The following is a 124,176-nucleotide window of genomic DNA, read 5'->3' as shown; positions in this document are numbered from 1 at the left end:
AAGAAAATCTGAAAATAGTTTTATCATGTTTCTGAATGGGAAGGATCAATATTTTTTTGATTTTCTTGGGTAAGTTTTCACCAAAACAAGTTATAAAGTTAATACAATCAAATGCCCAACCAGCTAAGAAACGTGACAAGATTGTCTGAAAAATGAATAGCCAGGGCAGGTTTGAACCAAAAAAAAAAAAAAAAAAAAAAGAAAGAGGATAAGTTAATCTACAGGATGTTAAAACATACTATAAAGCCATAGTATTTAAACCAGTATAATCCTGGAGCAAAATTAGACAAATGATGAAGGGAACCAAATAGCTCAGAAATAAATCCCTTAATAGATGGGAACATAATATGAAACAACAATGGTATTTCAAAGCTGTGAGGGTAAAAAAATAAGCTATTCAATAAATAGCTGAATGTTTAAATAGTTTTAATCAGTATTTAAATAGTAAAGTTTTAAGAAATGTTAAAAATAGTATAAATAAATGGTGTAATGAATAGTTTATGGGTAACTAGCTCTCCATCTGAAAGAAAAGTAAAATTCATTTTTAAAGTGAATTCCACGTATAGTAAAAAGCTCTAGGAAGAAACAGAGCTACAAAACCTTAAAGCAGACAAAGTCTTATTACAAAAAACAAATGTCAAAGACATTAGGGGAAAGATTATACTATATTAGAGTAGATAAAGATTTAAAATTAATGTAAACCAAAGACCGTAAAGTTTAAAAAACATAAACTGAAAAAATAAATGTAACACATATGACAAAGCATTAATGTATATTTTATGTAAAGAATACATAATTTTCTTAATGGCACAATCAAAAATGGACACAGTGTGAACACGCAATTCCCAAGATAATGCAAGTGGACAAAAAAAAAAAAAGAAAAAGAAAAAAAATCTGCATGAGTTATCTATTATCAAGTAAAAAATTACCCCCAAATTTTAGCTGCTTACAGCAATATGTACTTATTATATAGTTTCTGTTGGTCATGAATCTGGAAGCAGTTTAAGTTGCAGACGAGATGTACACCAAGGCTACAACTTAAGACTCTACTGGACTGCAGGATCCACTCACAAAGTGGTTCACTCACATGCCTGGTAAGTTAATGTTGATTGTTGGCAGGAAGCTTCAGTTCCTGGCCACTTGGACCTCTCCATAGAGACATCGAGGCTTCCTCCAAAGCAAAAATATCCAAAAGAGCTCAGGGCAGAAAGTACACCTACCCTAAGAATTCACACTCCATCATTTCTGCAATATCCTGCTGGTTACAAAGGTTAGCCTATTTAGTGTGAAAGCCACTATACAATGGTTTGAGTCTCAGGAGGCAAGAATTAATCGGGACTATTGTGGAGGGTAGCTAACACATAACCATGAGCAGAGAAACAAATTCTACCATATTATAGGTAAAAATATTTTGGTGTACCTACACTATGAATATTATGTTGCACTTAAAAAAAAAAACTAATGTTAGGATTTATGGGTTAAGATAACAAATTGAACATACATAATTTCACTCCATCTAGCCCCAGTAAAACTGCAACAAGGAATTTCTCTCTCTCTTTTTTTTTTGACGCATAAAGATAGGAAAAGCAGGAGAAGAGAGAATAGCAAAAAGATTTTTATAAGCTAGAAAGCAGATAGATGAGAAGTAACTTTCAGCAAACAAGTAAAAGCCAAATTAAAGCCAGCAGTGGGAAAGCTGAAAATCAACCTGATTTACACAGGACAATACCCAAAAAGATCAGCGAGAGGAACAGATGATACATCTAGAATAGGAGGTAGTTGGCCAAAAGAAGGAAGATTGAATGAAGGCTGAGAATTGGGAAAAATCCCTTAATCCCCTCTTCCATCTTTGCACAGTTCCAGAGGATATTTCTTCAAGAGAGAGTAAAAAAGAGAGTCTTTGCATCAGAAGTTGACTTGCCCAGCTGAGGGCATGGAAACTCTTATCAAAAAATAGTTGGGGTCTGGGAGTAAATGATCATATACATATTGAATGCTGAATGCTGAAACCTTACAGAGGCTGGCAGCTACACCTTTACCTTCCAGGCAAGAAACATGAAGATATTCTCTGGGAAATCTGACAAGCCCAAGAGAAAAAAAGCTAGAAATACCAACATTGGAAATTCCCTACAAACAGCCCGATGAGATTACTCTTCAGTGATGTTCAAATTTGATAGGCCTTGGGTGTGGCCAAGATGGTGGAGCAGGAAGACCCTGAGCTCAGCTTCTCCCACAGGCACACCAAAACTTCAACTATTTACACAGAAACTATTGATGAGAATGACCTGAAGACTAGCAGAAAAGATTTTCCACAGCTAAAGATATAAAGAACGAACCACAACAAGACCTGGTAGGAGGGGTAGCGATCAGTTTAGTCAAGACCCACATTCCTGGGGTAGGCAACAACACAAACAAAAGGATAATCACAACTGGAGAGGTTCTCCCCAAGGAGTGAGGGGTTCAAACTCCACATGGGGCTCCCCAGCCCAGAGTTCCTGCACTGAGAAGACAGGCCCCCAGAACATGCGGCTGTGAAGGCCAATGGGGCTTGTGTACAGGAGAGCCAGAGGGCTGTGGGAAACAGAGACCCTGCTTAAAGGGCACATGCAAAATCTCACATACTCCAAGTCCCAGTACAGGGGCAGTAATCTGAAAGGAGCCTTAGTTAGACACACCTGCTGATCTTGGAAGGCCTGCTGGAGAGGTAGGAGGCAATTGATACTCTCCCTGAGAACACAGACACTGGCAGTATCCATTTTGGGGAGCTCATTCTTCCACAAGGAGACTGATGCTGGCAAGCACCATTTTGGAGTCCTCCCTCTAGCCTATCAGCACCAGGGCCTTATGCACCCAGGAGCAGGTCAACACCAGTCCTAAGCAGTCAGCCCCCCTGGGACCCAGCCCTACCCATCAGCAGGCTGACAGCCTCCATATGAGGCAGGACCTGATAGCCAACTAAGTTGGGGGCCAGCCCCACCTAGTAGTGAGCCCACCACAAGAGAAATGCCCACACAGCCCATGTAGGGGGCACCTCTAGAGTGTACAGCTCAAGTGACCAAAAAGGAGTATGCTCCTGAGCCCCATAGGATGTCTCCCACATAAGGCCACTTCTTCAAGATTGGAAAATGTAATCAGTTTGCCTGATACATAGAAATAAAAGCAATGAATGAGACAAAATGAGGCAACAGAGGAATATGTTCCAAACGAAACAACAAGATGAAACCCCAGAAGACCTAAGCCAAATGGAGATAAGCAATCTATCCAATAAAGATGGGGGTGGGGGGGTGGGAGGGAGGGGATATATGTATACACATAGCTGATTCACTTCGTTGTACAGCAGAAACTAAAGCAACATTGTAAAGCAACTATACCCCAATTGAAAAAAAAAAAAGAGTTCAATGTGATGATCATAAAGATGCTCAATGAACTCAGGAGAAAAATAGATGAACACACTGAGAATGTTAACAAAGAATTAGAACATATAAAGAAGAACCAAACAGAGCAGAAGAATATAATAACTGAAATTAAAAATACAACAGAAGGAAACTGACAGTAGATTAGATGATATAGAGGAATGGACTGGCAACTTGGAAGACAGAGTAGTGGAAATCACCCAAGATTTATTTTTTTTAAGCCAAGAAAAAGGATTTAAAAAAGTAAAGATATGGGCTTTCTTGGTGGCGCAGTGGTTGAGAGTCTGCCTGCCGATGCAGGGGACACGGGTTCGTGCCCCGGTCCGAGAAGATCCCACATGCCGCGGAGTGGCTGGGCCCGTGAACCATGGCCACTGAGCCTGAGGGTCCGGAGCCTGTGCTCCGCAACGGGAGAGGCCACAACAGTGAGAGGCCTGCGTACTGCAAAAAATAAATAAATAAATAAAAATAAAAAAGTAAAGATAGTTTAAGAGACGTCTTAGAAAACATCAAGAATACTAACATTCACATTATAGGGGTCCCAGAAAGAGAAGAGAGAGAGAAAAGGGCAGAAATTTATTTAAAGAAATAATAGCTGAAAAATTCCCTAACCTGGGAAAGGAAACAGACATCCAAGTCCAAGAAACACAGAGTCTAAAACAAGATGAACCCAAACAGAACAACACCAACACACACTGTAATTAAAATGGCAAGATTAAAGATAAAGACAGAATCTTAGAAGCAGCAAGGGAAAAGCAACTAGTTATATACAAGGGAACTCCCATAAGACTGTCACCTGACTTTTCAGCAGAAACTCTCCAGGCCAGAAGGGAATGGCATGATGTATTTGAAGTGGTGAGAGGAAAAAACCTACAACAAAGAATACTCTACCCAGCAAGGCTAACATTCAGATTTGAAAAAGAGATAAAGAGTTTTACAGGCAGGCAAAAGTTAAAAGAGTTCAGCACCACCAAACCAGCTTTACAGGAAATGATAAAGGGACTTCTCTAAGCAGAAAAGAAACACAACACGAAATATGAAAATTACAAAAGGAAAATCTCGTTGGCAAAGGCAAACATATAGTACAGTAAAGGTAAGATTATAAAGCTAGTAGGAAGTTTAAGACAAAAGTAGTAAAATCATCTATATCCATAATAAGTAATTAAGGAATACACAACACAAAAAGATGACAAAAACATTATTTGTGGCAGGGAGGGTAAAGATATAGGGTTGGTAGAATGCGTTGGAACTTAAGAGATCATCAACTTAAAATAATTATATATATGCTTACATATAAACCTCCTGGTAACCACAAACCAAAAATGTATAATAGATAACACACACAAAAAGAGAAATCAAAACAAAACATGAAACACAGTCATCAAATCACAAAGGAAGAGAGTCAAAGAAGAAGAAAGGAACAAAAAACTACAAAAAGCAACCAGAAAACAATTAACAAAATTGCAATAAGTACATAGCTATCAATAATTATTTTAAGTGTAAATGGACTAAATGCTCCAATCAAAAGACGTAGAGTGGCTAAATGGATACAAAAACAAGATCCATATATATGCTGCCTACAAGAGACTCATTTCAGATCTAAAGACACATACAGACTGAAAGTGAGGGGATGGAAAAAGGCATTCCATGCAAATGAAAACCAAAAGAAAACTGGGGTAGCAATACTTATATCAGACAAAATAGACTTTAAAACAAAGACTGCAACAAGAAAAAAAAAAGGGGAGAGACCTTGAAGATGGCAGAGGAGTAAGACATGGAGATCACCTTCCTCCCCACAAATACATCAGAAATACATCTACATGTGGAACAACTCCTACAGAACACCTACTGAACGCTGGCAGAAGACCTCAGACTTCCCAAAAGGCAAGAAACTCCCCACATAGGGCAAAAAAAAAGAAAAAACAGAGACAAAAAATTAGAGATGAGACCCGCACTTATGGGAGGGAGCTGTGAAGGAGGAAAAGTTTCCATATACTAGGAAGCCCCTTCACTGGTGGAGACAGGGGTGGTGGCGGGGAAGCTTCAGAGCCATGGAGGAAAGCGCAGCAACGGGGGTACAGAGGGCAAAGGGGAGGGATTCCCGCACAGAGGATCAGTGCTGACCAGCAGTCACCAGCCAGAGAGGCCTGTCTGCTCACCCGCCGGAGTGGGTGGGGGCTGGGAGCTGAGGTTCCAGCTTGGAGGTCAGATCCCAGGGAGAGGACTGGGGTTGGCTGCGTGAACACAGCCTGAAGGGGGCTAGAGCACCACAGCTAGCCGGGAGGGAGTCCGGGAAAAAGTCTGGACCTGCCCAAGAGGCAAGAGACCACTGTTTCTGGGTGCACAAGAAGAGGGGATTCAGAGCACTGCCTAAACAAGTTCCAGAGATGGGCGTGAGCCACGGCTACGAGCACGGACATCAGAGATGGGCATGAGACACTAAGGCTGCTGCTGGAGCCATCAAGCACCCTCTGTGCAAGCACAAGTCACTATCCACACCTCCCCTCCCGAAAGCCTGTGCATCCTGCCACAGCCAGGGTCCCGTGATCCAGGGACAACTTCCCCGGGAGAATACACGGCACACCTCAGGCTGTTGCAACGTCATGCTGGCCTCTGCCGCCGCAGGCTCGCCCCGCACACTGTACCCCTCCATCCCCACAGCCTGAGTAGGCCAGAGACCCCTAATCACCTGCTACTCTAACCCTATCCCGTCTGAGTGAAGAACAGACATCCTCAGGTGACCTACATTCAGAGGCGGGGCCAAATCCAAAGCTGAAACCCAGGAGCTACGTGAACAAAAAAGAGAAAGCCATGTGGCTGACAGGGTGTTGGGGCTCCAGCCAGGTGTCAGGCCTGTGCCTCTGAGACAGGAGAGCCGAGTGCAGGATATTGGTCCACCAGAGAACTCCCAGCTCCAGGTAATATCAAACAGTGAAAGCTCTCCTAGAGATCTCCATCTCAATGCTAAGACCCAGCTCCATGCAATGACCAGCAAGCTACAGTGCCGGACATCCTATGCCAAACAATGAGCAAGACAGGAACACAACCCCACCCATTAGCAGAGAGGCTGCCTAACATCATAATAAGGTCACAGACACCCCAAAACACACCACCGGATGCAGTTGTGCCCACCAGAAAGACAAGATCCAGCCTCATCCAACAGAACACAGGCACTAGTCCCCTCCACCAGGAAGCCTACGCAACCCACTGAACTAACCTTAGCCACTGGGGCCAGACGCCAAAAACAATGGGAACTACGAACCTGCAGCCTGTGAAAGAGACCCCAAACACAGTAAGTTAAGCAAAATGAGAAGACAGAGAAACACACAGCAGATGAAGGAGCAAGGTAAAAACCCACCAGACCAAACAAATGAAGAGGAAATAGGCAGTCTACCTGAAAAAGAATTCAGAGTAATGACAGTAAAGATGATCCAAAATCTTGGAAATAGAATGGAGAAAATACAAGAAACGTTTAACAAGGAACTAGAAGAACTAAAAAGCAAACAAACAATGATGAACACAGAATAAATGAAATTTAAAAATCTCTAGAAGGAATCAATAGCAGAATAACTGAGGCAGAAGAACGGATAAGTGACCTGGAAGATAAAATTGTGGAAATAACTATCACAGAGCAGAATAAAGAAAAAAGAATGAAAAGAAATGAGGACAGTCTCAGAGACCTCTGGGACAACATTAAATGCACCAACATTTGAATTATAGGGGTCCCAGAAGAAGAGGAAAAGAAAGGGACTGAGAAAATATTTGAAGAGATTATAGTTGAAAACTTCTCTAATATGGGAAAGGAAACAGTCAAGTCCAGGAAGCACAGAGAGTCCCATGCAGGATAAATCAAAGGAGAAACACACCAAGACACATGTTAATTAAACTATCAAAAATTAAATACAAAGAAAAAATATTAAAAGCAGCAAGGGAAAAACAACAGATAACATATGAGGGTATTCCCCATAAGGTTAACAGCTGATCTTTCAGCAGAAACTCTGCAGGCCAGAAGGGACTGGCATGACATATGTAAAGTGATGAAAGAGAAAAAGCTACAACCAAGGTGACTCTACCCGGCAAGGATCTCATTCAGATTTGACAGAGAAATTAAAACCTTTACAGACAAACTAAAGCTAAGAGAATTCAGCACCACCAAACCAGCTTTACAACAAATGCTAAAGGAACTTCTCAAGGCAGGAAACACAGGGAAGGAAATGACCTACAATAACAAACCCAAAACAATTAAGAAAATAGTAATAGGAACATACATATCGATAACTACCTTAAATGTAAATGGATTAAATTCTCCAACCAAAAGATGTAGATTGGCTGAATGGATAAAAAAACAAGACCCGTATATATGTTGTCTACAAGAGACCCACTTCAGACATAGGGACACATACAGACTGAAAGTGAAGGAATGGAAAAAGATATTCCATGTAAATGGAAACCAAAAGAAAGCTGGAGTAGCAATTCTCATATCAGACAAAATAGACTATTACATAAAGCCCTTTACAAGAGACAAAGAAGGACACTACATAATGATCAAGGGGTCAATCCAAGAAGCTATAACAATTGTAAATATATATGCACCCAACATAGGAGCACCTCAATACATAAGGCAAATGCTAACAGCCATAAAAGGGAAAACTGACAGTAACACAATCATACTAGGGGACTTTAACACCCCACTTTCACCAATGGACATATCAACAAATATGAAAATAAAAAAGGAAACATAAGAATTAAATGATACATTAAACAAGATGGACTTAATTTATATTTATAGGATATTCCATCCATAAACAACAGAATACACTTTCTTCTCAAGTGCTCATGGAACATTCTCCAGGATAGATCATATCTTGGTTCACAAATCAAGCATTGGTAAATTTAAGAAAATTGAAATTATATCAAGTAGCTTTTACAACCACAACACTATGAGACTAGATATCAATTACTGTAAAAACTACAAACACAAGAAGGCTAAACAATACACTACTAAATAACCAAGAGATCACTGAGGAAATCAGAGGAAATCGAAAAATACCTAGAAACAATTACAAAGAAAACACGAAGACCCAAAACCTATGGAATGCAGCAAAAGCAGTTCTAAAAGGGAAGTTTATAGCAATACAATACTACCAGAAGAAACAAGAAATATCTCAAATAAACAACCTAACCTTACACCTAAAGCCATTAGAGAAAGAAGAACAGAAAATACCCAAAGTTAGCAGAAGGAAAGAAATCATAAAGGTCAGATCAGAAATAAATGAAAAAGAAATGAAGGAAACAATAGCAAAGATCAATAAAACTAAAAGCTGGTTATTTGAGAAGATAAACAAAATTGATAAACCATTAGCCAGACTCATCAAGAAAAAAAGGGAGAAAACTCAAATCAATAGAATTAGAAATGAAAAAGGAGAAGTAAAAACTGACACTGCAGAAATACAAAAGATCTTGAGAGATTACTACAAGCAACTCTATGCCAATAAAATGGACAACCTAGAAGAAATGGACAAATTCTTAGAAAAGCACAACCTTCTGAGACTGAACCAGAAAGAAATAGAAAATATAAACAGACCAATCACAAGCACTGAAAATGAGACTGTGATTAAAAATCTTCCAAAGACAAAAGCCCAGGACCAGATGGCTTCACAGGCAAATTCTATCAGACATTTAGAGAAGAGCTAACACCTATCCTTCTCAAAATCTTCCAAAATATAGCAGAGGGAGGAATACTCTCAAATTCATTCTATGAGGTCACCATCACCCTGATACCACAACCAAAGACGTCACAAAAAAGGAAACTACAGGCCAATATCACTGATGACCATAGATGCAAAAATCCTCAACAAAATACTAGCAAACAGAATCCAACAGCACATTAAAAGGATCATACACCATGATCACGTGGGGTGTCTCCCAGGAATGCAAGGATTCTTCAATATATGCAAATCAATCAATGTGATAAACCATATTAACAAATTGAAGGAGAAAAACCATACGATCATCTCAATAGATGCAGAAAAAGCTTTTGACAAAATTCAACACCCATTTATGATAAAAACCCTCCAGAAAGTCGGCATAGAGGGAACTTACCTCAACATAATAAAGGCCATATATGACAAACCCACAACCAACATCGTTCTCAATGGTGAAAAACTGAAACCATTTCTTTAAAATCAGGAACAAGGTAAGGTTGTCCCCTCTCACCACTATTATTCAACATAGTTTTGGAAGTTTTAGCCACAGCAATCAGAGCAGAAAAAGAAATAAAAGGAATCCAAATCGGAAAAGAAGAATTAAAGCTGTCACTGTTTGCAGATGACATGATACTATACATAGAGAAAATCTTAAAGACGCTACCAGAAAACTACTAGAGCTAATCAATGAATATGGTAAAGTAGCAGGATACAAAATTAATGCACAGAAACGTCTTGCATTCCTATACACTAATGATGAAAAACCTGAAAAAGAAATTAAGGAAACACTCCTATTTACAATTGCAACAAAAAGAATAAAATACCTACCTAAGGAGACAAAAGACCTGTATGCAGAAAACTATAAGACACTGATGAAAGTAATTAAAGATGATACAAACAGATGGAGAGATATCCCATGTTCTTGGATTGGAAGAATCAACAATGTGAAAATGAGTACACTACCCACAGCAATCTACAGATTCAGTACAATCCCTATCAAACTATCAATGGCATTTTTCATAGAACTAGAAAAAATTTTACAATTTGTATGGAAACACAAATGACCCTGAATAGCCAAAGCAATCTTGAGAAAGAAAACGGAGCTGGAGGAATCAGGCTCCTGGACTTCAGACTCTACTCCAAAGCTACAGTAATCAAGACAGTATGGTACTGGCACTAAAACAGAAATATAGATCAATGCAACAGGATAGAAAGCCAATATAAACCCATGTACCTATGGTCACCTTATCTTTGATAAAGGAGGCAAGAATATACAATGGAGAAAGGACAGCCTCTTCAATAAGTGGTGTTGGGAAAACTAGACAGCTACATGTAAAAGAATGAAATTGGAACACTCTCTAACACCACACACAAAAATAACATCAAAATAGATTAAAGACCTAAATGTAAGATGAGACACTATAAAAGTCTCAGAGGAAAACAGGCAGAACTCTCTATGACATACATCACTGCAAGATCCTTTTTGACCCACCTCCTAGAGAAATGGAAATAAAAACAAACAAATGGGCCCCAATGAAACATAAAAGCTTTTGCACAGCAAAGGAAACCATAAACAAGATGAAAAGACAACTCTCTGAATGGGAGAAAACATTTGCAAATGAAGCAACTGACAAAAGATTAATCTCCAAAATATACAAGCAGCTCATGCAGCTCAATATCAAAAAAACAAACAACCCAATCCAAAAATGGGCAGAAGACCTAAATAGACATTTCTCCAGAGAAGATATACAGATTGCCAACAAACACATGAAAGGATGCTCAGCATCACTAATCATTAGAGAAATGCAAATCAAAAGTACAATGAGGTATCACCTTACACCAGTAAGAACGGCCATCATCAAAAAAATCTACAAACAATAAATGCTGGAGAGGGTGTGGAGAAAAGGGAACCCTCTTGCACCGTTGGTGGGAATGTAAATTGATACAGCCACTGTGGAGAACAGTATGGAGGTTCCTTAAAAAACTACAAATAGAACTACCATATGACCTAGCAATCCCACTACTGGGCATATACCCTGAGAAAACCATAATTCAAAAAGAGTCATGTACCAAAATGTTCATTGCAGCTCTATTTACAATAGCCCAGAGATGGAAACAACCTAAGTGTCCATCATCAGATGAATGGATAAAGAAGATGTGGCACATATATACAATGGAATATTACTCAGCCATAAAAAGAAACGAAATTGAGTTATTTGTAATGAGGTGGATAGACCTAGAGTCTGTCATACAGAGTGAAGTAAGTCAGAAAGAGAAAGACAAATACCGTATGCTAACACACATATATGGAATTTAAGAAAAAAAAATGTCATGAAGAACCTAGGGGTAAGACAGGAATAAAGACACAGACCTACTAGAGAATGGACTTGAGGATATGGGGAGGGGGAACCAAACGTAAGGTAGATAGCTAGTGGGAAGCAGCTGCATAGCACAGGGAGATCAGCTCGGTGCTTTGTGACTGCCTGGATGGGTGGAATAGGGAGGGGGGGAGGGAGGGAGACGCAAGAGGGAAGAGATATGGGAACATATGTATATGTATAACTGATTCACTTTGTTATAAAGCAGAAACTAACACACCATTGTAAAGCAATTATACTCCAATAAAGATGTTAAAAAAAAAAAAAGAGAGAATGAAATCTTGTCAAGTGAGACAACATGGATGGACCTCGAGGGCATTATGAAATAAGTCAGACAGAGAAAGACAAATACCATATAATCTCACTTATATGTGGAATCTAAAGCAAACAAACAAACAAAAACCAAGCTCACAGATACAGAAAACAGATTAGTGGTTGCTGGACATGGGGGCAAAATGGGTTAGGGAAGTCAAACGGTACAAACTTCCAGTTACAAAATAAATGTTATGCAGACGTATAATTGTTAACAATATAGTTAATAATACTGTATTGCAAATTTGAAAGTTGCTTAGAGAATAGATCTTAAAAGTTCTCATTGGAAGAAAAAAAGTTTTGTAACTATATATGGTGACTGATGGTGATAATCATTTCACAATATATACAAATGTAGAATAATTATATTGTAGATGTGAAACTAATACAATCTTATATGTCAATTATACCTCAATAAAAAAATTTTAAAAAAATGAAAAATAGAACTGCCATATGACCCAGCAATCCCACATCTGGGTATATATCTGAGTAAAAATTTTAAAAAACCCATTAATTTGAAAAGATACATGCATTCCTATGTTCATTGTAGCATTATTACAATAGTCAAGATATGGAAGCAACCTAAGTGTCTATCAATAGATTAATGAATAAAGATGTCACATATATATATGTGTGTGTATATATGTATACATATACATATACATACATACGATGCAATAATACTCAGCCATAAAAAGCAATGAAATCTTGACATTTGTGACAACATGTATGACCCTGGTGGGCATCATGCTAAGTGAAAATAAAGTAAGACAGAGAAAGACAAACACTGTATGATATCACTTATATGTGGAATCTAAAAAAGAAAACAAATGAACAAATATAACAATACAATAAAAGACTCACAGGTACAGAGAACAAACTCATGGTTACCAGAGGGGATGGGGATGCGGAGATGGAAAAAAAAAGGTAACTATGTGAGGTAATAAATGCTAATTAGTTTGATTGTGGTGATCATTTCACAATGTATATTTATATGAAACCATCACATTCACCTTTAATGTATATAATTTTTGTCAATTAGACCTCAATAAAGCTGGACATTTTTTTTTAGTTTGACAGAGCTTCCAATCAGCTTTCAGTTCCCACTGCTAATGTTGAGAAGATATCCAAGGAGTAACAAATAGCTGAGCAAAGCATCTAACATGGGAGAGAAATAAAAATAGAAAAATAACTTTGAGAAAACAGAAACAAGGAGTAAAAAACTTTAAAAAAGTAAACTATCACTAATATCCTCAGAGAGATACAGGAAGACATTGCATCTATGAAACAAGAACAGAAAGCTACTTAATAATAGGATCAGAAAATAAGAGTACACTCAGAGAGTAGAACAAAGTTCAGAGAGTAGAACAAAATAACAGACGCAAAATAAGAAAGAACAATAACATCATCAGTCGAGGACATCCAATATTCAAATAATGAGTCTTCCAGAATGAGAAGAGAGAATATAGAAGGGAGGAAATCATGAGTGAAATAACTCAAGAAAACATCCAGAACTGAATATCATGTTTGCAGACTGAAAGCACCCACACATGATGAAAACAGATATATACTATAGCAAATTCGTATGAGATTTAGAACACTGGAGATAAAAGAGATCCTATATTCTGGAAAGGGGTGGTGGTGAGGGGACAATTCATATACAAAAGATCAGAAAACAGAATGGCTTTGGAATTCTCAACAGCAACACTGGAAGGTACAAGACAATGGAGCAATGTCTTCAAAATTCTAGAGAAAATGATTTCAAACATATAATGAGTTAATTTTCCTTAATCCTTGATAATTTAAGTCTTGAGTATAGTTTCTATGCATCATTTTCAGGAACCTACTCTGTATATCTACCAAAATGAAAGAATAAATCAAGAAGGAGGAAAATGTGGGGTATAGAGAACAGGAAATACAACCCTGGGGAGAAGCAAAGGGAATCTTCAGGATTGTCTGTGCAACAGGCATAAAAAGGTATCCAGTCCAGACCGGAGCAAACTGACTCAAGAGGCAGACATTCTGAGGGCTACTTTCACAATGCTTTCTGCCATATCTTCTTTTTAACCTAAGAAACTACTAGAGAATATACTATTCCAACACAAGAGAATAAACCAAGAAGGAGGAAGGCATGAAACCCAGGATACAGGGAATGGATCCCAGAAGAAATGTAAGGTCAATTTGACAGCTGAGAGCAAGGCAAATCCAGAGACACAACAGACCCAGAGCACCAGTTCAGAGAAAGCAGAAGTCCTCAGTAGAGAGAGTCCTAAGGAAAGCAATTGGAATTGTTAAATTACCTGATCTGAGTGATCTTGTGGGAAATGTACTAAGAGACTGTAGGAAGACATGGAAAAAATTAGCAAGATTAAAAAAAAAAAAAGCACCAACCAAATGAAAAAAATCAAGGCATGTTCTACCTCAGGGAAAAAAAATAGGAAAGTCATTGAAAAAAAGGAAACTCTGAGAAACTGTTACAACCAAGAGGAGCAGAAGGAGACATGACAACTAAATGTAATGTGCTCTTTTGGATGGAATCCTGGAAGAGAAAAAGGACATTAGGCAAAAACAAAGGAAATCTGAATTAACTATGGACTCTAGCTAATAATAATGTAACCGTATTGGTTCATTAATTATATAACAAATGTACTATACTAATATGTTAATAATAAGGGAAACCAGGTATAGAGTATATGGTAACTCTGTATGTACTACCTTCACAATTTTTCTGTAAATTTAATATTGTTCTAAAAATAAAGTTTATTTTTTAAAAAAGGAAGAAAATCACAATTAAATATACTATCACTCTCAGCAGTGAACAATATTTGTAAAGGAATAAAAATGCAAATATTGGTTACTGATTTAACCAAAAATTTTGACTGCATTGAAGTGGGAGATGAGTGTATGAAGCAGACAGATGGCAGACTAAGAGAAATAAACTCTCATTTCCCATAAAAAAGATAAGTGGATGATGTCTAAAACTGGTGATTCAAATGACAGCAGGATATGTATTTTACTTAGAAATGTGAAGTATTTAAATGGCAGAAGAAACAGCTAAGAGTAGAAAGAGGTTATCTTTGAGGAAAAGGACTGGGGAAATTGCAGTTTGTGGGGCACAGAAACACTGTATTTTATTAATTAGCCTTTCCAATGCCAGTTTAGTTTTCAGACTATGTCCATGTAGTGATTTGATGAGATAAACATTAATCTAAAAATCAGAAGATTAAAGTCGAGTTTTATCTGCTGATATGCAAAAAGCTTTCAATACTTTAGCAAATCAAAAAGTAAATTAAAGGAATCCGCAGAAATTAGCTTCATCGCACTACGAAAGAGCTCTACGCAGTTGTCATATTGATAGTTATTTTAAAAAAGTGGCAATACACTAAATATTAATGTCATTCCTGAAACTTAGGTTTCCTCCTCTGACCACTTTCTTCATTCTTATTTCCTCATTACCAGAAAAACGATTCTTTCACCTCACCACATCTACATTCTCCAATTTGTGCCTGTCACCTCATTTGCCTTCATCTTCTTTTAGTCATTTAAATTATTTCAAAATCCCTTCCCCCTTGACTTTTCTCACACACACCAACAATCCCTAATCTTGAATGAATCCAACAATCTGTTTTAAGTCCTGCTTTTTCATGGCTGAAAAAAAATGATAACTTTCTTTGTTTGGCTTCATTTTATTTATTTTAAAATATTTATTTATTTGGCTGTGCTGGGTCTTAGTTGTGGCACACAGGATCTTCATTGCCGCATGTGGGATCTTTTTTAGTTGTGGCATGTGGGATCTAGTTCCCTGATCAGGGATCGAACCCGGGCCCCTGCCTTGGGAGTGTGGAGTCTTAACCACTGGACCACCACAGAAGTCCCTTGGTTGGCTTCATTTTATTATTTAAAATATTTATTTATTTTTGGCGGCACCAAGTCTTAGTTACAGCACATGGGATCTTTAGTTGTGGCATGCAGACTTCTTAGTTGTGGCATGCAGACTTCTTAGTTGTGGCATGTGGACTCTTAGTTGCAGCATGCGGGATCTAGTTCCCCAACCAGGGATCCAACCTGGACCCCCTGCATTGGGGGCGCAGTGTCTTACCCCTTGGACCACCAGGGAAATCCCTTGGCTTCATTTAAATTCCTGATTTCCAAACTTATTTGAAAGTCAGTACTCATCCATAGCCCTCTTACCCTTCTCGATTTGTTTTCAAACATCTACTATTTTTCTTTGTGTTTTCTAAACATCTACCATTTTTCTTTGGCTTTTTTGCTGATATCATTCCCTGATGATGGCTTAATTTCCTATTTCACTAAGAAAATAAAAGCATTCAGGCATTGTTTCCAAATATATCTTTCTTTCCCTTCCTTTTTGTTTGGAGGAAGAAACATCCATACTTTTTTCCTGAGGCTCCTTCCATCTACCTGACTTCTTCACTTCCATTCTTCCCTTAGATGTTAGTTGTACGTGGAATTTTGTCCTCAGTAGGCTGATCACATTCTATTTGTTCTCTGAGAAGGCATTCATTAACAATCATGGTTTTAAGGGATCAAGCATGTTCACATTTCTAAGTTGATGGTGCAATACCTAGCCCTGCCTATGTTTTCATACATTTTCATCTTGAATGTCCAAAGGTACATCAAAAACAACATGGGGGGAGGCTGGGATTAGCAGATGCAAACTATTACATACGGAATTGATAAACAACAAGGTCCTACTGTATAGCACAAGGAACTATATTCCTGTGATATATCCTGTGATATATCCTGTGATAAACCATAATGGAAAAGAATACAAAAGACTATATATAACTGAATCACTTTGCTGTACAGCAGAAACTAACACAACATTGTAAATCAACTATACTTCAATTAAAACTACAACATGCCTGTATAACTTTCTGCAAATCTGTACCTCCTATATTATCTCAGTTAATCAAAGCAGCAGTACCCTAAGTCATCAAAGCCAGAAATTGGGGCATTACTGTTCTTTCCTGATACCCAATCCATTGCTTCAGTGCCTGACACAGTTGAGACTGAACAAATATCTACTGAATGAGTGAATGAAGGAATGACACTTGTCCATTCTTATTTCCATCTCCCTAAAGTATCTTTTCCTACTTCCACTGCAGTGTCAGGCCCTCACCATCAGTTGGCTGTATGATTGCTGTTCCATCAATTGCTGTCATGATCTTTTTATTCTCCATGTTTTTTCTTCATTGATTACTACTTCCCTTAGTCTGCAGCATATTCAAGCTTCTTACATGTGTTTGTGTGTGGAAACAAACTTCCTTCCCTAAGCAATTGCTACATTTCTATCTCACCCTTCTTTCCTTTGTCCCCAAGCTTCTTTAAAGGTCTCTAGGTTTCTGACAAGGCTCATTTAACTAGAGTATCTTTGTAGTGGGGGGCAGTTCTAAACTTTTGCTGGCTGAATAAAAACGGATTTTGACTGCAAGCATTCTTCCCCTCCACCTCCGATCCTCAGCCTCAGGGCTCTAAGAGCAGGTCTCGGGGCAAACTGTTCTTAGAAGGAACCCTTCTGGTAAGCCCAACTAGACCCCAGTCAAATATACACCCATTGCTTTGAAGAAGCCATAAAGACTGGTAAAATAATCAAAATGCAGGTACTTTGTTCAGACTAAGTATTCAGTAAACACTCACTGGATGCATAATAGCTAATATTTATTAAGCACATGCTATTGCTGAGAAATTCACATCAATCAGCTTAATCCCCTGAAGGAGCACCTGAATGTACTATTATTACTTTCCATTTAACAAATAAGGAAACTAAGTTTTAGAGAAAAATAACTTGCTCAAAGTCAATGATGTAGATTCTTGAGCCAGGGTTCAAACTGTCAGGCAGATGCATAACTGTATTTTTAATCACCCCATTACACTCTCTTGGCTGTACCATACTAGGTTTTACAAGAAGTAACAAGGGCATAGTCATTCCTCAAGAAGCATACAGACTCCTCAAAGCAGAAAGACAGCTATAATGCAAGGTAGACATTGGTAAGCCCAATCTGAAAGGTGCAAAGTACTAGAGTCCAGCTGAGAAACCCACAGGTTCCTTGCTTCCTTCTAGTTAGGAGACTAAAAAGGATATATGGAAGATGTGGACTTTAAAGACTGGATAGGATTTAGCCAATTGCTGGTAAAGGGGAAAAAGATAACTCAGACAAGGTAACATCAACAGCACTGAGCCAGAAAAGGACAGAGCATGCTCACAAGACAGGGGCATCATCTGATTAGAGCCAAGGGTGGGTGAAGGCAAGGGCGTAGGATCAAGACAGGAAAAGTGGTTTGAAACCAGATTCTGGATAATTTGGACTTTATCACGATCACAAGATCTTGTGGAGAGAAAACGTAGAAATGAAAAGGGAACAGATTTCAGAAACATAATCAACTCAAGTTGGTCTTGGCAAAAAAATGACACCTAAGCAATGCAACTGAAAACACAAGCATTTTGCTTTGTCCCAGTTACAAGAGGCTGAGAAACATTTTTAACTGAAATTTAGAAAATAAGGTTGGTTAAAAAGCCTCCTGTCATGCATAAACATGCACATTTATGTACACACATAAATCCACACACTTATACACACATATAGTGAGAAGAGTTGAAATAAAGATCTAGGAAATAAATACAGGTTAAAATCAAGGTAACTCGAGACTTGACTATGGAAGCAATAAGGTAGCAATTTATTGTTCAGTTTTGTTAAACTTTGTCTGATTTTAGTTTATTAAACAGTTACATATATATAAATTTTAAATAGAACTTTTTCTCAAAGTAGTCCCTTAAGGCAGTTTATCCCATTAACTGGTCTTAAAAAAATAGTTTTCTGTTTATTAACATGGGGGCAGCTTCACCTTAATTGTCCTTAATTACAAAGTTTCCATTTGACCCAGTTAATTAAGAAAAATACTTTAAAATATTCAATTTTTTGAGAATTAAAAAAAGACTATGTGACAAGAGAAAGGATGATGAGGATTTTTAATTTCTTCATGTGCATTAGAAGATTAGAGCAAGCCATAACTTTCCTGTTTTGTATAATCTTCTATTCTTAGCCACTTCTGAAGTAACAGTTTGAAGAAATAAATTCTCTGTATACCAAAGGACTTCCTAGAATTCTATGTTAATGATTAGAAGAGGAATCTCAAAAAGTTTATCATACATTTTCAAGGAAGAATGTTCACAGACAATTAACAGATTTAAGAGGAAAAATCAGATCATAATGACTTAAACTCTGAATTTGCTTATCTGTAAAATAAGGAAGTTGTACTATAGTCTCTATGTTTCCATCAGGCAATAAAGCGCTACCACTTGTTCACAGTAGATACTGAGTGACCACTGCTTGCAGGGCACTGTGCTATAAAGTCTTGCACCTGAATTGTACTTGCCTTTTTTTTTTTGTACTTGCTTTTGAGAGCAACACCTACTAGTCCCTTTTATTTAGTTTTGAATTCTTCACAGGATTTGGGATGGTAAATAACAAACAGCTGTTGGATTCACTCCCCATTTCCAGTTCCACGGCATTGTCTACATCTGCACTGTCCAAAATCATAGCCAGTAGCCACATGTGACAACTGATCACTTAAAATGTGGCTAGTCCGAACACATATATGATGAAAGTGTAAAATACACACTGGATATTGAAGACTTAGTACAAAAAAGACTAAAATATCAGAGTAATTTTTAATATATTGGATTACATGTTAAAATATTTTGGAGCTACTGGGTTAAAAATTAAAATTAATTTTACCTGTTTCTTTTACTCTTTAAAATCTGGCTATAGAAAAATTTTATATTACGTATGTGGCTCATGTTATATTTCCATTGGTCTAAACTCTAAGGACCACATCCACAGATCGCCATGACATCTCTTCATGGCCTTGATTACAAAGGCAGAGTAAGCAACAATTTTAATACTACTCTTTTAATTCCCCTCTTCTTGCTGTTTCTGTGTCTGGCCAACCATTTACCTTCATTATTACTTGAAACTACATCCTTCACTATGAGGATTAGAAATGAAACTTATTTGATTCCGGATTTTGGATAAGTGATGGTGATTTTATTCTTTTTTTCAATACTTTGAAAGAGACTCCATCACAAAGAGAGATAGTGTAACATATACATTTCCTGCTAGTGGATATGGAAATGCAACCAAAGATCTCAAGCTAGTGACTGCACTTCCTTTTTCGCAGCTGTTATCTTCTCTCCTACCAGCGACCTTCGACCTTCCTTCCTTTAAAACAGGATGAATTTTGCTCATCCTATATAGTTCTGACTCTTGTTAATCACATGACTATCCATGCAGGGAGCCATGACAAGAAAGTGAAGTAGACATTTAGCTTTATAACTAGTCACATGCTTTAGGGAAAAAAAAAGAGTCTTTATAATTCCCTTAGACATCAAGAAATATTTTTTAAAGGGATATAATCATCTTCCTTCTTTACTCATCTGATTTCCTTCCTTTAAAGAAGCCTGATTTATTAAGAGGCTTATTTATTTTATATTTAAAAACCACTTATGAAACAATTTGTACAAGGAATTCGTAAAACTTTGCTATATCTGAATAATAAAATAAAAAGGCTTAAAGAATAGCAACAATGAAACCAGGGTATTTTGACACTAGTATAAATATATATATGTATAAAACAAGATGGATAGTTGAAAATACCTCATCAAAAAATGCAATAAAAAACTTACTTTACATTTTAGAAATCATATTTTTACACACGTTTATTTTGCTTTAGCCTTGTTTTACTTTATTAATAGAAGGTGGTTTTGATTAGGATTTGATTCTCTAATAGAATATTTATACTGAAGTTTGATATTTTAAACAACATATTTTAAAGTAGAAAGGCACTTCAGGAATCAGTTTTATATTCTTGTTTTATAGATGTGTCACACAGCTACTGAGTGATAAGAGACTGAACACAAGTATGTTGACTCCAAGTTCAGCTTGTTCCACTGTACTATGCTGCCTTAGTCCTTCTTTAACTTTTATCCGGTTAAAGAAAAAAAAATTAAAATTCAGACCTTTATAACTAAAAGATTATGTTATCAGCACTATTAATGCTCTTGTTGTTCTATTTATTTGGAATGAAAGTATTCTAGTAAGATGAATAAGAGATGTGAAGGTTGATGGGTGGAGATAGGTGTAGTGTTGAAGAAAGTAAATCCTGTTAAAATGTACATAGGTATCAGAAGTTCATATAATTTACTTGAAATTTCCAACAGCCTCTTTATCTTTTAGTAAAGGTTGTTAAGGGGAATGAAATCTGGAATGGATTCAGGTCTGTTACTCTCTTCAGCTTGATCAAGTCTGAAAATATTTATTATTTTATTTGGAGGTACTGACTGTTATTACACATGTACCACAGCAGAATGGACGATTTGGGCTTGAATAACTAAATTATCCTATGTGTAAGCGTAACCTATGTACCTAATACTAGCTCATCTTCCCAGTAAGCCTATATTTTGCTCAGTATTAACAGGACAACAAGATAGGATCTGATACATATTAATAGGAATTACTCATTTCTTAAACGTATCTAAGTTACCTCCAACAGAAGCAACAACAGAAGACTATACTATTTCTGCTTCAATTTCTCCTTCTTCTCAAGACAGCAAACATTATTTTGCATCACCCAGGATTTTTTTTTTTCCTGTTCAATTCATCAAGTCTTTATTATTCCCTATTATGTATCAAGCATTCTTCTGGGTACCAGAATCATAAATACGAACAACACCTACAGTAGGCCTAAAATTTCAACTAAAATAAGTGGAAGCAAACATATCCTGAGGATACTCTGATATATTAATTGTATCCAGTGCGCTGCTAGAAAGGACTCAGTTACACATACAACATCCTACTCTTCTGGAAGGGAGATACAGTTGTTAAGCCTGAGAAGAGGGGCATCTTTAAGAATACTTTTTAAAAAATGGAAATAACTCTGATCCCAGTTACAACTAAACTTTGATCAACATTAAGGGTTATATAATTGCCATCTAAACAGGATACAGAAACAGGTGAGATGGCTGCCAAAGACAAATTTCATTTTACTTCAAATTTCCTTTGCACTATCCTTGGTTATTCATCAAATCACAGGGTATTTTAGCATGGCACTATTCTTTGTCAATGATGACCACAGATGATCTACTTTTAGTTTAAAACGAAAAACAAAGGAAAGACAAGGAATAAATTAAATATATGCAAAGTCTTGGACTTTGAAGATAATAGAAAATGAGCAAAATCCACAGGACCTGTAACAGAAACATCTACTTTTTCCTAATTCTTAAGTTGGGCACTTATAATAGGAATGGATAAAAACAAGCAAACACAATTATTTACTCCCTTACTCAAGACAAGAGCACTCCCCAAAGTTGAACCAAGAGATAAAAAAACTTAATTAACCTTCATTGAGTCATTTAATAATGAAAGAGTTCAGTTTTTTGTGAATTAAAAAAATTAGTGATCATAGCATCACCTATATACATCTAAAAGAAAAAAGTTTCTTCCTATTAAAATGCTTTTAAAAGATCCCTAATATGTTTACATACCCAAATAATCTGTTACTAATACTTCACAAGGAATATCATTTTATTACTGTAATCACAAAATCATCATTTCCGTACAGGAATGTATAAGTGAACATTAATCAATGCACTGATAATTCACTTCATAAAGAGGGCGAACACACTACAGAACATATTATAAAGAAAAAAATATTGTAAAATTTTCTGGCCTTGCAGTGCACTTTTTAGTGCAAGTATTTAAGACACAATAGTGTTCAATTCAGCAAAGTATTGCAGAACGTCATGCCACAGTCCACTTAATTCAAAGAGGGTCAGGACATGCAGCTTGTAATAAAATGTCAGAATATATATTTATAAAAAACCACATGTAATTCATAAAATATATAGTGGTTTATTTAGATGGTTTTAGATGATTTCACTATGGAATTCTGCATAACTGGAACAAGCATCCAAGATCTTCTTAACAGGAATAACCTTCTTGCTAGGCAATGGCTTTGGCCTCAGGTAGAAATGCCTCCCAGTATTTTATCAGCTGTGGATGATAACAAAAAATAAAAGACATTCTCATAATCTTTTTGTCGTTTATATAATATATCCTGTGAAGCATTTAAAAAAAAAATCTATACAAATAGCTAACAATGATTAACAGTTACTAAAGTCTGGTTCTTAAAGGGATCATCTAAATTCCCTTATATTAAGTCTGTCAATATAATTCATATATAAATTATTTTAAAATATTAATTACTCCTGGGTAATTTTAGTTTTTGATGTAAGAAAAAAATTTTTTAATACCGAAAAACTTAAGATTTCTTTATGAATTGTATATATAGGAACAGTTTGTTAGTATAAGTTAAATAAGATTACCTTAAATAATAAAACTGCAATGAGCTTTTCCAATATAAAGTGATAACATCTCCTAATTCAGAGGATATTCACATTTTATGTTATTGCTAGCCAAAAACAATGAGAAAAGGAGGAAGAAAAGAAAATATCCAAGCAAATGTAAAAGAGACTGGAATGAATTAGCTGCCAGTCTTTCCTGGATAGTCCAGAGTCCAGAGAACAGAATAGAACAGAATAGACTGACATATAAACTAACATTAAGTTTAAAACAATTCCTTTAAAAACAAGCTTATATAACCTATTTTTTTTTTTTTTACAGACAGTTGCTTTATTTATTCATTTAAAAAAATTTTTTTAAATTTATTTTTGGATGAGTTGGGTCTTTGCTCTGTGCGTGGGCCGTCTCCAGTTGCAGCGAGTGGGGCCACTCTTTGTTGCAGTGCGTGGGCCTCTCATTGCCGTGGTTTCTCTTGTTGCGGAGCACGAGCTCTAGGTGCACAGGGTTCAGCAGCTGTGGCTCGCAGGCCCCAGAGCGCAGGCTCAGCAGCTGTGGTGCACAGGCCCAGTTGCTCCCGCAGCATGTGGGATCTTTCCGGACCAGGGCTCGAACCCATGCCCCCTGCACTGGCAGGTGGATTCTTAACCACTGCATCACCAGGGAAGCCCCTGATTTCTTTTTATATTTAAAGAATCTGACTTTATCAACTAAGTATTTAAAATAAAAAACAAATATAATTTGAAGATATAATATTACCACCTAATTTAAAAATTTAATCTATTGATATTATATAGTTTAAAAAGAATTGGAGGAAGAAATCCTTCTATTCAAGGTATTAAATAATTTGATCTATTACTCAAATTTATATTAAAATACACAGGAACAAACCTCTGATATTATCTTGTTACAGACTTTTCTTTAATATAACATTAAAAGCCATGGTTTTCTCTATTTAAGGAGACAAATGCCACTTGCGGTATACAATCAACACCAAACCCACACAAACTAAAAGAAAAATCAAGACAACATTTTTTAAAAAACCTTTAAAATTTAGTTTTTAGTTTAAGTTCTAGCTGGTATGGAAGAGAAGAACTTACTACAAGAATGTACTCAAATAGCTATGATCAATAGGGAAGTAAAACTGGGAAGACTGAGAAAAAGGGAAAAGTAGTCCAGAGTGTTTCTCATATTCTAAAACTGAGAAAAGTATATCTTTCCTAGAGGTTAGCAGTAGGGGCAAAAAGGACCCAAGAATTTCCAATTACTTTTACTACCATTCTTCCTTTGCTGTCTTTGGTTTTCTCTACTCCATTTATTACTTCTCAAGTAAAGCTCATTTCATTGATTATCATCTTTAAAATAAAAAAGCATATCAAAAACAAATTCTAGAAGAAGTTTTTAAGTTATAAAAAATTACCTTACCTGTTGCTGTGTTTGTACTAATGATTCTAAGTACTTGATAATAACAGTTTTAAAATCTTTCACTCGTTGTTTCTGTTAAAGTACAATACATGGGAAAAAAAGGTCCATTAGTACAAAACCAAACTTGATTTTACCATGATATTGTGGCAAAATGTGACCAAGTTGTTAAGAAAAGTGTGAAATTATTATACTTGCCTCAAATCTTCCCACTTCTTTTCGAATTGTTTTAGAGATCTGTTCAAAATCTCTTTCTCCTTGTTGCACTTTTGCCTCCCACTGACAAAAATAAACAAAAAGGTACAAATTTTTTAATCTTGTCTGGGAAAAATTTATAGAACTAGCTGTCATGACCACTCATTTGATTTATAATGCAGTGCCTAAAAATCCTGAAAGCTCAATATTGGCAAAGCCCAGTTTGGCATCATTCAATCTTGTATGTAACTTTCCAGTAGTGGAAATGCACATCAGCTTAATTTCCATTAATATTTTACTGTCAGGCTTACGATTAGGATATTCTAGTGCTTAATGAACTACAGTCTCCACACCTTAATTTAGATGAAAAGATTTTGAGTATAAAATTCACCATCAAATAATTTAGCAGTGTTAGAGTGTAATTTTCTCATTTCTTTATATGCCTTTAAATTATTTCAAAATATATCAATAATACTGGCTAATTTCAAGAATACATGTTCATCACAATTTATATGCCCATGGAAATAATTAGAAAAATTATATGACAAACATTTAAAAAACATTTTTGTAATGGTGAAATGTACAGATTAAAAAAAATTGTGCAATTATGGTCTACTGAACACCTATCGGTAAACATTAAATTCACTACAGAAACAATGAACGTTGTGATTAGTGACCAATGGAACAGTTAAAATAAAATAAATGAAGACTTAAGCAATGAAATGATATTTTCCCACTATGTAACCAAAACACTGGTACATACTCTTCAAAGAGCAGGTACATTTACTTTAAGTAATATAAAGGTTGTCCTACCTCTTCAATTTCCTTATTGAAGCATGGCAAAAAAAGTGTATAAATTATAATAAACTTATACAAATTTACTAAAATACCATATATAATACATATATATGGGGGATAATGTCGCCTGGACAGCTACATGTGGGACAAGTCTATCTCTAGACACAAAATAAGTAATTATCTGAAATCAAATTAACCATCTCAAAAGAAATGTGTGATCATTAATTCAAAGTTAATTTAAATCTTTTCCTTGTATGTTTCTTTATCCATTCCATAATTATGTGAAAGTAACAAAGGGATCTGGAGATTTTAATGATGATCAAAATGTTAAAGTAATTACAAAACAGTTCATAAGTTATGAAAAAATAGCTAAGTGTTGAATGGTTCAGAAAAAAATTTATGAAAAATTATGCATATATGAATGAGTCATGGAAAATTTGGGTAAAGAGATAAATAAAGCATTTTGTATTAATCACCTCTCTTATTTCATTTTTAGCTTGCTGTATTTTATCTGGTTTGTTAGCAACCATCATTTTTGCTTCAGTTTCACGTTTTTTGAGCAAAGTAATTTGAGCGTCTTCCCATTTCTGCCAGCACTTCATTCGATGGTCAAATACACCCTATAAGTGAATGACATAATATTACTACTGGGAATTAACACTGAAATACTTCCAAAATACTAGAAGTGCTATAGTACTAAAAACAATAAAACCAAGTACTTATATACTACTCTAATATAATGAGATATTGAAAATAAACACGCCAATATCAAAGAAAATAGAGGTCCATATTCATTTGCTTAAAAACAAAAACCTGGTAATTGGATGAAATGTAAGAGCTCAGAATAAAAAAACAAAAAACAAAACTACATATAAAATCCATTTCACTAGCCTTTAGGGTTTTTTTCTTTTTCTTAGTTCCCATACCAGGGGGATCAAACCCATGCCCCCTGCACAGAGAGTACAGAGTCTTAACCAATGGACCACCAGGGAAGTCCCACCTTTAGGGTTTAAAATGTGGCTTATAATAAGATTCCTAACAGAGTTTTATGCTTTGAAGAAAGATTTAATAGGAAAATGCTGGTGTCATATTTACAATTGAAAGTTTTCCTACTAAAATATCAAAAGCAGATTTAAGTGTTGGAAATATGCCAAAAAATTAAAAATAGGAAATGTGAAAAGCCATAAGATAACAGAAAGTAAAGTAAAAATGTGGTGGAAGAGATTACCAATAGCAAATAAAAGAAAAGGCAAAACAATGTAAAGATATAACAAAATGCCGGGGGCGGGGGGAGAGATAGTCCTATACAAGGTAAAAAGCGCAAATGGATATATGTATCTAGTATGCAGAATTAAATGAAGAAATAGACAAAAAGACCGTAACAGAACAATTCAACCAACTCCATGACTTCTTTCAAGGGGTTTGGTAGAGCAAGAGCAAGTGAATGGAGGAAAGAAATGAAATATGAATGTAAGACACTAATTAGAAATTTCATTAAAAAAAAACTGATGGACAGACTGGAATACAACAATAATCCCTTTTCTAGCTTGATGTTGGGGATATATTCACCTTTTTTAGTATTTATTAATTGAACAAATGAAGCAAGCATTAATAACATGGGTGAAACAGAGTTATTTTCATTTATTCCAAATAGAGAGCTTTTAGATCAAGAAACAGTAAATTAATACATGCTGTTATAGGAACCTGATGAAGAAGAAAGCACGTAGATAGTGTATTTTCAAGATGTAGGCTTTGGAACAAATCAAATTTGGATTCAAATACTAGTTTTGTCACTGTATGATCTTGGGGAAATTCATTTAATTTCTATAACCCACAGTTCTTCCAAATATAAAACAGTGAAATGAGATCTAGATTTATGGACTAGGAATAAAATGAAAAGTATATAGCACGCATGGTGACTTAAACTAGTGGATGTTTAATAATTAGTAAGTACTATTATGGATTACTTCTAGATAACATACACATATAAACGTAGTTGATTAACTCTTAGATTTCTACCAGAAGTGCAAATCATAATAACTTAATAGAAAAAAACCATAATCGGACTGTATTTACAGCATACAGCATATTTTGAAAATGTGGGCAAGAATATTAAAAACTCCAAATCCAGAGTTCTTAAAGACCGTACACATTTTAATTAGCCAGGACGAGACATCCCAGGCAAACTGGTAAGTTAAACGCACTCTATAGGCATTTAAATACATTTTACTAGATTTGTCATCTCATATAATTTCTCTTCTCTCAGTAGTCTTACTGTTCTGTTTGCTTTTTTTACGTTTAAAAGACTACATTCTCCTTAAAACATTTCTCATTATGAACTGATTTTGCTTCAGCCAAATTAATTTGGGCCAAAATCACAAAAGTAATACATCTAACACAAATACATTCAAAAAGTCACTATCATTTACAACAAATAAACAATCCCTGTGCCTCACCCCCTACACATACACAAATTTTAAAAGTAATTTAAGACTTTAGGCCTAGTTTTCCTTTAAAGGAACACGGCCATATCAGCTCTTCATTTATAAATTCCTCTGTTCAATAACAATTTGATTATTTAAAATATGTACCAATACAGTGCAACAGCGAACCAAAATGCCCCTTAATTTCAATATTTGCTTAAGTTCTTAGTATATATCAACTGGCCTTTTCAGCGATACACCAACTTAAACTAATTTGGTCTCTGCCCGGTTTATTATCTCATAATATTCCAAAAATCACATGTTCACTGTGGTACAGATATAGGAGCTATGGTAAAGGCAAAGCTACTAAAGTCAGGTTATTTTAGATAAAAAAATTAATCTCAACTCCATAAGAATTAACTTTTTCTTCACTTGGTTTCCTACCCTTGTAACACCAGAATATAAAAGAAAAAAAGAATCAGAACCATACCTGATCTTCTAAAAATGCTATCTTTTTTTCTTTCCCATTGGGGTATAGCTGTTTTACAATGTTGTGCTAGTTTCTACTGTACAGCGAAGTGGAGTTCCCTGAGCTATACAGCAGGTTCTCATTATTTATCTATTTTATACATATTAGTGTATATATGTCAATCCCCAAATATCAAATCATAACTTAATGTATGCCTCTGCATGTCAAGATACTAATCCACTCTGGTACAACCAGCTTCTTCTACAAGAGGGATACATTTACACTGATGATTCACTTTAGACATCCCCTACCCCCCGCCAATTTATGGTACGCAATTGTATGCAAGTTCATCTAGGTTGGACAAGGTTGCAGTTGTGGAGTTTTCCTGGCCAATCAGGAAATTTAAGGCTGCAATTTTAATTTAATTAATACCATATTCTAATTCAGTGAATCTGAAAGTATGCTGCCTAGATTCCTGGAGTCCTGAAAGGATGCCGATTACTTACAGCCAAACGATGAAGATGTTAAACTCCTTGGGGAATCCATCTACTGGTTTTTAAAAAAATTATTTTATGTATTTTATAGATCTGCATTCCCTGTAAGAATTCCTTATGAAGATTCTAGTGCTAAAAACATTCAAAGCTATTACCCTCAATCCCTGACCCTACTCTAGTGGCTCACAGAAGGCCAATACATGAAAATGCATCTAACGAGTTTACCACTTAATACACGTGAGCTAGCTAACTGTATTATCCAAAATATAGAGTCCCAGATGTCAGAGCCTATACAAAAGAGGGAAACAGGAGTTCCCTGGCTACAAGGCCAGGCCTGGGCAGTATTCTGAGTGGATGAACTTCATCACTTTCTTTAAGGCCCCAATTTCTCATGTTCTCAGTACCCCTACTTTGGCCCTAAATTCTAATTCCCAAAGTACTCCTAGTTTCAAAATTACCATCATTTTAAAAAGTACTCTCAATACGGATAAAAGAAAGAGCTAAGTATTAAACAGTATTAAACAAGTATTAGAAATCAGTAAGACAAAAAATAAAACTGGGCATAAACATAAACAATTTGTAGAAGTGCAAATGGCTTATCATTTGTAAACATGCTTAAATTCACAATAACTAAAGAAATTAAAACTTACACACACACAAAAAAAACCACCACTGGGTGGGAGAAGAAGCAACACATATATTGGTGTGAGAGTATAAAGAGGTATAACCTCTTCAGACAGTAATATGGCAATGTTTATTGAAATTTAAACTTCATATACCCTTTGGCCAAGTAATTCTACTTCTAGGAATTGTATGCCCAAAGTATTATTATCAAAATACTTAATATTTAATATTGGACTCATCAAATAATACAAGGTCCATCTATATACTAAATGATGGAATATGATACAACCATTTAAAAGAATGCAACATATATTTACGTAAGTTGATAAAGAGACCTTTTTAAAATAGAGTGGGTAAAAAAAAGCAGGCAAAGAATCATGATGTAATATGTGCCTTTTTGAAGAAGGAAGGAAGAGATGAAGGGAGGGAGAAGGGGGCTGAGAAAAAGAAACAGAAAGAAAGAAGGAAAGAAAAACAAAGAGAAAATTAGCTTCATAAATGTGCACAGCTAATTCTGTAAAGACATCTAACAGAATTTCACCAAGGGAAGAGAAACTAGAGGTTTTAGTAAAAAGAAATTTGCCCTTTTAGGGCTGTTAGAATTATTCTGTGCATGTATTACTCTTTCAAATACAAATGAATTAGTTTAAAATAAAAAACAAACAAAAAATAAAAACCATAAAAAATGCCTTGTCATCTTACTCCATAATTTCTCAACTCCTTTATGAAGTTGACCTGGGCTAGGTTTCAGTAGAAAATCAATCTGAAAGAGCTTAATTCATCTTAAGGTATAACTTGACCATAGCTCTTTAACTCTTCTTTTAGTCAATGAATCACCAATTCAGTATTTCCCAAAGTGTGTTGCATATATGTAAAAATATGTTAAGTGGAAAAGAATTCCTGTTCATATGAATTTGGAAGCCTCTGGATTAAATAAAGTTAAATGTCTTTTTTTACTGCTAGACAGTCCTGAGCTTTTTAAATGCACTCTGAATCTGCAAGACAGGGATACTGCATACATTATCTCCAAAACTCAGCTGACTGTGGCACATCTTTCGGTGTCAGTGTTATGTAGAAAACATTCCGGGAAACACTGATATAACTGTAATTTCATGGAATGTAAAAAAACAGTAAGAAGGCAGAGGCAGTATGAGAAAAGCTGTTTTTGAGGGATGAGCATCCAACACACAGGGAGGCCAACCCTGTCAGGGAGTCTTGTCCCAGGTTAGCTCTTCTCAGCAGGTACTACTTCTCACAGACAGTGCCTAGTGTCCTTTTCTGAATCCACAGGTTTTTTGCAGGTGTTATACTTTTTAATAATAGCTCTCATGCTAGTGGGAGCTCTGGAATGAGGTGAGAGCAGGTGAGAAACAGGAACCATTATCTGTAAACTGAATTTCTGTATATCACAAGTTGCCTATATAAAATGAACTGGTAACTATCTATATTAATATATTTAAATAGGTGAAAAGAAAAATTAACCGCCAGGAATATAAAGAGTAACATCTAACAACATAAATGTCCATCAACAGAGGAACAGATAAAGAAGATGTGGAATAATACTCAGCCATAAAATAATGCTATTTGCAGCAACATGGATGGACCTAGAGATTGTCATTCTGAGTGAAGTAAGTCAGACACAGAAAGACAAATATCATATGATATTGCTTATACGTGGAATCTAAAAAAAAGGGTACAAATGAACTTATTTACAAAACAGCAGGAGAGTCATGGATGTAGCAAACAAACTTACGGTTACCAGGGGATAAGGGAGTGGAGGGATAATCTGGGAGATTGGGACTGACATATACACACTACTATATATAAAATAGATAAGTAGTAAGACCTGCTGTATAGTACAGGGAACTCTACTCAATACTCTGTAATGGCCTATATGGGAAAAGAATCTAAAAAAGAAAAGAGTGGATATAAGTATATGTATAACAGATTCACTTTGCTGTTCACCTGAAACTAACACAACATTGTAAATCAACTACACTCCAATAAAAACTGAAAGAGTAACACCTAAGAATAAATACAAACAAAATTGGTAATGTAGACAAACCTAAACCTAAGAAAGTACCACTCTGAAATGCTAAGAACCCTCTAGTAATAATTGTCATCATTAGCCTGAGAACAGAATCGTCTATAATATGCAATGCATCAATGTTCTGATTATAAATACTAATTTAACTTTCTAGATGTTTGAATCCAATGTAAACTTCCAGTTCCCCCCGACGCCATGAGAACTAATGTTCCTAACAGTAATTCAAAGACACCGTAAGATCTTAAAAAGTATATTCCAAAACATGTAACATAAAATAAGTCAGTTCAGTTTCATTATCTGAATATTGGAGTTACCTATAAAATACTAATTTTCATTAGTTAATGGGATTACTTTCTTAACTATTCAGAAACTTAAGACTGTTCATCCTTAAACATTACCACTAGGTAACACAATTTTTTATCTAATCTAGTCCCATCTTGTCTATAATTAGATGGTGACATATACACAGAATGTTTGCTTATAGTCCAAATTCATGCCAAAGCCACCGTTAAACATACTCATGCAATAATCAGTTCTGGTTTTTTCCTGCTACTTATTATAACTTTACTAATGATAACAGAATCCACTGGGTAGTTTCAGCTTATGCTAGAAGGAGTAAACAAATGCTATCAGTTGGCTGCAAACTTCTATATATAAATACATAAGTAAGTGTGTAATGGTTTTATTTTATTTGGCATCCTTAGACCTCTTAAAAACATCAATTCTGCCTATTGTATTGTCTAAGTCATAGGGGAAGAGAATATTAAGCTATGAATAATCATCTTGAAGCCATTTTATACTTACTAGTATGTAATTTACACACTTAAATGCATGCCTAATAGGATACCATATTCTTCTTATAAGCAAAACACTGAAGTATGAAGAATTCAAGGAAGATTACAAAATAAGGCTTACTTTCACTGCAGCAATAAGACGAATGTAGTCACTAAGTAGTTCTGAAAACATATAAAAGTCAGCAAAAGCTTGTTCTTGATGTAACTGGTCTATCTTCTCCTCAACCTCTGCAAGCTGAGACAAAGCTCTAGACAGTGCAGTATGATCTTCAGAATTACCTAACATGGCAGCACTTTTAGCAAAGGCAGCTGTGTTGGCTGAAAGTTCTGAAATTAAAAAGTATGCACTTTTAGTGTTCATTAGTGAAATTTTTTAATATTGCATTGAATTTTAATGTTGTTCTAAATTTTATCTATTCACAAACTGCTCAAATATTTTAAAATAATAAACATGCAACAATCAGTCATTAAAATGCCTTGGGCAGATAAATGTTAACTGCTCAGAGCTCTACTGAAAATTTAGAAGAACCACTGCCTATATTCCCAGGGGATGAACTATGTTTAATAATAAAATAATCTCCCTTCCCTTTCTCCCCTAAAGTGCTCACTGTTTCTCTGTCTAGTCCTAAAAAAGACAAAAAATATATTTTTCATATGGAAAGCACTGGGAACACTCACAATTGATTTATACTACATTATTTGGCCTTTAAACATTTATTGAAAATAATGTCTATAATTTTTGATAAGAATATTATTTAGCTCACAGGAGGAAAGCAAAGTAAAATTGTACATGCAATTCACATAAATCTTATCCTTTTCTTCTTTGTGTGCAACAACAATGCGTAGTGAAATATTAAGAATTTTTGAAAAGATTTTTCAATGTGATTATTTCAGATACATCAAATAAAGAAAAACAGATGTCAAGGACTAACTATTATATTGCTTGGATTGCTCTGTTGCTCTGCATTATGTAAAGTTCTCTTAAAGAACCATAAAATGTTCCCTAAGAGAAAGAATACAAATAGCAAAAACTGTTATAAGTTACTTTCAATAATAAATGTACCAGTAGATTTTCTGTAATTATTTTTTGCAATGTATTGCTGGGAATGGCACATACTAAATTATTTATTGTTTTAGAAAGATGATTGTAAAAGCCATGTATTCTTCAAAAATAAAACCAAAAACCTCACCATGGAATCAAAAAATTACAACTAAAATTTTCTATGAATTTTTAACACCCCCTCCAGGTTTTTAAATATGGTATTTGAAAAATGAAGAAAATACTCCAGAGTTCTCTATGTAATATAGGTACAAAACTAACATTCTAAAGAAAAATTTCATCATTCATTTTTGAATTTCATTCCTTAATTATATAAGAGTTACCAATAAGACATCTTCATTCATTCATTAAACATGTTTAACAAAGAGTTAATCAGTTTTAATCCAAAATTCAAAATATACTTTTACAAGTTCAAGATTTTTCTCCTTCTAAACTAGAAGTTACATAAAATGGAACAGAAAACATTAAATAACGAAGTTGAAACAGAAAACATCCTCTTTAAAATATTCATAACTTTAAAATGTTCATTTTTAATAAAATTTAAATAAAATATCTGAATTAACTTACAGCGTTAAACATATAAATAACAAGACAAACAAACCTTTTCTATGACAGACCAAGGCTTCAACACTGGCATGAAGTTTCCTAAGTTGCTGATCCAGATTTTCAAATTGCTGCTGCTTTTCTTCGAACCACTAAGAAAAAAATGAAAAATGAAGCTAATTTAGCCAGAACAAACCACTGTAAATTAGGTTACCAATAAACAGCAAGCTACATTCCTTGTTTTAAAGCAACAAATTAACCATGTATAACCATGGTGGTCAACTGATGTGCTGAGAACTAAACTCAATAAGCAAATTAATATCCTATTTTCTACTTGTACAGCTTTAAAATGCAACTGTTGGGCTCATTAATTCATCTCATTATTCAAGTCAAAAAATCAGCTCTTACGGCATCCGATTCATTCATCTTGATTGTCATTTTGTTGACAGCGTCGGCAGCCTTGTTCACCATCCTCAATATTCCTGCTCCACTCAGAGCCTGTGTATTAACTGCTCTAGGCAGCTGGAATTGAATGACAAATAAGGGCAAACAAACCGGTTAAAAGCCTGGAGGTTTAACTGGCCACAGAAGGGACTGCCCCCACACACAGCCCCGAAAAAGAAAAAAGAAAAAAGAAAAAAAGGAGGTTGTATTTTCTTCACTCTCATACATTTCAATAGTGAGATGTAATTTCTCAAATACACTACTTCTCAAAGGAAAACTTAAAAAATAGACTTTCCATTTGTTTTTCTTCTGCACGTTTACATTTAGATGGAACAACACTCTGTTTGTCAAAATATATTAAGAAATTGCCAAGCACTTTAACACTGGCCACCTGTTTGCTAGCAGAAATAAACTGTTTATAAGGAAAAAAGAAGAAAGTCTTGAGAAAAATCTCCTTATGTTTAGTTAGGACTGTGTGATTTTGAATTTTTTAACAATTCTGGGGTTCAAGTAAATTTAAAAACAAATCTCAAACGGTAACAATTAGAGGATAAAATGTGCCAAATATAAAGAGCAGCATGGTTATAATTAAAGCTCTTTCAAATCATAAATTTGCACTTCAAAACCTTAATAAGACGATTAGAATGTAGACACACAAACACACATTATTCAACTATCTCTAAAATGAGGTCTGAATAAACTTATTTCAACACAATGCCTAAGCAACAACTTAGGGAATTCAGAATTAGACTATTTATAAGCCATTCTTTTAAATCTGGTTTTAATTTTTCAAGAAAGGGAATGATCATCCTACAATTATCAACGCAAAGAAGATATTTTGTTAGTAATTTAAAGTAATTAAAGCTAATTAAGCAAAAAAAAATCTTTGCTTTATTCCATCTATTAATGCAACTGTTTACTGAACACCTATTCTTATACAAATTATTACACTGATAATCATAAATGAGAACATTTACATATAAAAATTTAAAGTAGAAATAATACCTCTGAACTTTCCAAGAACTGCCTTAAATCAGGATCCTGTAGTAAAGTTGGATGCTTTACTGTTCTTTGAAGATACCTAGATTTAAGAATAAAATGCTCCTTTATTTATCAGTACCATCTTATTTTAAATCTTATTTCAACAAAATAAAAATTAAAAATAAAAAAAAAGATGTCCTCTGTTTGCCTCCTATCATATCAGTTTGCCTTCACTCTAATTATGTAGAATCTTATAGCAATTTAATGATTAAAAAGCTTTTCGTTCATCTTTTGAAAATTCATAATTATGTAAAAAGAGACATGGTGGGGGTGGGGGTAGGAATGGGGAGAGGTTAAATAACTTACCAAACTTCTCACTGCGAAGTATTAGAGTTATAAAAGGGTATATAGGTAAATTTATCAAATAATGCTATCTTTCGGTGGGTCATTATATTTCCAATTATTACTATACATATTCTAGTAATATATATATTACTATATAGTCCAGTTAAACTTTTTTTTTTTAAATTGTCATCATTACCAAAATGGAGAACAGCCTACCAATTTCTTTTTTCTTGGCAGCAGATTTTAATTATCAAGTAAGTTTTGGTCCTTATTTGACAAGGACTAAATTTTCTTCAATATTTTTATTTTTAAGGTTCTGCTATTTTTGATAAATGTCTTCCTTATATGACATCACATAAAATAAAAAGTAAAGAGAAACATCATTATTAAATCACTATTAGCCTAACTTTAGTAATTTTCCTTTACTAGAAAAGGTATAGCCCTGACATTCATAATAAATTACCAATCTTTCATAAAAAAAAGGTTCACTATTTGATGATCATTGATTACTTAACTAATCCCATTTTTTAAAAATTGCTCTTTCCCCAGATTAGTAACATGCAATAATATTTCAATTATAATATTTTACCTAACAGTTAATATACCTTTATTTCTGCAGCATAAATGTAGTCAGTGATGACTTCTCTCTCTTTACAAGATTATAAAGTATGCCTAAAATAGTTTCTAAAAAAAGTGATAATCTTTTCTAAAGTCAAACACTATATATAATGGTTAAAATGACTAATCGCTGCTTAAATGTTAACTTCTGTTTTTGTATATTTAAATAAAATACACACCATATTAAACTTCACTTTAAGTCAACAGCCCACACAAGAAGTCATTATAACAGAAACAGAGCATTTAATAGATATGTACAATGCAATCTACACTGTGGTTTTAAAAAGTATTTGAGGCTTACTTTATAAAGGTATAAAAGAGATGCAGTAGGAACACTAATCCTGTAAGTTTAAGAAATGTTGGTATTTTCCCACTGGAATTTTACTTACAATTTTAACACTGAAGTTCTCCAGTACTACTCTAGGTGAGTTATTTAGTTACTTAGACTGTGCACTGCTTAAAGCAGTCTGTGTAAGTTGTTCATCTGAGTGCACACAACAGCTGATAAATAGCAAGCACTCAGATGTTTGTAAAATGAACAAGCAGGAAGACAAAACATCTAGTACCCAAACCTTTAAGAAATATTCTAGTATTTCTACCTAAATGGAAATACCTAATACTATTTATATTCTAAAATAGCTTTTTAAAGTGAGTTCTGAAGAATACTAGTCTCATACAATATTCCATGAAAACGACTGGTTCTACAATCAAGAAAGTTTGAAATATATTACATACATATTCCTTTCTTTAAGACCTATAATGAACAGCAGCATATTAAATGCTGTGAGAAGTACTGCAGGAAAAAAACCTGGTTTAACTTTGCTACACCCTACATTTATAAACCTCAACTGACAACAGATTTCCTTTTTTCACCCTACCACATACTAGCAATCTGAGAAATCCATTCTGGAAAATGATATTCTAGAAAAAGAGATGGTAAAACTTTTCTTCTTAAGGGTTACATGAAAATAAAGAGCAATTAACCATTAAAAAAAGGTATTTGTAAATAGTCATCAATTCAGAATTAAGGTCAGAGAGGGCTGTAGATATATAAAGGAAGGATACAGAACAAAAAGGAAAAGAATGTGAGAAAAGTACATGAAAAGAAGTATGGAGAGAAGCAGAGACACTGAAGGAAGACAGAAGTTGGAAGATGCAATGGAACTGATGAAAAATAAGTATCAGATACAACAAGAGGTGGTCAGTAGTTGTTTTTGAGAATTGTGCTAAGGAAAAGTTATTGGTACATTTAGAATCACTTAGGGCTTTCAAATTCCTACTTACTTACCAAAACAAAATAAAGCAGGTTATACAAAATGCTTGAGAGGAACAGAGTTAAAGATATTTCTCTCGCTTAAGACTCAGACATGTGTGCTAAGAATGAGAGAACAGACAGGTAGAAAGAGCCTGGGTCTTTGATGACATTCATTTGTTCATTCAACATTTATTGAGCATTTACTACACATCAGTTACCGTTCTGAGTACTCAGAATGTACCAGTGAACAAGAGAACAGGATTCCTTCTCTAGTAGAGCTTTAATTTATTTATTTTTTAAGTGATTTATTTACTATTTATTTAATTTATTTTTGGCTGCATCGGGTCTTAGTTGCGGCACGCAGGTTCTTTGTTGAGGCATGCAGGATCCTTCCTTGCGGCACGTGGGCTTCTCTCTAGTTGTGGCGCGCAGGCTGCAGGGCACGTGGGCTCGGTAGTTGTGGCTTGTGGGTTCCAGAGCGCGTGGGCTCTGTAGTTTGTGGCATGTGGGCTCTCTCTAGTTGAGGCGCATGAGCTCAGTAGTTGTGGCACGTGGGCTTAGTTGCCCTGTGGCATGTGGGACCTCAGTTCCCTGACCAGGGATTGAACCCATGTCCCCTGCATTATAAGGTGGATTCTTTACCACTGGACCACCAGGGAAGTCCCTGGAGCTTTAATTTTAGTTAACAGAAGACGGAGAATAAATCATAAACATAAAAATTATGTAGTATGTGATAAGGTGGCAAATGCTGTGGAAAAATGAAAGGACAAGTGGAGAAAGGACAAGTAAATGGGATCAAGGGTGTAAGGTGTGGTTGATGGCGATGTAAACAGAATAGGTCAGAATGAAACCAATAATCAAAATAGGCTTCACTGGCAAGGTGACATCTGAATGTTTGAATCTGAAAGAGGTAAGGGAATTAGGGACACAGATACCTGGGAACAAAAGCTTTCTAGGCAGTGGGGACAGGGTAGGGGGTAGAACCCTAAGGTGGGAAGATGCCTGGGATCTTTGAGGAGCAGCAAAAAGGCGAGTGTGGCCTAGAGCAAAGTGATCAAGGAGGATAGGAGATCAAGTAGGTAACAGAGTGAGCAGTGCAAGTCATGTAAGAATCTATAGGTCATTATGAGGACTCTGGCTTTTATTGACTGAAACTGGGTGGGTGGACGAATAGGAGTGGGAAGATGATCTGACTCATGTTTTAAAAGGATGACCCTGGCTGCTATATTAGAAAAAAGAGTAGAGGTACAAGGATGGAAATAAGGAGACCAATGAGGAGTCTACCGCAGTTAATTCAGACATTTGGACTAGTAGTGGACGGGTAAAAAAATGGTTGTCCAGATATCAGAAGGAAGCAATAGGATTTCCTGATGGATCTGATAATACTAAACATCTGCCTACCTCCAAACTTCCTGATATGAACGAATGGATTAATCAACCGACACTAACTGTTTAGGCTTTGCCAGTTGGGTTTTCAGGTGCTTGTTATGATACACTTACACTTTAGAGAAAAGGAACAATGAATTTAAGTTAAATAACTTGTCCAAGGCCTCACAGATAGTGTGTAGTGTGTAATGGAGTGCAGGCTTCAACAGAGAAAGGATTCTAAAACCCTACACACTGTATAATGCTACTTTACATTTTTTAGTTTATATTTACAGAAGTGTATCCTTACTATAAAATAAATTCAATATGCTTGTAGGTAAGATATGAAGCACTCTTAAGAAAATCAAGTGAGCGATCTTCGGGATACTTAGAAGTAATTTCTGCTTACTTTACTGAGTGTGGCACAGGGAAATTACTTGGGTTCTTAACCACTCCCTGTCTCTTCCCATATTTCAATATCAGATGTTTATCCTTTTGTTCAAGATAGTTATCTGGATTCTCTAAGTTGTACAAACAAATAAATATGTAAATGAATACCAGAGTGTAAACAAAGAAATACTTCCTTGACCCGCCAGATCCAACTAGGTTATATATCCACAAATATGCCTATTCTAATGTTTAAATTTTAAGAAATGCCACAGAAAAATCACTTGAGAAAAATCATTCCAGCTCCTTTCCTTCTGTATCTTTACACCTATATTTTCTTTAGTTATCTTTTCTAATACAAAATGAACGCACAGTACACTGTTTCCTTTTTTCCCCCCCCACTACTGCAAATTCCACTAAGGTAGTGTTTAACAAGTAACATTTATCAGTAAGAAACTATCTTCACATATGCACTAGGTCAAGTTTCAATATTTCCTTAAAACTCTCCTCAGTGTTGCACAGTGAATGAAGATATGGTTTAAGTACTATGCAATGCATTCAAGTTAAAAGAAAGGTGAATGTAGAATCAAATTATATGCCCTTGGTACAATAAATCTTCATTAACTTCCTTATCAAGAATGCCATCCAAAATATTTCAAATTTACTCACAGAAAAATAGGACTGGAAAGGCTTCTCAAAAGGTCATGGTTATACTTTCAGGAAGGACTAAGCAAAATCAAGGCAGCACATTATCTACCTTTACTCTTAAAAACACTCATTCTATGACCTCTTTCACAAGAGAATCAATTTTAATGCCTAAATTAAACTTCTTTCAATGCAATTTAAATCCTTTTCCTGAGTAACTGCTGAGTCTCATAGATATAATCTCATCTTTTAAGTCTTTAAGATTTTAAGCTGCACACTAGCTTTTCTTATTGCAAATTGTTCAAACCTGACTTTACTGTGGTATTTTCTTAAAATTGAAACAATTTATTACTAAAACCCAGAAATACACTGCCTCAAAAAGAGTTTTACAAAATAATTTGTACCCTATAGATATATATACTACTTCCTAAAATCTGTCCTATCTATGCCAACCACTAATTTTAAGCCAAGAGACAAAATAAGACAGAGAACAAATAAGCACATTCAATTAAAATAACAAACAAAAACTATGAAATTAGAAAATGTATTAAGTGCAGGTAATTACCAACTTATGTACTACAAATTGAGCTTTAAGATAGTTTTGAACTTGTTTTCTCACATTTTCAGCATAGCAAGGAAGGAATGTTAAGATTCTGGGAGTGGGATTCCTCCCATCCATTTCCCGTTTAGTCGGCCACAATGAACACAAGTCTTCAAAGCCATAGGAAATGTGTCAGGTCAATAAGTCTAAAGCAAGGCACAGCATATATATCTATCAGCCTTTAACTATACAGTCAACTCGAGCAATGACTAATACTTCTGTACACTCAAGTCAAAATCAATTATAAAGAGTTGAAGGAGGGAGCACAAACCTAATTTTTCATTGTATTTAATAACATCTCAGTATTATTGGAAGTAATAATTCAAAGGAAATAATTCAGATGAAAATAGGTATTACTTTGTTAGACTATAATGAGAATAAAAATGGAACAAGTATACAGTACTGTGTTTCTGAATGAATCAATTTTCTTAATAAAAGCTTATAGCACTTAATAAGAGTAATCAAGTGGTACTTTGAGAATTTTAATACTTAAAATATACTTGTGCCATTTAATGGAATTAGACTTATACTACTGAAGTAAAAACATTAGAGTAATAAAACACAGCTGATTAGAATTACCTTTCAAGAGCTGCTCTTCGTTTTTCTACAAATTCTGTGGATGATGAATCTTCTTTACCCACTTTGACCTTGGTCATGCCTTTGAAAAAATTGAAAGACTCATGATTTTCTATTACTGAGAAACATTCTTTTATAATCATTTCTACATAATTTAAAATATATTTTAAATTTGAACTTGACAAAAAAGCTATAATTATAACTAGTATCATAGTTTTGAGAAATTAACATCTGTACTTGGCAAGCACTTATAAGGTAAGTTTTAAAAGAGTACAGCTAAAGCAGAGGTTGAGCTGTGTCTGTAGTTTTCTAACCTATAACTGTTTGGACTCTATCTGACATACATTAAACTCTTGGTAAGTTAAAATGTGTTTGCATTTCAATATGCATAATGGAGTTCAAATTAGTAAATTTAAGCACATTTGATATCTTCATCTCATATGAGCAATAATTAATGTTCTTTACTTTGGGGACTAGAAAAATAAAAGTAAGTGTAATCCATTAATATGCTAAGTATTTCCTCTGTTGCAGATTCTAAGAACATGTTTATTTATCATAGCTGGTTTTATAACAGTTTGAAATAATGAGCTCTTTCACAGAGATATTTAGAACTCTTCAAATTTAGAGAATAAAAATCATGCTAATCATTTCTGTATTAGCAATTTCAATTTTAACACTACTATCAGATTGCAGATTTTTCTTCTTTCCCTGTTCTTTTTACTCTCAAAATTCGATTCTGTAGAAATGAAGTAATGACATATGTACAACATGGATGAACCTTAAAAATATCATGCTACGTTGACAGAAGCTTGTCACAAAGGACCATGTATTATATGGTTCCCTGTTTTTTGAAATGTCCAGAATTGGAAAATCTATAGAGAAAGAAAGTAAATTAGTGATTGCCTGGGACTGGGGGTGGATGAGGAAATTAGAGGATGATGGCTAAGGGGTAACAGAAATATTCTAAAACTGACTGTGGTGAGGTATGCACAAGTCTGAATATATGAAAAGCTAATAATGAATTATACAATTTAAATGGATGAATTGTATGGCATGTGAATTATATCTCAATAAAGCCATTTAAAAATAGATCATGTAAAACCATGTAATTCTTATTCAGGTTGGTACACCTGGTGAAAAACGATATATCACCTATGAATGTTTTAACATAATTCCTCTGAAATACAATAGTTTGAAAAGGAAAACTCATTCAAACACTTAAAATTACCTACCTTGAGTGGATTACTAGGTGTGGGATGTTATTTCACATATTCTGTTTTTGTGAAAAAAAAAACCTTACCACTATATAATTTTTTGCTTTTTTAAATTCTGTGATCTTCTGCTCATGCTACTTCCTAGAGGTAAGTAACCATTATGTGCCACTGCGGTAAATAAAAACTAACTGTAAGCAGTTACTCCTTAATACTTTTCAACTTCTTTGTTGCTCTTTTAAAAGCTTCACAAAAATAGTGCTTTTTAGTCAACTAAGGTTCTATAAAAGCAGTAACAGTTATATGCTAATGAAAAGACCCCTCTTCCTTCAGTGGCAGTCACAGCTTCCCAGGAAAGAGAAGTTACTATTCTTATTACACCACTGTGTTTGTTACTTGAAAACCACTGGGTATATAATTAAAAGGGCCTCTCATATTTAAAATTTTTCTTAGACAATATATTCATTTTTATTTTTAAAAATTGATGGACAATATGAAATTTTTTTAATGACTGCTTCTCTACTTGATTTTCTGCCAGGAACTTCACAGAACAACTTGTTACCCACCTTCAATAACTGAAGTTCAGACTTTATGCACACGTTTAGAGGAAACTGTTTAACTTGGCTTCATCTTTTATTTAACTACAATTATTTTTCCTGCTAATTTCTTTATTTATATCTTTTATTTAAACTGCATTTTATGTGGTTGCCTCAAATTCTTTCAATCTCCTTTTAATTCAATAATTTGTGGAAGGTTGAAGATTATTAGGGCAAAATATTAGTTTGAAACACAACAAACTTGGGCATAAAAATTTAGTTAAAAAAATTTTTTTTTCTGGCTCAATGTTTAAGGCCTAAACTAGTGCATCTAGCCATCAAAATGAGAAAAACTATTTTTTGTTTTTTTCTCTTTTGATATATAAAAATAGCTGTACAACTTAAAGAAAAAAGGATATTAATAACAAATAATTTATGATAAATGAAACTCAAGCTCACTGCATAGATAATGGGAGGCCAAAAGATACCACTGCAACAGTTTAGAGGACAGAGAAATAACATTATTAACTAGACTAGCAGTTCTCAGAGTATGGGTAGCATATTCGTAAGGTTTCTGAGACCCTTTGGGCTGATGGGGGATATATACAAAAATCGACCTTCATAATACTAAGCTGCTATTTGTGTCTTTTTTGCTCCCATTCTTTCATGAGAGCTCAGTGGAGTTTTCCAAAAGTTATATGATGTGTTGTATCACAACAGGTAGAGTGTAGAAACAGATACGAAAATACAGCTATTTTCTATTAAACCACAATTTAAAGAGATTTTGCAAAAATGTAAAAAACAAAAGCAAGCCACTCAATAAATTTTTTGTCTTATAAAAATTATTTTTCACAAAAATTTTTAAATTTGTTAACAGGTAATGAGTTTATTATTATTATTATTATTATTATTTTTTTTTTTTGCAGTACACAGGCCTCTCACTGTTGTGGCCTCTCCCGTTGCAGAGCACAGGCTCTGGACACACAGGCTCAGTGGCCATGGCTCACGGCCCAGCCGCTCCGCGGCATGTGGGATCTTCCCGGACCGGGGCACGAACCCGTGTCCCCTGCATCGGCAGGCAGACTCTCAACCACTGCGCCACCAGGGAAGCCCCGAGTTTATTATTTTTAAGTGCATTAATAAATACAATTTAAAAATTCTCATATAATAGGGACTTCCCTGGTGGTGCAGTGGTTAAGAATCCACCTGCCAATGCAGGGGACATGGGTTCGAGCCCTGGTCTGGGAAGATCCCACATGCCGCGGAGCAACTAAGCCTGTGCGCCACAACTACTGAGGCTGCGCTCTAGAGCCCACAAGCCACAACTACTGAGCCCACATGTCACAACTACTGAAGCCCGAGTGCCTAGAGCCTGTGCTCTACAACTAGAAGCCACAACAATGAGAAGCCAACGCACTGCAATGAAGAGTAACCCCTGCTCGCTGCAACTAGAGAAAGCCCACGCACAGCAACAGAGACCCAAAGCTGTCAGAAATAAATAAATAAAATAAATTTATTTAAAAAAAATTAAAAAAGAGAAAGAATATAATAAATACATTTAAATATATCAGGTTTCAAAAATCATAAAAGATATGGATAAAACTGCTTTTCAAATCAAATGTTTAAAAAAGTAAAAACAATAACTTAAAGATAAGTAAAATTCATTTTGAATACTTTTCAGAATAATCATGTATATAAAAAAATAGAGATAAATAAAAACCTATGACTGAAAAGCTTGGAAAATATACTACAAAATTTTAAGACATGACAGATGTTTTTTAATGGTGGGAAAATGGAGGTTCTCCTCCTCTTTTGTAATATTCTGCATATTCTTAACTAAGTAAGAATTTATTACCTGTAAAAGTAGAAATGTTTTTAAATGTTAAATTGAAGTACGTAATAAACTAAGATGAGTTTAAATAGCTCCTGTGTGAGAAAGGCTAGATCAAATCTTTTTGTACAATGTATAGCTAAGCACAAAACACCTCCAAACCCTTAGAAAAATGTTAATATACTAATAATATTGAATATTCTCTAAGTGTTACTCAATAATAAGATACTCTAATGACTCAAAGGGTTTTTAGTTGCTTTCACCTTGTCAAATATTTAACAACATTATATAAATCAAATCCTCAAGTGTTAGAAAATAAAACTTAGCTATACACTCTTCAGTTGATGAATGACTATCAAAAACAGAATACTTAAATCCAGTATTTCTAGATATTGAGATGTCATGATAGTGAATGATCATGGAATATACACATCTATACAGTTAAAACTGAACTAGTAAGAGTAACAACAATAAACTTTTAAAAATTCATACTTACCTACTATACTTTTTTCTGGAGCTGGTGGCACAATATAACCGACATGTAAATACTTGCTTGCTAACTTGCTATGCAAACCGAGAAAGTCACTAAATCTTCTTTTAACTGAAAATTCACTCTTACTGAACATGGAAAGAGAAGTCTACAAGTGAAGAAGAGGTATTTCAAATTTTGAATACTAAACAATTTTTTAGAAGTTAATGTAATACATAATTGTGAACATGCATATATACATATCACACACACTGATCTACTCTGAAAAAAATGCAGAGTAGCTAACTAATGTGATGTAAAGATTTCTAACAACTGAAAAACACCCAAATCATAGAATTTTTTTTTTTTTTTTACAGAAACTTAAGAGGACAGAAAATGTTTGCTTTATTCTACCCTTAACTCATCTCATTGACTCTACCTGTATTTATGCTACTGATTCTTAAATCTTTACCTCTGGCCCAGATCTCCTCTGAGCTTCAGTCCAATAATACATAGCCCAAGGGAAACCTACACTTAAATCTCACTGCCACCTCAATTTCACCATATTTTTCCCTGCTCCAACATAAGTTCCATGAGTGAAGGGCATTTCTTTGTGTTGTTTACTACTATACTGTAGTCCTTAGAAAAGAGCCTGACCCCAAGGTATTTAATAAATAAGTGTCTGTTCAATGAATTAACAAATCTGACTCCATACTGTGCTCCTCTCCTTGTGTTGCCTCTTCTCCAGGATCACTCCAACAACCACAAAGTTCCTCTAGACAAAAACTCAGGGGCTTCCCTGGGGGCGCAGTGGTTGGGAGTCCGCCTGCCGATGCAGGGGACACGGTTTCGTGCCCCGGTCCAGGGAGATCCCACATGCCGCGGAGCGGCTGGGCCCGTGAGCCATGGCCGCTGAGCCTGCACGTCCGGAGCCTGTGCTCCACAACGGGAGAGGCCACAACAGTGAGAGGCCCGCGTACCGCGGCGGGGGGGGGGGGGGGGGGCGCGGGGGACGACTCAGACATGGGAGGGAGGCTCAAGAGGGAGGCAATATGGGAATATATGTATACTTACAGCTGATTCACTTTGTTGTACAACAGAAACTAACACAACATTGTAAAGCAATTATACTCCAATAAAGATTAAAAAAAACACACACACACACACTTAGGCATCCCCCCTTCCTCACTCCTTACATCCAAGCCCTACTGATTCTACCTCCTATACATCACAAGAAGCCATTTATTTCACTCAACCCTAGAACTAATTCCTTAGTATTAAGAATCGCTTCTCACAGCTAGGACTGTTTCAGATCCTCTCTCTTTAAGATTTGAAGGTCTACAATCCCTTTAAGGATTGCAACCGCCTCTTAACTGGAAATCCTGACCTTTACTTTGATCCTCCCAATCCATACTGAGTCAGAGAAAGCTTTCTAGAACAAAGATCAATTGTACCACATTCTTGTTTGAACCTCTTCAATGGCTCTCCATTATATATACTAAGGATGAAGGCTGAATTCCTAATGTGGCTGTTCATAATATAGGAAGGCTTACTGCCAAACAATTTAATCTGGCATCACTTCCTGCAGATCCTAGAAAGAACAATGCTTTCTTGATTTCTGGCTTTTACACAAGCAAATCCCTTTGTCCCTCTCCCACCCAAATCACTTCTCCTACCTTTGCCTAGATTAGATCCCTTCCCGCATACTCTCCCGGAATACTTTACCTACCAAACCACTCAGAACTCATTGTAGCTATTTATATGCAACTTTTACTGGATGATAACCTTTGTAAAGACAGTGATCACTTACACCTTAATCACTGTAGTATCCTCATACTACACATGGTGAGGCCTCAATATTTTTTTAAAGGAGCAAAAGACTTACCTTTGTTGTTACTCTATAAGCCATGTAAGCATTCATGCCATCACCTACAAGAAAAGTCAAACTGTTAAAAATCATAAGCTTAACCACATGCACACACACAAGGTAACTATATGAGGTAATACATTAACTTGATTGTAGTAATCATTTTATAACATATATTAAATCATCACACTGTACATCCTAAATACACACAATTTTTATTTGTCAATTATACCTCAATAAAGCTGGGAAAAAAACAAAACAAGCTGCCACGAGTTTAAAAATAAAAGTACCATTTTAATATTGTAATAATGCATTTAGTTAAGAAAAATAGCACATTAACAACCAAGCTAATTATCAAAAAGAAGCAAGTACAAAATATAATAAATATTAACTTACCAACTTTCTCTGGATCTGATACACCAATTTCTATATCAAAAACATCTCCATTTGCTTCTTCTTCAATCTAGAAAATTTTTTTTTGTTATTAAAGATTCCAGTTTATATTACTGTCATAATCTAATACCTATAATTTTTACCATCTATCTTTTATTAGGGTCACTGTCACATCAATTTGAAAAGTCACTCAGCACTCCATTTATGAAAAACAATAAAAGCTTTCACATTTCCTGACTATGTAAAAGATACACACACACACAAAGACAACAGGAAAAGCATCACTGGGAGAAGGAACAGAAAATCTTGTTTTCCTCCAACTCCTCAGATATAGAGAAAACGTTGTAGTCTTCTGTAGGAATATTGTGGAATGTTTTTGTTCTATATACTCAATCTTCAGATTCAGATTATGAAAATAATTAATTCCTTGATTTTTTTTAATATTAGTATTTTTCAAGGTTGTATCTCTCCTCTTTAAAAACCAGGAGGTAGCCATTACTTTTGCCAATAGAATCCTATATACTTGCAGGAATTATAAGCAACTTGAGCACCATGATTTCACCAATTACCTAGTAAACACATGTTCTTCTTGAAGCCAATGAAAGTACTATAAAGCTCACTGAAAAAAGAAGTAGGAAAAATGATAAACCTACGGGACTACAGAGAAGCACTTTTCATCCATTGTAAATAAGCAATCCTTATTAATAGCAGTTCTGAGGGAAATTTTTGTTACTTTCAAGAAGAAAACACAGAAACTTAAATCTTGCAAATTTTAAAAGCAATATTAATAGTCTAAAGCTACCAAAAATAAAGGGATGTTTTTCTAATGATAATTTTTTTCAAAGTTGCCCTCCTGTACAGATTTTTTAAAAGTAAGACTTATTTGAACTGTAACACACATAAAGTATATAAATCCTAGGTAAAGAGCTCAATGATTTTTACAAAGTAAACACATCTTCGTAACCAGAATGTAGATTAAGAAAAAACACCATCATTACACCTTAGAAGGTCCTCATGCTTCCCCTCCACTCACAACACATCTCTTACTCTGCCGACATCACTATTAACATTTATTATACTTTTATCAAATAAAATTACTCAAGATACCACTTTATTGTGATTAAGTTTTCAAAGCACTTTCAGACATTACCTTATTTGACCAAGAGAGGAACACTGAGAGGCACACATTACCATCATGAGATCACAAATGACAAACTGCTTGACTTGAGAAGGACAGTGATGTGCCCAAGTTACTGGATGAAAAAGGGGTGGGATAAAATTAGAAGCCAAATCACCTGACCTCTTTAGTTCAGTGTTCTTTTCCAAACATTTCTAAAAGGCTTTGATTACAAATGACTAACAGTAAAGAAATGTTGGGTGGGGGACAAAAAATGTATTATTTACATATTAACTTAGAATATAAACATTTTTCCATACCTCCTCCCTGGATCTGTCAAAGATCACAGGAGCAGACATACTCTTTGATTCAATTCTGGGAGCAATGAGTGTCGTGGGGGTCACAGGTGTGACTGCAGGAGAAGGTTCTGAGGAGAGTATAGGTTCCCTTTCTGGACTGTCCAGAGAAACTTCTTCTGTAGCTTCTAGATAAAAATTAAACAAGTTAGTTGAGGACACTGGTAACAAACTCCCAATAGTCTACAGAGCAGTCAATAAATTATGAAAAATATTTTTATATGATCCACAATATCAAAATATTATTTTAAAATAACTGTTATAAATAATTTATGAATCCTTCCTTAATTGTTTATCAAAACTTTAAAACCAACAGTGACTTTGTTGATTTTAGGAAGAATCCCAGTAAGTCAGCATAACTGTCTATACTAGTGGTAGGGATAAAGCCAGTAGGAAAGCAATGACGTGGATAATTCCACATTCATTTGTGTTTGGATCTGTAATATATCTAATACGTGTGGTAACTTACCTTCCAAAATCTTGTATTCAGGCTAACATTACTATTCCTTTATACATATGAACACAAATTTCATGGCAGAAAACTGCCCGGAACTATCCCAACTGGGATTAAAACTTTGTTATGGAAAGTCCACAATGTTAGTAATCTAAAGCAATTAACCACTAAAGATTACTGGATATTAGCTGAATACACAAATACGACGCAAAACAAACAGGTGCCTAGGTTTTCATTTAAAGTGTTCGTTCATTTGAAAAATCTAAAATTAAATATATTTAAAAACAAATCAAATCGATAAACTGAATGTCTACAAACTATGTAACATGTGCTAAATGCAATGGAGAACCATAAAGAAATGTAAAATATCATACCTGCCCTCAGGGAGTTTATAATCTAGTTGGGAAAATAAGACATAAGCATGTGGAATGTTAAATAATAATAAAAGAAAAATAACAGCCAAGAGAAAAAGAAAATTACAAGACATTTAATTGCTGTATGAACTAAAGAATAAACGCTATAATTTGAGTTAAGTGGGACAGAATAATTTAGGCTGGGAAAATGAGGAATATTTTATGAAACCGAATTGAGAAGATCTGAATGAGTTTAGAGAAAAAATGAGGGAAGCATTCCACGAAAATGAAATACAGTTGACCCTTGAACAACGCGGGAGTTAGGGCTGCCAACCCTCCACACAGTCAAAAATCTGAGTATAACGTATAGTTGGGCCCTCCATATATGTGGCTCCTCTGTATTCGAGGTTCCACATCCTTGGATTCAGTCAACCTCAGATCAAGCTGTACTGCAGTATCTGCTAATTTAAAAAAATGCACATTAGTGGACCCGAGCAGTTCAAACTCATACTGTTCAGGAGTCAACCATAACAGCATAAGCTAAAAGCAAAGCCAGAAAAGTGAAAATTACAATCAGTGGCCAAAATGATAATCTGTTGGTTTATAGAATGCTACCAGGAAAAGGCAGGCAGGAGTATAAAGGAAACAGGATCAGATCAGCCGTTTCTAACCTGAGTTTCCTACATTCCTTGAGGTTTGGGAAGGTAGTAATGATAGTGAGTCATTTTAATACCTCAAAAAGTATATCACTAGTAACATGTTATTTACCTGAAGTGGTATCTTACCTCTTGGATTAGGAGGTACAAACTACTATGCATAAAATAAATAAGCTACAAGGGTATACTGTACAGCACAAGGAATACAGCCAATATTTTATAACTATAAATGGAGTATAAACTTTAAAAATTGTGAATCACTATGTTGTAACCTGAAACTTACACAATATTGTACATCAACTATACCTCAATAAAAAAAATAAGTAAAAATTTTTTTAAAAAAGAAAATAAAATGGATAGAGACTTAGGTTCAGCAGACCAATGCACAATTTGCTTTAAATTCTTCCCATGAAAAATTATTTTAGTAAAAGTGATCTAACATACTACAAATTAACAAAAATTAATTAAAACCAGACCTAAAGATTCCATAAAATGCCCCATATATAAGTACAAAGATTAGCATTTCCTTGGAAGAGATACTTTGCAGATAAGTATAAACTGATTATGTCAATGTCAGCTAAGTAATATTTCACTCATACCAGAGACACCAGAGAATTTTTTAAACAAAGGAATACTCATTAAACTTAGATTTGGTATCATTTGCTGAAAAGTGTAAGTGAAATAAGCTAAATACCCTGGCAGAAACAATTCTAAAAGTCTAGGACAATTTCAATATTGGCAATTTGCTCACCCTCCCTTATTCTTCTAGGACAGTTTCCTAGTATGTTCAGTGTAGCTTAGTGCAGGATGTAAGTAATGGTGGAAAGGGGCTCTGTAGTCACCCATATTTGGTGAACACTCTGTAAGTAAGCTAGTAACAGTAACAAAAGTCACACTTGAACTTTTTCTAATACCACTTCTGACATAATAGTATTTGAAATGCTACCCAAAATACATGAGCATACATACCAATTACAATCTAATCTTATGGTTTTAAAACCAAATGGCTAAATCACTAGAGCAATACCTATAGTTTCTCCTCTGATACATGTCTTAGAACACCTAATGATGTCATTATGAAATGCAGCTGAGTTTAAGACGAAAGATAAAGCATAAACAAAAGAAACAAAAGAAACAAATAACTATTTTTACTGCTTAGTCCATGTCTCTCCTTAAAAACAAAGACAAACAAAACAAACACTGACATTGACCATATTTGTATCATTATATTTAGTATAGGCTGCACTAGGTAGACTAAAACACAAAAAAAGATTTTTCTAATCAAGCTTAGTAGGCAAATATCACTGTACAATCCGCATGTGGCGAACTGATCAGCTGGGCACACTGTAAACAAGAAAACCCTCTTTCCTTACACAAACACACATACACAGTTCTGTTTTTAGAGTTTCAGCACACTCATTAACAGAATTCTGAGACTTAAAGGTGAAAGATCCTTTAATAAAATGGATAATCTAAGCGTTCTATGTATGACCCTCTACTATTAGAGGAATAGGCACAATTTTAGATTAGCACCTACTTAGCAGAGAAAGAACTTGTGTCATCTTTCAGATTAAAACATAAATGCCATGAAAAAACTTTTAAGGACTGCCTGGAAAAAAGTCCATGAAAGGAAAGAAAAAGGAATATTACAACTTTGGTTAACTATCATGATACTCTAAGTTGTAAGGCAGCTACAAAAAAAGGGGGGGTGGGGGTAGGAAAATGATTGGAATTTGGTATCACATTTTTAACTTTCTGACGTGAATTCATAAAATACATGAATTTATCTGCAGTGAAAACTTTTCATATATCAAGCAGGAAATTATATGGACCTCTGTGATGGAGGATTGTATCTTTAAACATATTTGTAGGGGACTTCCCTGGTGGTGCAGTGCTTAAGAATCTGCCTGCCAGGACTTCCCTGGTGGCACAGTGTTTAAAAATCCGCCTGCCAATTCAGGGGACACGGGTTCGATCCCTGGTCCAGGAAGATCCCACATGCTGCGGAGCAACTAAGCCTGCTCACCACAACTACTGAGCCTGTGTGCTGCAACTACTGAAGCCCGTGCACTCTAGGGCCCGTGTGCCGCAAATACTGAAGCCCATGCGCCTAGAGCCCATGCTCCACAAGAAGAGAAGCCACAGCACCACAACAAGGAGTAGCCCCCGCTCGCCCCAACTAGAGAAAGCCCTCGTGCGGCAATGAAGGCCCAACGCAGCCAAAAAAAATACAGAATGGTTTGAATATTCAACCACTATAAAAGCTGAGGATGTATTATTAAGTTTTCACTCATGAAAGCCAGTTTAGGTAAATTAAGCTCTTAAATACACAAAGATTTACTATTTTAATTATTTGTGTCACTAATTCTAAGGAAGATTTTGCTTTTTAATATCCAAACATTAATTTGTACCTAAATTTTAATCTTAAAACAGATAACTGTTTTAAAGAGTCCAATTTTTTAAAAGGTAGAATGGACTACACCAAATCCTGCCCCCATATCAAAAATAAATTCCTGAAATATCAATTTACTCACCTAAAATTCAATCAAAATGGAACATGTGGTAAATACTGAAGCATTTTATTAAAACAGATTTCAAATATATGTAGACTATAAATTGATTGTTTTAAATTATTTTTTTATTTAAAAAAATTTTATTTATTTATTTTTGGCTGCATTGGGTCTTCATTGCTGCGCACAGGCTTTCTCTAGTTGTGGAGAGCGGGGGCTACTCTCTCTTGCGGTGCATGGGCTTCTCATTGCGGTGCCTTCTCTTGTTGTGGAGCACAAGCTCTAGGCGTGCAGACTTCAGTAGTTGTGGCAGGCGGGCTCAGTAGTTGTGGCTTGCGGGCTCTACAGCGCAGGCTCAGTAGTTGTGGTGCACGGGCTTAGATGCTCCACAGCATATGGGATCCTCCCGGACCAGGGATCGAACCCATGTCCCCTGCATTGGCAGGCGGATTCTTAACCACTGCGCTACTAGGGAAGTCTCTAAATTAAGTGATTTTTAAGTCCAGAGTTTAATTTTGCTTTGTGACAACTTGTAAGTAATAAGAAAATATAATCACTTGCTATTTCTCAAAGTATGAATGCCACAACCATTTGTTTGAGTCCAAGTACTGATCAAAATAATCAAATTATTAGTGTGACTTATTTTCACATGCTTAAAACCAGAAAGGATCACATTTGTGCTTCTTTCAACAGTCTTTATTTTTCACAAAGCAAATTAACTGAAATTTCCTATTCTCCTCAGTTGGTAACAAGAAGAGCTACCATTAATACAAATACAAAATGTCAGTTCTGCTTTAGAGAATATTTTCTAACAGAATATATGCTATAATTGACAATTATTTTTTTAAAAAATAAAGATACTTATAATTACCTGCAAAAAGGTCTTCTCTGTCATCATCCAGCACAACTTCTGCAGGTTTTGGACCATTGGAGTTCGTACTAATATCTTCTGTAATAAGACTAGCTGGATCTGGAGATGATGGACTTGACTGTTAAAAAAACAATAATTGACAATGGATTGCCATGTTTGTCTGTTATATCACTATACACTACAGAAATAGAATATTCTCTTGATAAGAAAAGAAGACGAACAGCTATTTATAGTTCCTCCTTTGAGGGTAAGAATGAATCAAAAACATACTTTTACTCACTTTCTCCTTTCTTAATAAGAAGTCACTTAAGATTTAAAAATAAAATCTTCTCTAGTCACCCAGTTAAATACACTAATTTGCCATGTTGACTTATAATTAACAAAAACAAATTTTAATGATTTACATAGTATATAATATTATGACATAATAATAAATATCATATCTTGAAAACATGTTGCATGAGTAAGAAGTTCCACTTTACTGTAAGAGGAAGCTTTAACAGTAGTTAAATTGAGACTACAATTATTCTAAAATTTCTATAGTTTCAAACTAAAAATATGCCCTCCCCCAAATATTTACATTTCAACTAAGCTAAGGGACTATTTTTGTACTTTTTAAAGTACAAAGGTCAGCAAAATGGAATGAAGATTGTAAAGCTTTTAGTTTTATCACAGTTTTCTTATAGTAATAGTTAAAACCAATACTATTTTTTTTAAAAAAATAACAAAAAGGAAGTTGAATATGTCAAAAGTGCACAGCTAGATATTTTTACAAACCCAACATCCCTGTGTAATCAGCACCCAGATCAAGAAAGAGAATATTATCATCAACTCTAGAAGCTCCACTCATGCTCCCTCCCATTCTTTACCCTCTCTCCACCCAGGCTTCTATCAACATGGATTTGTTTTTCCTGTTTTCACTCTTCATGGAGCTGGAATCATACAAAATATATTGTTGTGTATTTGGTTTTTTAATCTTAATGTGATATATACGAGATTCTTCTATATTATTGTATGTAATAATAGGACACTCATTTTCGTTTCTGTGTAAATACATCACAATTGATCCATTCTACTGTTGATGGGCATTTGGGTTTTCAAATTTCATTATCAGTTTTATACCACTACCAATAGCACTGTATAAACTTTCTAGTACATATATCTTTTAGCAAACAGTGAACAAATGTCTGTTTGGTATGTACCTAGGAGTGAAATACCTGGATCATAGGGTAGGTGAATGTTCTTTAGAAGATATCACTAAACATTCTTCTAAAGTGGTTATTTAATTTATACTCCCACCGGTAATATATGAAAATTTCAGTTGCTCCACACCCTTGTTAACACTTTACTATATTCCATCTTTTTCGTTTTAGCGATTATGGAGGGTGTAGAGTGTATCTTTTGTGGTTTGAATTTGCATTTCCCAGATGAATAATGATGCTGAGCAATTTTTCATATGATTAACGGACACTTGGATATCTTCTTTTGGGAAGGGTCTCTTCAAATATTTTCCCTATTTTTTTCTATTGTTCCTATTGATTTGTAATTCTTTACATGTTCTAGATACAAGTTCTTTGTGAGATATGTATCACAAATATTTTTCTCCCAGTCCGTACTTAATGCCTTTCCACTTACTTAATGGTAGGTATTGATGAATAGAAGTTCTTAATTTTAGTAAGGGTAAATTATCAACTTTGTTTTATGATTAGTAAATTTTTTGTAGGATGAATAATTTTTCTTTTTTAAACACTGTCTAGGGAACACCGAGACATGTCTCTTCTTCTTCTTTTTTTTTTAATATTTACTTATTTATTTGGTTGCACCAGGTCTTAGTTGCAGCATGCCTGTGGGATCTAGTTTCCTGACCAGGGATCAAATCTGGGGCCCCTGCACTGGGAGTGTGGAGTCTTATCCATTGCGCCGCCAGGGAAGTCCCCAAGGATGAATAATCTTTTAAGGCCACTCCTAATTCATAAGATTTTCTGATCAGCTTTTTGAGTAAACTATCCTCTTCAGCATGAGGACATTTCTTAAGAGCTTTCAAAAACAGTTTAAATTCCTTATGGGAAAATTTTAAAAAGCGGTTTTTTCTCTCTCAGGAGCTCATGCTTATAGACCAAACTCTCACAAAGGTATGCCTCTATTTACCTTAGCATTTTTTCTTGAAGAAATTTGGAAACAAATAAGCTTTTATTATAAGCTTCGTCTAGAAGATGTTCCTGACCACCTCAATCTCATCTCTAGCTGAGTCTGGTTAGGTGAGTGATATATATGCTTCCACAGCATGTCTATTTCTTTTGCCATAATTTCTCTTACCACACTATATTATAATTATTATCTGTTTATAGACTACAAATTCTATAAGGAAAGAAGAATGTCTTATTTTGCTTATTACTTTTTATCAGGTTCCCGGCTGCAAACACTCAATGACTATCTGTTAACTGAATTCTAAGAAAATAATTACAAATATGTGTAAGAACTGGCCACAAGTTTGTCAACCAGATTGTCTATAATACTGAAAGGTTTGAAATACCCTAAAGCACAGCTACATAAAAATGTAGCAGAGTGGCTCCAACACCCATTCATGATAAAAGCTCTCAGTAAACTAGGAATACAGGGGAACCTCCTCAATTTGAGAAATAGCTACAAAAAACCTAGAGCTAACATCACACTTAATGAGAAACTCAGAGCTATCTCACTAAGATCAGGAACAAGGCAAGGATCCCCCCTGTCACTACTGCTTTTCAACATCATATTGCAAGTCCAAGCTAATGCAATAAGACAAAACAAGGAAATAAAAGGTATATAGATTGGGAAGAAATAAAACTGTGTTCACAGATGACATGATCCTCTAAGTAGAAAATCCAGAAGAACTGACAAAAAAGGCTCCCAGAACTAATAAGCAATTATAGCAAAGCTGTAGGATACAGGTTAACATACAAAAGTTAATCACTTCTATATACCAGCAACAAACAAACAGAATTTGAAATTAAAAAAAAAAACATTTACATCAGCACCCAAAACAACTAAATACTTAGGAATAAATCTAACAAAATATGTATCAATACAATATCCATATGAGAAAAACTAAAAACCTCTAATGAACAAAATTAAAGAACTAAATAAATGAAGAGATATTCTATATTCATGAATAGGAAGATTCAATATTGTCAAGATGTCAGTTCTTCTTGACTTGATCCACAGCTTCAATGCAATACCAGTCAAAATCCCGGCAAGTTATTTTGTGACTATCAATAAAATGATGCTAAAGTTTACACGGAGAAGCAAAAAACCCAGAAGAGACATTACTGAAGGAGAAGAACAAAATGGGAGGACTGAAGCTACCTGACTTCAAGACTTACCATAGGCTACAATAATCAACACAGTGTGGTACTGGTAAAAGAACAGATTAATGGGACAGAATAGAGAGCCCAGATATAGATCCACATAATATGGCCAGTTGATTTTTTGACAAATGATCAAAGGCAATACAATGGAGAAAAATTAGTCTCTTCAACAAATAGTGTTGGAACAACTGGAAATCTACATGTGAAAAAAGAATCTAGACACAGACCTTACACCCTTCACAAAAATCAACTCAGAATGGATCACAGACCTAAACGTAAAGCACAAAAGTATAAAGTTTCTAGAAGATAACATAGGAGAAAATCCAGATGACCTTGGGTTTCATAATGAGTTTTTAGATACAACAGAGGCACAATCCATGAAAGAAAGACTTGATAAGACAGACTCCACTAAAATTAAAATGAAAACTTCTGCTCTGCAAAAGATAGTGTCAAGAAAATGGAAAAACAAGGTGTAGACTGGGAGAAAATATCTGCAAAACACACAGCTGATAAAGCACTGTGATCCAAAATATACAAAGAACTCTTAAAATTAAACAATTAGAAAATGAACAACTCGGTTTAAAAACAGGACAAAAACCTTCAAGATACTTCACCAAAGATAAATGCATGGCAAATAAGCATATAAAAACATGTTCCACATCATATATCATTAGAGAAATGCAAATTAAAACAACAATGAAACACCGTTATACCTCATAGTGGTACATTCTATATACCTATTAAAGTAGTCAAAATTTGAAACACTGACAACACCAAATGCTGATGAGGATGTGCGGCAACAGGAACTCTTGTTCACTGCTGGTGGGAATGCAAAGTGGTACAGCCACTATGGAAGACAATTTGGCAGTACTTTTATAAGATGAGCATACTCTTATCATACATTCCAGCAACGTGAACTTTAGTATTCATCCAGAGGAGCTGAAAACTTATGCCCATACAAAAACATGCACATAATGTTTACAACAGCTTTATTCATAATTGCAAAAACTTGGAAGCAATGAAGATGTTCTTCAGTAGGTGAATGGTAAATAAACTACAGTACATCCAGACAATGGAATATTATTCAAACTAAAAGGAAATGAGCTTTCTAACCATGAAAAAATACAGAAGAAACTTAAATATTACTAAGTGAAAGAAGCCAGTCTGAAAAAGCCACATATTGTATAATTACAACTATATGACACTGTGGAAAAGGCAAAACTATGGAGATAGTAAAAAGATCAGTGGGTTGGGGGAAGGAAGGGATGAACAGGCAGAGCAGAGAGGATTTTTAGGACAGTGAAACTACTCTGTATGATATTGTAACAGTGAACACATATCATTATACGTTCGTCCAAACCCAGAGAATGTACAATACTAAGTGAACCTTAATGTAAACTATGGATCTTGGGTGATTATGATGTGTCAAAGTGGTTTCACCAATTGTAGCAAAAGTACCACTATGGTGGAGGATGTTGATAATGAAGGAAAATGCATGTGTAGGGGCATTATATGGGAAATCTCTATACCTTCCATTCAATTTTGCTGTGAACTTAAAACTGCTCTAAAAAGGAGTCTATTTTTCAAACAATGTAGTAGCAGAGTGGCATTTACTGACACAGAAAGATGCTTTTAATATGCCATTATATAAGAGAAATAGTTACACATGTGACCCGGTTTCCTGACACTACTCATTAAAAATAAATGTTTTCAGCAGTTGGCCCTCTGTTTCTGGGGTTCCAACAGATTCAACCAACTGAAGATTGAAAATATTAAAAAAGTAAATTCCAGAAAGTTCCAAAAAGCGAAACTGGAATTTGCCACACACCAGCAACCACTTACACAGCATTTACCTTGTACTTACAACTATTTACAAACATTTACATTGACATAGGTATTATAAATAATCTAGAAATGATTTTAAATATATGGGAGAGATTGTATATAGATTATATGCAAATACTATGGCATTTTATATAAGAGACTTCCATAAAAGGGATTTTTGGTATCTGTGGGATGTCCTGGAACCAATCCCCTGTGGATACTGAGGGAGAACTGTACTTGTTTTGAATAAGATACAGGCATTAAGGACCTACATATAATATACCTGTACCCTCAACTTCATTTTGAACAAAGATTTTATTTTTGAATACCAAAATTTCCTGGAGATCATCTGTAGTTCTGCCTGCACACTAACTTGTCTATGGTTACATAAATTTCCTTGAGTACCATTTTTTTGTCTATTTAATGAGAAGTATATCAGAATTGCTATAACAGTCTCTTTTTTTTACCTATACATTTTACTATTTCACAATTTCTAAATCTAAAATCACCTAATTCGACTTCTTTTTGCATTTCTTAAACTTGCTTGATAATAACTTTGAAAAAACAAAACACCAAAATTTGTAAAAACTAAACGCAACTTTAAAAATAGTCAGTCTCAACTCACTGCTATAATTTAATGCCTGTGTAATGAACCTGTGACCAAATCTCAAGAGAAAAGACAATCAACAGATCCCAACCCCAAAACAGCTCAGATGTTCGAAGTATTAATCAAACAAACTTTTAAAAGCTTTTCTAACTATGCTCCATGAGACAAAGGTAAATACATATGAAGTGAATGAGAGAAAGATGTTCACAGCAAAGAAACAGAAGCTACCAAAAAAAAGAGGAAAATTTCAGAACTGAAAAAAATTATCTAAAGTAAAAAGTTGTCTCCCTGGTGGCGCAGTGGTTGAGAGTCCACCTGCCGATGCAGGGGACGTGGGTTTGTGCCCCGGTCTGGGAGGATGCCACATGCCATGGAGCGGCTGGGCCCGTGAGCCATGGCCGCTGAGCCTGTGTGTCCGGAGCCTGTGCTCCGCAATGGGAGGGGCCACAGCGGTGAGAGGTCCACGTACCACACACACACACACACACACACACACACACACACACACACAAAGTTCGCATAATGGGTTCAATAAAAGACTGAAGATGACAGAAAAAAATGTCAGTGAACTTGAAAATAAATCCACATAAAGTATCAAATCTGAATAACGGTGAAACAAAAGTTGAATAAAATGAACAAGGGGGACTTCCCTGGTGGTCCAGTGGTTAAGAATCCGCCTTCCAATGCAGGGGACACGGGTTCGATCCCTGGTTGGGGAACTAAGACCCCACATGCTGCAGGGCAACTAAGCCCACGTGCTCTAGAGCCTGTGTGCCACAAGTAGAGAGCCCTTGTGCCGCAACTACTGAGCCCGTGCACCACAACAAAAGATCCTGCATGCCGCAACTAAGACCCGATGCAGCCAAATAAATAAAAAAGTAAATATTAAAAAAAAAATGAACAAGGCCTCAGGAGCCTGTAAGATAATATCAAAAAGTCTAACACTCATGTCACTGAAGTTCCTGGACAGATGAAAAATTTTTGCACAAATATTTATAGAAGAAATGGCTGAAAATTCCTGAAGTTGAAGGACATAAATTTATAGGAGCAAACCTCAAAGAGGATAAAACCAGAGAAAACTATGTTTACACACATCATCACACAGCTAAAAATAAAAGTATTAGAGAAACAAATGAAAGTATTGAGAGAAAAAAAACCATTTTTACAGGGCGACACCAATTAAAATGACCATAGATTTCTCAGCAGAAACACAAAGACTAAGAAAACAGTCTAAGAATACTTTCAAAGTGATGGAAGAAAGAACTGTCTACGCACAAATCTATAAACAGCAAAAATATCCTTCAGGAATAAAGGTAAAACAGTTTTCAGATGAAGCACAAATAAGATAATTCTCCATCAATAAACCAGGTCTAAAAAAAACAGTAAAGGAAATTCTTTACGCTTAAGAAAAATGATACAAGAGGAAACAATGAATGAAGGAAAAGCAACAGAAATGCTAAATATCTGAATAACAAAAAGAAACTACGTTTTCCCTCTTCAATTCTCTAAAATAGATATGTCTATTCAAAGTAAAAATTGTAATGCAGTCCATAATTATAATACATGTAGACTATTAACAACCTATAACGCATTATCATAACTGAATGTTTATACTACTCTAATATCTTGGGTATTCATTTTTCTCTGACATCAAAGTCAGAGAATGAAAAACTGGCATGTTGATGTAACAAAAAGGACTCTTTTATATCATAGTTCAGTGCCTGAGAGTGGAGAACAAGATGGGAATGGTGTGGACGGGTGAGCAACTCCAGTAATGGCTGTGGTGGCAGCAGTCACCCCACTGTGGGGAGACTATGAGGCATGCACTTTCTATTGGTGCCCATCCATCAGCAGCATGGAGTGCCCTGCTCCACTGCTCACAGAGCAGTCATGGAGCAGTCACTCATTAAAGGCTCTCAGGACTCACTTATCTCTGCCCCTGCCTCTCCATGTCTCCTTCAGTTTCCTAGTGAGTTCAGGAAGAGTTGTTCTCCACTGGATGGAAAGGAGTAAGGAGAGAGTGGTCCATCAAACAAGAAAGTGATGGTGGAAGGGTACAGTAACAGCTTCTGGGTGATCAGAATTATAGTTGTCTGAGACAGGAAATAAGGAGACATCAGTGTTTTTAATAAATATATATTCTTTTCTTCCCCTATATCATCATTTAGTAGTTTTCTAGAGATTATTTTTATTAAAAGTTTCAAGGTTGCTAATATCTCTTCAAAAAAAACACAAAAAAACAAAAACAAAACAAAACAATTAGTGCTTTGGATTGCAAGGAAGACTAAAGAAGCCCACCTAATCCTCTTTCTCCCACTGATTAACACTAAAAGCTCTGGATAGAATACAGAAACAATGATCTAAAAGTAAAAAATAGGCAGGGCTTCCCTGGTGGCACAGTGGTTGAGAGTCCGCCTGCCGATGCAGGGCACATGGGTTCGTGCCCCGGTCTGGGAAGATCCCATATGCCGTGGAGCGGCTGGGCCCATGAGCCATGGCCGCTGAGCCTGTGTGTCCGGAGTCTGTGCTCCGCAACGGGAGAGGCCACAACAGTGAGATGCCCGCGTACCACACACACACAAAAAAAGCATCTAGAACAATTCTTTGCTCAAAAAGACAAAAAGTTTTGGGAAGATGGAATTATGAAGTTGCCTAGAAAATGGCAGAAAGTAGTGGAACAAAAGGGTGAATACGTTGCTCAATAAAGTTCTTGGTGAAAATGAAAAGTGTGTCTTTCATTTTTACTTAAAAACCGAAGGCACTTTTTGGCTAACCCGATACTTGCTATGCTTTGAGTAAGAAAGTCCTTTACCACGTCAACTTCCAGCAACCATAAAACAAGTTAATCTGTTACCTTACCAGGAGGGTAAAGTTTACCCTTTACAGTTCTTGAAAGAAAAAATTAGTGACCTTGAAGATAAATCATTAGGAAATCTCCAATCTGAGTAATAGAGAGGAAAAAAGAAATGAAGAAAATGAACAGAACCCCAAGGATCTGTGAAACAGTATAAAAAGGTCTAACATTCATGTTACTGAAGTCCTAGAAAAAGAGCAATGCCAAACAATATTTAAAGAAATGATGCCTAAAAACTCTCCAAATTTGGTGCAAGACATTAATTTACAAATCCAAAAAAATGAAAACTCCAAATAGGACAACTTTAGAGAAAACTAGATGCAGCCTCATTATTAAAAATGGCTGCGATGTGGGACTTCCCTGGTGGTCCCGTGGTTAAGAATCCACCTTTCAATGCAGGGGACATGGGTTCAATCCCTGGTCAGAGAACTAAGATCCCACATGCTGTGGGGCAACTAAACCCGGGCGCTCTAGACCCCGCATGCCACAACTAGAGAGCCTTTGTGCCCACGTGCCACAACTAGAGAGGCCATGTGCTGCAACTACTGAGCCCAGGCTCTGGAGCCCATGCATCACAACTAGAGAGCCAGCATGCCACAACAACTGAGCCTGTGCTCTGGAGCCTGCGTACCACAACTACAGAGCCCACGTGCTACAATTACTGAGCCCACACGCTCTGGAGCTCACACATTGCATCTAGAGAGAAGCTCGCATGCCACAACAAAGAGCCCACATGACGCAACTAAGACCCTATGCAGGCAAATAAATACATAAATAAAAATGTTTAAAAAAAAAAGAACCAAAGAAATGGTAACTGTGGAAATAAAATAGACCATTTTTCTTTTCTTAGAAGTTATTTAAAATGTGTGTAACTATGAGAGCAAAAATTATAACAATGGTAAAGTTTTCAATGAATGGAAATGTAATACACATGAGAAATACAACATGAAAGAAGGAAGATAAATGGACCTATATGGTTGTAAGGCTCTGAATTTTGTTTGTCAAAGTACAATATTAATTCTAATTGGACTGTAAATGTTTAGGTATGTATTTCCCTCTGTTTTCAGAGGGAAAAACAGAAGAGAAAAACAGTAATCAAATAAAATGCTAGATCTAATGCAATCACACCAATAATCACATTAAATGTAAATATTCTAAACACCCCAATTAAAAGACAGAAGTGACCATATTGTGTACAAAAATAACAATGCACAACAATATGCTGCCTATAAAACCCTACTTTAAAGACATAGGTAAGTTAAAAGTAAGTAAAAGAATGGAAAAAACATGTCATGCTACCAAAGAAGAGCTGGAGTGTTACATTAACATCAGATAAAATAAACTTAAGAATAAGGAGTATTATCAGCAATTAAGAGGGGTATCATGTGATAAAAGGATCAATTTACCAAGAAATTATAATAATACTAAATTACAGTAATTGATACAATAAATAGATAATAAGGGAAGATAAAGAAGACCTGGAAAATACTATCAATCAACTTGACTTAACATTTAGAGAACACTTCAACAATAACATTAGACTATATACATGTTTTTCTAGTGTACACAAACTGTTCACCATAACAGATCACATTCTGGGCCATCAGACAAACCTTAACAAATGTAAAAGAACTGGAGTCATAAAACATTCTCTGACACTAATAAAATAAACCTGTATCAGCAACAGAAAACTATCTGGAAAATCCTCAAATTTTGGAAATTAGCACATTCTAAATAACCTATAAGTCAAACAGGAAATCACAAGGGAAACTTGTGACTAGAAAATAGTTTAAATTGAATAAAAACAAAAACACAGTATCAAAATTTGTGGGATGCAGCTAAAGTGGTGCTTACAGCGAAATACATAGCTAAATACTAGCACTCAAAAAAAAAAAGTCTTAAACCAATGATCAAAGCTTGACAAAACAGAAGAGCAAACTAAACAGACAGCAAGCAGAAAGAAATTAATGAAACTAAAAAACAAAACAAAAAATAAACAAGAAACCAAGAGACCAAAAATGGATTCTTTGGAAAGATTCCAATAAAATGACAAACCTTTAGCATGATTAAAATGAATGAATAAATAAGCAAACAAAAAGATGACATAAATTACCAATATAAGCAATGAAAAAGGAGGGGCATTACCCAGACTACACAGATATGGTAATAGGATAATGGAGTATTATGAAAAACCTATGCCCATGAATTTCACAGCTTACACTGAACAGACAAATTCCTTGAAAGTCACATATCACCAAAGTTCAACAAGAAGAAATACTTCTGTATCTATCAGATAACACTGAATTTGAAGTTAAAAATCGTCCAGCAAACAAAACATGTTCAGATGATTTTACTAGCAAGTTCTGTCAACACTTAAGGCAGACATATGACTAATTCCACACAACCTCTTCAAGAATATAGAAGAGGAGGAAACACTCTCCAACTCATTTAATGAGGTAAGCATTTCTGATACCAAAATCAGACATAACGAGTAAAAGAAAATGACACACAAATATCTCTCACAAACACAGACACAATAACAGAAAAACACTACCAAACTGGATGTAGCAATATATAAAAAGTATAAACACATTATGACTGTGTGGGGCTTATGCCAGGAATTCAAGGTTTAGTCAACATTTGAAAATCAATCAATATAATCCAGTTTATCAATAAACTAAAGAGAATTATATGAACATCTTATTAGATGCAGAAAACTCATTCACCAACATCAACATCATTCAGAGATACAAAAGTCAGAAAACTAGAAATAGAAGGAAACTTCTTTAACCCAATAAAGGTCATCTACCAAAAAACAAATCATATTTAAGGGAGAAAAAAATGAATATTTTCCTCCTATTAGCACGAAAGGGGAAAAGATACCCACTCTCACCATTTCTGTGCAGTATTACAATATTGGTTCTAACTAGTGCATTAAGACAAGAAAAAGAAAGACATACAGATTGGAAAGAAATAAAACTCTAATCAGAGACATGACTGTTTACATAGAAAATCCCAAAGGTTCTACAAAAAAACCTACTAGAACTAGAATGTTTAGCAACAGTTGCAGAAAACAGGGTAAATATGCCACCAATGAGCAAATGTGAAGATATAAAGGCACCAAAAAAACTATAAAATAGGTAAAACTAATAATAAAATATGTACTAGATCTGTATGCTGAGAACTATGAACACTGATGAAAAAGATCAAGACAGACCTAAAAGAAAAAAAAAAAAAAGAGAGAAATAGTATACTTATGGCTTAAAGGCTCAATATTGTTAATATGTTAATTCTCCCCCAAACTAATTAATGGATTCATTACAATCTCAATTAAAATCTCAGCAGGAATTTTTGATAGAAATCAATAAATAGATTCTAAAATTATATGGATAGGCAAAAGAACTAGAATAGCCAAAACTATTTTGAAAAGAACAAAGTCACTGGATTCACACTACCTGATTTCAAGACTCAGTTAATCAAGGTAATCAAGACAGCATAGAACTGGCAAAAAGATAGTCAAAAGATCAATGAAACAGAGTCCAGAAATATATATGCTCTACTGATTTTTGACAAAGATGCAAAGACAACCCAATGAAGAAACTTTTAAAGTCTAGCTTCTCTAACTTAATATAAAACATCTGAAATTCACTGATGTTTGTTGCATGTACTGAAAAATACTATCAACTAACAATATTTATAGAACATTCCACCCAATATCAGACTAAATACATTCCTTTCAAGTGCACACATAATATTTACCACAGAAGACCATATTCTGAGCCATAAAACAAACTGTAAAATGATTATCTTTCAGTAAATGGTGGTTGAACAACAAGATATTTATATTCAAAAACATGAACCTCAGGCTTCCCTGGTGGCACAGTGATTGAGAGTCTGCCTGCCGATGCGGGGGACACGGGTTCGTGCCCCAGTCCAGGAAGAACCCACATGCTGTGGAGCAGCTAGATCCATGAGCCATGGCTGCTGAGCCTGCGTGTCCAGAGCCTGTGCTCCACAACGGGAGAGGACACAACAGTGAGAGGCCCATGTACCACAAAAAAAAAAAAAAGAACCTCAACTCATAAGAAAATTAACTCAAAATCAATCTGAAGTCCAAATATAAAAGCTAAAACTATAAAACTTATAGAAAAAACATAAGCAAAACCTTTGTGACCTTGTGTTAATATTAGCCAAGTATTTCATATGTAACATATGAAGTGCTATCAATTAAAAAAGGATAAAACAAGGCACAGATTGGGAAAAAATATCTTCAAAACACACATCTGGCAAAGGATGTGTATTCAGAATACATGAAGAATTCTCAAAACTCAATAAGGAAATCCACTTTAAAATGGCTAAAAGATACAAAAGAACACACCAAAGAAGACAATTTTCAGATAGTGAACACGTATGTGAAAAGATACACACCTTCATTAACCATTAAGGAATGTATATTAAAACCACAATTAGATAACAATACATACCTTTTAGACTGGCTAAAAATCACTGGTATGCTGGTGTATGTTTAGCAATCAGGTCTTTGGGAGAGAAGACCCTGAATTTTAGCTTTTGCTTATTTCTGTGGCATAAACATACCCTCTGTGGCTGATTTCTCCCGACTGAATGTGGAGCGAGGAAGATATGTTACTTTCCACCATACAGATACAATAGACATAATACAGAAACTAGTAAAACATAGTAATTAGGAAGTGACAAGCTTTATATATTTATTACCTTTGTTTTTTTAATATAATTTATTTATGTTTATATAATTTAATTTTTAACAATGGCTGTTTACTAAACAGTTTACAAAATTCCTGAAAATTTAAACATCAGTTCTTTCAAGCCAGTATATGCCAGCCCCAAGCGTGCCACTGCCTGAAATAAAACTGACACTAACAAGTGCTGACAAGGATGTGGAACAACTGAATTCTCCATCATGGAAGAAAACAGTCTGGCAGTTATCTTTTTCTTCTTTCTCTTTCTTTCTTAGAATCTTTTACAATTTTTTTATATTTCAGAGATAAAATGAATGAAAACCTGACCAGAGACTAAAACAGGCAAATCCAGAGGCACTTAGTTTCCTTCAGACTAGCCTTCAGGATTCAAACACTCAATAATACATACAAAGTGTGACTCTTTGAATAGGAATAAAGTGTCAATATATATTTTTAAAGAAATGTACTTATTTATTTTATTTTTGGCTGCAATGGGTCTTTGTTGTCGCAGGCAGGCTTTCTCTAGTTATGGTGAGTGGGGGCTACCCTTCGTTGCAGTGCGTGGGCTTCCCATTGTGGTGGCTTCTCTTGTTGCGGAGCACAGGCTCTAGGCGTGCAGCTTCAGCAGTTGTGGCATGCCAGCTCAGCAGTTGTGTCTCGCAGGCTCTAGAGTGCAGGCTCAGTAGTTGTGGTGTGTGGGCTTAGTTGCTCCATGGCATATGGGATCTCCTGGACCAGGGCTCGAACCTGTGTCCCCTGCATCGGTAGGCGGATTCTTAACCACTGCGCCACCAGGAAAGTCCCTAAAACTTCAATATTAAAATAACTTTTATGATGGGAGGAAATACCATAACATACTTTTGTCTTGAAACATCATGCTTTCATTTTAATGAAACCATATATTATCAATTCTCAGACTTGGAGAACACTGTCCTAATGGACATGGTCTTGGGTTATATTACTAGTTATTATTATAACTTGAGTTATATCATTACTAGAGCCATTAACTTGCAAGACTAAAAGTAATTAACTTCATCTCCCTATGCTTTATCTCCCTTGAACCTTTCTGGCAAAAAGTTTGGCAGTCTCTTAGAAAGTTAAACATGTATTTACCATACAACCAGCAATCCTACTTCTAAGTATTTTCCCAAAGGAAATGAAAATCGTTCATACAAAAATCTGTACGTAAGGCTTCCCTGGTGGCGCAGTGGTTGAGAGTCTGCCTCCCGATGTAGGGGACACGGGTTCATCCCCCGGTCTGGGAAGATCCCACATGCCACGGAGCGGCTGGGCCCGTGAGCCATGGCCGCTGAGCCTGCACGTCTGGAGCCTGTGCTCTGCAACGGGAGAGGCCACAATAGTGAGAGGCCCACGTATCACAAAAAAAAAAAAAAAAAAAAAAAAAAATCTGTACATAAGATGTTTATGTCGTTTCTAGTCATTAATGCCCGAAACTGTAAACAACATAAACATTCAACAACAAACAACTGTGATACACAATACAATGGAATACTAAATTCAGCAACAAAAAGGAATGAATTACTGATACATGCAACAACATCAATAAATATTAGATACTTTAGGTTAAGTTAAAGAAGCTACATTCAGGAAATTTCATACTGTTTTATTTATAAAAAATATAATTCCATTTATATGAGTCCATTTATATGAAATTCTGGAAAAGACAAAACTATAGGCAAAAAACAGATCAGTGGGTGCCAGAGGCTGCAAGTGGGAGGCGTTAACTACATGAGAGAATTTTTAGGAGGTGATGGAAGTGTCCTATATCTTGATTGAGGTGGTAGTGAACTTTACTGAGGTAAATTTTATCACAACTAAAAACCATCATCACAGGAAAAAAACACCAGAGTTCAATTTTATAGGAAAGTGGGCATTTGAAAAATAACATTAAGGACAAATCTGGGGAGTTCCCTGGCAGTCCAGTGGTTAGGACGCTGAGCTTTCACCGCTGAGGGCCTGGGTTCAATCCCCGGTCAGGAAACTAAGACCCCACAAGCCGTGCAGCATGGCAAAAAAAATAAATAAATAAAATTATTCTTTTTAAGAAAAAACTGAAAAAAAATGAGCACCTCTGCCTCAAGCAACTACATAGAATAACATTTTTTACAGGCACTAAAAATAGTTCATTCCAAAACCCTTATATTTAATGGCTTCCAGGGAAAGTAGTCAATTAGAGTTATACCTCGTCATAAATCTCTTTCTAGTATTTTCCATGCTGTTGCCTTTAAATACCTGGTCACGAAATGTCTTTCCTCTTAAACATAGGTAATTCATAATGAAATTTTCAAAAAAATTAAAACATTTAAAGTTGGATGCCAACCCAAAGAAGACAGAATTAGGAAAACAAGATATATGCTGTTACTACCTGTTGTGTTAGAACAATAGATACTAACTTCAGTTCTTTATCCAAAGACTCTTTAGTCTTACTCTACTTGCTCTCTTGATAATGTCACCCACTTTTCAGGGTTTCAAAGATCATCTCTATGCAATTAAGTCACTCCAGTTTTCTATACTATTTCTGTACCATGTGCATATTTCAATTACACATATATCACCTGGTATTGCAGATGCTTGTTCACACAGGTGTGTTTATTATGTTGACTCCTGTTGGTTCATATACTCCGTAAGGGCAAGGACTAGATTTCTACTAAACTAGTTTGGTTTAGTGTCACCATTCAATAAATTGTATTGAATCTGTATCTCTAGCCACCCAGTATTTCTAGCTGTCTGATAGTATCTGCATTGGTGTAACTTATTCCCAAATGAAATAAACTTATAATTCCTTCCCCTAGACATTGTAAGTCTTAAGATGTCTATCTTTTAATCTGCTATTGCATCAACTTCTTTCTCTCCTTTATTATTTGCACTTTTCTTCTTGAGGCTTTTAACCTCAGATTTAAAATAACCTCTGGCTCATCAACCTACCAATGATACCTCGCACTCAAATTTATCCCTCAGACCACTAGCACATTAAGCTTCCTAGGTGATCATGTTACTGCCCTGAAAATCTTCCAGAGCTCTCACGTGCCTACAAAACAAATTTCAAAGCTGTTCACAATCTCACCACATTAACCTGTAACATCCTATATTCAGCCACTCAGAATTATTTATGGTTCCCTAAAATATGGACTGAACCTTAAGTGACACGTGCCATTCTCCCACACTGAAATTTCATTCCACCCTTTGAAGTCTCTCTTAAATATTATCATCTCAATGGCTTTTCCTAGCCAACAGAAACACTTACTGTTCATCTACTATGTGTCAGGAACGCTGATAGGAGTTAGAATCGCTCCCATTTCACTGGTACTTTCAGTGTTTTCAGATCATATAGTCACAGTCTGTCTGTATCAGAGCTTTCTGTATATCTTTCTTCTCCACTGGAGATTTTCTGTCCTCAAAGATTTGCATTATCTTGCTAATATCTGCAATCCTGTTATCATCTAAAAAGTATGGTAGAGAGTAAATACTCAAGTATTTACTGAAGTCAACTAAGTACAGTATCTTCTGAGCAATTATGGCATAGGGTTACATGGTGGGAAAGGAATTCTAAGACCTGTGAACCTCCCATCTGGAAATTTCATTTGAAATGCACTATAAACTATCATGTGACAGTGTTGGGGAAACTGTGGTTCTCAACTTAACTTCAGCTGACCTTAAGATTTGAGGTTAGTACAAGAACCAGGTGTAAACATCTACAGTCAACCAATTTTCAGAAAGGATGCCAAGACCATTCAATGGAGAAACAGTCTTTTCATCAAATGGTGCTGTGACAACTGGATTGCCACATGCAAAACAATGAAGTTGGACTTTACCTCATACCATACACAAAAGTTAACTCAAAACGAATCAAACCCCTAAATGTAAGAGCCAAAACTATAAAACTCTTAGAAGAAAACAGATATTCATGGAATTCATGGAAAAGACTCTGACAAGTACAGGTTTCTGGTAACTGACTATACTGCTGAACTGAATGAATAAGCATTTTCACAACTCTAATGGAAAACTGATGAATTCATAAAAGTGCTAACAAAAGATCAAGATGAAAAAAAATTAATTACATGGGACTGAGTGAACTGATGAGGATGATTATAATTTTTGTGACTTTCTTTTTGAATTAAAAAATGTGACGTAAATTTATGTAAAAAGAACTTAATGTAAAACAATGCCACTCCTCACATATTTTCTCTTGTTTTGGAAAATATATTTTCTGTTAAAAATGTGATTTATGCTGACACGTAATAGGTTTATTGTTAATATGAATGAATTAATAAATTTAAAAAAAACAGATATAAATCTTCATGACCTTGGATTGGGTAGGGGATTCTTATATATGATGTTGAAAGCATGACCAACAAAATAAAAAACAGATAAACTGGACTTCATCAAATTTTTTAAAAATTTGTGCTTCAGAGAACACTGTCAAGAACATGAAAAGACAATCTACAGAGTGGGAGAAAAATTTTTGCAAATCATGTATCTGGTAAAGAACTTGTATCTACGATATACAAAAAAATTCTTATAAATAAAAAGACAGGGCTTCCCTGGTGGCGCAGTGGTTAAGAATCCACCTGCCTATGCAGGGGACACCGGTTCGAGCCCTGGTCCGGGAAGATCGCACATGCCACAGAGCAACTAAGCCCTTGCGCCACAACTACTGAGCCCGCACGCCACAACTACTGAAGCCTGTGCACCTAGAGCCCATGCTCCGCAACAAGAGAAGCCAGCGCAATGAGAAGCCTGTGTCCCGCAACGAAGAGTAGCCCCCGCTCGCTGCAACTAGAGAAAGCCTGCACACAGCAACGAAGACCCAATGCAGCCAAAAGTAAAATAAATAAATTTATAAAAATAAAAAATAAAAAGATAACCCAACTGAAAAATGAGCAAAGGCTCTGAACAGACATTTCTCCAAAGATGTACAAACGGCCAATAAGCATATGCAAAGATGTCTTCAAGAAAATATAATCAAAACCACACTTAGAAACCATTTCACATGCATTATGATGGATAGAATAAAAAAGTCAAATAATAACAAGTGTTGGTGAGGACGTGGAAAAACTGGTTCCCTCACACATGGCTGGTGGGAATGTAAAATGGTGTGGCCATTTTGGGAAACCACTCCAGCAATTCTTCAAATGATTAAATGTAGAGTCACCATATAACCCAGCAATTCTACTTGTACACAAATGTTTATTGCAGCATTATTTATAATAGTCAAAATGGGGAAACAATGCAAATGTCCAATGAATGACAAAATGGATAAACAAAATGTGGTATAGCCATACAATGGATTATTATTCAGGCATAAAAAAGAGTTAAGTATAGACTTTGAAAACATTATGCCAAGTGAAAGAAGTCAGTCACAAAAGACCACATGTTACATGATTTCATTCATATAAAGTCTAGAATAGGGACGTCTATAGAGACAGAAAGTGAATTAGTAGTTGCCTAAGGTTGGGAGCAGAGGAGTTTAGGGAATGGGGATGGGGGTGAGAGGGTACGAGGTTTCTTTCTGAGGTGATGAAAATGTTGTAGTATCTGTGAATATACTAAAACCCATAAAATTGTACATATTAAATGCGTGAGTTATATGGTACGTGAATTATAACTCAATAAAGCTGTTTAAAAAAAGAACAGGTGAAACTAATACAACACTGTACATCAACTATAATCCAATAAAGAAAAAAAAAAGAACAGGCATATAATATAAATTTCCTGACCTTTTTAAGGTGTTGTCTTACTACTTCATGCTGCCTTAGGGCAAGCACCTTTTAAGCTTAGGACTATATCATTAAAAAAAAAAAAAGGCAGTAAAAGTGGTATTCCTAAACAATGTAAAGCCTCTCAGGTACAAAAGAAGAACAAGCTTTTGCCAGATATTTTCCCTTTTCAGTCCCTTCCCTGCCCCCATGCCAGCCCTTCTCCACCCTGTTTCATAGTCACAACAGAAACATACACTAGGGGTTTTAAATATGCTTTAGCTACTGAACATAGCTTTATGTGACTGTTCTTAATTTTGAAAGGAAAGTTTAATATTGGGATAAAAACATACTCATAGCATACATATACACTAAGTTGTATAGTCATTACAAGCTTAACAATTATGACATGGAAGCTGTGTATAATTTGATTTTCACTTATATGGATTTCAACTGATTTTTTTCCTCCAAATGCCCTCAAATGAAAAAGTTTCTACATGCATAATATTTTTAAAACTCTGACTTACTTTTTTTTTAAACAGACATTAATTTTTATGCCTTTCTTACAATTTACGGCTTAGGTAAGAACTATTCAAAGCAGATGACCTGTATCAGAATCACCTGGGGCTTTGCAACTCATTGTTGTCCTTGGGACTAGAAGCAATGTCGTGAGGAGTTTGTTAAAAATGCAGAATTTCGCTTATCCCAGACCTACAGAATCAGAATTTGCTTTAACAAGATCTCTAGGTAACTTATATATAATGTTTGAAAAATAATGATCTAGAACACTTAATAAAACATGCAGATTCTAGTGAGGCAAAGGCATCTGCATTTTAAACAAGAATCCTATGGTTTCCCCTACACACTGAAGTTTGAGAAGCACTATTCAAAAGAAAAGGGGCATACTGAAAAAACATTCCTTTAGAAAAGCTTTGGTATACTAATAAACGCTGCTATATATCCTTCCCCAAATAGTTTGAAAAGCAAAAAAAAAATTTCTGAATTTTTAAGTCTCACAGTTATACTACCTTAAAATTAATACCCTGAATGAGTCTCATGAAATAAAGGGTTTAGATAAACAATCAAAACCAACTTTTTAAAAAGTTTTCATAATGCAGTAACCAAAATAAATTTATTCATACTCAAAATTCTGTAGACTTCTACTGAAAAGTCAAATACCTTATTAAAAAGTCCCATCCAAATGGGAAATGTAAGTTATAGTTCCTTTTACTCAACTTTAAAAGACTTCAATTAAACAGAATGCTTAGTGTTCACAATATTCTAGTTTAAACTATGTTAATTAAGTTTATTCTGATCCTTGCTGGTGGAAAACCTTTGTAGCTCTCACAAGGAATACAGGTCTTAGGATCATGCATAGACACTAACTTTCAATACGTGTTAAGGTAGCTGTAGAGTATACATAAAGGACTACAAGGATATTGGCCCCAAAATGTAATTTGCTGTGGAAGATAATTTTTACTAATTCTTTTTTTTTTTTAATTTTTACTAATTCTTAGGGGATGCTGGTTTTGACAATTAATTCAGCAAAAATTTGCTAAATACAATCAATGGTCAAGATTTTGTGAGGAAACAAAGATGATCAAGGCACTATCCCTAGGCCCAAGAAGCATATAATCCTGAGGACAGGTGGGGTTTGGGCAGGAACCTGCATATACAATTAGCAGAATGTGGTCAGTACCGAAAACGGGTGCCGGAAGTTCCAGTTTCAGCTAAGTGAATGCCAAATAATGGATATTTTACAGTAATTTCCAACTGATTTGCTGCAGAGTTCAACAAGCTAGGAAAGCTTACTGAAAAGCAGTTTATAAAGAAGTACAGCCCAAGATAAACAATTCTCTGGGAAATTTGCTTATATTTTAATACACATACACACACTTAAAGTTGGGCTATGAGGTGTGTGTGCGCTCATCAAAGGCAAAGCAATTCAAATATGAACTGGATACAGGAGGCCCAATACAGTTAAGTTCATAGAGGGCGTTTCCTTTGACAAAAACAGGAAGACTTAGCTTCAGAGATCGCTGATCATGCGAGAAAAGAGGAAAAAGGAGTGAGGATCTGTTTTTATTTCTCCCCTGGTAACTTAAAAAAAAAAAAAAAACCTCCCCCACCGCCCAGCAGTTTCCTGAACTATTCCCTCCCTTCAACTGTATATTTTATCAACACTATGTTCCTTAAAAAGCTTAAGAACTAAAGAAGACAAGCCAAGACCGGTCAAATGCATTTACCTATTTAACAGCCCAAAACAGGTACCTCCCTCAAGGGGAACTAGCAGTCCATGAAGGGCCAGGACCGGGAAAAGTGCATCCACACGCTCCCTCCAGCGCCTCGGCCACTGAGCACTCTCTTCACTGCTCTCCCCTTTCGGAGGCACACCCTTCCTTGGGAAGGGAAAAGCAAGCACCTCTTAAAAGGGGCTGCGGAGGTCGCCCGGCAGCGCGGTGAGGTTTGCGGGGACCCAGGGCAAAACCTTCTCTGCACTGGAAGAAGAGGTGCAAGTGACACTGACGAGGGCCAGCTGAACGGGGAAAGGGCACTGCGATGCTCTGTCCGGTCCCGGCCCCTCAGGGGTTCAGGTCGGCCCCCCGGCCCGCAGTTTGCTCTCTTAAGCAGGCCTAGCCGCCCAGGCCAACTCCAGCCCAATGACAGGTCCCCGAGGTGGGGCCCGCGTCACAGGTGTCGCCCCAACCAGGTCCTTGCAAATCCCAGGGGGTGGGGAGGGACAAGTCGGGGCACGGCAAAGGCACCGAAAGGTGAGACGCGCGGCAGCGACGGAGCGCAGCACCCACGGCGACGCGGTCTCACCTCTAAGGTGGAGACAGTGCTGGTGAACAGGTCCTCTCCGTCCTCCAGTTCCTCAAAGTCGGTGGGTTTCCCGACCCCCAGCGGAGGAGGCTCCCTCTCGGCCGCCATCTTCGCTCGCCCAGACTACTGCGCGAGCGGGACCTCGCGGACCCGTCACGTGAGCACGCACGGCTAGGCTGGCGCGCGGGCCGCTGTGCTCCCCCTCCTCCCCGGCCCGCCGCGCGCGGCCCCGCCCCCGGCCTCGAGACTGCGCCCGCCCGGCGCGCGCCGCGTTCAGCCCCGCCCGTTTGCCTCTCCTTCCACCTCCACGTCTGGGTCGCGGCCACCTTTTCACCGCCCACTTGCTGTACTGACTTTTGTGGAAGAATCTTGGACTTTTATTGCCACGTCCCTTTCTTAGCAGGACTAGGCCAAACGATTTCTGTTGTCGTTACCAGTTTTAAAATCTCCTTTAGGAAGTGGGAGAGCTTGGGGACCAGTCTTTGGGCTTGGATTATGCACAGAGGGCAAGATTGAGTATTGGTGGAAGAGAGACGTGTCTCTTAGATCTCTAGGCTGTCCCATAGAACTTTCTGACATGATGGAAATGTTCTGTATCAGTAGCGTCCAGTAGAGTAGCCGGTGGCCGAGCACTTGAAATGAGACTAGTGTGACTGAGAACAGAGTTTTAAATTGTACTTAATTTTAATTAATTTAAATCTAAATAGTCCGCATGTGGATAGAGGCTACCTATTGGACAATGCAGGTCCAAATAACAAAAACCACCCTGAATAACTTGTTGTCTGAGGTTTACTCCAGTTTCATCACAAGGCAGCACACAATATTTTTCCTCAATAAAGTAAGAGTCAGAAAGGCTGGAAAAATGACAATTAGGAAAATTAGTGGATGATTAGTAAGAGCATCATACGCAACTCCCTTTGCCGATTAATAGATCTTCATTGTCGGAGGGTCTCTTGAAGACTTTCAGCTTCAATTACCTCACCTCACCGCATAGGATTATTGTCAGGATCAAATGAGAAAAAATGTGAAATTATTCTGAAAGCTAAAGATTGCTATGCCAATGCAAGGTTTGTTCATGGAAAAATAAAAAGGCATTGCAGGTAGCAACCTGAAGTTACAATTTTGCTGGAGAAGAAATCTTCACAGGGATTCTTTACAAATTAAGTATATAGAAGCCCTCAGCCCTCACTGACCTGGGAGTTAGAAGGCCTGGGTTCTACTGGCTATGTGCCAGACTTACTTAGCATCACTGTAATTATTATTTTTTTTAAGGGTATTGGAGCAGAAGATTTTCTAGTCGCTAGGATTTCTTCCACCCCTAAATTTCTGAATTTCTATGATTATTGTCAAGAAGTATCAACCCAAACCAGAACTAATTTAAGTAAGTATACCAAGTCATTGCTTGGTATCAAATGTTGCCTGGGTGAGTTGGATGCATGGGCCAGTTGTCACTGTCATGCTCCAATCACCATTGCCACTGCCGTCAGCCCGTCTGGAATCAGATGTTGAGGCACATTCCCTGGCCTGCATTCCACCACCTATGGACAGTCTGTGGCCTGTCACTGATCAGAAACTTTAATCTCTTTTGAAAGCTCACATTGCGTCTTGAGGTGATTCTTCTCTGTATCCTTTTTACCTGTGCCTCTGTTTATTGCTTACTACTTTCTGTCTTATGTTAGGGTCATTTATATTCCCAGCATGTCTTTTTTATTAGACATTTGAATTAGTTGAAATACAGGTCCAGCTGCTTGTAACACAGAACCACATTCCAAGTGGCTTTAGAAAAATGCAGTGTAATTATCCCTCATGTGGGAAGATGAAGGCTCCATGAGCTCATCCAGGGATTGCAGGCTCCTTCTGTGGTCCTCTTCTCCCTAGGGTGTAATCTCTTCCTCATGGTCCACGTTGGCTAAGCACCACAAACCACATTCCAGCAGGCACAAAAGGAGTAAAGGGAAACGCAATGACATCCCCTCTACTTTAAGGGCATAGTCCAGAAATTGCACGCACCACTTCTCTCCACATCCCTTTGATTAGGTCCTTACTTACGTGGCCATCCTAGCTACAGGAGACTAGAAAATGCCATCATTATGCCACCCCCTAAAAACTAGGGGTTCCCTTACTCTGGAAGAAATGAAGACGATTGTAGGAAACCAGCAGTGTCTGTTATAAAGCATCTATTCACTCTTTTTATGGTAGCATATCTGAATTTCCTTCTGGGTAACCATTCTTTCCTACTCTAGCCTGGAAGTCTCCTCCAGCTCAGGAATGGAGTGTATGACCTAGGCTTGAGCCAAACCTAGCATTGACTCCCTTGGCCCTATTGATTGGTGGGAGGTCAGATTCAGCCTCATTTCCCCAAACTCTTAGCAGCTTTGATTGTCTTTCTTTCCCTATTCAACCTAAATTCTACCAGGACTTTAAGAATTGTCTTGCTCTTTTTCTTGCCTCTTTTTCTTCCTCAGTCCTTTGCTTTTCTGTTATATCTTTTCTGAAATCCCAAATTCAGTCATCAGCTTCTCTAATCTTATATCCATATTGCTAAGAGCATTTGAAAAGTAAACCCCAACCTCAACTGGAGAGCCTGTAAGTCCGTGATTTCTAAAAGCAACTCCCCACTGCCTAGATACCACCATTTGTTTCTTTTCCAAATCCTTCAACTATTCTTTCCAGTAAAGGTTCTCTTTTATCATGAAGTATCCCATCACCTTTTCTCCTCATTTTCATCAAATGACTTAGCCTGCTCATTCAATGACAAAATAAAATCTGCCAGTTGAATCCTTCAGCCTTCAAGTAGGATGGAAATTCTCTTCTTTCTGTGCTCCCATCACTTACTGTGTATGTTTCTATAACACCTATTATATTGTACTGTGATCATGGCCACTTTTCTATCACCCCTGATAGCCTGCAGGATCGTTGCATTCCAGGGCTATTTCTTATTTGACTTTGGATCCTGGGTAGCCCTCATCTAGTGATCTATAACTGTAAAACAAATTGTAGCAAACTTAGCAGCTTAAAAACACAAATATTTATTTTCTCATGATTTCGGTGGGTCAGAAATCCAGGTGCAACTTAGCTGAGTGCCTCTGACTCAGAGTCTCTCACAAGGCGGCAGTAAAGGTATCTAGCAGAGCTGCAGTCAGTTCAAGCAAGACTCACCTGGGAGAGGATCTGCTTCCATGCTCACTCACGTGACTGGTGGCAGGTCTCAGGTCCTTGCAGGTCTCAGGTCTCAATCTCCTTGCCTGGAGATTGAGTTCCTTGGCACACAGCCCTCTCCATAAGGCTTTTCATACAACATGCCACTTGCTTCCCCTAGAGTAAGAACTCTAAGAAAGACAGAGTGAGCCAAGAAAGGACAGAGAAGGTGAAGAAGCCAGAAGCCAGAGTCCTTCCGTAACCTAATCTCAGAAGTGGCATCTCATCACTTTTGCTGTATTCTGTTCATTAGAAGCTCACACTCAAGGAGAGGGATAAAACGGGGGTGCGGCTAACAGGAGGCAGGGATCCTGGGGGCCATTTTAGAGGTTGCCACAAACCACAATAGTATTTATTGCTCAATAAAATAGTATGCGATGAACACCTTCAATGAATAGATGAGTGAATATGAAACTCAAAAGAGAGGGCTAAGTGGAAGATACAGATTTGGTAGTTTAAGCCACTAGTATATGATAGGGCCCAGGTAGTCTGGGAAGCACAACCCTTAGGATCATTAAAAAAGCAGGTAAAGGAAGAGGTGCCATAAAGAAAACTAAAAAGCAACAAAGAGATAGGAAGCAATGTAGGAGAGAGGGCAAAAGGAAGCAAAAGAACAAAGAAGAGAGCGTTTAGCAGTATCCATTGCCTTGGGTATGTTAATAAGATGGTAACTGAAAAGGTGAATGACTAATGAGTACAAAAAATGAATACAACAAGTTGTGATGGTTAATTTTATGTGTTGCCTTGGCTGGACCATGGTGCCCAGATATTTGGTCAAGTATTATACTGGATGTTTCTGTGAAAGTGTTTTTGGGATGAGATCAACATGTAGATCAGTGGCATTTTAGTAACACAGATTACCCACCATAATGTGGGTGGGCCTCATCCAATCAGTTGAAGGCCTTAATAGAACAAAGACTGACCTCCCCACAAGCAGGAAGGAATTTTAGCAGACAACTGCCTTTGGACTTGAGCTGCAACCCTTTGCTGAGTCTCCAGCCTGCTGGCCTACCTCATCAGATTTTGGACTCACTAAGCCTCTACAGTTGCATGAGCCAATTCCTTAAAATAAATCTCTCTCTATATATGTAACACACCCTGTTGGTTCTGTCTCTATGGCAGATCCAGACAAATATACACGTATAGACTATTCTTTTAAAATATATAAATGGAAGCAACACAGAATAGGTCAGTAACTTGCTGAAGACACAGGTTTATTTTTTTTGCATGTTTTAATTAGATTTAAACATGTTTATATATTAGGGAAAGAGGTGAACAGAGAACAGTAGGTTGAGAATATAAGATAGAGAAATAATCAGAATGGATGAGGTCTGAAAGCATACAGGCAGGAATGGGATAAAGAGCAAGCAGAGGAATGTGCCTTAAAAAACAGAAGGTATACTTCTTCCTTTGTGAATAGAGAAAGGGCCATTTAGAGCCTGTTCTAGCTATTGTGCATAACAAACCATTCCCAAACTTAGTCATTGAAAATGACAACCATTTCTTATCTCTCATGAGTCAGCAGGTCGGCAGGGTAGTTCTGCTGGACCGGATTTGGCAAATCTTCTTGTAGGGTTTGTTCGTGTATCTGTGGTCAGCTGAGGGGTTGACTGGGGGCTGACTAGACAAGGCTGGTTGGGGGTAGGACAGTTTCGCTCTGCTCCATGTGCTTTCCTTCTCCTCGACTGGGCTTCCTTTCAAGGCTATGGCAGGGTTCGAAAAAAGAAGGTAGACACATACAAGTACGTTTTCAAGCTTTCACAAAAGAAAGTCACATAACCAAGCCCAGGATCAGAATGGGAAGGGGCTGTAAAATTGTAGGGCAAAGGGTGTATGAAAAGGAAGCCATTAATGTGGGCCATGAGTGCAGTCAGTTTACCACAGGGGGATGCATTTACAGACTTGTTTATAAATATAGGCGCGGGAAACGCAAAAGTCCACACCCAAGATATCTATATATTTATATATACATATAGGTACATAGATATGTATACATATATTTAAATTCATAGTTTATTTATTTATTTATTGGGGCAGGAAAGGTTAATTTCTAAGAGAAAAGCAGTCAGTACCAGCACAGGTGGCAATTCGAAGTATTTTCAGTAGATCTTTTGAAGATTTAGCGAGGACATTCACCAGGGACATGTAAGGAACTGGCAGACGGTACTGGAAGCCTATTGAGAGAGAAGCCATATGTTTCTGGCAGCAATAATCTCAACACTTGTGTGATTTTCTCCTGTAGTGTGGAATTGGAGGTGTAGGAGTGCAAGAGGATGATAGGATTGATTCAAGGCTAGATATTTTGAGGATGAGCTTGGTGGAGGGAAAAGGCAGCTAAGAATTTTGGGGCCCCCTCAACAGGGAGGAGTGACCAAAAATAGATGCTTTCCAATGACAAGGAGGGATAGCAGGTAGCGTGTATTCCAAAGAAGACATTTTTTTCCGAGGGGATTAAAAAGTGATAGTATTAAAGTGGTATTTAGAACCCAGTATGAGCTATATTTTTGGTGAAAAGTGACATATTAGTCAAGGCAAGGAGGTTGAAGGAACTTTCTGGGCAGAAATTCACAATGTAAGAACATTTGGATGGGAATTGGGCATCTAGGAGGCATAGTGACAGTGAAGACAGCAGTCAGGCATAGAGGGAAGGATGTGTGTGAGGTGAGGGGAACAAGTCGAGAAGACCCTGGAGAGACCTTGTCCTTGAACATAGCTTCTGGTGAGTGATGTGACATACAGGGTAGCAGCTATGATAAAATAAGATTCATTATGATCTTCTTTGCAATTATATTGGGAGAGTAATCATTTAGTTGCTTAATTTTAACAATAGTTAAGTGAAGATATTTAAGCTTCTTTTTGAAAGATAATGAAAGACTTCACATTTGTTGAAGGAAGGAAGGAAGGAAGGAAGGAAGGAAAGAAGGAAGGAAGGAAGTCAAGCATAGTGTTTTCTTTCTCACAGGTCATACATGCCAACAAACTACCATTACTCTGAAAGTATCAGTGATTCCCTAAACAGTGACATTACTACTAGCTGTAAAATGATTATATAGTTACGACCCCTATATCTCAGTCCTTGAATGTCACAGAGTCCTACGGAATAAAATATCCTTTCAAAATTGTTTCTACACTTCTATTTCTTTTCAAAAATAATTAATTTTTAATTTAAGTATAGTTGATTTACAATGTTTCATGTGCACAGCAAAGTTATACGTATATACATATATATGTATTCTTTTTCAGATTCTGTTCCATTATAGGTTATTACAAGATATTGAATATAGTTCCCTATGCTATACAGTTGGTCCTTGTTGTTTATCTATTTTGTATATAGTAGTGTATATATGTTAATCCCAAATTCCAAATTTATCCCTCCCCTCCTTTCCCCTTTGGTAACGATAAATTTTTCTATGTCTGTGAGTCTATTTCTAGTTTGTAAATAAGTTCATTTGTATCATTATTTTAGATTTCACATATAAGTGATATCATGATATTTGTCTTTGTCTGACTTACTTTACTTAGTATGATAATCTCTAGGTCCATCCTCTTCACCTATATTTCTTCTTTTTTTTCTTTTTTTTTCAGTTCTATTTCTTGAACACCCTAAAGGGAGACATCCAAATCATAACACTCCAAACAAACAAAAAGCCTTTATCCTTTTCCCTCCCTCCCTTTTCTCATACTGTAAACAACCCTCTCTCACCCCAAAATGCCCCTGAAAAAACCCTCACCCTATGTTTCTGGGCCATGTTTTCCTGCTACACACCTGCCACCCACTTCCCTGGCTCCAAGTGTCCACAGGTGCACTACCACAGTCATGGCCAGCTTCATGGCCATGAGAGCTATGTAGCCAACACGGCACCTTGCACTCAGAAGCACCTCATGTTTAGTTTAATGCTTTGCTGTCACTGGTCTTGAAATTCTTAACAAGTTCATTTTGCACTGGGCCCTGCAGATTATATAGCTGTTCCTGGCACCAGTCTGCCAGTTATGACAGCGCCAGAGGACAGCAGGAGGATTGGGTGTCCCAGGTCCCCCAGGGCAGGGGAAAACTCTCAAGTCAAGAGAATTGCCTGAGTGGCTTTGGTGGCTTCACCCAGGCCTCTCATCTCTCTACTGCTGGGAGGAGCAGTAGTGAATGTTGTAGACACTTACATATTAATAATTTTTGTCCCATCATACATTCTTCTGAGGATAAGAAGTCAAGTTCAGACATAAGTTATGTCATGTAGGTGTATATGGTTAACTTTACAAGAACTAGAGCATATAAAGAAAGGCTTAAAGCAATTTTTCAGTACAATAAAACATTGGCAACAAAATAAGGAGGATAATATTTGATATTTCTAAGAGATGCATTTATGAATACAGACTTCGAGGGACAGAGTTATTTACCTGGTTGAGCTGAAATGGGGACGGAAACTATTAAACGTGGAGAAAAGATCTAAGGAAATAAGATACAGCATTGGGGGTCAGGTAAAGAAACTGGGCCAAAACCAAAACGAAATAAAACAAAACTAAAAAAGAGTTACTGCAACCTCTTTTTTTTTTTTCCAATTCTAGTCATGAACCTTGTCTCCTACATCAGACATTTTCTTGTGCCAATGAAAGATTATATCTTTTTGTCTTTCATCGTCCTTCACGTGGTACCTTCCACATTGTACTCCTCAATCAATATTTGTTGTTTAATTAAAAATAAATCTACAAAAGAAACAAAGCCAATTCTTTTAGATCAAAGGAAGCAGACTTTCAGCCTGCAGCCTTGACACAGATGGGTTTTATTTGGCCCACACCGTTTTTTATATTTTAATCAACTGGTAAGATTTAAAATTCAGGAGATTTCACATAAAAATCCAGATTTCTGGATTCTCTTTAAAAAATCTGGCTACATATGGTCGAGACCTCTATGGGCATAAGCTATCCTGTTCTTCACAGTCCCCAGTTCACCCTGTTGTCCTCCGAACATGGATGAATCCCCCCCCACCCCTCTGTGGCAGAGACTGTGAGTTGATCCCCTAAATTCAAATCCAACCATACCCCATTCTTCCTTAATAATAAGCTTCAGGTTTCAGCAGGCATCATGGTAACTCAGAATAAAGAGAACTTTTCCTCCTCTTACAGCCAAGGGTGGCCATATAAGTTCTGGCCATCCTATATAATGTAAACAGTTGTAATATATACAACATCTTTAAAAAAAAAAAATGTGCCCTTTCCCCCACTTCCTCCTTCTGCAGGCTGGAATTTAAATGTAATTGCTGGCACTCCAACAGCCATTTGGGACCATAAAGTAAACTTGGGACTGGTAGAGCAATCAATTAGAGGGGGCCTGAGTCCCTGGCTCTGAGAATCTGCTGTATCAACTCAGGGCGGCCTACCTCCAGGCTTTTATATCAGACAGAAACACACTTCTATTTGGTTTAAGCCATCATTGTTTGGGAATTTCTGTCACATACAGCCAAACCTAATCCCAAATAATACAACTACAGATCATCTCTGATAAGCAGGATTTTTCTTCTTTATCATGACTACTATTATTAAAAAGTAAACACTATGAAAAATCATAGTCTTTGGAAAGAAGGATGTGTGCAGTAGGTCCCATAATTTGGGAGGGATTCTTGTACATTTCATGAATACAAATTGGTTGAGGCTCCTCTGTCTTTGCTAATATTGTGTGGTGGTGAAGCACGCAGGGTTTGGAGTTTCTGAATATCTCTATGCTTCGAGTCTCTCATCTGTAAGAGGAGGATAATAAAAATAGGAACTTCCTTAATGGTTTTCTGGAAAGATTAGATGAGATAATGTACACAGCCAAACAGAAAAGTCTCATTCCTTAAATTCTAGGCAGATGAGGCAGAATGATGGCCTGGAGATGGCAAAGGATAGGGAGACACACATTTCACTTCCTGCGCACACTGCTCTTTTCACATTAAGAAGTATTAAAGACGGTGGGAGTGATAGTGAAAAGTTTTCATCAGACCACAGAAGAGCTCAGTGTGTTGTTATTTCAAGACAGTGTACGATCTATATAAAGTTAAGACTAATGAGGAAATCTCAAATATTATTGTTTTTATATCACACTTAAATCATCCCTAAAAGCGGTGAATCTGATATTTGAATGGGAATTATATTTTCTCGATCAAAGCACCATTATTAGACAAGTAAATCCTCAAAAGAGCTCTGAGTTTACCAAGAAACTTAATTCCTGCTGTTGGAGTGAGCTCCTGGTCAGAAAAGTTCTCATGAACTAGAAAAATGTACGTACAAAAAGTAGATATTTCTCCTTCAATCAATAGAGCAATTTCCATATATTTCCATAATATCTCTGTATTTTTGGAAACCAGTGTGCCAGTAAACTAGAATCAGAAGAAATTCCATCCATTTGGTAGTTTTTATGAAATAAAAAAAATTTTCCTTAAGCCAATATCTAACCCTTTTCTAAAATAATCTCCAGTGAAGCCTGAAACTTTAAAAATATCTTTAGTTGAAAGTAAACATAGGGCTTAGAAGAAATAAAGGAGGTGGTGCCACTTTAAGGAAGTAATTGAAAAGTGGTTTTATCTCGGCAAATGAGTATAAGTGGAAAATATTTGCATCATGGAAAAAAAATATTATACATAGAGTCAGTGTGTAATTTACACAGAGTTAGACTGGGACATTTTTGTTCATTACTCAGTGTCCACAGTGAAAATATCTTATTCTTCAGTGTGTTTTATATGAAAGTTGTCATTTTACCAGTGAAAGAGCAGTCTTTACATATCATTTCCTTGTCCTCTATGTTTAAAGGAATATTCTAATTAAATAAAAAACCTAAATCTTCTCTATATTTGTGATATAATGATTCATGAATAAGTTATATAAAATGGCCCTGAAAAGGATCTGAGAAACCATATTTTAACTGGTAGAGATTATACTAATAATTTTTTTTCCAACAATTTTTTTAAACTCCCTGAAAATGTGATTGTGGGGACATTTTTAAAAATTATAGTTGTCAGTTTGTTTTTGTGAGAATTCCCTAGGATAATCTCTTGGTATGGGGCCAAGACCCTCCAGGTAAATACGATTTATAATGAGGCTTTCTATCTTTGAGGCCAGATTCTCAAAGTATTTGAAGCCATAGACTTTAGATATAAAATAGGCTGATGGTATGGGATTAAATACAGCTGTTTAAGTACCAAAGTTCTATCTAAATTTTAGTGTGTGATTGACTTTTGGATATATGTTTTCAAAGGCTTGGAGAGTCCCTTTTGCCTGGCAGCCCCTTCCCTGAATGCCTGGCTTCCCTTGATGTGATGGGCAGTCCTGTCCCTGTTTCCTGCCTCTGTCAATAAGAGAACTACAGCCAGCCAGCACAGTGGGAGGGAGGGAACAATGACCATCTCTTGGGATAGCATAATGCAACAGAGCACACACCCAGTTCATGCTGCCAGTGTCACAGTTACTTGCTAATTTAAATTGACCTCGTTTTTTGGGGCAAAGTCAGACTCAATTCCCCTGAAGACTTGTTGGCTGTCTGAATGTCTCCACCCACCTACCTCCCCCACTTGCCTAAGTGGCTAGAGAAACTAACTCTTGGCTAAAGATCACTAAAGATCATTTTCTTTCTCCCTCATTTGGTCATGAGAGCATGGTGAGATAACAATCTGTTTATACTTTTTCCACACTCTGTGGGACTATGTCCTTGTGTAAAAGTTGACTTATGGAAAGCAGTTATTCTCAAGTTCCACTGAGTACCAGAATCCCCTGGAGGGCTTAACAAAACACAGATTTCTGGGCTTTACTCTCAGTATTTCTGATTCAAAGAATCTGAGGTGGGGACAAGAATTTGCTTTTCTAAACAGTTGTCCATAATATTGGTGCTATTGTTGGAGTATCAGACTTTGAGAACCACTGATCTAGAGGATAAAAGCCTTTGGATCTGCCTCTGGAACTAGAAAGTTAGTTCTTTAACCAACTGATACGTAGTTTTATGTCTATCAGATCTTTCGGTATTTAAGTGTGTTGTCATAATATACATCTTAGGGATTCTTATTGTGTTAATCAAATAAGTGCTCTTTGATGATGTTCAAAAGCTAAGGCTGTGGATAGAGACCTGAGTTTATGTGCAGGGGGAGCAAACAGCCTCCCTCATGATTTGCCTCCTTTTTCACTTGATTCTCATTTGGTTCTTCAGCCAGTGTGATCTAAAATTTCTACAGTCACTTTCCAGTTTAAATAACAAAGGCCAGGGACTTCCCTGGTGGTGCAGTGGTTAAGAATTCGCCTGCCAATGCAGGGGACATGGGAACCCTGGTCCAGGAAGATCCCACATGCCGTGGAGCAACTAAGCCTGTGGGCCACAACTACTGAGCCTGAGCTCTAGAGCCCACGAGCCACAACTACTTAGCCCGAGTGCTGCAACTACTGAAGCCTGTGCACCTATAGCCCATGCTCTGCAACAAGAGAGGCCACCGTGATGAGAAGCCCGCACACCACAACGAAGAGTAGCCCCTGCTCAATGCGACTAGAGAAAGTCCACGCGCAGCAACAAAGACCCAACGCAGCCAAAAATAAAGAAATTAATTAATTAATTAATCAAAATAAATAAAGTAAAAATGATACTTTAGTCATTTTTAAAAACATGTTTTTAGACTTGCCTGAAAGTAATTTAAGGAGTGCCTCTTTAAGAAGGGCATTAAGAAGCTCCATGAGGCCAGCTGTCTGTGGGCCTAACATGGATGGAAGATGCAAAAAATATTAGGTTGGAGAGGCTGCTGTGGGGTCTCCTGAGAGCCGTGTGGCTGACAGGGTCTTGGTGCATCGGCCAGGTGTCAGGCTTGTGCCTCTGAGGTGGGAGAGCTGAGTTTAGGACATTGGTTGACCAGAGACCTCCCGGTCCACATAATATCAAACAGCGCAAGCTCTCCCAGAGAGCTCAGTCTCAACACTAAGACCCAGCTCCACTCAACAACCAGCAAGCTACAGTGCTGGACACCCTATGCCAAACAACCAGCAAGACAGTAACACAACCCCACCCATTACCAGAGAGGCTGCCTACAATCATAATAAGGTCACAGACACCCCAAAACACACCACCGGATGTGGTCCTGCCCACCAGAAAGACAAGACCCAGCCTGATCCACCAGAACACAGGCACCAGTCCCCTCCACCAGGAAGCCTACACAACCTACTGAACCAATCTTAGCCACTGGGGGCAGACACCAAAAAAAATGGGAACAACGAACCTGCAGCCTGTGAAAAGGAGACCCCAAGTACAGTAAGTTAAGCAAAATGAAAAGACAGAGAAACACATAACAGATGAAGGAGCAAGGTAAAAACCCACCAGACCTAAAAAATGAATAGGAAATAGGCAGTCTACCTGAAAAAGAATTCAGAGTAATGACAGTAAAGATGATCCAAAGTCTTGGAAATAGAATGGAGAAAACACAAGAAACGTTTAACAAGGACCTAGAAGAACTAAAGAGCAAACAAACAATGAGGAAAAATGCGATAAATAAAATTAAGAATACTCGAGAAGGAATCAAAAGCAGAATAACTGAGGCAGAAAAACGGATAAGTAACCTGGAAGATAAAATAGTGGAAATAACTACCACAGAGTAGCATAAAAAAAAAGAATGAAAAGAATTGAGGACAATCTTAGAGACCTCTGGGACAACATTAAACGCACCAACATTCGAATTATAGGGGTCCCAGAAGAAGAATAGAAAAAGAAAGGGACTGAGAAAATATTTGAAGAGATTATAATTGAAAACTTCCCTAATATGGGAAAGGAAATAGTCAATCAAGTCCAGGAAGCACAGAGAGTCCCATACAGGATAAATCCAAGGAGAAACATGCCAAGACACATATTAATCAAACTATCAAAAATTAAATACAAAGAAAATATATTAAAAGCAGCAAGGGAAAAACAACAAATAACATACAAGGGAATCACCATAAGGTTAACAGCTGATCTTTCAGCAGAAACTCCGCAAGCCAGAAGGGAGTGGTGGGACATAATTAAAGTGATGAAAGATAATATCCAGCATATTAAAGTGATGAAAGATTATATATTAAATATCCACCATATTAAAGTGATGAAAGATAATATCCACCATATTAAAAAATTGAAGGATAAAAATCATATGATCATCTCAATAGATGCAGAAAAAGCTTTCAACAAAATTCAACACGCATTTTTGATAAAAACCCTCCAGAAAGTACGCATAGAGGGAACTTACCTCAACATAATAAAGGCCATATATGACAAACCCACAGCCAACATCATTCTCAGTGGTGAAAAACTGAAACCATTTGCTCTAAGATCAGGAACAAGACAAGGTTGTCCATTCTCACCCTATTATTCAACATAGTTTTGGAAGTTTTAGCCACAGCAATCAGAGCAGAAAAAGAAATAAAAGGAATCCAAATCGGAAAAGAAGAAGTAAAGCTGTCACTGTTTGCAGATGACATGACACTATACATAGAGAATCCTAAAGAATCTACCAGAAAACTACTAGAGCTAATCAATGAATTTGGTAAAGTAGCGGGATACAAAATTAATGCACAGATATCTCTTGCATTCCTATACACTAATGATGAAAATTCTGAAATAGAAATTAAGGAAACACTCCCATTTACGATTGCTACAAAAAGAATAAAATACCTAGGAATAAACCTACCTAAGGAGACAGAAGACCTGTATGCAGAAAAGTATAAGACACTGATGAAAGAAATTAAAGTTGATACAAACAGGTGGAGAGATATACCATGTTCTTGGATTGAAAGACTCAACATTGTGAAAATGACTACACCAACCAAAGCAATCTACAGATTAAATGAAATCTCTATCAAACTATCAATGGCATTTTCACAGAACTAGAACAAAAAATTGCACAGTTTGTATGGAAAGATAAAAGACCCTGAATAGCCAAAACAATCTTGAGAAAGAAAAACAGAGCTGGAGGAATCAGGCTCTCGGACTTCAGACTTTACTACAAAGCTACAGTAATCAAGACAGTATGTTACTGGCACTAAAACAGGAATATAGATCAATGGAACAGGCAAGAAAGCCCAGAGATAAACCCACGTACCTATGGTCACCTTATTTTTGATAAAGGAGGCAAGAACATACAATGGAGAAAAGACAGCCTCTTCAATAAGTGCTGCTGGGAAAACTGGACAGCTACATGTAAAAGAATGAAATTAGAACACTCCCTGACACCATACACAAAAATAAACTCAAAATTGATTAAAGACCTAAATGTAAGGCCAGACACTATCAAACTCTTAGAGGAAAGCATAGGCATAACACTCTATGACATACATCACAGAAAGATCCTTTTTGACCTACCTCCTAGAGAAATGGAAATAAAAACAAAAATAAACAAATGGAATCTAATGAAACTTAAAAGCTTTTGCACAGCAAAGGAAACCATAAGCAAGACGAAAAGTCAACCCTCAGAATGCGAGAAAATATTTGCAAATGAAGCAACTTACAAAGGATTAATATCCAAAATTTATAAGCAGCTCATTCAGCTCAATATCAAAAAAATAAACAACCCAATCTAAAAATGGGCAGAAGACCTAAATAGACATTTCTCCAAAGAAGATATACAGATTGCCAACAAACGTGAAAGGATGCTCACCATCACTAATCATTAGAGAAATGCAAATCAAAACTACAATGAGGTATCACCTCACACCAGTCAGAATGCCATCATCAAAAAATCTACAATCAATTTTGTAGAGGGTATGGAGAAAAGGGAACCCTCTTGCACTGTTGGTGGGAACGTAAGTTGATACAGCCACTATGGAGAACAGTATGGAGGTTCCTTAAAAAAGTAAAAATAGAACCTACCATATGACCCAGCAATCCCACTACTGGGCATATACCCTGAGAAAACCATAATTCAAAAAGAGACATGTACCACAATGTTCATTGCAGCTCTATTTATAATAGCCAGGACATGGAAGCAACCTAAGTGTCCATCGACAGATGAATGGGTAAAGAAGATGTGGCATATATATACAATGGAATATTACTCAGCCATAAAGAGAAACAAAATTGAGTTATTTGTAGTGAGGTGGATGGACCTAGAGTCTGTCATACAGAGTGAAGTCAGAAAGAGAAAAACAAATACCGTATGTTAACATATATATATATATGGAATCTAAAAAAAAAACAAATGGTTCTGAAGAATCTAGGGGCAGGACAGGAATAAAGACGCAGATGTAGAGAATGGACCTGAGGACACGGGGAGGGGGAAGAGTAAGCTGGGACGAAGTGAGAGAGTGGGATGGACTAATATATACTACCAATTGTAAAATAGATAGCTAGTGGGAAGCAGCCACATAGCACAGGGAGATCAGCTCAGTGCTTTGTGACCACTTAGAGGGGAGGGGTAGGGAGCCTGGGAGAGAGATACAAGAGGGAGGAGATATAGGGATATATGTATATGTATAGCTTATTCACTTTGTTATAAAGCAGAAACTAACACACCGTTGTAAAGCAATTATACTCCAATAAAGGTGTTAAAAAAAAAAGAAAATGAAAAAACAAATAAATATGTTTTTAAGATGATGCATTTAGAGAATGCCTGGAAGGATCTATATTGACTTAATAATAATTAAAATAATAATAACCACTAAAATTTTTATTGAGTGCTTACTCATGCTAAATATTTCATATGTTATATCAAGTAAATGCTAAATATTTTATGTTACATTTCATCTTCACAAAATTCCTATGAAGACTGCTATTTGCATTGAAAATGTTTTTATTGATGTTGAATCACATTCAGAACCAGATTTTAATAAAAAAAATTTAATATATTAAATCACAGGGTAAGGAAGGTTTACATTTCACATAAGCTGGATACCCAGAACCATAACTCTAAACAAATAGCCTCTTGTTTCCTGATCTTGCTTTTCTACTGCTGCATTTTCATTCCTGCTTCAAACGTCTTTTCTATTCCTTTCCCCCATAGTTGAAATTCTGCTCGTTATCCTGGTCAAATTCAAATGACACCTCCTCCATGTTTTCTGTTCTCACTTCATCTTCTTTTTAACAGTCATATATAATGAAGAGGTAAATGTGTTTGGATATGGAATAGCAGGTGTTCATTCTGATTTTTGCCACATATTGGCTATGGAACTTTGAGCAATTAGTATCTCTGTTTCTGTGCTTGAAAAATGGGACTAATAACATACTAGTATACTGACCTGTTTTTATCTTATGAATTTATGAATCAGTAACTAACTGAATGTTCTCTGTGTTGTCTTCTAGAAAGCTCAGAGATTAATTGGCTGGCCCTCTCTAGGAAATGTACCAGATCTCATGGCATTTCACCTCTGTACTACTTCCTTGTAACATTTTCCTCTAGACTTACCTGAAAATAATAACTTAAAAAAATTAATTTACAGGGCTTCCCTGGTGGTACAGTCGTTGAGAATCTGCCTGCTAATGCAGGGGACACGGTTCAAGCCCTGGTCTGGGAGGATCCCACATGCCGCGGAGCAACTAGGCCTGTGAGCCACAACTTCTGAGCCTGCGCGTCTGGAGCCTGTGCTCCGCAACAAGAGAGGCCGCGATAGTGAGAGGCCCGTGCACCGCGATGAAGAGTGGCCCCCTGCTTGCCACAACTAGAGAAAGCCCTTGCACAGAAACGAAGACCCAACACAGCAAAAATAAATAAATTAATTAATAAACTCCTACCCCAACATCTTCTTAAAAAAACCCATTAATTTACAAACATAATTCAACTCTGTGCATACGTATTAGAAAATACAAAGCCCCTACCTCCAGCCCCACTCACCCACTGAAGAATAATCACTTTTAATATACACATTTTCTCATTCATATCTATCTGTCACCTACCTGTCAATCTACCAATTTAAAATGGTGTTCTACTATTCGTATTGTTGTGTAACCTGATTTTTTTTCATTTAGGAATATATTGTGAACATTTTCCCATGTCAATAGTTTCCTAGAAATGAATATTTATCACCTGTGGAGTTTTCCACTCTAAGGCTCCACCATGATTACTTAAAATTTGAGCAGGTGGAAGTGGATGGAACTCAGCACAGAGGGGAAGGTCTGATTTTAGGTAGGGGGAGAAATGTTCCTTCCACTTTAACAGGAAGAAATGGTATATGCAGATAGAGGTAGACTGTAAATATATATTATATATAAATATATAATATATGTATATACACGCATATATGTGTGTGTGTATATATATATATATATTTTTTTTTTTTTCCCCCCTTAGACCATAAGGTAAGATAAGAAGAAGCATGGGGTTGGTGACCTGAAAGCGGAAAGCAGTCAAATCTCCACTGCCAGAGTTAAGTTCAAAGGAAAAAATGGCAGCAGCTTGAATGGAACTTTGTGAATAAACATAATCAGTTGCCTGGGAATCATTGTTTAAAAATAAAAAAGTGTGTCTTACTCAAACCTGGAAGTTAAACTGGATTTAAAGTAAGCAGTTATTTAGGACAGTTACAGTGAGTGAAGCATCTGATGGTGTGTAGGACTTTTCTTATTGCTGTATTCATGTATAGTATTTAAAAATATTACTTCATACTTTTAATGAATGTTTGTTAAAGTCTTACTGAGTGGAAAGGTATGCTATGCATTTTTACTCAGGTAAGCACTAGTATGAGAAGTACCAGTTCTCTTTCCTACTTCTAACTTTAACCTAGCTGTTTGCTCTAAGCACTCTGTGTTAAAGAGAGAAACCACAGGCATCAAATGGCGTCACTGGTGCCAAACCATGATACCAAACCTATTTAATACCTAACCTATTGCAGTTTTGAATTTCACCAGAAAGGTAATCTTAATCAACCAGTCTGGAATTTTCTGGTCAGCACCTATAAGGTAATCTGCTCTGTGGGTCCTCTTTATTCCCTAGAGGAAGAAGAGGCAATATGCACGATAAAACCCGGTCCACCATATTCTTCCCCACCCCCCACCAAAATATGTCCTGGCCCAAAATAATCCTTTCTTTTCTTTTGCTAATAACTTCCTTGCCCCACACTCCTTTTGCCTTTATAATAACCTTCCATTTTGTATAACTCCTTGGAGCACCCTTCTGGTTGCTAGATGGGATGCTACCTGATTCATAAATAGTTGAATAAAGTCAATTAGATCTTCAAATGTACTCAGTTAAATTTTTTTTTTTTGATTTTTTTTTTTTTTTTTTGCGGTACGCGGGCCTCTCACTGCTGTGGCCTCTCCTGCTGCAGAGCACAGGCTCTGGACACACAGGCTCCAGACACACAGGCTCAGCGGCCATGGCTCACGGGCCCAGCCGCTCCACGGCACGCGGGATCCTCCCGGACCGGGGCACGAACCCATGTCCCCTGCATCGGCAGACGGACTCTCAACCACTGCGCCACCAGGGAAGCCCAAATTTTGTTTTTTTAACACCTGTCATTTTCAGATTGCTCTGTTCCTCTGCAGTAAACAAGGGTGATTAGACACTAGATTTTTCCTTGCTAATAAGGAATGAAAAATTCCTCTAGCTTTTACTGAAGTTTTGAAGCCCTGAGTACTATGGCTGTGCTATTCTTGGCTATCAGTCCTGTTGTCAGGCCCCCTTAATTACTTCTAGAGAGATGGCAGAAGGATTGCTTGGCGTCCTTATGCTCAGGTCTCCAGGGCTCATGTTTGTCCCTTACTTTTCCACAAAGGGGAAACTCACCTCGAACCTCTGCTAGCCAGGTTTCTGTGTCATTCTTTTCAGCCATTTCCTGGGAACTGGGCCCTTCCCTACCTCTTTCATGGGGTGTACTTTTCCACTGACTTCCCTGGCTCTCTATGACCTTCCAGCACCCTGACTGCAACCCCTGAAGGTGTGCCTCTTATCTGATCCTAGATCAGACCCTTTGCTCCTACCCTTCCATTAGCTTCCCAATTATCTGCCTACCTTGAGGTCTCTACAGCCACTCCCAAACCACTGCAGGACATTTTGCTAAAGGAATTATGAGTCTGTGCCTAACTTGCTGGCAAAAATACCCATTAGGAAATAATCCCTGGAGCATAAGTCTAGAAACTCAAAAGAACAAAAACATGATACACATTAGATCAGTGAAGTTCACACAACAAACAGAAGCCCTATGATCAATTTTTCACCAGGGAATCTATTCAGAAGTATTGAGAATAGTGCAGTGATGTATGAAAAACTATGTCCTTGAGTTGATTCAGAGATGAAGATGAACATGTTTACATTTATGCAAAATGCAGTCTGTTCAAGTTAACCTTTAAATGACCAAAAAAAAATATTTCTGGCTGAGTGACTGAAGTCTACAACAATAAAAATGTACTCACTTTCTGCTTCTATAACAGCCTGTGTTCTTCTGTTATAGAAGAAAGGTGAATTCTTTCTGTAGATAACATCTACATTACTTGCTTATTTGACTTTACAATTACTAGCTCTCAAGTGTAAACACGTGAGATAAGCAGTCACATGGTTAAAAGACCTGAACAATATAATCCTCTAATGCCATTAGGTTTGTTAAATGTTACAATAAAAAAATCAAAATCAACTACCAGATATTGACACAAAAGGTCAATGTTTCTATGTGTGTATATGCCAGTCCTTAACTAAATGAGTTTATCTCCTTACAAAAGGTTTATTTTTGACATGTAGAAATGTGGAAAGTATCATGGTAAGCATGATACTGGGATACTCAGCTTAATGAGATAAAGGCTTGTCCAGGGAGGTTTGGGGAGAAGAAATGATGGGAGGGGGGAATGGAGGGAGTAGTCAGCAAAAGCCTTAAGGGTGACAGAAGGAGAAATGATAGTCATAAACTCACATTAGCAGTAAAGGCTACTAGATAAGTAGGCAAAAGCAAGTTAATATATATTCATCTGAGTCACAAGACCCAGGGGTTTACAACTAAGTGAGAATGAGAATTTTGAAAGAGCCGAAAGTTCAAGTTGCAAGACCAAAGAATGTCACTACTTCATTAAATTCAGTAACCAAGTAGATGTTGGAAGTATAACTATGACTGATAAGATTATTCAATCAAAGTTTTATAATGATTATGTTGATGGTATAATTTTGGAGTAAAAAAGGGAAGTACAAATTTCACTTAGTAGCCATTATCCCATACCATTTCTAGTGAGAAAGAGGAGTGGGCAAAAGACAAATGGACAATTTAGCCATCAGTATATGTACTGTGTGGTTCTGAGCGGACCTCTTATAGGGAATGAATGAAGAAAGGGTAGCAAATTCTTCCTAGATGTTCTCAGATAAGGAACAATTTCTACCTACCACCCATTACTTACTGTGTGCCGTTCACAGATGAAGTTGGGAATTTGACCCTATGTCATGTTTTTCCTGTTCCTCCAGATTGTGGAGAGGAGGTTGGAACTGTGCACCCTGATTATCTTAATGCAAGGCAACTTTCTCTCCCTGTCTCTTTTCTCATTCTTTTCTATGGTCAGGGTCAGGGAGAAGTATCCTATATGTGAATAGCTTGTAATTTTCTTCATACTCCAGGTCCTTACCCTTGTCAAATTAAATCTGATCTCTTAAAATGGCAAGGTCGGGCTTCCCTAGTGGTGCAGTGGTTGAAGGTCAACCTGCCGATGCAGGGGACACGGGTTTGTGCCCCGGTCCGGGAGGATCCCGCATGCCGCGGAGCGGCTGGGTCCGTGAGCCATGGCTGCTGAGCCTGCGCGTCCAGAGCCTGTGCTCCGCAACGGGAGAGGCCACAACAGTGAGAGGCCCGCGTACCGCAAAAAAAAAAAAAAAAAAAAAAAAAAAAAAGTGGCAAGGTCTGTCAGTCTGTACCACCAAAGTTGTTCTGGAAGGGGATGCATCCCAGATATTTGCCAATCTTGACATTGAGACAGGCTAGGACCTGGCACCTGGGACCCTTTCCTGGAGTACTTGCACCTGGACTAATATCTCCTCAAGCAACAGAATACAAAGAAACTGCAAGGGACTAAAAATAACTGCACGCATGCTCAGTCAGTGCAATTATGAACAATGAGATACAAAAAGGCCACAAACCAACTGCCATTCCTGAGGTACCTGGAGGGTACTGCACATGATCCTGCATACAGCACCACCAAGGGGGTGGACAGACCCCCTAAGCCACCCCCCAACCTCACCCCATGTAAGGAACCAGCCGCCCTCCTCAGAGAGCGAGCAAGAGCACCTGTTTCTTATTTTTGCTCCCTTGTATTGTAGCAATAAAGTCCCAATAAAGACTTGCTTGAATTTTTCTTCTGGCCTCTTATCAATTTCTATTGATTAAAGAGTCTAAGGACCCAAGTTGGCAACAGCATAGCAGCGACATTTCCATTGGTCAGAACTTGTTACTCGGCCCCGGTTACACGCACAGAGGCTTTGAAATGGGGTCCTTGGCTGAAATGAAGTCTCTGACTCTTTCCTCTCAGACTCTGGGAGCATCCTGTGTAATCTCTCCTTAAAATTCCATTAGGTTCTTGGCTGAAGTGGTCCTCGCACAAATTTTATGTGGCCCATAGATTGTTGGTCAGGACAATATAGAAATCTTTTCAGTTAGTTGTCAGTATTTAAAAATATGGAGATTTCAACATTTAAAAAGTCTACATTTTGGGTTTCTCTTAAACCCAAGATTCTCTGGCAAAGCTAGGCCTATATTTATGCATGGTAACAAATGACTATAGCTGGATCCTGTGTAATTTCCAGTCTGCTTCAATCCCCTTTAGCAATCCCAGTTAGTCCATCCAGCTAGTTTCACTGTTTTGGATTATTTGCTTTGGCACTGCTGGCATTTGAGCTTGTGTTTCTGGAGCAGAAAGCCAAATTATGGTGTGGTGTGGCTGGAGGTGGAGGAGCGCTTCTTGCTTTGCCCTATGTATTAATTTGTCAGCACTATTGTAACAAAGTACCACAAACTGGATGATTTAAACAACAAACATTTAATATCTCAGTTCTAGAGGCTAGAAGTTTCATATCAAGGTGTTGGCAGTGTTTGTTCTTTCTGAGGGCTATGAGGGAAAGTTCTGTTCCAGGCCTCTCTCCCTGGCTTGTAGATGGCCATCTTCATGTTCACATGGCATTTTCTCTGTATGTGTATCTCTGTGTCCAAATTTCCTCTTTTTATAAGGACATCAGTCATATTGAATTATGGCCTGCCTACCTTAATGAGCTCACTTTAACTTGAATACGTCTGCAAGGATCCTATCTCCACACAAGGCCACATTCTGAGGAGATGGGAGTTAGGACTTCAACATATGGATTTGGATGGCACACAGTTCAACTCGTAATACCCTATTTACTCACTTGGTTTCATGTGCATTTCACAATTACATAGAGGAAAAAAAGAAACCTCAAAATAATCTCAACTAGGAAATGGATCATCCTATACCACTGTGTTGAAAAAAAAATCCTGGCATATTTTACAGGAGAGTTGAGATGCAATATTGAAATTAATCTCTTTTCTTTGCAAGGAATGCCACATTTTTGGTTTTCACTGTGCAGCTCACATGGTCTATTCTGAGACCCAGAAGAATCTCTCCATTGCATGGGGAAAGGCTTTTTCATATGGGAAGGGGCAGTGCAAAGGATGCTGTTGTGGATGAAGAAGGTCGCCTGTCACATCAGTAAACAAAAGATGTTGGGGCCGTCATGCCGGCAGCCACTGCAGCCATCCCCAACTGTGCACTCTGAGGGATTCAGGATGGAGAAAAGCAGGACACTGGCCCCTGATAGTTAAGGTGCCTATTAAAGGAATGATTTCAATGAGCCCAGACTCTTGCATCTCCCCATAGATAGAAAAGCACTAAATTCATTAACTCGAGATGTCTGGTTTTCTTTAACGAACAGTAATCTTTTGATGTTCCAACTACCTGGTTTCTGTTGCAAAAACTCCTCTATATCCTGGTTCCTCCCTTACCTCTTTGGAGCAGTCCCTCAGAGCTAGCTGAGAGGCTGCCTTCCAAGCTTCAGTCCTCAGAAAGTCTGCCAAATAAAACGTAATTCTCAACTTTTATGTCGTGCATTTTTTTTCAGTTGACACTGTGTTCCTTGACAAAAGAAAGAAGCAAACTTATTACTATAGCTCTGCTCAATCTTGCATGAACTTTTCTTCTTTCCCAGGCAGAAAAATATGTTCCTTTTCATGTAATCGTCTACCCACACCTCCTATCCCCAAAGCAGTTGTGAAGCTACCACACATATCCAGTGGGCTGTCAAGTCTTTCAGTAACAGGACTTCCCCCACAGAGCAAGCTATAAAATGTCGCCGAAGTTCAGTTGTGGTAAATTGAACTGTTTACTGACGTTAAGTGGAAGCGTTCCTTAACTGCCGTTCTCATTTTTTCAACTTCTCTCACCAAAGCATTCACTGACTTCTCTGAGGGAGCATGGGGGCCTTTCTGGGTGGAGACATGGGCCTGGGACAGCCAGGACAGGCCACAGTGGCTTGAATGAAAGAGTGCACAGCAGCCGGGCATGATGGCACAAACCAAGGCACACCCTTCCTCTCTTGCATCCCTTCGCTAATAAAACACAGTGAAAGGAGGTACAGTAACACCGAGCTCTCAAAACTCTGTTGATAATACGCTTGGGAGCTCAAAGAGCCAAACCCCGGTGGACTGATTTAGATACAAAGGGCTATTGAATCGTTATTAGGAGTGGGAAAAAAGGCCCAGTGTTTGAGCGCTCATGAAGGCAAGTTGTCAGTTTAACTGTTGTGTGTTTTCTATTAGCCCATGGTTTGACTCGCTTAAAACAGATCAGTTGTTTGGAGACACATAAGCACAGTCCCTCATAAAAGACTATTTAAAAATCTTTAAAGTCAAATCAGAGGGTTATGAAGATAGACAAACAACCCGAACGAAAATATTACAAAACATTCTGCTTACTTAGAAAGATCAAAATTCAAACTTCTTGGAGGTATTGAGACAATTCAAGAGCACTTGGTGCCACAGAAGTCACATGATTCATTTCCTTCCTCATGATATGAGAATATGAGAGGCTGACACCTTCTTCCATTAGCGTTGGTTGAAAAAGAGGATCTGGGAAGTACTCTCTGGCTGCAGAGGTGCTGAGTAGCTGAATGTAACTGTAGAATTCTGTAACTCTGCACAAATGAGATAGTCTGTGATTTGGTCTTAGAACAATGATAGGAAATAACCCATCATCTCTTCTCCAGAGAAGAGTTTTCCTTAGAAAACCATGTGACTATATGTCCATGCCACTCTCTCACTTTGTCACAGCTTACCCTTCCCCCTCCCCATATCCTCAAGTCCATTCTCTAGTAGGTCTGTGTCTTTATTCCCGTCTTACCCCTAGGTTCTTCTGAACCATTGTTTTTTAGATTCCATATATATGTGTTAGCATACAGTATTTGTTTTTCTCTGACTTACTTCACTCTGTATGACAGACTCTAGGTCCATCCACCTCACTACAAATAACTCAATTTCTTTTCTTTTTATGGCTGAGTAATATTCCATTGTATATATGTGCCACATCTTCCTTATCCATTCATCTGTTGATGGACACTTAGGTTGTTTCCATGTCCTGGCTATTGTAAATACGTAAAATAGATAGCTAGTGGGAAGCAGCCGCATAGCACAGGGAGATCAGCTCGGTGTTTTGTGACCACCTAGACCACCTAGAGGGGTGGGATAGGGAGCGTTGGAGGGATACAAGAGGGAAGAGATATGGGGACATATGTATATGTATAACTGATTCACTCTGTTATAAAGCAGAAAGTAACACACCATTATAAAGCAATTATACTCCAATAAAGATGTTAAAAAAACCCAAAAAACATGTGACTACATCCTCCTTTAACCCAAGCCTCTGCTGCCTGGTAATTCCCTAACCTTCTGTCCTTCTGGAATCACCCTTTTCTTTCATAACCAAAGAACACTCCCAAGCTCCCATCCCATTCGCTGCAGTCTGGAGACGCCTTAATAAATCCTCCTGAAGAGAGGAATGCCCAGGTCACTTCTGCATCCACTCCCACTGCTGTCTGTTCCTACAGACTACTGGTTCCTTACATTACTCTTAGCTCGTTGTTCTCCTACCTCTATGTTTCAAATATAGGACTATCAGACTTCTACTGAAGGCTGGGAGACAACAGAGGATAATTGCAGTTCTGGGTATTAGACATTCTTGTCCTAAAACTTCTCAGCTGTCTTCAACATATAACAATCTCTTCTCAAACAACTTTCTTTCCAGCCTCTGCCTACCATCATATTGCTTGGGTCCCTCTCTCTTTTAGGTTATCCTGAACTCCCTTCCTTCAGCTGCCACTAAGGCAACAATACCCAAGTCTCTTGATATAGTGTCTATGACAGTAGGCTTAGCTTGTCTGCTAGGTTATGAGAAAAGTTGCTTTGAGTGTGTCTTGTTCTAGCTCTCAAACCCTGGCCAAAATCTCTTATTGATATGCAACTTCATCTAGCTGAGAAAATATTTCCCCAAACTTGCTCTAAGGAGCAAATTGCAAATTATGTTTATACTACAATTTTTCTTTAGTGGGCAGGAGTATTTTTATCTTGGGGAAAATTTGGAATTAAATATGGAAGTGATGAAGTAGATAATCCATATTGTTAATATATATATATTTTGTGGTATGTGGGCCTTTCACTGTTGCGGCCTCTCCCGTTGCGGAGCACAGGTTCCGGAGCGCAGGCTCAGCGGCCGTGGCTCACGGGGCTAGCCGCTCCACGGCATGTGGGATCTTCCCGGACCAGGCACGAAACCGTGTCCCCTGCATCGGCAGGTGGACTCCCAACCACTGCATCACCAGGGAAGCCCTTGTTAATATATTTTTGTTAAGGAATAATCTATATTTAGATATTTAAAACATTTTAGATAATTTGGCCTGTTAGAAGGACCCTATCATTCCAATTTAAAGTGAGTAATTGAATAACAGTTTTACATTTGTGATGTTAAGTTAAAATTTAAGTTTAGAAAGAGTACAATTAGAACATTTAAGAGAATTTAAGATTCATCTTACTTATAAATGTAACTTATTTGATTCTTTTATAAGAATCACTTAAGGAGTGTGGGGTCTCTTTATGGGGTGATGCAAATGTTCTAAGGTTGACTGCGATGGTGGTTGCACAACTCTGTGAATACCCTGAGTTATGCACTTTAAATTGCACACTTTAATTGTACTCTTTAAATGGGTGAACTGTGTGGTATGACTCATATCTAATAAAGCTGTGAAGAAAAGAATCACTTGACTTCTTGAGAAGGTTTGTTTGTGAGTCCATTGTAATACTGAAAAACAAAATATAATACGTTTATAAATTCAGTGTCAGAATATTTTTTTCCCGTTTCTGTGTCAGAATATTTAAAAGCATTAGATTAACTAAGTTATAAAAGCTTCCTTAAAACTGATTGTTAAAATTTGCCAAATAGAATAACAGGATTTATAAATTATAATTAAAGTTTAAGGCAAAAGTAGGTTTTTAAAATTTAATGTTAATAAATTGAATAATAATAAAAAACAGAATATCTTATGCATGCTTAGAACTTCCCTATGGAGTGAAGAGGATGAAATTTATAGGATCCTTTAGTCATTACAACATAAATTAGCAGTACTAAGATCTCTGTATGATGGATTAACAAAAATTCCAGCAAAATTGGGGTTGAAAATCTAGTAATTCTGAAATTATAGTCAACAACTTTAACTGGTACCAACTCAGGCCAGTTATATTTCACAGAATCGAAGCTGACAAAATGCTAACTTTATCTGTTTTCTTCACTGTAAAACAGAAAGAAAATGACCTACCTCCTACGACTGCTGTGACGATTAAATAAGGCAGTACATGTAAATGGCTTTGTTATTGGCACAGAGAAGGTGCTGCATAAATATTATCTATTATTATTAGCCGGTCAATGTCAGAACATCCTAGGTATATGCACAGCATAGACAACAGATGTCTTCGTTATTTTGGGGGGGCATTTAGTGTCCATTCTCCCTTCCCAAGTCTTGATTTCCTTTTTGAGAAGTTACCCATTTCCCAATGTGCAGTACCCTTGGTGGAACTATATAGGTGCTTGTCCTCATGGGCAGGCAAGTAATCCAAGCTAGACTGACTGGATCCCAAACCTTCACCTCTGGGGAATGTGATTCTTGAGTGAGGTGGTACAAGAAAGGAAAATGTGGGGCTTTCCTGGTGGCGCAGTGGTTGAGAGTCTGCCAGCCGATGCAGGGGACACGGGTTCGTGCCCCGGTCCAGGAAGATCCCACATGCCGCGGAGCGGCTGGGCCTGTGAGCCATGGCCGCTGAGCCTGCGCGTCCGGAGCCTGTGCTCCGCAACGGGAGAGGCCACAACAGGGAGAGGCCCATGTACCGCAAAAAAAAAAAAACAAAAACAAAAACAAAAAAAAAAAGAAAGGAAAATGTTTTCTCATCCAAGGTATGCGTAGTATTAGTCCACAGTCACGCATTTTGTGGTGAGCCTGGGTCCATAGGTGGTCAGCAGGGCCAACGGTCAGACAGCTGAGCAGGACGCGGCACAGAGGACAGCGAGGACAAGCTGGGACCTGCCAGGCGCCTCTGCATCTGTCTGTTACTGTATCTGACAACCTCCCAAGAGGTTCTTCTTTGCTCAGCTTTAACCTGGAACAATACAGAGAAGGGGATTCTGAGAAAAAAAACTCCTAAATAAAGCAAGTTGACAACTACATATTCCAGTATAGTTTTTAAGAAAATAAATGGAGATGATATACATGAACATGTCAGTGCAGGACCCGGCCCACAGTTAGTGTTTACTAAAATTTCATTTATTTATCACTGTGTTTGTAAATCAAGTGACCTGCGCTAATAGTATTGAGACTTGAAGTCATTGTTTATGATCATTTTAAACATGTGAATAGCTGACACACATTTTTTTAGAATGAATAGCATTGCTGGTCCCCTGTACCTCCTCCTATGAACATATTTGGAAACTGTTTATATGGATAAGATAACTTAATTTGGTTAAATATCAAAAACAATAAATACAAGTTGTGCATTTCTTGTATTTAGATTTATTTTCACTAGCCTTGTAATTGTATCTTTAGTTTTACAAATAAGAATGGTCTTTTTCTCATTTTCCTATCAAACTTGTGGTTTGTATTTGTTAGAGCAAGACCTTTTCCTTTTGCTATGCTTTCTTCATCCTGATTTCTTTCTTTCAGCTTTCCAGCATAGACTTCGTTATTTATTAAATTACGCCAATTTACTGCCTGTGTTCTTCTTGCCTGTACTTTTCTTACAAAAGAGGTAGCTAATTAGCTCTTAGATAAGACTCTCAGTAAGCATAATTGTATCAGAAGGGTTCTAGCAGGAAACAGAAGGCACGCCCAGCTGGGATTTTGAAGATAATTTATTGAAGGGGCCATTTACAGAGGTGAAGATAGGGCTACGGGAACCAACAAGAAATGCTGAAGCACTCAGGGACCAGCCACAATTGAAAGTAATTACTGCCCTAGGCTTGAAGGGAACAGGGGAGGAAATGGCCTGATAGGTGCTGGAACCAAGCAAGAGGAGTCGCCCAACAGGAGCTGTAGCTGTAAAGGGACGAAGCCTCCTCCAGAACTTTCTACTGAAGCAGGGCAGGAGTGAAGGAAGAAAAGTCCACCTTTTTCTCCTGCTCACTGATCTCCTGCCAATGCTCCCTCATTGGCTAAGCCCCATTAGCAGCGAGAGGACAATGGGGTGTAGGTGATGCAGTCTACAGAGGGCGGCTCTGCTGGGGAGCAGAGGACTCACTCATATGCAATTGTGTATGTGTGAGCACTAAGTGGGTTCTGTGGGCGCCCCTGGGACAGTGTCCGAGAAGCCCCAGAATAGGGAGCAAGAGATACTTGGAACAAAATGAGGTGAGGTGCTGTTCCTAACAGGCTGAACGGGAAGCTGGTGGAACTGTCACTGGTCACCACAGCTGCGCCAGGATTAGGAGGTGGGGCTAAGAGGCTGAGAAGTGGTGCACAGGAGGTGTCTGGTACAATTCTGTAACAGCACTGAGCATAAGCTCTGGTCTTTCTTCCCAACTAGACTATGGTAGATGGTGTGAGTGGAAGGGTCACGTCTGCTTTACTTATCAGTGTATATACCCCATTTGTCTTTTCATGATTTCTTGCATTGAGTGAAAACCACAAGTAATCTCAAAAAAACACTTTTCTCTATTAGGATAGTTTTAACCTTCGCCTCATAAAACCATTACAGTAGAACAGAAGTTAATTAGCAGAACACATAAATAAATTTATTGTGCTTCATCTTTAGTTATTAAAGAGTTAACCTCAGCAGTAGACAGGAAGAAATAAAGCAGCAATGGATAGGATTTCTCTACAGGGGGATAATATGCTGAAAAACTGGTTATCTTTTTTATAATTTTTAGACACACCAGTTCTGTTTCAGGTATTAATTAATCCAATAAATTTTTATGGAACAGCTTTTAAGTTTTTTGTTTGTCATTGTTGTTATTATTATTATTTTGAAGCAGCTTTTAGGTTGGAGGTAATGTACTAGCTATTTGGGGGATAAAAGAATAAAAAGAACCAGACATATTTGTGTTTTGTTTGGCAGAAAAAAAAGTCTTATTGTTTTAATTTGTTATCTTTAATTACTAGTGGGTTAAAATTTTCCCATATACATGTACTTTGTATGAGTTGTGTATTTATGTCACTAGCTCATATTCTCCATGTTTGTTTGTAAAGTCTCTTTATATATTAAGAATACAAATCCCCTGTCTGGCATATTTCTTTTTGCAAACTTTTAATCCTGGTTTGTTTCAGTTTAATTTTGATATAGCATAGGGAGTTTAATTTTTACAAAAGGTTTTTCTCCTTTTTTTTCCTTTTTTATTGTAGTATAATTGATTTACAATGTTGTGTCAATTTCTGCTGTACAGCAAAATGATTCAGTTAAACATATATATATATACATATATACATTTTTTTCAATATATTCTTTTCCATTATGGTTTATCATAGGATATTGAAGAAATACAAATGGTCAATAGGCACGTGAAAAGATGCTCAACATCGCTAATTATTAGAGAAAGGCAAATCAAAACTACAATGAGGTACTGCCTCACACTGATCAGAATGGCCATCATTAAAAACTCTACAAATAACAAATGCTGGAGAGGATGTGGTGAAAAGGGAACACTTCTACACTATTGGTGGGAATGTAAGTTGGTACAGCCCCTGTGGAAAACAGTATGGAGGTTCTTCAGAAAACTAAAAATAGAATTGCCATATGATCTAGCAATCCCACTCCTGGGCATGTATCCAGAAAAAACTCTCATTCAAAAAGATACATGCACCCCTATGTTCATACCAGTGCAATTCACAATAGCCACAACATGGAAGCAAATTAAGTGTCCATCAACAGATGAATGGATAAAGAAGATGTGGTACATATATACAATGGAATACTACTCAGCTACAAAAAAGAACAAAATAATGTCATTTTCAGCAACATGGATGCAACTAGAGATTATCATACTAAGTGAAGTAATTCAGAAAGAGAAAGACAAATACCATATCATATCACTTACACGTGGAATCTAAAATATGACATAAATGAAACTATCTACAAAAAAGGAACAGACTCACATAGATAACAGACTTGTGGTTGCTAAGGGGGAGGCGTTTGGGGGAGGGGTGGGGTGGGAGGTTAGGGTTCCCAGATGAAAACTATTATATAGAGAATGGATAAACAATAAGATCTTACTGTATAGCACAGAGAACTATATTCAGTATCCTATGATAAACCAGACTTGGTTCTTGACTGAAGCTGTGTATAGTTTTGTAAGAGAATTAGCTAGCAGGACCTCATGAATGACCAGTAAAGGGTGATAAATGAGAGGGATCCCAGTCTTGCAAACATCCCTGCTTGGGCACCAGACATGTGACTGAATCATCTTGCATGTTCCAGCCCCAGCTACCATCTGACTGCAGATTCCAAACAAGATCATCAGGAGAACCGCCTGACTGAGCCCAGTCAAACCAAAGAATCATGCTTAAGCTGTTAAATTTTGGGGTGGTTTGTTAGAGAGTGTTAGGAAATGGAAACATCCAGGTGCAACAGCAGTTGTCTTCTGGATGAGGGGTCCTCCTGGGTATCCCCAGCGGCCCAGGGCCCTGCATCTGAGTATCTGCTACTCTGGAATGGGGGGAAAAACCTCAAAGTATTTTGAAGAATGCTGGTCTCCAGCCACTTACTCTGGTGGTTATCTAGTAGCTAACGCTTCTCCTTTCATTTTATATTCTTTGCCTATGGGGTTAGTGTGATTGAGATCCACACCCACTCTTCTGAGTAGTCCTCTTTGGTATGTATTTCAGGATGGACATACTTTGAATTGTATACTGTCTGCTCTCCTTTTTACAGGGAATCATAAATATTTCGCTGCTAGCAATTAATTTTGTTTTCCAGTTTTCCTAAAAATATACTACTACTTCTTGTGTATACAATTCTGTTCTTATTCTGTTCTTTTCCAAGATATTCTTTTGGAGAAGGAAATAGTTTCTTGCAGTTAATCTGCCTTCTTGATACAGTTCTGTTTATCCTTTTTTATTTCCCCCTAAGTTTTGTGATCTAATTCATTGATTTTCTGCCATATTCAACTTGATTTTTTAAATTAATTAAAATATTTTGGCTGTGTTGGGTCTTCGCTGCTGCACGCGGGCTTTCTCTAGTTGCAGCGACCGGGGGCTACTCTCTGTTGCCGTGCGTGGGCTTCTCACTGTGGTGGCTTCTCCTGTTGTGGAGCACAGGCTGTAGGCACAAAGGCTTCAGTAGTGTGGCTTGCCATCTCTAGAGTGCAGGCTCAGTAGTTGTGGCGCACGGGCTTTGTTGCTCCATGGCATGTTAGAGTTTCTTCCCAGACCAGGGCTCATACCTGTGTCTCCTGCATTGGCAGGTGGGTTCTTAACCACTGTGCCACAGGGGAAGTCCCTTAACTTGCTTTTAACTGCCTATATTCGTAGACAGAAGAACACCAATGGTTAAAAGACTGGACTCTGAGTTAGACTACTTTGAATTGAATTCAGGGTGAACCACTTACTAGTGTATGTCTTAGCCAAGATATTTAACTTCCTTCAAGCCCTTTTACAGCCTGAGGAGAAAATGGAGAAAGTAGCAATGCCTAACTTACAGAGTTGTTGACAGCATTAAGTGAGAGCACACATGTAGAGTTCTGAGTGCATTGGCTAGCACATGGGAGGCACTTGATAAACGGTTGATGCTATTACAGGAGACTTTAAAATCAGCACTGATAACTAATTTCTCCCTTTTTATTTATCAAGTCAGAGCACATTCAAAAATGAAAACCTCCCTCTAAATCATATCACCCAGAGAAAATTACTGTTAACACTTTGGTGTTATTCATATTCATGTGTAACAAAACATTATTATAGTTTCCATACTGCTATGTGGCTCACTTTTTCATTTCGTGTTCTATCATGAACAGTTTTACAGATAAATATTATTCCACACAATTATGTTTACTGGCTACCTACTATTCTAAATAATAAACAGCATAATTATTTTTAATGATTACCTCTATAGACGCACAATAATTCCTTCCTAACAAGTTCTCTGATTTTGGACATTTAGGCTATCTCCAATTTTCTTGTTTTGTAGACTATTGTGAACTCAGTAGTTCACTTAATAAACGTGTTTGTACCCATGTTTGACTTTTTTCAGGATAAATTTTGAGAAACTGGGTTGTTCTGTAAAAGAGTATCAAAAACTAATGTTAATTATTTTAAAATAGTTACCTAATGTTAAAATGCCTCTCATATGAGGTGTATCTCACTAGTAACAGCATGTAAGCTCCGGAGGACAGGAATTTTGGTCTGTATTGTTCACAATTGTATCCTAGGTCTATAGAGCAGTGTGAACAAAAACACCCTGCTTTTCAGTGAAGGAAACAAAATAATATTGTGAATACATATTAGTATGAACCAAGAGCAGTGAGATGATTTTGAAGACCTCTGCTAACAATACAGAAATTTATTGAGAAAAAAAGGAACAAGTGTTGTTTGTTTTTAAGATATTGTTTTACAATATCTTAACTACTTCAGAAAAGGACATCTGGACAAAATGAGGATTTTTATAAAAATGGAGAAAAGGGAATGGCTGTTGGGTAGGCAGTCAACAATGTCTGCTGCACAAGTAAAATCATAGTTTTCTTAAATTTTGAATTATAATAAACATGCTATTTACAATTAAGTTTTAGCTATATTCTTGATTGCTCTATTAATCTGTAGGAGGAAAATTATTTTTGAAAGAATTAAGATGTTGTAGTCTCCTTAAAACACACACACACACACACACACACACACACACACTTCTGGCCCATGAGATTTGAGGAGAAGCTTGCTAGGTGTGTAAGGGGTGGATTCTGGGAAACTTTTTCTTGATCTTAAAAAGAGACTCAGGGGAGAAAAAGGTCTTTTCTTTTCTTTTCTCTTTCCTCTTCTTTTCTGTCTCTGAGTACTGTATTCATTTCTAGAATGATCCGTGGAGGGACTTAGTGTAAGGATGAGGCTGATGTGCTGAGAAGGCAAAACAGAAAGATGGAAAGAATAAGGGTCCTTGGAAATGTATGTGGGCTGCTAACTTTACCAATCCTGAGCCCATCCTATCTCATGACTTCCTATCACATGAGAATAAGTTTTCCAATTTTCCTGTTGTTCAGACCATTAAGACAAGGGCTTCTGTTCCCAGAAGTGGAAAGTGTTCTAATTAATTCCAAATAGTTTGGAGTAAGTCGTGTGTGGTACAATTACAGCCATTTGATAATTCTTAGAGTATGAGTTTTAATGACAATAGATGTATATATTTAGCAGATATGGTTTACAGTTGGTTAAAACGTTTATAAAACACTTATAATATGGTAGGCATTAGCCTCAGCTTTGGGAACCCAAAGGAAAGTAAAACAGGGCCCTTTCCCTCTGGGAGAAAAACATGATTGTTTCCCAGTATTTTTTATTTTTAGCATATGTCTCCAGGAATGAAAAAATGAGCTTTGCTTAATACTTGTTAATGCAGTTTATTTCTTTTTTAAAGATATTTAATGTGATCATTAAGAAATTATGCTATTTTAAAACCCTAGAAAGAGAACTAAGAACATATGTGAAAGGCTCAAAGACAAATTCTTATTTATGAAAATTGCTATATATATATATATATATGTATATGTATTTTCTGAAGTTCTGTACAAGAATGTTACCTTTGAAAAGACCAAAGGAAGCATATTATTTTGGATTCATAGCACATCCCACTCAAGAGGTAAATTTGTATATTAATGTCCAAATAAATTTTTTAGCACATATTTTATGAGAAAGGTGAAATATTATACTATTTTTGACAGCTAATCAATAAGGTAGGCATTTAGTTTTACTACTTTCTGGGTTATTAGGCTGCTAAGTGAAAGCAATATAGCTAGTTAAAAGAGGTATCCATTTAATGAAAGGCATGTAGAATATTAATTGGTCGTTAAGATATATACCATGTTCCTAGTTGCCTTCTCTGATTTCCTTAGCTTGACATTTAAAAAATTAAGTTCCAATGTCCTAAGGCACCTTTCTCCTTCCCTTATTGATCTTCCTTTATATCTGTCACTGACCAAGATTTAAACACGACACATAAATCATACATATAAAGTTACAAGGCTAAAAGAGTAATAGAACAAGTAATAAGATAAACCTGCGAGACTCTGGTTAAAAACCTCTTTGTGTGAGGGAGTTGCTTTCCAGTGACTGATGTTGTATTGTGAGCCCAGTCCATGAATTCATACCCTCTTGCATTAGACCATAAGGCATGCTATGGAAGGAACTGAGTTTTTTATTGCTCTTAGAGTTCATCGCATCATTTCCATGACTCCCACCTAGAGAGCAGTGTTGGCACCTCCAGGTCACCATACCAACTAACTTAACCAATAATATTTTTGAAGGTGTTTCAGGGCCTTACTCTTCAATCCTGCTTCTGATCATGTCACAAATGCCTCTTAGTGGAAGATTCTTGCCTTTCAGGCTGTTTCTGATCCTTCAGAGGTAATGTCAGGACTCACTGCAGTCTTTAAAATAAAACTATGATCCCTTCTACAGATATGGAAGTTCTGCCCAACTGTTCTGAGATAGGTTAGTGGACCCCACCGGTATCTGTTGTGCATATACAATGTACAGACCAAGTGATTTGTGAAAGGTGCTCTGGGGGATAAAAAGAGAAGCAGGAGACCCAGTCCCCGCTTTCACTGGGTGAAAGCTGAATAGCTTCCACGTGCCATTCTAGGTTCGTTCCACACTCTTCTCCAACATGCTGTCTGTCCCAGGAAGCTGACTGGTAGGGATTCCATCAGTGAGTTCCTGTGATTCCTGGCTCCTGGTTGGGGTTAGCCAATGGGTTGTCCCGACAAGAAATTAGAGGAAGGGAGGAGAAGAGGTCAGGGTATGACCCTGGTGACCTCCCTGTGAAGTCACCTTAGGTTGGCTGTAACAGAAAGTCTCAGCTCCTCCCAAAGAGGCTCCCTGTTTATAACTCTCTCTCCTTCTGGTAACCATTTCTCCCTGTGAGCCTATGGTGTGACAGCACCCTTTAGCTAGCCCAGGTTTCTAGGCTATCTCTTGTGGTTCCTCTATACGGTGCCCAGACCCATGTAACAAGTTCATTGTGAATTATCCCAGCGTGTGTGTGTGCCATCAGTGTAGTATTGGGGTCCTGATTGTTATAGTGGGCTTGTGAGACATACAGACAGAGTTTCATAAAGAGATAAAAGGTGCAGGTGAACCAATATAATAGGATTATATAAAAAGGAGCAATTCATGCTACCATTGGGTGATGGAGGAGTTTTCCTTGAGGAGGGGCGTTTGTAAAATGTGCAGGGGAAAATGAAGCACTGATCTCTGTTTCTCATGATCATGTTTGAGCACGGGTCTCCATCTACTGTGCACATTTTGAAAAAAGAGTGGAAGACAAGGCAAGATGTTAAAGAAAGTCGTCAGTAGCAGCCAAGTACATTTATCAAGTGCCTAATTTAACGTGAGAAATCTGGTGATAAGCATTCTTTTTTTACATTAACAAACTCTTATCTTCACTATTCCTCATATTACCTGAAAGATGTTGAAAAGCATCTTTTTGCTCCTTCACTATTTTCTATAAATTTGTTCCTTGTTCCTAAGGGATAGAGAATGGAAATAAGTTATAGCCCACAGGTTGTGAATTTATCATCTATACCTCTAATTCTCATTTGCTCAGTTAGAAAAATCTGTGACCGTCTGATAGACAATCATAATTACAGCTCTATTAAAAATGTTCATCAGAATGCTTACATAATTCATTTAGTCAGCAAATATTTACAGAGGGCCTATTACGTGTCAGCCACTCTTCTGGGCTGTAGGCAGAGAACAGCGAACAAACAAACGAAATCCCTGTCCTCACGAAGCTCACATTTAAGTGGGGCAAGACTGACAGTAAACCAAACATAAAGTAAAATATATAGAATGTTAGTGCCATAGAGAAAAATATTGCAGAGGAGAAGGACAGTAAGTGCTGAAGGCTAGATTGTGATTTTGTACTAATTTTGTAATGTGAGTCAGCTAGGCTGAATTTTCCCCTTCCCTGTATGTTTCCTGTGTAATATTCAGAGGGAAGACGTGAAACAGCTACCATACTGTTTTTTTACGCTTGAAAGGTCTGTACAGGTGTTATTGTAGCTCACGTGTGTTGCAGCTTATCTGGGGGCTCACTTCATTAATAGGGGGCAGTGGCCAGGACTGCATTCTGCTTCAGCTTCTGTCTCCTGGGCCAGGTGTGTGTTTAGTTCTGTGATGAAGGGGACCAGTTTCTCATGTAGGACACCCACGTCAACAGGTTGGAGGCAGTGAGAACTGATATGGGTTCCAACGTGTCCTGTTGGATTCCAGGTGGTCCTTGTTCTCCCCAGTTTTATATCTGTCTTTTCTTCCCATTCTCTGATCTGTGGACATCAAGCCCCAACACCAGATGCAAAGAAAACAGCCTTAGAGAGACCCCTTAACAAGCTCCCACAATTGTATAAAGTCAAATCCCTACAAGAAATCAATCTCTCTCTCTCCCCCCTCCTACATGTGTCTATCTATCTATCATCTATCTAGTTTCAAGTGATTATGCTCATTTAATTGAACCCTGTCTGAAACAGATGGCCTAACTGAAAAGCTGGTATCTTAGCAAAGATCTAAAAGAGGTGAGAGAGCAAGCTGTGCATACTGGTATTTGGCATAAGAGCACTTTCATGCAGAGAGAGGAGCAAAGCAAAGGCCCTAAAGCAGGAGCAGCTGTGACTGGTGTGACTGAGAAACAGCAAGGAAGCCAGCGAGGCAGGATCACAATAAGGGTAGGGAGAGGAGCTGGGATGAGTTCAGAGAGGTAAAGGGGAGGGAGAGGGGCAACACTTGGTTGTGTAGAGCCTTGTAGGCCACTGAATGCATTAGCTTTTACTTTGAGGGAGATGGGGAGCTATTGGAGGTTTTTGGAGCAGAAGAGTGACCTGATTTGCCTGAAATTTTAGCAGGATGCCTCTGGCAGCTGTGGGGAGAATTAACTGTAAGGGAGAAAGAGTGGGAAGCAGCGAGACCAGTTAAGAGGCTATTGCAGGATTCTGGCAAGAGATAATGATGATTTGGAGCAGGGTGAGCATTAGTGGTGATGAGAAACATTGGATTTTGGGTATTATTTGCAGGTGGAGTCAACGGGATTTGTTGGTGATTTTTTTTTTTTTTTTTTTGCGGTACGCGGGCCTCTCACTGTTGTGGCCTCTCCCGTTGCGGAGCACAGGCTCCGGACGCGCAGGCTCAGCGGCCATGGCTCACGGGCCCAGCCGCTCTGCGGCACGTGGGATCTTCCCGGACCGGGTCATGAACCCGTGTCCCCTGCATCGGCAAGCGGACTCTCAACCACTGCGCCACCAGGGAAGCCCTTGTTGGTGATTTTTAAATGAAGAATGTAAGGTAAAGAGAAGAATTAAGGATAATTCTAGGGTTTTGGGCCTGAGCACCTAGGTAAATAGGAAGATGGGGGAATGGTCAGGGAAGAGGGTTTGCGGGAGAAAATTGAGGATTTGGTTTTAGATATGATAATTTTGAAACATCTATTTCACATTCAAGTGGATGGTCTAGAGTTCAGATGAGGAGAGATCCAGGCTGGAGAAATAAATCTGTGAGGTGTTATAGTGGAATTTAAACCATGGGGCAGACTGAGATTACCTAGGGAGCTGGTGACCTTGATAAGGCTTATTTCAGTGGAGTCGCGGGGATCAAAGCTTAGTTAGCAAGTATATAAGAGAAAATAGGAGCCGAGGAATTGAACACAGAAAACTTAGGGAACCCTCCTACATTGCTGGTGGCAGTGTTAACTGGTGCAGTGTTAACTGGTGCAGCCACTATGGAAAACAGTACGGAGGTTCCTTAAAAAATGAAAAATAGAACTACCATATGATCCAGCAATCCCACTCCTGGGCATATACCCAGAGAAGATGAAAATTCAAAAAGATACATTCACCCCGGTGTTCACAGCAGCACTATTTATAATAGCCAAGACATGGAAGCAACTTAAGTGTCCATCAACAGATGAATGGATAAAGAAAATGTGGTATGTATATACAATGGAATATTACTCAGCCATAAAAAGAATGAGATATTGACATTTGCAGCAACATGGATGGACCTAGAGATTACCATACTAAATGAAGTAAGTCAGAAACAGAAAGATGAATATCATATGATACCACCTATATGTGGAATCTAAAAAATAATACAAATGAACTTATTTATAAAACAGAAACAGACATAGAAAACAAACTTATGGTTACCAAACAGGAAATGAGGGGAGGGATAAATTAGAAATTTAGCATTAGCAGATACATATTATCATATATAAAATAGATGACAAGGACCTACTGTATAGTCCAGGGAACTATATTCAATATCTTGTAATAACATATATGGGAAAAGAATCTGAAAAAGAATGTATATATATTTATGTATATACATATTTATGTATATATATATATTTATGTATATAGGTATATGTATAGCTGAATCATTTTGCTGTACACCTGAAAGTAACACAGTATTGTAAATCAGCTATACTTCAATTAAAAAAAAATGAAGTCTACCTTCTCTAGGAAAGCTTCCCTTAGAGACGAATTCAGGTAAGCTCTCTTCCCCTACACATTCTTTTTCAGACCATCATTGTGGCAGGTAACCCACAGTGCCTTGGGTTGTGAATATTTGGACACACTTTTTTATCTCCTTATCCTTCAGAGATAAGACTGCTGTTACTCACCATTGTACATCCCATAATCAGCACACACTGCTTTGCTTCAAGTATTGAATAAATGTGTGGTAAAATAGGGAAAAAAAAGATAGCAAACCTTGACAATGCTCTTGAGGAGTTTTCCTTTCATTAATATTGATTTATAACCACAGTCAATGTATACTTAAAACACCACGAATCATTTGTATCTTATAGACATTTTCATTAAAGAATCAAGGAGGACATTTTATTTAATTTTTGTTTATATGTATGCCTTTCCTACTAGCCAACCAGCTCCCAGAGAGAAGAACCTGTTTTTCTTATCTTTCTTTTCTTGCCAAGCACAATGCATGAAATAGAGGTTTATTGAATAATAACCATCTTTCATTAAGTGTTTCTCTGAGTTTTATCTATTTCTATGCAGTTTTGGGGAATATTTAAGAGTTCAACTGGGAATGGTTTTCATATGATCACAGCAGTTATAGAACACATCAGTATTTAGAGATTAGGTGAAAAGCTTGTCCATTTGAAAAATAAATGTTGCCAGTTACAGATGGATAGTAGCTCTTTTTAAAGAATTTTATGATTTTTTTAGATCAGAATAGGGAGCAGAAGAATAGTCAGAGATGAATTAAAAAATTAAAGGAGGAATGCTAGTTTGTATATTCTTTATGAAAGTAAAATTTTAGAATGTCTTAATTACATATTTAAACTTTTTATCTTGATGTAGGATAGGAAAATGTGTATAATATTACTTGCACTTCTGACATCTTATTACTTAATCCAAGATTTAAAGTTTTAAGAAGCATAAATAGCTGAATTGTGTTATTAGAACTCTGAGGAACCTAGCAGAAAGAGTAATTATTAGAGAAGAGATCCAAATAACACTAAGTAAACACAAAAATTAGAATGAGGGAAACATTAAAACATTATAGAGCCAAAGAAACAGAAATCATGTTGCCATAATCAATGTAGATATACCTAACATGGAAAATATTTGTTATGAATACTGCAATGCCATGTATTGGGGATGCTATGGACTGAACTATGTCCCTCCAGAATTTGTATGTTGAAATGCTAAACCTCAATGTGACTGTATTTGGAGATGGGAGCCTTTTAGAGGTAATCAAGGTTAAATGAGGTCAGAAGTGTGCATTCCTTACCTGATGGGATTCTTATTCTCATAAAAGGAGGAAGAGATACCAGAGAGCTCTCTCTCTACCATGTGAGGACACAGTGAGAAGGTGGCTGTCCCCAAGTCAGGAAAGGAGTCTTCACCAGAAACCAAACCCTGCTGGAATGTTGATCTTGGACTTCCAGCCTCCAGAACTGTGAGAAAATAAGTTTCTGTTGTTTAAGTCACCTAGCCTACAGCATTTTCTATGATAGCCCAAGCTGACTGAGACAGAGGACAATACTTAAAAATGGAAAAGAGTACAGTACTATTTTTATTATTACATTAAAAAGCCCCAGAGCCCTTATAATGGAATGCATACATAATGCCAGGTACATTTAATTTCATTTAATCTTCAAAATAATTCTTTGAGATAGGGATTGTGATTCCTTTTTAGTGCAGCTAGTAAGTGGAGGAGTCAAGCTTCATAATTCCTTCATTTGATATCAAAAGACAGATTTTTAGCCATCCATTTTATTCATTTTCCAAAAAGTACTAGAGTCCTTACTATGTGGCAAGAATTAAAGTGGATATAGACAGGATTTTGGACCTGTTTCCTGCCCTTGAGGGACTTACAGTTTTGAGGTGCTAGGGTCTGTACCAGGATGCTATATCTGACATCCTGAAAGCCTAGGTCAGATATGGAGAGGAAAACATCCAGTGGTAAGATTTGACGTGAAAGATGAGAATAGGAATCTGAAGCATTCTCATGAATTCTAGAGCAGTGGTTCTCAAAATATACTGTTCAGGGATTTCCCTGGCAGTCCTGCGGTGAAGACTCTGTGCTTCCACTGCAGGGGGCACAGGTTTGACCCCTGGTCAGGGAACTAAGATCCCACATGCTGCGGAGTGTGAGATATATATATATATATATATATATATATATATATATATATACACACACACACACACAGACACACACACATACACACACACACACACACACACACATACACATACACATACATACTGTTCATATCAATCACCTGGGAATCCTGTTAAAATATAGTTTCTGATTCAGTAGGTATTGGGTAGGGCCTGAAAGTCTGCATATGTGACAAGCTGCCAGTCAGTACAGAAGGTGCTGGGGGCCATATTGGGAGTATCAAGAGACAGATGCAATCCTTGTTGCAGCCTAGAAAGAAGCCAGCCATTGGTCTTACATGAACACATATTTGAGCTCACTAATGGATTAGGAAACAGGGCCCCTTTGGTAAGAAAACATGTGTTCTTTTACTTAATTATTCCTTATTGAACACCACGTTTTAATTAAATCAGGTTATATGGTTCTACATAACCCCAAGTGATCAGTTTGACAGAATTTTAAGTTTCACAATTAATGTGTTTTTTTCTTTCATTAGAGGTGCAGGTTTTGACTTCTTCATTTGAAATCACTGTGACATCCCTATGTAGAGGGTATAGAAAGAAATTAAAGAAATTCCCCAAACAAAAGCATTATATACATAATGAAGTGTTTTTCTATGTTCTGAATAGTTGGCTATGTGATTAACTTTATTTCAGTTATGGAGACTGAAGCTTGCTACCTTTTTCCTTCCTTCCTTCCTTCCTTCCTTCCTTCCTTCCTTCCTTCCTTCCTTCCTTCCTCCCTCCCTCCCTCCCTCCCTCCCTCCCTCCCTTCCTTCCTTCTTTCCCATAACCCCAACAGTTAGTATCAGCAATTTTCAACTTTTTCACCAATGTTGCTTTATCTATCCCCCCAACTTTTGGTTACTTTTGTTAGATTATTTATGCACACTACTATATTTAAAATAGATAACCAACAAGGACCTACTGTATAGCACAGGGAACTCTGCTCAATATTCTGTATTAACTTAAATGAGAAAAGAATTTGAAAAAGAATAGATATATGTATATGTATAACTGAACCACTTTACTGTACAAACTAACACAACATTGTAAATCAACTATAGTCCAATAAAAAATAAAAATTTAAAAAAGCAAAACAAAACAATTAAAAAATAAAAACAAATCCCAGATACCATAGCATTTCAATTGTAAATACTTTAACATGTAACTGTAAGAAATAAGGGCATACATATACTCACCCACAATGCCATTGTCCCACTGAATGTGCCTAACAACGATTCTTTAATATCACCTAATACCCAGTCCTTGAAATTTTCACAGCTGTGGAAAAAGTCTTTTTACAATTGATATGTTGGAATCATTATCATTTAGTTGTTAACATCTCTCTAATCTCTCTTTTTTTAAACATCTTTATTGGAGTATAATTGCTTTACAATGGTATGTTAGTTTCTGCTTTATAACAAAGTGAATCAGTTATACATATACATATGTTCCCATATCTCTTCCCTCTTGCATCTCCCTCTCTCCCACCCTCCCTATCCCACCCCTCTAGGTGGTCACAAAGCACCGAGCTGATCTCCCTGTGCTATGCAGCTGCTTCCCACTAGCTATCTGTTTTACGTTTGGTAGTGTATATATGTCCATGCCACTCCCTCACTTTGTCACAGCTTACCCTTTCCCCTCCCCATATCCTCAAGTCCATTCTCTAGTAGGTCTGTGGCTTTATTCCCATCTTGCCCCTAGGTTCTTCATGACCTTTTTTTTTTCTTAGATTCCATATATATGTGTTAGCATATGGTATTTGTTTTTCTCTTTCTGACTTACTTCACTCTGTATGACAGTCTCTAGGTCCATCCACCTCACTACAAATAACTCAATTTCATTTATTTTTATGGCTGAGTAATATTCCATTGTATATATGTGCCACATCTTCTTTATCCATTCATCTGTTGATGGACACTTAGGTTGCTTTCATGTCCTGGTTATTGTAAATAGAGCTGCAATGAACATTTTGGTACATGACTCTTTTTGAATTATGGTTTTTTCAGGGTATATGCCCAGTAGTGGGATTGCTGGGTCATATGGTAGTTCTATTTTTAGTTTTTTAAGGAACCTCCATACTGTTTTCCATAGTGGCTGTATCAATTTACATTCCCACCAACAGTGCAAGAGGGTTCCCTTTTCTCCACACCCTCTCCAGCATTTATTGTTTCTAGATTTTTTGATGATGGCCATTCTGACTGGTGTGAGATGATATCTCATCTCTTTTAATCTGTAACTCTACCCCTACGCCATTTATTGACTGAAGAAATCAAATCTTGTTCTTTAGATTGTCCCACATTCTGGAATTGACTGATTGTTCCCTTGTTGTGTTGTTTAATTTGTTCCTCTGTCCATTCCTCACCCCTCCCTAATTTCCTATAAATTAGTAGTTAGACCTAGATATTTGATTAGATTCTGGAATGGTTTTACAGGGGAGGCGGCAAGAATACTTTAGAGGATTGCTTCGCATTTGTGGTAGCTGACCACAAAGATGGCCCCCATTGACCCCTACTTTCTCATAATAATGTCCTTGTGTAGTCAGTTCTCTTCCACACTGAATAGAAGAACTGACTTGTGAGCCAATGGGACACAGCAGAAGTGATGCTATGTGACATAAAAGATTTTGTAGAGTCTTCTTCTCTTCCTTTTGGATGACTCAGTCAATCTGGGGGCAGCCAGATGTTAAGGCAGATGCACACACTCCAGTGGCCCTAACAGCCAACAGCCATGTGAGTGAGGCATCATGGAAGTGGACCCTCCAGCCCCAGGCAGGCACTCAGATGACTGTTACCTTAGCTAATGTCTTGACTACAACCTCAAGATTCCTTGAGCTAGAACTTCCCAGCTAAGCCACTGCTGAATTCTCGATCAGAGAAACTGTGTGAGATGATAAATGTTTACTGTTGTTTTAAGCCACTAAGCTTTGCAAATATGTTATACAGTAATAGAAGGAAAAAAATCACCAATGTGTCACAGTTTGCTTGACATACCTTTAATGATGCTAAGATTGATCAATGGTTTCAGGTGTTGTCAACCTGACCTATCCATTATAAAGTTCTCCATGAATATTTCACCTAATGGTATTAATGGTCATTGATGTTCACTGACTAGATTTATTATTTTATTGAGGGTTGCATATAATTTCTTCCGTATTTATTAGTTGAGATTCTTAAAAACTTGGAAGTTTTATGCAGGCTAAATTAAGAGACATTTAAAATTTTAAAATATTTATGTTGTTTTTATATCTCCTTCATAGTTGGCCTAAATGAATTAGAAATTTGTGCCTTCAAACTAGAACATTTAAAATTAAAATGACATGGGGGTAAGGTGAGGGGATATTTATGAAATGATGCTAAATAATCTGTTCTGTTTTTCAAGGATGCAACTGGCTGCTTTGATGTTCAGTGGTGAATGAGATGTGAGATTCAGAGAAAATAGTGCTGGATTGTAGTTGCCAGTGAGTGCTGTTGTTTACTGGATGAATAGGTCTAATATGACTACCAGCACTTTCTGTTCCATTCAGCTTTAAAGAGTCTCCTGGGCTAAGTGTTTTGCAAAGCAGCAAACATTACTGCCTATGTAGTTCTTATTGTAATCACTTTAATACGATTTTATGTAATCACTTCTGGGCTATAAAATGGTGCATTTCCCAAAGCTATAAGGTCATCTAAAATTATGGCTAAAAATATACACAATAACTTTCCACAACTCCAGAAATTATTCCCAGCAAGCTCTAGTTATGAGAATGGATTTCCCCCGCTCTTTAAAAGCAACACCTACCACATATTATATTTTCTAAATAAGCAAATCTATTACAATATTTTATTTCTTAGGATTGGGAATAGTTAAATGCCAGTATTTTGCTTCAAATGGTTTTCAACCATTTCCTCCGGGAAAACTTTTCTATATAGTAAGATTTTATTTCACATTTTGTGAAAACACACTTTTTGGGGAAAGGAGACTGAGTTCTCACATTTTAAATGTTCATGTTAGAAGTGTGTATTCTTAACGCATATTAGCTTTGACCAGTTACCGCTGTCAACTTGCTTTTAGGGTTTGCCCTCGATTCAGTTAAGTTCTATTTCCCAAACATTTATTGAATATTTTCTAGAGGCAAAGCTTTATGCTCATAAGATATGAGTTGGTAGAGTTACAAATGTGAAAGAGTGACGATATAGTAACCAGTGTTCAATCAAAATAGCCAATTAGTTTCATTTTATGACAAACTTGGATTGGTTATTTAGGACTTCCAGGAGTACTATATGGAAAAGAAATCTAGGGCCACATTAAAGGTCAGCAGACAGAGCTTCCACCATCAAAGTGATATCTTCCGTAGTCTGGAGAGTGGAAATTGGTGGTAAAATTGCAAATTTTAATATAAAAATTATGAGAAAATTTAGAAAGGATCATTATTTCTCAGCTGTTTCACAGAAGAAATAACTATGAATTAGCCTTGGAAAAGGAGAATTTAGATCCAAAGAATGAAGAGGGAAGGGACATTCCAGGTAGTAGGAATCTGGAAGATCACGGAATAGAGATAAGTAATCTGGAAGAGCCAATTTGTGAGGCTGGAGCAAAGTTTGCCTGGACAGATGTGGGAGACAAGGTTGGAAAGAACATAAACTGACTTACAGAGGACTGAAATCATTATCTCATTAGGTATCCAAATGGCTGGGCTTGATATTTTATATACTTGTATATCAGACCATAAATGCTTATGAGCCTAAATGATTCTATGTTTAAAAATATATAAACAATATTCAAAATGTTTCTTACTAACATGTTATGCCAGTACTATCATAGTGAACACAATGCTGCCCAATGTACGTTCCCGCCCTATCTAGGGCCTCTCCCCTCTGCTCAGCCTTATTTTATTGGAAGGACCATTTCCCCTGTTCCATTATATCCTGGGAGATAACCTCAGGATGGAGCCAAAACACAGAGGAGGACAGAATTAACATTTGGAGATGAACTGAGCATACAGAACATTGCATAACCCCTTGGAGCAAGTTATCCCTGAAGCTAGACAGTCCCTGAGCCTGCAAACAAATGAACCAACAAATTCCTTTTCTTAATTAAGTTTGAGTTGGATTTTCCATCATATGCAATGGAAAGAGTCCTAACTTATAGAATGATTTTAAATCATCACAGTTGTAAGTTCTTTTTGGGTTACAACGGAAGTTCTTCCTGTGACTTAAATGTGTCCTTATTAACTTGCTCCTGAAGCTATTTTGATGGGCAGCCTCTAGGGAAACAAAGACCAGTCACTCTGTCACCCAGTGAATTTTACATCTTTGTATAATGATAGTTTTCCCCGACTGTTCTTGGAATGGGGTGTTTCCATTGACTTTCTTTTTTTTTTTCTTTTTTTTTTTTTTTACAATGGTGTGTTAGTTTCTGCTTTATAACAAAGTGAATCAGTTATACATATACATATGTTCCCATATCTCTTCCCTCTTGTGTCTCATCTCCACCTGAAAAACTTAACTCTTCTTATCTGGTACTATAATGATCAGTAAAGAGTGTTATTTAAACTGATTAAAATAGCTTTATTCTAAAACCTAATCACTAGATATAATTATCTCCAGGATAACTATTTTCACTGTCACTAATTTAAAAGGGCATTTACGGCCACATTGAAAAAAGATACTTAAACATAGAAAATTAAATCTATAAACCATCTTCAAACAGGTTAAAAAAAAGGCCTGGGCATCCATAAAAATGTTCAATAGCCTACTAAAGAGTCTTTAGTTGCTCTCTTATGCACTATTAACTGTTAAAACAGTCATCATTTTAAAGAAATTATATGTTTAGATTTAAACATTATTTTGTTCACAAAGGTGCAGTTTGGGAGGGGGTCTGTATTAGTTTTCTATGTCTGCCATAACAAGTTATCACACATTTGATGGCTTAAAACAACACAAATTTACTATCTCACAGTTCTGGAGGTTAGATGCAACACAGTTCTCACTAGGGTAAGATCAAGTGTTGCAGGGCTGTATTCCCTTCTAGAATCCCTAAGAGGGAATCCGTTTCTTTGCCTTTTCCAGCTTCTAGAGACCGCCTGCCCTCCTTGGCTCAAGGCCCTTCCTCCATCTTCAAAGCCAGCAACAGCAGGTCAAGTCATTCTCCCAGTGAATCACTCTGACCTTCTCTGCTTCTCTCTTTCAAGGATCCTTGTGATTACACTGGACCCACCTAAAAAAATCCAGGATGAATCTCTCTAGTTTAAGGTCAGCTGATTAGAAATCTGAATTCCATCTGCAACCTTAATTCCTCTTTGCCACGTAAGACAACATACTCATAAGTTCTGAAGATTAGGAAGTAAATACTTCTCCATCATTCTGCTTACTACAGGCTCAGTGGAGATGATGGCCCATCTCTGCTCCACACAGCATTAGCTGGGGCAGATGGACTGGGTCTGGAGGGTCCACTTCATGACAGCTCACTCATGTGGCCGGCAGGTTGGTGCTGAGTGTCAACTGGGAGCTCAGTTCCGCTCCATGTGGGCTTCCCTATGGAGCGGCATTGGCTTCCTCAAAACATGGTGGCTGGCTTTATAAGGACTATGATTCCAAAGGACAAGAAATGGAAGCTGCTGTCTCTTAAGACACAGTATCATTTCCATCATATTCAATTAGTCAACATAGAGTGCCCATCTAGATTCAAGGGGAAGGGGCATAGACCCCCAACTCTCAATGGCAGGAATATAAAAAAATGTGATCACCTTTTAGTCTCCATATTCCTCACTGGGAAAACAGGGATAATCTTTACTTACAGTATCGTTGTGAGAGTAAGAAATGAGCCATGTAATTTGGGTAATAACATTCCTACTACATGGATAACAATAAATGGAAGGGAAAACTCTCAATGTCTGTTGAATATTTGGATATGTATGAACAGATAAATGCTGT

The 124,176-nt window shown here is 37.0% G+C and overlaps 1 protein-coding gene across 2 annotated transcripts; it reads right to left on the bottom strand.

The window, feature by feature from the left end:
- Window positions 1–22,723: 22,723 nt before the first annotated feature.
- On the bottom strand, window positions 22,724–75,926 carry SNX2 (sorting nexin 2). Of its 2 annotated transcripts, XM_060143476.1 has the most exons (16): window positions 75,787–75,926; window positions 53,897–54,014; window positions 49,017–49,180; window positions 47,583–47,649; window positions 47,205–47,248; window positions 45,347–45,488; window positions 41,276–41,354; window positions 35,505–35,580; window positions 34,464–34,577; window positions 34,114–34,207; window positions 32,732–32,779; window positions 32,574–32,614; window positions 26,078–26,221; window positions 24,807–24,887; window positions 24,612–24,683; window positions 22,724–22,880 (listed from the first exon to the last, which is right to left on the bottom strand). In XM_060143476.1, the coding sequence occupies exons 1-16, from the start codon at window positions 75,892–75,894 to the stop codon at window positions 22,830–22,832; spliced, it is 1,443 nt and encodes a 480-aa protein (XP_059999459.1). In that variant the 5' UTR covers window positions 75,895–75,926; the 3' UTR covers window positions 22,724–22,829. The 2 variants fall into 2 exon arrangements, with proteins under 2 accessions (XP_059999459.1, XP_059999458.1); XM_060143475.1 differs by having other exon boundaries at window positions 32,574–32,779.
- Between the last annotated feature and the right edge of the window lie 48,250 nt (window positions 75,927–124,176).

This window comes from Lagenorhynchus albirostris, chromosome 3 (genome assembly GCF_949774975.1).
Source record: "Lagenorhynchus albirostris chromosome 3, mLagAlb1.1, whole genome shotgun sequence".
Taxonomy (NCBI): domain Eukaryota; kingdom Metazoa; phylum Chordata; class Mammalia; order Artiodactyla; family Delphinidae; genus Lagenorhynchus; species Lagenorhynchus albirostris.
Note: the sequence above shows the minus strand (reverse complement) of the source record. Positions and strands in the feature narration are given on the sequence as shown.

Bases quoted from the DNA above. Each gene is read 5' to 3' on its own strand.
- SNX2 (XM_060143475.1), bottom strand. From the start codon at position 75,894: ATGGCGGCCGAGAGGGAGCCTCCTCCGCTGGGGGTCGGGAAACCCACC. The intron at 34,208-34,463 runs GTAAGAGCTGAT...TTTTTTTCTTAG, and splicing joins AGATGAATGAATCGGATGCC to TGGTTCGAAGAAAAGCAGCA. The intron at 24,888-26,077 runs GTGATTAATACA...TATTTTTGTCAG, and splicing joins CTAAAAATGAAATAAGAGAG to TGGGAGGCAAAAGTGCAACA.